Source organism: Notamacropus eugenii, chromosome 1, assembly GCF_028372415.1.
Source record: "Notamacropus eugenii isolate mMacEug1 chromosome 1, mMacEug1.pri_v2, whole genome shotgun sequence".
NCBI lineage: Eukaryota > Metazoa > Chordata > Mammalia > Diprotodontia > Macropodidae > Notamacropus > Notamacropus eugenii.
In genome coordinates, this window is record NC_092872.1 from 261,029,202 (window position 1) to 261,146,243 (window position 117,042).

Sequence of the window (117,042 nt, forward strand, 5' to 3'; positions counted from 1 at the left end):
TGAAGCCTTCCCATGCTTCCTTCACTCTTCAGACCCACCCCCTGGTGGTGTCCCATCAGCCTCAGCTTCTCATTGTCACATTGTGTATGTCTCTCCTTTGTCCCCTATCACATCTCATTTTGTATTAGATTTCTGTACAAGTATTTCTACATCCCCATCTTCAGCTGAAAGGATTACAGATCTCTTCAGGGTAGGGACAGCCTTTTTATTCCTCCTCATCCGTATCCCCAGTGAATGTATATAGCAGACCATACATCGAATTGACTTCTGTAAAACAGTAATATTTTGTGGTAGTGGATTGGTCATCACTTAGTAACTGCTTTGAGACGCTAAGTACTCAGTATTTACTGGTCAGCTGTCGTACATGAGTGCAGCACTATACTGGGGCTTTGGTCCTAGAAGACTGGAGAAAATGGGGGGGGGAGGGGGGGAGCAGTTACGTGTTGGGCAATCAAGTCTTTCAGCAAGTATTACATACAAGTGGGCACTATAGTTGGAGTTGGAGTTTTATTTGATTGACCAATTCGCTTTCCTTTCTACTGCTTCAGAATAGTGGTGTTACTTTTAAATTACCTTTTGAAAAAGTGAGTTACTTGTAAAGTTTTGAAATAGAAACTATTATCGGTAGAGAGAAGCCATGACACGATGTCTAACAATACTGGGTTCTTCAGTGATAATTTGGAAGGCACTGCTGTGAGTTGGCTTCCCTAATGGTTTACAGTCTCTCTGTACCATGGAATGTAAACCTCCAGACTTTTCTGAATGTGATAGGGCATATAGCTATCGTCTTTAACTGGGGGCCGGGAGGGAAGAGAAGTGTCTTGCCACAGTAAAATCTGGCCACAGTTGGGAACTTCAGTTGTACAAATTCACGTAGCTGCTGGGGAGACAGTGAAGAAATACTTGGTTTTTCTCTCCAACCATAGCAGTTTATTTTTAGACAATCTCAAATTAATCAAATTCATAAGACAAAAGTAAAGTCTTTAGATTTAGTTAAAATATTTTAATATCAGAAGTACAGTTTCAAAAACTTTTAACAGTAGTTTATTATCAACAGATTTACACCAGACAGGAAAAACATCCTGCTCTTATTAGCACATATAAAGACCCACATTCACTGGCTTTTTTTTTTCCAGTTTATGACCAGCTTCTCTATATAGACATAAGATAACTTTATTTCCAACACTTTGACATAATTAAATACTTTTTTCATACTAAGTGAACAGAAGGAAGACAGTTTTCAAGTCCCGAATTAAAAAGCACACTTACAGCCTCAGAAAAGCCCAATGAGAAGTTGCCACCTCCTGACCCACCGCTGACTCTCAAAATGGCATATATACAAGTAATACCACAGTGTAGCACCAGATTTTCTCCCATTTGTCTCCCCAACTAGTTTGCCCCCTTACTTGCAGGGATCATACCCGTAATTAGGTGGATGAGTGACCATACCCCTCTAGACAATCTACACAGATGCACCATTCTGGGCCCTACCTTTCCACACTCCCTTACCCCCATACCTTCTCTTTCACCTCCCAACTTGAGTACCTTCATGTTTCCCTTCCTTCTCTTTCCTTAGGCATTTGGTGCCCTTTTGTCCTCTAGTTGCCCATAGCCCTTCCAATTCTGGGTCCAGCTCAGAATATAATTTAGACAGGCTGAGCTCTATTGGAATGCATTTGCTAAATAATAAATAGCAAAGGAAACTATTAGTGTCAGTGATTGCAACTCCTGGTCTCCCTCAACTGTCCCAGGAGTCTGAATCCCAATGAAGCCACCTGTAGGAGAGGATCTTCAAATGGCACCCTTAGGTTTATTCTCCTTCTGGATGGAGGTTCTGAGCCTGGAGCGGGGAGGAGTTGGCTACTGCCTAATTCTCACCTTCATCCATCAGGCTCTCTGTCTAGGCTAAGGCTTTCTAAGACTCTTGAGGTTTGAATCTAAAAAAACCACCTGGATTGGGGGGGCCTTAAACCAGTCCTGTTTCTGCCATCTACTCCTTGCTCTATAAATTCTTTTAACACCTTAATGGTGTCTCTTTTGAGCATATCAGATTAGCTTAGTTTCCGCTTTATTGATCACTTTTCAGTCATCTACTTTAAAAAATTTAAAAAGGGAACCCTTAACTGTGCCTTGGGATTTTGTGTGTGTGTGTGTGTGTGCGCGTGTGTGTGTGCGTGTGTATCCCATGCTACTGGGTAAGGCCTAAAATAGAAGCTAAATATTTTAAAAGAAATGCCTATTTATTAAATTAGTTACTGTACTTGTCTAATAGCAACCTTTTAAGGAATATGATTTGTATAAACATAGTCAGCATAAATTCAACATAAAGCATACATCCAGAAAGTATATTTGACATTTCTTTCAGGTTTAAGTTATAACAGCTTGTAGTACTGTTAACTGTTCCTTACCAAATCCTTTTAATAAAATAGTACCAAGGTGAACCAGTCCAATCCCTAACAATAAACATAAATTAGTGTGCTGATCAAACTGAACTGAGTTTGGAAAACTGTAGTATTTCCAGTAACTCAAATTGTTTTCTATTACAAAAGCCCATCTCTTTTAAAACCAGTATTTTTCCAGTGGTACCTTCCTAGACACTAAGAAGAATGAAAATTAAAACCGGGAAAAGAAGCGGGCATGATGGGCATGAGCAGGTTGCAATGAGGTTGTTACCAAGGACAAAATAGTTTTATAACATATCCAACAAAAACATATATGACCAGGAAAAGAAGTAGTTACATAGCAACCTTTAGTAGAGAGATCCTAAAAAATATGGGCATATTCTGTAGTGGTGTATGAAAACAGAGCAAGCCTTAAGGAGCTGGAATCTGCATTGGTAGGGGGCAGGAGTACCCTCACCACTAAATCATTGGCTTATCCCATACACCTTCAAATTTTACTCCACACAGTATAGTACTTAGTTTGTTTCTTATGTTGAGTGGCAGCCACAGTAAGTCCTCTTGCTTGTAGGCACTTCCATTGCCCTGGTCACCATCTTTCCTTAGTATGTCAGACTCAGCTTTGTGCATAGTTAAGCTACAGGTGTCACTAGAATATATTGGAATATTAGCATTAACACACCCCCTGAGACTGGCACTTCTAGGAGAGATATACAAGTAGTAGTCACATGGCAGCCTTGGGGTTGGGAATCTCAGGAAACCTGGGTTCTAGTCCTGCCTCTTCCATCAGAATCAGACATCCACTTACTATCTGGGGGCATGTTTCTTCATCTATTAAAAGTGCCATGTCTTGTGACAATTTAGGAATACCAAGGTGCCTGCTATTTACTCGGAGGAGAGGTGGGAAAACCCCTCAGTTTCATCAAATAATTAGTGTAGTTGGAAAAATGCAAGTGTCTAACAGAAAGAAAAAAGTCAAATGACAATTTTTAATAGACTTTAACAGGGTGTACAAGTATAAAACACTGGTTTTGTATTTCAAAAGTTGCAGGGAGCCAGTCATTTTAAACAGTCTACAAAACATATGCCAGTAGATTACATAAAAGACACTATATATACAATATAAAAAGAGCTGAAAACAATCCTCACTGTAAAAATAATTTAAAACAGAAATCTTTCCATTTAAAATATCATCTATAGCACAAACACATTGTATCATGCAAATGAAAACTAAACACACTGCATTCTTTAGTGGAACCAAATGCAAATGAGGTTTGAGATCTTTTAGAATTTAGACTTCAAGACAACATGCCAACATCTTTTTAGATTAACAAATGTCCATTCCTGAAACACAAATTTCAGTTTCTCTGGCAGTTACGGTCCTAATTGGTGTCTTATGCTTAAAGAACAGCTACAATTTCAAAACCCTTACTATAAACACTGTAATAAATATTAAAGCAAAGTATGAATAATCTGTAGTTTTGGAGTCATGTTGAAAAAAGTGGTTTGGAAAATAAATGCTTTATTTATTGTGCAATTTTATAAAATATGAACTTCAGAAAGCTGGAAAATCTTTAGCTGAGGAACTGAGATGTAGTTTTAAGGCAGGCTACATGACATTTAAACAAAGCTATGTTCTAGGAACTAGTTCCATTCACTGACTATGCTGTTAGGGATCATGGCAAACTGTCATGCTAGACTAGAAATCGACCTTTCTCCAAAGCTGGAGATGTGCGTGACCTCCAAGAGGCATACTTTCTGGCAGACTATACTGAATGTTGCATTGCTTTGGAATTATAATCAGCTTCCTGTCACTTTCCTGTGGTATTAGGGAAGGGAAAACAGCAGTCTAAAAACATATATATATATTTATTATATATGTGACACATTTATATATATAAATATATATATACACACACACATATATCATATGCATATAAACATACACATACATATATATGAGAGAGAACACTCTCCCCTGTTAGAAGTACCATTACTATGAATCCAGAAAAGCTCTGCACAGTCACATCTTGGCAGTTTAACACTGATGGAAAAGGACCAATGCAAGCTGTACCACAGTGACAGAGGCATCTTCTAAACCAAGGGGATTCAGCTAGGCACCTCATACTGAAACATTTCCAAAGCATTTTTAGCCAAGTTTTTTTTTCTCCCATGTTAGCTTTATGAGCCAATGCAAGCAATACTAACCCATCCACAGGAAATTTGAAAAGCCTTCTTTGTTTTCCTGATCATCTCTTCAGCCCCATGTCTTATGAAAGCAAAGACTTTTGGTGCTTTCCCATCAACTTCAATCTATAAACATTATATGTTTTTGAGACAAAAAAATTAAAATTAGCTGCCACTAAAGTCTTTGAAAATGCCAGTGTTTTTAAAGGGGGGGCTACTTTGTTGAATAAAAAATTTAGTAGAACAGAAGCATGAAGATATGAAACAACCATTCAAAATGTTACAAAGAAAAAATACATGTGAAAAATACCAGTCTTTGGTCTAGATTAGCTGTTCCCTTTATATTAATTTAACATCCAATGGCTTTTGGAAAACTTTAAAATGCTGAAATTCACTAGGTACCCCCCCCGCCCTCCCCCCCAAAAACTATATATACATACAGATGCATTATCACCCAAAATGAATCTTGGAAAAAAGTGAACATAGTGACTAATAGCTGACTAAAGATACTTAGTACCTTACCTTTCTTTTAAAAAAGTTAGTGTTGAGTGTACAATTATAGAATTACTGAAAAAGTAAAAATTATACATGAAAATCTGGCTTAACTGTCTATAAACACCACACCCTTATAGTTTTCCTTGCTCTCAAGTTCAGAAGTAAACATTCATTCTGACATGCCAAAGTTCCTAATGCTGGTGGAAAAGTTCCTGTAACCAGGCAGATGACATTATAATCTGTTCGGTGACTGGTCAACTTCTGCTGCTTCATCCTTGACAGACACAGCTTCACTGATCGCACATGGCTCATCTCGGTCACACACAAAGCCAGGGCCGCCTCTCTCCGGGACTTCAGCATCCTCCTCCAAGCCATTATAGAATTCTTCCATCTCACTCTCGTCCTCCATTGGTTCTTCTAAGCTTGGACTGTGGCAGGTTCCACTGTCACTATTACTGCCACAAGAACTGGAGGACAGGACGTCATCTTCAGAGTCTGAGTAGACCTCAGCGCCATGAAAAATATAACGATTTGGTGGTAAAAAGAGGTACTGGTTACCTTAAAATCAGATTGTGAGACAAAAGGGAGAGTGATATTATTTTCTGCTCACAAAAATAAGCTCATACGTCTATTGTTTCTGGTTATGCAGATGCAAATTTATTCCATTATAAAATAACAACTAAATTGTAAGGGAAAAACAGCTAATCACCTCTTCTGGCAGCCTAGAGAGATATGGATGTTACTTAAATTTCAGGGGGACCTCTTTTCAGATCTCTCATTTTAAAAGACAAAGGATTTTCTCCAGAAAGATGGTTCATGATTCCTCTTTTTTAAAAAAAGTGGTTAACATCTCTATCCTCTCTTTGGCTTTGCTTACTTACCCAACATGTTCAATGCTAAGTAGAGACTTGTATCTTCTGAGTTTTCACTAATGAGGCCAACAGCAACGTTTGCCTTAACTAATGAATAATCCTAGCATGGAGAGTCATTTCCATTCCACTAAAACATGATTTTGTCTGAGAAACAGCCAAAAGGATTTTAAGAGACGGGACGGATGGACAACTATACCGAAACATGTTCTAACAGTCTCACTCAAATTTGAAATAGGAAGTTACAAGTAAAGGAGCAGGGGAAGGGGGAGGAAATAAATATTTATATTATATGCTTTACAAATATCTCACACTCTATCTCATTAGGCCCTCCTCAACTTAAAAACAATATTCAAAACCTTTTCCCAAAGGATTAAAGAAGTCAGACATACTGGGCCCCAGGCAAGTCTGTGAATGAATGAATGACTTCAATCTGTTAAGCACCTGAATTTACAGCACAGACCTAACAATATAACCCTAATTGCTATGCACACCAATATTTCAAAGGTAACCTTTTAAAGTTGTGTACCTAGAGATCTATCCTAGTGATGGGGGCACTAGGGGGTACAGGTGGGAAAGGAGGGGAGGTGGGTGGGGATGGGACACCTCAGGTCTGAAGCTGGAACAAAACTGTCCTGCTCTTAGAATCCCAAAGCATTTGTACTCCAGTCCCCAAGAAAATTCCCCGGGCACCTGCTTTGGTTTTGAAGGCCCAATTCCATTTCTACTCCACTTCATTCCTTGTAGTTTTAACTGCTTCCCTTCCCTCTGGTCCCTAAAGGAAGCAAAAGCCTTTTCAAGTTTCCAAGGTTCTTATCTTTAACAATAATGGGGAGAGGAATGAGTAGAAATTTTCTCACATCCCCCATTCTCTTCCCTGCATCCCTACTGAGGTCACACAGAAAGGGCATATTTGAGCACCCAAAGGTGTAAGAATAATTCTGTACTTCAGAGGAAGCCCTCAAGCAAGTAGGTTATTTCCTTGCAGGACTCAAAGCTTTGCAGTAAGGGGAAAATGACATCATAAAAGAGTGTTGGAACATTACCCTCCCCTACCCCCACCAAAAACCACTGCTGGCAAGGTAACAAAATGGGGGCTGAGAAAAAGAGACAGGATCGAAGCAGCAGAGAAAATCCCAAGCAGGGAGTAGTTCCAGACACCTGCCCAGGACAGCTGTTCGGTAGGAGAGGCCCCTGAGCAGAGTTTCCTGCCATACAGGATGCTGCAGAGTCCCTCTCAGCCAGGAGACCAAGTAATTACTGCTGCAATACTTCCAGAATCCACAATTTCATCCAGCTGGGCCCTCCAGACCAGTCTGCAGCCCATCCCCTTTCCTAACTGTATGTACTTCTGTGGTCAAAAAACAAACTGTAAACCAGCTTAGTTGGTGACAAGTCAAAGTACCCAGGGACCAAAGGGAAGGAAAACACTTTTGCCCAAAGTGCTTCATTTCTCTCTTGTGGGCACAGCTTCATACCTACCAGAAACACAAACCTATGTGGAAATCTACAGAAATAAGACTTACTAGGAGCAGGTGGGGATCATAAATGACTCTTAGTGGTTATCTGGTCTACCTCCTGAAGCATTTGTAGGCACTGGGCAGTCTTTTGATTTTCCATTATAGAGGGAAAAAAACAAATGAAAAGGAGGCCATTGCTTTTCAAACACTATTATGAGTGGTGGGGGAAGGCACAAGCCCTGAGTAATCATACCCCATTAATGGCCTTCCCCAAGTGGAAGTTATAAAAACTCTCCCCAACATTCAGTTAGGGCACTGAGTGGCATTCAGCTCCAAAGTGGATTCATGTCAATGCTGATTCTCCCTTGAAGCAGTTCTGTAGATATAGGAAGCTGGCTGCGTCTAAAGATGATAAACCTTCATTAGCAGCATCTCGAAGACTTTTTCCTTGCCTGTTCCACTGGGCCAATTTCATAGCAAAGAAGTCAGGCTTATTTACAGAGGATTTCTGAGAAATGAGTGTCAGGAGCGGGCAAAGAATGAAAATGAGAGGAATTCCTTATAATCCAGGCTACTAGATTTAGGGGAGATGCATATTTTGAGAAAATGTCTACTGGTGCCATACTCACTTCATACCATTCCTGGTGAGTGATCACTTTCCTATGAAGTGCTGGGAGGTGAGACCCCATAAGGAGCTAGGGCTGCTGGGTGTCCTGGCTCTATCCTTAAACTTGTGAGTCTGGCTGAGTCATTATCCTTTCTTCCTCCTCCATTTTGTGCATGGCTGATGCTTTCCTTATAACACGTCCTACAATAGCTTTTGTAGTCTCAATGCATCCTCTACCAATAGTCCCACCCAACTACTGAGTACAGTTCTCGTAACTCACCTGCCAAGATGCCATGTTACACAGGTTATGCATATGACCAAGTTTTCTAAGCAGATCAACACCAATTACTCACCATCAAGTCGCTTACTGATCTGCTCTTTCACAAGTCTATTGGGCCAGCATTTCCTCAGTGTTTCCACAACGGAAGTTCTTTCATTTTTCTCTCTATTCTCCCCACTGTTGGCTCCAGGATCCTCCAGCTGTTCTGTAATACTCGCAGGGTGTCCTGAAGATGCTCGCCCCTCTGGCAGTGGCTTCTCTGCCTTGCAGACCCCCCCTGATGTGGCCCCATCCTTGGAATCCCCGGGTCTCCCCTCAGTTGCCCAAGAGTCTGGCGGGGAAGTTCTGCCGGGGGAACTAGAGTCTTCGGAAATATTAAGAGGCGTGGGGGGCAATCCCACCCAATGAGCGCTGAACTCTCTCTGGGTTCGTGGAGGCTTTTCCGTAATCTCTGAAAGCTTTGTTGGGTTAGAGCAGAGCCGGCTGTATTCACCACCCAGCCGCTGGCAGAGCTCATTAATGATGACATCACAGTCCCCCAGAAGCTCAACATCAAAGTGCAGGTGAGGCAGGGGTTCCCTGTTAATCAGGATCTGAGGCACTTCATGGGGTATGGAACCTGGGAACAATAGAACAAAGGGTCATGAAAAAGTGCAACCAGACAAAGAACCAGAGCCCACAGCCCACATCTAACTAGACTGTGCAGACCTAAACTGACTGACAAGGACTCCTTCCTGGACCTAGTCAACAAGAGAAAACACTCAACGTAGTGTTGGCTAATTTGGGAGTTAGTGGACAGCTTCGAAGCCTTCTAGAAACCCTTACAACGTGGAAAGGCCCACACTTCACTTCAAGTGACAGGCACAAAAATAACGGAAAACTCATATTAACCAAAATATAGGCCCTACTTTTCCCCCCAAAACTTTCATGGCCTCAAATGTGTTTTTAAGAAAATGACAACAAAAAAGGATGGAAAACAATGATGAGAAATAGCAATAAAACGTTGACTGGATGGGAAAGAATGTAAAACACTTCAACAAACATTAAATGCCTTTTATAAGCAAAACACTGACTGAGCTTATGAGGACCAAAGAACAACCCAGCGCCCGCACAAATCAAAATGTTCCTGCCCCGAAGGGCTTTCATTCTGTTGGAGCAATAAAACATTTGCAGTGAACTAAGCAGAGCCTCTTTAAAAATTGGACTTAATCAATGTGAACTGTCATTTGACCCATGAACATTGCATCCCTTTCATGCTTCCAACAGAGTTCAATAATTTAATGTGTTTTAAAATGATCACTTTCATAATGTATATGAAATACACATGTGTATATTTTTCCTTTCAAAGAGAGATTATTTGGGGTATATGGCTTATATGTGTCGCTAACCTATCATTGTATCCCAAACATATACTAAAGTATATTACAAATAAACAGCCCTGTTAATAATATGTTTTCACAGTAATTCCTGCCTTTAGGACCAACTATATTTAAAGGCACAGACTTTTCAAACTTCTCATGATAGTGAAATAAAATAAATTATTTAGATCACAACAGAAAAAGTACAGTGATGACAGAACTACAAGCTTCCTTCCCCATCACTGACATAAGGTTTGCCCATGTTCAATCTTTTTCTATAATGAGTAAGAAGTAGTCATTTTAAACCTGGTGTTCTGACCTACTAAATTTTCCACAACAATACATATCAGTCTGAATTTATCAAACCCTGAAATAAGTCAAGTTCAAGTTTTGTGGGTTCTCTTAAGCTTAAGTTTTTAAATCTGAAAAAGTAGCTACAGTGAAACCTTCATTCATCACTTAACAATAAGTTTACATTTATGAGTTACTTTACAAGTAAGGTGCTTATTTCATGAGAATCCAGTAAAGAATGGTACTTTGTATATCTTTAGAGTCCTGTATAAATGAGGATGATCACCACATCTTGTCCATGGTTACACAGGAAGTGGCAGAGCAGGGATCTGACGTAAGATTCACTAACAACTGAGATAAAAAGGTCCACCTAGAACCTAGGGTGTGTATCCAGACATATGATGACACCCTGCCAAGATGAAAGTGGGTATCCATTGACTAGGGAATAGTTAACCAATTTGTGGTGTTGAAAATAATGGAGTATTATAGTACTGCAAGAAATGAATATGAAGAAATCTGAGAAACTGAGGAAGATTTGTGTGAGGTGCTATAGAGCAAAATATTTTGAATAATTTATGCAATGACTACAAAAACATAAAGGACGACAGCAGCAAAAGCCTTCAGAACTCTGATAACCCAGTAACCAGAGAGTTAAGGCATGGAGGTGATGGGCTATGGGGACAGTGTCAACTTTACGTTTTTAGACATATCCAATGTGACCATTTGTGTTGTTTAATTATATTTCTTAGGTACAAGGAGGATGACTGTCACTGAGAACTGACTAATGTTTTAAAAGGGCTGGGGGAAGGGGGGGTTACATCAAAAGAGTGACAAAGAGAAAGGTTAAAATTAAATTTCTTTTAAACTTCCAAGGGCTTATCAACCTTGATGGGAAGCACACAGTTCTGGTGATTTCCATGTACACGAATGATGCTATTAGAAGGACCCAAGAAAATCAAGATGGGGTGGGAGGGCCAGGCAATGTTTTAGATCACTGCTGCCAAATGAAGACAAGAGCTTCAGAAGAGTCAAAGGAAGCACATGTTTAAGAGGATGGATGATATATGAGACCCAGAGCTAGATTTCTGGACCACAGCTCGAATTGGGGGGAATGGGCTTTCTTGCTCAGAGATGTAGTACATCTACACTGGGCTAGTGAACACTATTGGCCTCCAGACCTGAAAGTCAAATCAAAAGGACTATGGACAGAAAGAATGACCCGTTGGAAAGGGGGTTGGGGAGAAAGGTGAAGGGGTAATGCTGATGCAGAGCTTCAATATAGAGAATAACTAAAACAAAAGAAGAAATGATAGAAACACCAACAAATTAACAGTAGACAAAAATCCAAGAAAGGAATCGCCTACATCCCAGAGAAGCAGATCCTCCCACAAAGGTAAATTTGAGCTCTCAGATATTACTGACTTTGTGGGATGAGACCCACGACTGATCTCTGGTTCTTGAAGACCTTCTATTATTCTAAAGGGAAAGAATGATGAAAGGGAGTTAGGGTGTTAGATAGAGGTTTAGAGGAGCAGCACATGGACTAAGAGAATGCACCAAGGTGGAGAAACCCAGAAATCAGGTGAGCAAAATATGGATAAAACGTGCTGGAGGCAAAAAACGAATCTACAGTCTCAGATTCTAGTATAGGCCACCTGGTCAAAAGGAAGACATCAGTGAGTTACGGAAAGAGCTAAATCGAACACATGATTCAGGAGTCACAATGATAAGGAAATTTCAATTACTTCTACATCTGCTAAGAGAGCTCTGTCTACCAACATTAGAGCAGGCAATAAATTCTAAGCTTACATTTATGATTATTTCATCCTTCAAAAAGTGAAGTTCAGACCAAAAAGTACAGAAAAAAAGTAGGTACTTTCTTATTATCTCGCTACTTTTCTTGGGTTTCAACCAGCTTCCCTTGAGTTCAAGTCTTCAGGCCCAGACAAACAGCATCCCATGGAACTGAAAGAAGCAGCAGATGTGAGTGGGGAGTCAGTCACCTCTAAAAGATCACAGAGAATGGGAGAGGTGTCATAAGACATGCGAAAGGCAAATACCACCTTGAATTCCCATAAAAGGAAGTCTACAAACTCCACATTCGTGAGCTTGATTCCTGGCAAAACTCTAGAATGTATTCATTAGTAGACATTTAGAAAAGGAAAATGATCACAAAAACCCAGAATGGCTTCATCAAGAAGAGGTCCTGCCAGAATAACACCCTTGCTTTTTCCTGATAGACTGAAAGATCAAAGAAGTGTTCTTCAAACTGTTTTGATCACATAAGTGATCAGTAAAAAATCAAGCAGCTATCAGTTAAGAGTGTTTAAAGCACATAGCCCTATGTGTACTTACTTATGTTATATAGTATTGTATTAATAACTATGCTTATTATAAAACTTTTATAAGAATACATATTTAAAGGATAAAATCAATATGAAATAGTAGCTGATTCCAGAGTCAATAAATAACTAGAGTTTAGTGAATAAAAAGCAACCTGGACAAGCCTGCACCTTTGGAAAAATGCTTTGGCAGCCATATGGAGAAAGTCCTGGAGAAGGCAGACATATGAGGCCAGGAGACTGAATAACAGGCTACTGCCAAAGCTGAGGTGAAAGAGAGGTGATGAAGGTCTGGACTAAAGTAGTGCCTGAAGGAGACAGATCTGAGAGATGTGATCTGTGTAAAAATGAGACTGGACAACTGAGTATGTGCAGAGAAGCAAAAAAAGGAGCTAAAGAGAATAACAAGATTATGAACCGTGACGGGGCCCTTAAAAGTAATAGGGAATTTATAGAAAGAAGGATAATGAGATCTGTGATAAAGATAAGATTATAATCCACCATGTTGTATCATCATCCATCATTATATAATCCAGTGTAATTGTACCACCCAAAACGAAAAGGGGAGGAGGACAGGTGCAGCCACAAGATGATGAGACAGGGAGAGGGGGGGTCAACAATTCCAGCAGTGGTAAGGGTGTAAGTGCCCTGAGGGAGATTAGGAACTTGCAAAATGGAAGGAAGCAGAAGATAGGAAGGGGGCTAGGAATTAAAAACAGGTGTGATTGTGTTGAAGCAGAGCCCCATGATTGGCTATTACAGGAAGTGTGGGATATGGTCCACTGATTGGAACAGTTGGGAGGAAAGGGGAGGGTAGGAGAGGAGAAAGTGTCGAGACCAGGCTCTCACTTTGGAAATGACTGGATGCCACACTGATAGCTTACCTAGATTTTGACAAAACATGAGACAAATTTTCCCATGCTATTTTAGGATAGTTAAAAAACTAAAATAGCTGAAATGACCTTAAAACATAATTACCAAAACATACAAAGTCTTTTTCAGCATTAAAAAAAAAAATCATCTGATGGCTAGCATTGATATATCAATTTAAAGTTTGCAAAAGCACTTTACAAATATTATCTCTTTTGATCCTCACAGTAATCATGGGAATTAAATGCTTTTATTATCCCCATTTTACAAATGGTGAAAATAAGGCACAAGTAAAGTGATTTGCCTATGGTCACAGAGTAGTATCTGAGGCTAGGTTTGTACTCAGTTATTCTGAGTCCTCCAAGTACAAGGGTCTCAAAACCACAAACATCTTAATACATTATAACCTAATCCCCTTTGGGCAGAAGCAGAAAACCTATTTACTATTACTCCCTCAAGAACCATGCCATGGAATTGCTATACCAGAATCCAAATGCTACTGGCAAGAACTGATTTCCTTGGCTATGAATTCAGGAGGCGCCATTTTACATCAAATTCCACACGAATCATTTTACAACAACAATCCAGTTCTCATGATATGTATTATCCCACGCACATCCTAGTACTCTCCCAGAAAGCCATCACCAACTTACTCGGAATCAGCGCTACTGGTCTTACTTTCAGAGAAGACCCAATAACAATGAGGAGATCAACTTCATCTTTGTCATATTTCATGGCTCTATGAAATTGCTCTGGTAAGTTTTCCCCAAAGAATACAATCTCCGGCTTCATGATGGCAAGGGGCTCATCAGCTGGGCATCTGGGACACCGAGGAACCACCTAGAAGTTGACCAGATGGGACAAAACACACACACAATCCCCAAAGTCAATGAAAGCTAACATTTCCAACCTTAAGCTCAAGAACAATTTTTCTGAAATCATAGACAGTTATTGAAGCCACAAAACTTTTCTCAAACCTGGTATCAATGGGTATTTAAAGTATACTGTTACTTGATACTATGAAAACAATGAATTAGACTGAACAAATAACAGTTAGTTCTTTAGGAAATAATGTGTAATACTGTAATGGGATAGTGATGTCATGGTGGTGTTTGGTTATTATGTACTGATTGTAATATGTTACTTGGGGTATCCCACCTTCATTCAAAATCTTTAAAAAGCTCTTGGTGCTACACCATCATTTAGATTGTTAATACAAATATAACTTTATATTCTTTTTCTCCTTCAATTTTTGGTGTTAATAGTGCAGAGCCAATTCTATTACTTCAAAAAGGAGACAAGCTATAGAACACCTCTCCAACTTTCATTTGAGATCTGTTGTCCCCTATGGGTGCCGATGTCACCTAGGCTAACTCAGAGGCCCTAACACTAATGCCCAGGGTTCTATCTACCAGGTTCAGAGAACAGAAGTCAGCCCTCAGCCCATAAGCTGGTTTACCTGATTAAAAATATCGTCGCGTACGGCATCAGAATCCACTTTGTATTTACAAATCAAGCAAGAAGCTGTGGCAAAGGAACCTGAAAAGAGCCAGACGTGTTAACCAAAGGAATGCTTGCGTTTCTTCTATGTGCATGAGCACAAACTCTCTCATGCTGTTCTAGAATAGTTAAATAACTAAAATAGCTGAAAGGACCTTAAAACAGAATGACCCTGAAACATAAAAAGTCTTTTTCAATATAAAAAAACAGTACACACGTGCCCAGACTTATGCAGGGCTCAGCAATATCTAGCTTTGTACAAGAGGATCTGCAGAATTAGGCAAGGTTTATTAAACTCTTTTCAATCGCAACCCTTTTAGTGCTTTTTTAAACTGTGGGCCATTAACTTATATGGTGTCCTTTTAGGAAGGGGATTTGTTCTGTGAAGTCTGGACTCAGTCAAAGGGCCACACTTGAGGACCTTGAGGCCACAGATCCTCCACTCCTAATACTAGCTCATTCTTTCTTTTTAATTAATTTGTTTTCAGTTTTCTACAATTCCATATATCTTAGATTTTTCCCCTCCCCCCACGTTCCTCCCTCCGTCTCCAAGACGGCGTGCAATCTTATATAGGTTCTACACACACATTCTCATTATATACATTTTCAACTTAGTCAAGTTGCATCAAAGAATTAAAATGAATGGGAGAAACCATGAAAACAAAAGAAAATATAGCAAGGAAAAAATGGTCTGTTTCATTCTGTGATCCAATACCACAGTTTTTCCTCTGGATGTGGAAAGGTTTGCCTCAAGAGTCCATTGGGAATTTTTTAGGTCCTTGCATGCTGTGAAGGGCTAAGTCTACCAGAAAAATTCCTCAAACACTCTGGCTGTTGCTGTGTACAAAGTTCTCCTGGTTCCTGGTTCTGCTCTTTTCACTCAGCATCAGTTCATATAGGTCCTTCCAGGCTTCTCTGAAGTCCTCCTGTTCATTATTTCTTATAGCACAATAGTATTCCATTACATTCATATACCACATCTTGTTCAGCCATTCCCCAACTGATGGGCATCCCCTCGATTTCCAATTCTTTGTCACCAGTGAAGAGTTGCTATAAATATTTGGGCATAGTTCCAAATTGCTCTATATAATGGCTGAATCAGTTCACAACTCCACCGAAGTGCATTAGTGTCTCAATTTTCCCACATCCCCTCCAACATTTATCATTCTCCTTTTCTGTCCTATTAATTAGCCAATCTAATAGGTAGTACTTCAGTATTGTTTTAATTTGCATTTCTCCAATCAAGAGCAATTCAGAGTATTTTTTTAGAAATGACTATAGAGAGCTTTGATTACTTCATCTCAAAACTTCATTTTTTGATCATTTGTCAATTGGAGACAGGCTCTAATTTTTATAAATCTGAATCACTTCTCTATACAGTTGAGACACAAGACCTTTATCTGAAAAACGTGCTTCAAAAAGTTTGTCAATTATGATTACCTACCTGTATTTCCCTCCATCCTATTCCTTCTCTTCCCTCTCTTTTTACCCTTCTTACTTCTGACAATGGCCTCCCCAGTCTACCGTCCCTCCTGCACTTCCCTCTCCCCCCCCCCTTTCCCTCCAACTTTCCTGTAGAGTAAAAGATTTCTGTGTGTGTGTGTGTGTGTGTGTGTGTGTGTGTGTGTGTGTGTGTGTGAGAGAGAGAGAGAGAGAGAGAGAGAGAGAGAGAGAGAGAGAGAGAGAGAATCCCTCTCTGACCCAATTTCCAATGGAAGTAAGGTTCAAGAATTCACCACCACCTCCCCCATCTTCACTTCCAATGCAATAGCTCTTTCTTGTCTCTTTTATGTGAGATAATTTATCCCATTTTACCTCTCCCTTTCACTTTCTCCCAATGCATTCTTCTTTCTCACTCCTTAATTTTACTTTTAAAGATATCATCCCATCATATTCAACTCACACCTGTGCCCCCTGTCCATATATACTCCTTCTGACTCCCCTAAGAATGAAAAAGTTCTTATTAGTTGCAAGTATCATTTTCCCACTTAGGAATGTAAACAGTTTAACCTTATTAAGTTCCTTATGATTTCTCTTTCCTGTTTACCTTTTTATGCTTCTCTTAAGCCTTGTATTTGGAAGTCAAATCTTCTATTCAGCTCTGGTCCTTTCATCAAGACTGCCTGAAAGCCCTGTATTTCACTGAATGTTAATTTTTCCCCCCTGAAGGATTATACTCAGTTTTGCTGGGTTGGTGGTTCTTGAGTAGAATCCTAGCTCCCCTGCCCTCTGGTATTATCATATTCCAACTCCTCTGATCCTTTAATGTAGAAAAGATGCTAAATCTTGAATCATCCTGACTCTGGCTCCATGAAACTTGAATTCTTTCTTTCTGGCCACTTGTAATATTTTTTCCTTGACCTGGGAACTCTGAAATTTGGAAATAATATTCCTGGGAGTTTTCATTTTGGTAATCTCTTTCAGGAGGTGATCAGTGAATTCTCTCAATGTCTATTTTACCCTCTGATTCTAAAATATCAGGGCAGCTTTCCTTGATAATTTCTTGAAAGATAACATCGAGGCTCCTTTTTTTTTTTTTTTTACTGTGTCTTTTGAGTAGTTCAGTAATTTTAAAATCTCTCCTGGATCTGTTTTCCAGGTCAGTTGTTTTTCCAGAAAAAATAACTTTTGTTTTGTTTCACTGTTTCTTAATGTCTCATACAGTCATTAGCTTCCACTTGCTCAATTCTGATTTTTAAGGAATCATTTTCTTCACTGAGATTTTATACCTCCTTTTCCATTTGGTCATTTTTTAATGAGTTCTTTCCTTCAGTGCATTCTTATGTATTTTTTTCCATTTGGCTAATTCTGCTTTTTTTTTTTTTTTCAGTGGATTTTTGTGCCTTTTACCATCTGTCCTATTTTGTTTTTTAAGGTATTATATTCTTCAGCTTTTTTGGTACCTCCTTTACTAAGCTGTTGACTCTTCTTTCCATGATTTTTTTTGCATCACATTTCTCTACCCAATTTTCCCTGCATCTCTCTTACTTAATTTTAAAAATACATTTTGAACTCTTCCAAGTCCTGAATCATACTTTTCTTGGAGGTTTTGGATGTAGGAATTTTGACGTTGCTATCTTCTGAGTGTTTTGACCTTCGTTGTCAGCAGAGTAACTTTCTATGATCAGAATTTTTCCTCTTATTTGCCCATTTTCTCAGCCTATTTCTTGACTTTTAACTCTTTGCTAAAGTGGGGTTCTGTTTCCAAGGTGGAGGATGCACTGTCCCAGACTTCAGGGGTTTTGTGCAACTCTTTTCAGAGATACTTCTAGGGACCTGCAAGTTTTCAGTTTTTCCAAGGTAGTATGATCTAAGGAGAGGTGTGTTTACCATTCTCCTGGCCTGTGATCTGGGTCTGTGAGTGAATAAAAGCACTGTTTTCTACCCTGGAACTTTGAAGAGGGTCCCTGCTCCACTGTGGCCACAAGCTCTGGTGTGCAAGTGCTCCCTCGTCACTCTGGAACTATAGCCTGGATCTAAGTATGGACAAAGCAACAGAGTCCTGCCCCAAAGTGCCAACAGAGACCCCTGGAATCTCCTTCTAAGCTGTGGGTTGAGTGGTCCAGAAGTAACTGCTGTAGTTGCTAATTCATTTACTCTCAAGGCTTGCTCCTGGCCTGGTCTGTGTTGGTGCCACCTGCACTATATTCTCACTCTGGTGTGATGGACCATTCCTGTCAAATTTTTAAGTTGTCTTGGGCTGAAAACTGTTTCACCCTGTCCTTTTGTGGGTTCTGCCACTCTCAGATTTGTTTAGGGCATTATTTAAAGGTATTTGAATGGGTTTAGGGGAGAGCTCAGGCTTGGCCCAAAGTTATTTTCTTGAGAGAGACTTGACCATGCCACCCTCCTACTTAATTACACTGGCTCCTTATTGCTGCTTGGATCAAATGTAATCTCCTCTGATGAGCTTCCAAAGCCCTTCCTGGTGTGGGCCCCACCCTCCCTTCCAGCTCCACTGTCATCCCTCTACCTCCTGTCTCTGTATGGCCACCCCTTCCCCCCCTCCCCCCCGCCCCTGGCCTGACCTCTCTCCTCCTCTCCCTTTGGACTTGCTTTCTCTCTGTTTCTTGTTGTTCTCTCTATGCTTTTCCTATTCTTACTCACAGGTGCCCTTGTTATGCTCCTTTCAGTTCTTCAGCCAATTATTCCATGTATCTCTACCATGCCTGGCACAGAGGAGAAATTTAATAATTGCCTCTTAATTGATTTGCTGTTACCACCTTACTCCAATCATCACATCTCAGTTGCTTTATCAATAACGTAGTCTTACAATCTAATTTTTTTCTTGCAAGTGAAAAACATTCCCCAAAAGCAATTCTAAAGAGTTTACTAACCATGACACTGAATAATCCTCTGAATCCCCGCAACTTGTTCCAGTGTGTCTATGTTCTGAGTGTAGTTTCGAAGTAGTTTTCCTTCCTTATCCGATAAGGCTATAAATTTATGGCAGAGAGATGGCTGGAATTGCCCAGGATAAATTTCCTATAGAATGTAAGAGAATATCTAGTTTATACTTTTTAAAAGATAAACTTTTATTGTCATCTTTTGTTTTTATATCACCTACACTTTCCAAAGTATCACATCCTCCTCTCCCTCCCAGAAATATCTTTTATAAGAGAAAAAAACTCACAGTTTAGTAAAATTAACCAACATATCAAAAAGTCTGAAATTATCTATAATGTTCCATCCCCAGAGACCCCTCCCAACCCCCACTTAGTCAAAGAAGGGAGAGAGAGATACCTTCCCATCTTTTCTTTGGAGTCAAGCTTGGTCATTATAATTTCACAGCATTAAGTTTCCACTGTTTTGGGTGTTCTTTCATTTACACTGTTATTTTGAAATTTGGACTACAGACTTTTGGAATACCCCTGTACTGTTTTCCTGGCTCTGCTTCCTTCATTTCCAACCAGTTCATATAACTTGCTTCTTGAGACTCATCACAGCCACTTTTTCTTCCAGCTGAGCATCAGCCACGAGCCAGTGTGTCCAGCCACTCCCCAACTGATGGGCATCAACTTTGTTTCCAGTTCTTTGCTAATAATATTATTCTGGTGGAAAGGGGGCATTTTTTTGGTCTTTAGCATCCCCAGGGTATATGACTAGAAGGAGACTTCTCTGGACCAAAAAAGTGTTAAGTATTTTAGTCACTCTCTTAGAAAGATTCCAAACTATTTTCCAGAATGGATGGACTAATCCACAGCTCCAAGAGCCATCTTTCTACAGCCCTTCTCCCCATCTTTGTCATCTATCAACTGGGTGGTCTAGAGCCAATTCTGTTGAATATTAACCTTATTATTAGTGATTTGGAAGCAATTGGTGATTCTTATTCTGACAATTATTTCTTCATATCATTTGACCACTCATCTTATCAGAGACCCTTAAATTAGTTCTGACAGATGTTAAATGCTTAAGTTGAACAGATGAAAACTTCTTGATCTATTAAAACAACCAGAGCAATTAATTCCCCCAGATGTAGTCTGAAAATGTTTTTAATTTTTAAATTTATTTGTTTTTATTTATTGTTTTTTTTTTAGTTTTTGAAAAATTAAACAAAAGAAGTAAAAGGTATTTTCTTCTAGGGGATGAGTCCACAAAATTCTCAGAAAAAGTGTTTACAATTTCAGGTCAGTGACTAGGTGCCTGAAATAAGAACTAATTTATGCCATTTGAGATTCTTTTAGCCACCTGAGTCTTACTTTTTCTTAGGAAAAAGGGAGCAAGTAGATAAAAACAAGAATTTCAGGTTTCAAAGGTGCAGGGGTAAAGTATCATTGTACTATCTGAAAAGGACACTGGTAAGGTAGAAAAACATTTAAAAAATGGGTTTTCCTTTACCATTTTATAATAACAGGTAGCCTGTGAGAAGTCTAAAACTAAGGTTTAACTTCTTAATCAGAAGTTTCCTTCCCTGGCATGAACATGTTCAGAGTATCCAACTGCTATGAATGCTGGGCTGCTGTAATGTGCATCTTTTATTAGCAAACAAATGTTTCTTTTCAAAAAACAAGGAATTAAGATACACCTCTGGCAAAGGGTTTGTATGACTGTTTGATCTGGATCTGTAATTTCATTCGTGCAGAGAGCTCCAGTCCAAACTCCCTCCATAAACACAGCCTGGCAATTTATCAGTAACTTAGTCTTAGAGTTGCCTGTAGGTCTTTAGAGGTTAAAGGACTTGCCCAGAGTCACACAACCAACATGTGCCTCAGGTTGGACATCAGCCTGAATATTCTAGACTCCTGTCCTGCCTCTATCCACTACATCTAATTAGCAATGAGATCAAAGGGAAAAATATCACCGTTTCCTCCCAACTTGGGACAAGTAGTTTAAAAATCAGATCTCTTTTCAGAAAACATGGCTGCCAAAATTAATTTTTCTCATTAAATTTTTCTTTAAGTGATTTTTCAGTTCAAGCATTTTTTTCAGTCCTGTCCAACTCTCCATGACTCCATCTGGGGTTTTCTTGGCAAAGATATTGGAGTGGCTTGCCATTTCCTTCTCCAGCTCATTTTACAGATGAGGAAACTGAGGCAATCAAGGTTAAATGACTTGCTCAGGGTCACACAGCCAGTTAATTGTCTGAGGTCAGATTTGAACTTAGGAAGATGGGTCTCCTCCCTGACTCCAGGACCAGTGCTCTATTAGCTATACCACCTGGTTACCCTTAGGGGGTTTATTACTAAATTATTTCTTTAGCTGTTATAGATTAAATCCCATTACTTTGAAGCCTTGCATTGTTGGTCAGTAAGCACCTACTATGTGCCAGGCACATCAAAAGAAGTCTTGCCTGAATATCCACAACCATCCCTCTTCAATGGAGACAAGTCCTCTCAATTGCCTGTGCCTCACAGGACTCAGGATGGAAGGTATCCTCCTCCTGGCTCCTGCTTTCAATTCCAGACTTTTCTTCTACTTCCCCATCTCAACTAAGTTCTTAAGTCCATGCATGTGCACTGCTTACTGACAACCTCACTGTCACTCAACCAACTTCTAAATCATCAACCTTATTTTCCTGATCTTCAGTGCACAAATCATCGTCTTCCATCTCAGCAATCTCAGGAATTTCACTATCCCTCTAGCAGACAGACCACATAACTCTTCAACCTTCTCAGTTTCCAGCTCTCTCCCAATTCAGTTACACAATGGCTATGATACCTCAGACTTTGGCATCTTATCCCTCAGATGATCATGGCTTTAGAGCTGGAAGAGATCACAGAGGCCACCAAGTTCAACCTCATTTTAAAGTCAGGGAATCTGAGGCCTAGAGAGATTTGGCAATTTACTCAAAATCACACAGATGCCAAGTGAGCAAGCCTGGGATTTGAACCTAGTTCTTCGTGACTCTAATCCTGCTGCTGATATACCACTCACAACCTCAAAGATCCCAAACTTTGCAATCTATCCTCTGAGCTTAACATCCTGTCAACTTCTACCAGATGACTGATTCACACTAAGCCTTCAATTAAAACTTATCTTGACTCATCTCTTCTGACTAACTGCCCCTGACAGCCATGTAAATCTTAGAGCCCTAGTTAGTAGCAGCATCTCCCACCCTGTATCTCTGGTCCTGTTTCTAACCAAGACTCTCACAGCAAAGTCCATGGAGCTGTGGTCTAGCAACTGCTTCTGCAGGTGTTTCAGCCCCACCTCCTTGGCTGCCATAGCTCCTGAAGACCTGGAAAAGAAGGTTCTCACCATCAAATGCCATCCCTGGCACTGTCAAATGTTTCAGCATCAGAAACGGACACAATGACAAAATGACATTAAAGATGATATATTATCACTTCCTTTGCTTCCGTGCCTTAAAGACCACAGGACCTTTCCATTTGACTTGTACCTGTTGTGTGTCCCATTAAGATAAAACCTCCCTGACAGTAGGAATCATCTTGCTTTTTTGTTCTCTCCAGAGCTTAGAGCAATGCAATATATATGTAGTGAGTGCTTATTAAATGCTTTTTCATTCATCTGCCCATTCCATCTCCATGAGGCTGGGTTTACTTGCCCCCACTCTTCCAGGGTGTCTCCCTGTAATGGTAATTTAAATGGGAAAATCTTTCCCATTCATTAATAGGCCCACGTGCCCTGCTTAAATCACATGGAAGCCTAAGTTACATGTGGTGGGAGGAGCTTGCTGAACAGGTAGAGCTGAGCTGGGAGGAAACTGGTCAGGTTAGTCAGAGCTGGGAAGGACACAGGCAGGCAGGCACAGCTTAGGATCATGAGTGTTTGTTTGTGGGAAGGTCCCAGCAGGGGCTGGGGAGGCTTGGAAATAGCTATGCCCCCTGTGGTGATAAGTTGTATTGACTTTTTGGTCACTATGATGGATTTTGTTTTCTGGTTCTGGAATTTGACTTTCTGGTGTCTGAATAAATGTTTTTCTTCTGCCTTCTATATGGAAAGTCTGTTGTTCTTTGTGACTGAGAATTATGCCGGCATATTCTAGTCACCACCAGTGGTGTGAATATTGCCTTGGCGATACACCCTCCTCTCTCCCTCCTCTCTCCCTCCCGCCTGGTGAAATCTAACCCTTACCCAGGCAGACACAGATCCACTCTCATGTACTCCAGCCATTTTCCTGCCATGCTGGAGGGCACTACGTTCTCCTCTCCCCACTAATCACTCCTTCTGTGGAGGATAGTCACAACACCGACATTACCTTTGCTACAAACACCAGGTCACACACTTGTGCTACCATTCTTATGACTTCCTACACCCCCTCCCTGACCACCAGTGCCTTATGTGTTGTCTTCTTCTAACAAAAGGGCAGCTCTTTGAGGAGAGGGACTCTTTTGTTTCCTATTTGTACCCTCAACATCTACCATGGTACTGGTCTGCAATAAATGTTTTTTCATTCTCTTATTCCCATTTGTGAAATAACAGGATTCTGTCACTCAGCTGTTTACTAGCACTGAAAAGATAATCCATCATTTCCCTGGGCTGCCATGATGCCCAAACTGTAAGTCTTCCACCCTGGATTCCTATGGCCTTGGTCCAGGGCCTGCTGAACATTATTGGAACATATTACAAAATAAAGCTGTTTTCACCAGCTACAAATTTGTGGGTGCAAACCTTTTTTGGCCTTTGCTGATAACCCTTCTTATTAATGCCCTCTCTCAATCCCCCTATTTTAAAGCTTTTCTTTTCCTCTTTCCCCAAATTCCAGGTCTGCTCTACGTGCCTATAATGGGTGACTTCAACTTTTACTTTATGGCCATTCAGTGAGTGCCCTATGCTTCCCAATTCCTGGTTTTTCAGCATTACTAACCATTCTCTTTCTACATGGTCACATAACTATCCTAATACTCCTCACTAGGAAAAGGAAGAAGCATTTACACAGCACCTACTACATGCCAGGCAAAAGCTCTTCACAAAAATTCTCATTTGATCTTCACAAAAATCCCAAGAGCTAGGTGTTGTTATTATGCCCATTTTACAGATGAAAAACTGAAACACAGTTAAATGGCCTGCCCAGGGTCATACAACTATCAAGTCTGGAGGCCAAATTTGAACTCGACTCTTCCTGATTCTAGGCCCGACACAATCCATTGTTCCATCAAGCTGCTTCACTAAAGCTAATCCGTGCACTTCATCACTAGTCAGGATCTCAAGTCTTGGAGTTATAATCTCTTTAACATTCCCCTTCAATCTGTTCCTCATCCTTAGCAATTTCCCATCTGTCTACAAAGCATTTTCAGATTTCCCTCATCTTAAAAAATACCAATGTCCTTCATCTGACCTGTATTTATAAAAACATAGTTCTCCTTGATAGCAAAATTTTGGTCTTAAATTGGGCTTATTTCATTGATATCCATCTGCTATCCAAAGAACAGCCAGTTTGCAGGGGAGGAGGTAGACAAAAGTACTAAACAAAGAAACTTTACTCAAGCAAAAACCAAACAAACCAAAGCACCTATATCATAAGGGGGGAGAGGGGGCCGGGAAATGTACATTTTTAAAAACAACAACAACAACAACAAAAACCAAGAGAAGAGGCCTTCCCTCTACGGGGATAACTGATTTCATCCACTCCCAGCACACATTGCTTTTTCACTCATGCTTCACCTCCCTGCACAGGGATGATGATCTTATTAGCCCACTCATATTTTCTTGCCTGCTCCTTCAGATAACCCTAACCCTAACTGCCATTTCCAAATTGTCATGAGCGTGGAGATAAGAGGCAGAAGGGAAGAAAAGACTGGGAGGCTAAGGATAGAGAAAGTCAGAGATCAAGCAGAAGAAATGTGCAGCAAACCCCTCAGAGCAGGCAGGGACCCTAGGAGCCAGTTCACTTCTCCAGCCCCTCTTTGCCCTATTTTTTTTTTAAACAACAACAATGTGGGCTGTAAGTTTAACTACCTCTGATCTCTCTATATTGCAGGTTTCACAGTGGTCTAGACATAAAGTTGTATGGAAGCAATATTCCTCATGAAAGAAGATGACATACACTTTCATTTTTATCTTGGAAATTACATTTCTAGGAATGAAGATGAAAACAGCTTAGTGCACATTCAGATTCTAGTGTTTGGGGCTGGAGAAAAAGATGCCCAAAGAGTCTGAGTCACTCAGTTTGAACTTAATGTTCCCTTTCGGGGACAACATTCAGGATCAAAAACATTAGGTTTCATTTAAATAGTTTTAAAGTAATGAATTGCTAGTTCACAGGTTTTTATCAACCAATTATAACTTACACTTTGACAGTAATTTGGAAATCAAGGATTTTCCACAAAAATCCATTTTGTGGGAGAAGTTGGGACCTGTGATTTTACAAGGGGTGGGAAACTCCCTCCACACATGCAAAGCAGCTATCCTTGTACCTTCTTACAGTCTTCTGGGAAGCTGTTACACTTCAGAGTCTGAAGTCGAACCTGAGTCTTCAAAATTCCTAAGATCAGATCCTCTAACTGAGCCTCACTCCCTACTCAAAAAAGGCCTGTATGACTGCTCCATAAACTGGCATTCTATCCCTCATCCCTATGCCTTCAGACAAGACCTGCCACAGGCCTGGCATCAGAATCCACGTCTTCACTGAAGGCTCCATTTTCAGTGTTATCTCCTCCAGTTACTTTGTATTTATTTGTGTACACAAGTTGCATCTCTCCCATTTCATACTGGTCTTACAGAAAGTCACTGATTTTCTTCAAAGACTGTTTCTTTTTTGGTTTTGGATCCCAGGGTTAGCATGCAGTAGCTGCTCAAGGAAGGGATTTGTACAGGACCTAGATACTAAATTTTTTCTGAGCCAGTAGCTGTAGGATGACACAGTAACTTCTTCCTTGGCCCTATGAGAAAAAGCAGGGATAACCTATCCATTGGTCTGGGACCACAACCCTTGGGCATAAATCAGGGCATGTGACATCGAGGTGAGTATCACAGAACATGAGCTTTCAGGAATCTCACCCAGTCTATCACATGTCAAAGCCTGGTCAAAATCTAAATAACAACTGGACTCGTACATCTTCACACAGCAGCACCAACTTCGCCTCCAAGTACATCCATGGCATCCACCACCATAAGTGGATTTTCACACTCTTCATTCCTAATGCAATCAAAAAACTAAATTTCCCCAGAGAGCTTATTGTCCAAAAGAACAATGACAGAACATGGCTATGAGGCTTTCAAATTAGACTCAACTATAGTTGCTTTCATGTTGAGGGCAAAGTAATGTATAGCATATGTTACTCAGAAGGCACTTTGGTCTAAATCTATTCTTCAATTATTTGGCTGTAGTATGGAATGGCACAGCATGGCAAGAATAGGAGATTGCCCTCAAGGATTCCGCTGGTCCCTGGATGTGCCAGGGCTATGGTGAAGAAGTCTACCAGTCATCTATTCTTCCCAACAAAGCAAGAGATATTTTCCAAATTTTGCCAATACTTAGCTTCTCACAGCTTGAAATATATTAATTTTCCCTCACTTACTAGACTAAGGTCAAATTTCAGTTTACTGATGTTCTCTGCTCAAGGTTACTATTGGCCTGTGGCCAATTTCTGTTCGTAATTTTCCTGGTAAGACAGCTTCATGAGCACAGTAAAAACGTGACCCTACTTTCCCCCTCCCCCCAAATTTTTATATGCTGATGCTAATTCCTCTGTTAAGTATTAATCCTTGGAATGTTTTGCCAAAGTAAATGTTATCTGCTCAACAGTTAAAGAGACCAATTACTTCTGTCTTAATCAGGGGTTAAGCATTTATCTTAAGGGTTACCTCCAAGAACTAGAAAGTGTTCTTGTTAGTTTCTCTTGATGCTATTAATTTCTACTTTAAAGTACAATCAAGCAAGCAAAACTTTTGTGAGGGGATTCCTTTCCTCTCACTACAGAAACCTGTATTCATTTCTTCCCTTCTTCATGACATATATAATCTCACATAATACAAAATAAGATAAAGCATACACTTTTGTTTTTAACTTTAACAAACATGTTTTCTCTTTTTTATTCCCTCTGAAAGAGCTGTCTTTATCAGAAAATCATCTGGTTGAAAAGGAGATAAGACAAAGTTAAAGGGAGTGGAACTTGAGACAAACCTGGGACACAGAACAAAAGGATTGTGTGCTTAATTCATTTGTTCAGTACTGAGGGTTTTATGCAACATTTTACCCTTTATTTTGTAGGTTTGTTTTGTGGATGGTTATTCAATTTATCATAATTTTTTTTTTTAACTTGCAATCATTTTTGCCAATGTCAGTAAGTCAAGACTGGGTTAAGTTAAAAACAAGACTCCTTGTATACTTCTGCTCTCAGAAGACTTTTCAACACTTGGGTAGCATGCTTTTTAAAAACATAGTACCTATAAGTTATTACCAAATAAAAAGACAGCAATGGATTTCGGATACTTAGCTTTAGATGCTAATGTTAGCAGATAAATTAGAGTGGGATGAGCTTTGGCAATTCATGTTACTTTTTTTTCTTTGAATTAGTAACAAAAGTGTGTATCTGCATCATGTAAATATACTACTGAATTAAATGTTTCATATCAGATGCACAAGAAAAACCCCGATTACTTTATGCCTTTAAACAACACTCATGGAAAATTTTTGCTAAGGGTATTATTTATACCAAATTAAAGAGAAACAGTGAGTCAAAACACAAAAAAGGCTGAGTTTGGGGTAAAGAAGACCTGAGTTCAAATTCTATCTCTGACAGTTAGTTATGTAACCACAGGAATACCATTTAACCTCTTAGCCTCAGTTTACTTATCTGTAAAATGAGGATAATAATATATACAGTACCTATCTCAAATAAGATCACATATGTAAAAAACGCACCATCATCACTATCATCATGATAACTGCTTCCTGACAAAACTGCAACGTGGCAAAGAATCAACCTAAATGCATCATTAATTTATTTTTAAAACTATGCTACAGTTTGGTTACATGTAAAAAGAACCACAAATTCTCCACAACGTTGATCCTGATCATTCCCACAGAAATAACCTAAGGGAAAAATAATATATACAAAGATGCCTGTAACAACACTATTTATTAAAAAGAAAAATCTGGAAATTACTGAAATGCTTCGAGAACAAGAGAATAGCTAAGCAAGTATACTAACATGATAGCATACCCAGACAGCTACTTGAAATAATGTATATGTGAAAGATGTATGTGAAGTATTAGCTTAAAATAGGCAAAAATATGTACACACGTGATTCCATTTTGTACAGTTACATTTCTGTAGTTATGGACCTGACAGAAATGAGGGAGAAAATGATTTAGTTTGTAGAAATGTAGAGAGAAAAGGTAAATAAAGTTCAATATTCATTACTTTTAATTTTTACTTTCTAGTTAGTTAACAAGAAATTAATTTAGGATTAATTTGCTATAAACTCCCCTCAAGAGTTTTGGGTCTGACCCAGTGAATGTCCTGAAGAGCTAAATTTTTGGAAGAAGATCAGCTTGCTTTGTTCTAGGGCCACGGACTACATCCACCCCTAATTCTGAGGGCTACCTTAACCATTCCCTGCTCCTCACCCCCAAAGACAACTGCTGAGGCAAGAAAGTCGAAGCAGTGGTGATGCTACAGAGTGATCCATCACTTCATGTTGAAAAGAAAACATCATTAATACATTCAAAAATCATCTCTCCTTAAAAATTACATATTCTTTCTTGAAAATAAGAACATAAACCTTAAAAAATTAGATTTCCTCTAACTTCACCCAGATCCTTACTGTAGTGAGCAGTCCCTTTACTGCTTCTTAACCAGTTCCCTATCTCATTCCCTACAGAATCTATTCCAAAACTTTTTTTCCACTCAAGCCCTCCACATCTCTCTTATGGAGCTCCGGGGGGTGGGGGAAACTGAGTATCCACTGATAGTGCAATGGCTGAAAAAATTGTGGTTTATGAACACAATGGAAAACTGTTTCGTTGTAAGTGGCAAAAGGATTCCAAGAAGCTTCGGAAATTATATGCTTACCCAACCAAGAAAGGAGAAACAGGAAATAGAGCAATATATATGATTTCAATAGTGTATACAAAGACAATGAAAAGCCTGATAATCTAAAAGACCCTGAATAACTCTTAACAGTTGACCTCAGGGCCAGAACACAAAACATATAGAAAGGTAAGCAAAACTGCACACTGCGTCAGATATGCTGCTATGCTAATTGACTTAACTGTTTTTCTGTTACGAGGGGAGAGTTCAATGGATGTTGATTATACAGTAAAAGGATGATAGTGTAAAAACAATAACAGATAACTCTTTTTAAAAATTAACATAGAACTTTAGGTTTCTTGAATACACTGAAGCCTTAAACACCTTCCCAAACTAAAACTCATCTTCAGGCTGAGCCATGAAGTAAATCAAGATTGTTAAGGAAAATCTTTTAAATGTTTTAAAAAACGAATTTTCCTTCATGTTCTCTCTTTGTTTACATGCTTCAGCCTATCACCCTAAAAATAAGCAGCTAGAAAATCATGATGGAGAAAGGTGGGTGAACCCCCTTCTGAAAATAAGCATGCTTATTTACCTGAAGTGGCATTTTCTCCAGGTTATTCACTACTAGGTTCTCTTACCTCACCTCAATGAGCACTTTATTTCAATTATCTTACTCCATACTAGTGTTTACTGCAAAATAAACAGTCCAATTCAGCAATAAAATGGCAATCACTTTAGCAGAAGATATAATGCTGTAAAAGACTATACCTTTGCAAACTTGAAAAATGGTCTTGGATCCTTTCTGAAATATTCAATATCAAACATTGCTTGAGGATCAGGGAGGTCGGGGAAATCTACTGCCAGGCGTGCATAAATACCATCTCTTGATCTGAAGTCAGGTATTCCACAGGAAACAGATACCTGCAACATAACATGCATGGTATAATTTCTATAATTAGATATTCTAGCTCTATAATTAGTTAGTTCTTACCACACAAGTAGAGATAAACAAGCAAAGGAAAGGAATCATAGTTTGATTTTCCTTTTAGGAGACAGCACTATGGGCTAACTATTCATTTCAAAGGAAAAAAAAACAAAGATGCTTAACCCATGCCAGTTTATTTTCCTAGCCTACAGCAGAGATACAGAAGCTGGCTTAAGACAGGTAAACTAAGTCATTTTAAAGCTTTTGACCACAATATATGTGTAATTCACATTCAATAGGGGTCAAGAAAATGAAAGGAACTTTCCCTACAATAATCGGTTAAAGGAGACAAGGGAAATTCTAGCAAAGCAAAATCTGGACTCCCTTCCCAAGAATTAAATCATTTGCTTGGATTATACAGAACATCACAAATGCTGAAGTTATTTAGCTTTTATTTTGGAAATATATGTACATCTATATTTCATAATAAAAGTTTAGAAATCGATATACAAGGCCTTGGAAATGTGACTGTTTGTCACACTGTTTGTAATAGGGTATTTCTGATGCTACTTTAGTGGACATCTGTTGCCAGAGTGGATTCTACCTAGTCTCGAATCAGTAAAATTACTTTCCTTTGGAGTCTCACAATCACCTCCTGGATGCTTTCACCAGGCAAAGTGGCAAACCTGGTTTTGTTTCTTGCTTCTGTTAAATTGCTACATTTTTACAATGAATACAACTACATTGTTCCAAAGATGATAGATTCCTGGGGGCTGAGAGGCCTTGGGGCCCACTAGGCCAATGCTAGATGCCTGAAAGAGGATCCCCACTTCCCCACTGACAAGCGTTCTCCAGAGAGGGAGCAATACCTGCCAGGGTAACCCATGTCATATGAGGGAGGCTCTAATGCTTAGCAAGTTACTCTTCACTTCCAGGCCATTTGCCCCACTTCTGCCCTCTGGGACCAGGTGGAACAAGTCTAAGCCCTCTTCCCCAGGACAGCCCTATAAGCACTTGGCCCTTTTTTTTTTCCCCAGAATAAACACTTCCATTTTGGCTGTCCTTCTTGGGATATTCTCTAGCTTGTAAGTCTCTAAATAAGGTTTCTCCAAGGCAAGCACACAGTACAATGATGGCCCTCTGGACTCACAGGTCTTCATCAGTCTGCAGCCCCAGCTTGATTTTTTCAGATGAACTTTTATCCAACAGGGATCTCATCATATATCTGCAGCTGAGTTTTTGAACCCAACTTTAGGACTTAACATTTATCCATATGTAAGATCCTGCCCCAGGTTCCAGCTTGTCAAGATCACTTAGAAACTTGACTGTCACAAAAGTTGATCCAAATGTTATGCAACAGATTGCCAAGTATAAGACTCCTGAGGCACTCTCTCTACCACAAATCTCACTCCAAGTTGACATAGAGACCATTAGTGACTATTTGGGGTTCTGCCACTTAGCTCAATCTGAATCTAACTAATTGTACTACTGAATCTCTCCATCTAGTCCACAACAACATGAGGAGCTCAATCTGGTGCTCTGATAAACTCTAGTGACAACGTTCTCCTGATGGAAGGAGAATAAGAAAGAAAAAGAAAACGAAAAGAAGGCCCATGTGGCTCAACCTGTTCATGATGAAACCTAGCAGGCTGTCATCACTGCTTCCTTTTCTAGATATTCACAAACCATCTCTTTAATGATAGATGTTCTAGAATCTTGCCAGGAATCAAAGCTAAACTGACTAGTCTATGCTTGTCTGACTCAATTAGATTTGTTTTTCTGAGCATTAGGACAATATTCACCTTTCTTCAGTCCTGCAGTACTTCAGCTAGGCTTCAGGATGACGACAAAGGTGATCTACCACTTTATTCAGCTTTTGTTTCCTGACCACATTAAAAATGCTGTGCTGAGAAAAACACCTAAACCTCTAAACTTGATCCAACTGAGATTCTCATAACTTCAACTATATTATCAAGCTAAGTTCTTCCATCTCTGAATACTCTGTACGGGCAAGACTTCTTAATCTTTACAACAATTTCTAGAATTCCTTTTATAGCATCATTGATGAATGTCAATCACCCAGAGTGGGTAGCAGTCACCTGCCTTGACCAGCCTTAGAACGTTCCCTGTCACACCTTGGATACTACTCCCAGGAAGACCAAAAAAAGATCCTCTGGTATTTAAACCAGTCAAGAACAAAAAGCTGCCTCAGTATCTCCCAGCTAGGCAATACTTCCAACCATCAACAATTATGTCTTCTTCCTCTGCTTGTGGTTGGAGAGAAGCTGTGAATTTGTATTCATCATTCCTTAGAGAACACAGAGCTCCATGTCCAGTGTCCCAATCTGAACGTTTTTTCCTTTTGGGGGAACAATGGTATGTAACTGATGTACAGGTTAAGGACTAGGCCCTGATTCCACTTACTACTTCTTGTCTTACGGAGCAATTTCCCTAAAGGTTGCCAGGAAAGGGCTTTTTTTTTTTTCTTTTTAATGTTTAACTTGATGGTGGGCATACATCCTGCTGCCATACTCAGTCTGCCTGCAGTTAATCATATACACTAACTACTATATCAGGGTAACAAAAAATTACACTAATTATGAAAAAAAACCAACCCCATGCTCTTTATTGGAAAAAGTATGAGGAAGAGAAACACGTTCATTAAAAGCACACCACTTTTTCAACGACTATACGTACCCCAGCTCCAGTGAGAACAATGATTTTTTTGCACTCCTGCAATAACTTCACCGCATCCTCAATTGTATTAATATCTTTTCTCTTTTTCCTTTTTGGTGGTTCTGAAAGAATGTTTATAACAATCTGCCAGAGTGTCATATCATCTAGTTCAGGTGGTGGGATTGTTTCTGGCAATAGATCCTTTAGGATCGTCCGAGGGTCTGTGCCGATCATGAGATGCTGCTGCACAAAAGTGTAAGGACCTATGATTGGAAGGGAAAAAGAAAATTGAATCAAATCACTCTTCTAAAGATCCCTATGACTCTGAATGAGATTTTTTTTCAAGTTAAAAAATGCAATTCTAGTTAGAATCAACTCATTCTTAAGACATTCTCCAAACCCCCAAAAGATATCACACATGCTTGAAATCTGACAGTCTGAACTTCAGTAATCAAATAAGCCAAGACCACCTACCAGAAGAAGTACTTCCTAATATGAACTTAGGCTACCACTGTCCGTTACAGAACTCCACGTGGCAGCCAGAGAAGCCCCATGAACACCAGGCTCTTCTCCCTACTTTAGTTCTGTGCAGACTGAAAAGGCGATGGGAACACTGAATCTTTGAGTCTTCCCATTTCTGTTGCTTCACACACAAATCTGTCTTTAAGTTAGCATTTGCAAATTTAAACTAAAAACTTACTATTCGCTTATATGACTCTCACTTCCCAACAGAACCTTTAAAAAATTTTAACACTGCCTCTCCCATTACCTCTTCCAATTTTCCAGTTTGAAAATACGTTAGGGTATTAAGAGACTACCACATATTATATGTTTAATTCTTCGCAGGGAAAAATATTGCAAAAATTGAAGATTTTAAAAATCAAGAATCTTAAAAAAATTTTTCATTGCTTACCAAAATGTCAGCAAGACAAAGTTTTCCATCAGTAAAAGTCATACTGAATCTTCTTCTCAACAATACAAGTCTTGGTAGAGAAGGTCAATATATCTTCAAAAAGTCAAAGTTCCAATTTTTACCTGTAACTGCCCTACCTCATCACATTAATTATGAGAACTTTGCAGAAGGAACTCTTTACAGGACAATCTATCACAATTTCATACTTGCTCTGCATGTGTGATACCCAAAAGAGCTGTCAATCTCAGACAGCTCACTAAGGCTGTAGGCATTTACACCCAAATAGGTAGTGAAGTGAATCAAGTCAACAAGCATTTATTAACTGCCTACTATATGCCAGGCATGGCATTAAGTGTAAGACTTCAGTGGAATTCAATAGGTCCCTAAGAAACTGATGTCACAATATGGAGAATTTAAGGAATTAAAAAATTTAGAGATATATGTGAGACACAGGAGACAGTGGCACAGGACCATCCAGCATGGTGTGCCTGCATCAAAGGTGGAGTGTGGCACTGTGCTCTATAAGCAAAGATGTACCTAGGAAAAAATTCTCTAGTAACAAATATTAAAATCTAGAAGTGTAAGTCATATTTAAACATCAAAACAAAAATGTGCAGCCTTCAAGTATGAAGCATCACCTAGGAAGGCCCCAGCAAAGAGTTAAGAGACACATAAATGACAAAAGGTTTAGAAGGCAGTAGTGGTCCTGACAAATGCCTTCTTTTATCCCAGGAAGAAAAAAACTCAAGGGACAAAGATCCCAAAGGGTAGCAATGTGCTATCAGGGCATCAGTTCCCAACTTGAAAGTTCTCAAGTTAGGGTTACTAAGGTTCTACAATCAGGTTTGAAGACTCTTCTAGAGATAAGTACCAAGAGGGGACTGAGTCCTGCCGATTGAGGCACTTCTGTCCCTTTCTTCCTCCTGTATTGACAAAGTGAAGAACCCAGTCAAGTGGATATTCATTACTGTCCTACCAAGGAGAGCTCACTGGGAATGTGGAAATCCAAGGCAAAGAAGCTGAAGTGGATGCTACTGTAGTGTCAGAGCTAGAATGGACTGCAAAGGTCTCTCTACCTACTTTGTGTCTCTGAAGAATTTTGGAAATGACTATGAAACATGGGAGATACTGGCACAGGACTGCCCAGCAGGGCATCCTTACATCAAGCAAAGCAGAATTGCAGTAGCACAAATTTAGAGACATCTCTACTCCAAATGTTCATACAAACTATTTGTGTCCAACCTGTAATATGAGCCTTCCTAGCTTATACTGATCTGATCAGCCAGTCAGACATGCTGTACCTTGATTCCATAGAGTGATGTCATTTTGGTCCTCTTCCATTAAGAAGGACAAGAACCAACCCAGTCCAGTCTTTTCACTGTATTCAGGAGCCAGAAAAAGGAGACCCAGGAAATTCATGCTTACACTAGAAGACATCTTTCATGGCTCTGCCAGGGCAGCATTCCAACGGAAACAAATGGAAACTTTCAAAATGGCCATCAAGTGAACAAGAGCATCCCCAAACCTTTACCTGTTCGAGGTCTGGGAGTCCAGTCACTGGAGCTTGCATGAGACGCACGGTCATCCTCATCACTATCACAGGAATGAAAGCCATTGGCAAGAATTTCATCACTGAAGAGATTTTCTGCAAAACAGAGAGAAATAAAATGCCTTAGAAAAGGAAATAGATGACATCTCTAAAAAGGGGCAGACCAAAGGGAAGGTATAGAATACTGGCCAAAGAAATGGCCTCCAAGCCCAGAAGACCTGGGTTTGGGTTCAGTCTGACAGATTTGGCTCTGTGACTGTAGGTCACTTCTCAGTGCCAAAGGTAGCTCTCTAAGAGAACAAGTTAGCCAACAATCTACAAAGGAAGTTTCCTCAATAAGAACTGGCTGCAGCCAGAAATCACAGGACCAAAAAGGAAGTGTGACATCTTATTAAGGACCCATTATAACGATATTCAAAAGTAAATGAACTCAAAATTTTTTTTACTGGAAGCAGCTGGTGGAGGAGTATATTAGAGTGGTGGGACTCAAGTCAGAAAGACCAGAGTTCAAATCCAGTCTCTGACAATTACAAGCTGTGTGACCCTGGACAAGGCACTTAACCTGTTTGCCTCAGTTTTCTCATCTGTAAAATGAAGATAATAGCACCTACCTCCTAGGGTTGTAGTGAGGATCAAATGATAACTGTAAAAAATGCTTGGTATACAATAGGCACTATATAAATGCTTATTTCCTTCATCTTCCCTAGTTCAATTAATATTTCAAATTATTTATTAAATGTCTATTTGCAAGCCATTGTTATAGACACTGGAAACATGCAGACCAAAAAACCAGTCCCTATCTTCAATCCCTTACATTCTAATGGGTACAGGGGGGCAAAATTTGAAGCTAAGTAAATACAAACGACTTCTAAAAGAGTAATCTCATACGTATTTTCACTCTCTCCCAAGGCAGACTGTAGCTCCAACAAACAGAGAGTTTCTTAAGTTAGTAGCTAAAAATCATTAATGACCTGGGGACTAAACTCCTTACTGGTTCTTAGCTGCAAGACTGGTTCAGTGCCTCACCTGTAAAAAAAACCAAACACACACACAAACCCTCCCAGCTTGGCCTCCACTGGTCTCTGGGCACCCAGGGTCATCTCCTCAGAACAATGAAACATAGTGAAAGGACTTCAGACCAATTATTTACTATATTTTAAATTAGTTAAGTAATTCAGTGTCACCGTGTTTTCATTGAAATGATTCTAGATTCCCAGAGATTAACAATCTAACTACAGAATCTAAGATAGTGCAAAAAGGAAAAAATACACTGATAATTTATAAAACAGGACTGCCTATCAAACATGAGTTCTTTGGACTACAAGTAGTGGCTTTCAAGTAAATGTAAACCAAATAATAGTTAATTCACATACTTGCTTCCTTCATCTGGAAAGTCTTCCATATATATGTGTGTGTGTGTATATATATGTATATATATTATATCTAGAAAGCCTTCATAATAATAGCTAACATTTATATAGCATTCACTAAGCACCTAGCACTGTGCTAAGCACTTTATTACAATTATCTAACTTAATCCACACAACTCTGGGAGGTAGGTGCTACTTATTATTCCCATTTTACAGTTGAGGAAATTGAGGCAAACAGTTTAAGTAATTTGCCCAGAGTCACACAGCTTCAAAAGTTCAAAAGACAGCAGCATCAAATGACTTGATGCCAACAACCTGATGCTAAATGATGCCAACAGCTTCACGTCAATAGAAGTAAAAGGCTGTATGTGAATTGACTTATCACAAACTAAACTATTCCTTTTCCCTCTACTCTCCCCAAAAGAACACCTAACAATAAGGATCACTCAAAATTTTTTTAAAGTGTTTTTTGGTTTACCAAACGCTAGACTAGTAACGAGCTGAAGATGCTATGCAAGAATAAGATTAGAGCGGGGAAAGGAGTTTTTCAGGTTAAGTTAAAGTTGGCATTCAGTGATCTTGCCCATATTTCTTAAACTTCAAGAATCTGTTCCTTGGTGTGAGTACTCCCTCGCTCCTCGGATTCCACCCCCTTTGTAGGGGAGTTGCTGTGGCCATATTCATGGCTCTGCAGCCCATTCAGGGGGAGGCTTCTCCCAACAACCTAAGCAGGTCCGCTGGGACAACGAAGCCTTTTCAGTCTGACACAACCAGCCGGCGCTTAGGATCCTCTTGGCACCAACGTGGAGAGCCCGGGGTCACCTCCAAACTAGGAGACATCAATTTACCTTGCCCACCAGTCTACCTTCATCTACAGCAAGAATTCGCTACGCCGGCTTCCTGAACATGCAGAGTCCAAAATATTAATAATGGTAATAAAACTTGAGCCCCTGAAAAACGAGGACTAGAAACAAACAGGCAGGAGCGGAGGGTGGCTATCCGAACCCACCCCTCGTCAAGCAGCCCGGGGCTGCGGAAAAGCCAGCCTCTGCACAAGAGGTGATCAGGTTAGTAGAGGGGTAGGCGGGAGGGGCCCCGAACACCGGAGGTCCTGCAGAGGAGGCCAAGGGAGGGGAACGCAGCGGGGGATGACCAGGAGTGACCTCGCCGCACTGAGCGCGGGAGAGGGGGAGGAGCCCAGCCAGTCCCGACGCCGAGGTCACGGGCCCGGGGTGGACCTTGGGGCCTCCCGCCGCCCGGCCTGGCCCGGCGGTGAGAGCCCGGCCCCCGCCTCCTCGGCCCTCCCCGCTCGGGCGGCCCCGGGGGGCGGTGCGCAGTCGCGGCCGCCCGGACCCTGCGCACCTCGGTAGCCAATCGCCGCCGCCGCCTCGTCCTCGTCCTCGCCCCCCTCTTCCTCCTCCTCCTCCTCGTCGTCGTCCTCGTCGTCGTCGTCGTCGTCGTCGTCCGGCAGTGGCGGAGGCTCCCGGGGCAGGCCCCGCAGGCCCCGAGGGCCCGGTCCATTGTCCCCGCCGGGGGCGGCCGCGGCCTCCCCGAAAGGGGCAGCCGCCGCCTCCAGGCCTGGGCTCCCCGCCCCGCCGGCCCGCTCCGCCCCCGGGCCCGGGCCCGGGCCGTCCCTGCGCTGCCGCTTGCTGAGCGGCTCCCCGCCGGGCTCCGCGGGACCTGCGCCGCCCGCGCCGGGCTCCAGGGCGAGCGCCGCCTCGTCCGCCATCTTCAACCGCCTCCCGCCCGCCTGGGCCTGGGCCTGGGCCTGGCCTCGGCGCCGCCTCCGCCGCCCGCGCTCCGCCGCCGGCCCCCGCCCACCCGCTCAGCAGACGCGCAGCAGCAGCTCTGGCGCCCCCGCCGCGCCGGCTGCGGGAGATTTAAACCCCAGTCACGTGACCCGCGCCGCCCGGCCCCGCCCCGCCCCTCCCGGCCCCTCCCCCCCTCGGCCTGACCACCACTGACACCCACGCGGGCCGGGACCACAACAAAATGGGTCACGTGGCCCGGCGCAAGGGCGCGCGGGGGGGGGGGGGCGGAGAAGGGGCGGACGGGGCGGGGCTCCGGCTTCGGGCCGGCCCGCGGGCGCGCGCGCGCTGGTCCGGACCCGCCCGGCGTGTGCCTGGCTCGCGCCGTCCGCCCCGCTCTCCTCCTCCCCAGGTCCCCACCCCCACCCCCTTCTCCCATCTCTGGCGCGCGCGCAAGTTTGGTCTTATTTCTCCGAAGGGACGTGTCCGACCCTAAGTGGAAAAAGAAAGAAAAAGTCATTTCTGCCCCCTCCCTGCGCTCCTACTACGCGCATCCCTGAACTGCCCCGTCCTGGAAGGGCTCTGCTCCAGGGGCCGGGCCATAAGGCAGAGGGACCCGGCCCAAGGCGCCCCAGAGCCCGCCGGCGCCGGAGCTGCGCAGTGCGCAGGGATCGGGGCTGCCGCGGCAAAGACTGGGGTGCACCCCCGCCCCGCTCCCGGGGGAAGAGGCTTCCTGGGCTCCTGGAGCTGGGACACGCGAGTCTAAGCGCCGCGCACAATTCCAAGATAAAGACCTCCCCCCGGCCTTCCGGGAGCTGCAGATCTCAGAGGAGGGCGCGATACAAAGACCAATAATCGCAACTACCGAGTGCCAAGGAATCACCCAATCTATGCATTAGAGAAGGGCAAGCGAGGAGGACTTCCAGGAGGAGTTGCTGCGTGCGCTGAGCGCTGCAGAGCGGGCGAGAATGGAACAGCGAAAGGACGACAGTCCTGCCAAGGAGACCCCTTGGTGAAATGAGAGGGCAGGGTGCTTTGGAGAGGAGGCTGGGCAGAGTGGAGGAGGAGGAGGAGACCCTGTATGTCTGCTGTACAAAAGACCTGTGGTGGTCCTGGGAAGGACGGATCAGAAGACAGGCTGGAAAGAGCAGGTCCAGGCACCTGGTGTGGAGTGCTGTCCTCGGGTGAGGGCTGCGGACATACAGGTGTTCTACAGGTCCTGCCAAGCTCAAGGCGCCCCAAGTACCACTGAGGAATAGCCTAGCTTAAACGATGATCCCCAGGAGCCTGCCCACCACCAGGAGATGATTTTTTTGGTCCTAGTAACTCAATGCCTTCTCCTTCAGTGTGCTGAGAGAGAATGAAGAGTCTTGGATTGGGAGGCAGAGGACCTGGTCACTGAATGTTTTCATGACCATCAGATCGTTTGACTTTCCCTACTCTCTGTCAGATGAGAAGGTTGGAGTACGTGAGTCCTGAGATCCCTTCCAGCTCTAAATCTGGGATCTTCTCATTGCTTTCTGCGGCAGTGGGGAGAAAACCAAGGTGGATGAAATCTTGATTTTTGAAATTTGAAAAAGGACAATATGGTATAAATACTGTATTCAATTGTGACCCTAGATTTCCTTGTTTCTTTGTATATTTGATTAAGCATATTTCCTTGAAAAAAAGTACTTTTGCAAAAAACCAGAGGATTTAAATAATGGGGAAGATTTTAGGGCCTGAAAAGAAGAGTTCTTTACTGGGGGTCATGGTTCCATTTCAAGAGGTCCATGAACTTGTCTCTATGACACAGAGGGTCAGAACCCCCTCATCTAAATGGACCCCTTCATTTTACAGAGGAGGAAGCAGAGACCCAGAAAGGTGAATTGGGTTATAGCATGGGGCAATGGAAAAGTGGCCAGATTTGGGATCAGAAGAGCTAGGTTTTAATCCTGCCTCTGGCACTTACTACATTTGTGACCTGGGACAGGTAATCTTAGCTCTCTGGACCTCAGTTTCCTCCTCTGCAAAATGAGGTAGTTGTATTAAATGACCTCAAAGGTCCCTTCTATTATCCCTAAATCTATGATCCTAGCATCTTAAAATAATAGTAACATATAAATATAATATGTATAAAATAATATTTATGTATAATATTTAAGTAAATATTTATGTAAAAATAAAATAATTACAGTTATTGTAAATAACAAGCCATCAGTTTTACAGGAGGTTTCTGAATTCTAATACTGAGATTTTTGTAAGAACAAGAAACAGTGATGTAGTTCCTGGGCAAATCAATCTCCCAACTCATGCCAATAGCCACTTCACTCTCAATCAGTTCAAGTTTAAGTAGAAATCCAGAGTTTCTAATTTTGCTTAAATCTAAGGAAAAAGATGGGTCTTGCTCAGGATTAAAGCTTATTTACATGAAATTGTTGAATTATATGACTGACTAATAATAGCTCACATTTATTATACACCAGGTGCTGTGCTAAATGCTTTACAATTTTCATGTTATTTGATCCTCACAATAGCCCTGGGAGGTAGCTATTCTTTTCTCCACTTTACAGATAAGGAATCTGAGGTTAAGTGACTTGCCTAGGGTAATACAGCTTGTTAAGTGTCTGAGGCCATATTTGAATTAGGAGTCTAGAATACCAGGCTGGCACTCTCTCTATTGCACCACCAAGCCGCCCAATGAAGATTTAACTCCCAGAAATGGGAGGGATAGTATTTTGTTTTCTCAAAAGTTAAAGGATTAGAGATAAATTAAAGCAAAATGTTGTTTCTTCATTCTTCTCCTGCTGCCTGATGACTTCTTTCCTTTCCTTCTTCCTGTCCCATAATTGTAGCTATCTCCCAAGATTTGATTCTTGACCTTTCTTACCTACTTTCTTGTAAGCCTTCTTTCTTTCTCTTCCTTTCTTACCTACTTGCTTCCTTCTCCCACTCTTTTATTCATCACATTCTTTGGTACCTCACCTTCACTACTTCCATGGTGATGGATCATAAATGTCTCTTCCCAACCCTGACCAAGGACCTGGACCTTTAAACTAGGCCTCCACTTCCAGCTGTCACCTGAAACTCACTATTAGACTTTGCTGTACCATTGGGGGACCCTTGGTAAGTCATTTTGTCTTCTTGGGCTTCAGTTTCTTCCTGTGTAAAATGAATCGATTGGACTAGATGGGTTCCAAGGTCCCTTCAAACTCCAACCATAGAGTCATTGTTGTCCTTCCTAATGTGGCCACATTCCCAACATTCCCAGTTTTATTAGTTTGGTACTCCTACCATTTTCTCCAACACAGCACTTTGGAATCATCTTTGAATCTTTCCTCTCCTTTTTCTCATTCTCTGTCTATTATAAAGTCCTATACTTTCTTCCTTTCAATTCATCTTAATTTAACAGACATTAAATGGGTACTATATGCAGAGTACTTAACTAGGCAGTGGAATTAAAAGGAGCTGAGCAGCCTGGAATTGAGGAATACCAATGGTATTGATATTGACGAAGCCTTTATTGGTTGCTTGTTGTCCTTTATGCGACATGGGAGACACTGGCACTGAACCGCTCAGCATGGGGTGCCCACATCAGAGAAGGTGCTGTGCTCTGTGAGCGAAGCACAGTTGAGACAGCTCAAAGGAAATGCAGGATATACAAATTAGGATACACCCCCAAATGTTCACATGAACTGTTTGTGCCTGACCTGCAGTGGAGCATTCTCAGCTTGTATTTGTCTCGTCAGCCACAGTCAGACACACTGTAATGGTCCTCTTTGAGAATGAAGGACAACAACCAAGCAACTTAATCAAAAATGACCAAAATATCATCACTTTGTTGGGGTTAAGTATATCTGACTGTGACTGATCAGATTGATGTAAGCTAGGAAGGCTTTACCATAGGTTGGGCACAAAGAGTTCATATGAACATTTGGAGTAGAGGTATCTCTAAACTCATACTTCTCATTTTTCTTTTCTTTTCAGTTACTGCAATTCTCTTTCCTTCATAGAGCACAGCACCTTCTTTGATGCAGGTATGCCATTCTAGGCCATCCTTTGCCAGAGAGACCTTGAAAGTGTCCTTGTATCACTTCTCCTGACCACCGTGTGAGCCCTTGCCTTGCATGAGTTCTCCATAAAACAATCTTTTAGGCAAATGTACGTTTGGCGTTTGAACAACGCGGCCAGTCAGTCAGAGTTGCACTCTCTTCAGTAGCATTTCAATGCTTGGCAGATTAGCTTGAGAAAGGACCCCAGTGTCCAGTACCTTATCTTGCCAGGTGAGCTTCAGGATCTTCCTAAGACAATTCAAATGGAATTGATTCAGTTTCCTGGCATGCTGCTGGTAGACCATCCAGGTTTTAGAGGCATACAACAATGGAGTCAACACAACAGCTCTGTAGACCTTCAATTTGGTAGACAGTTTAATATCTCTTTCTCATACTTTCCTTCAGAGCCTCCCAGACACAGTCAGCTCTAGCAGTGTGTGTCAACCTCATCTTCTATGAGAAGATATACTTCCCTGGAAAGTAGACTGCCAAGGTAAGTGAACTTATTCACAGCATTCAAAACTTCTCCATTTGCTGTGACTGATGGTTCCACATATGGATGGTGTGGTGCTGGCTGATGGAGAACCTGTGTTTTCTTGGTGATAATTGTTAGATCAAAATTAGCACAAGAGCACAAGAGAATCAATCTGTACTTTGTCACATCTCAGCTTCAGAAGCTGCATTGCGTGTGCAATCATATGTAAACAAAAAATCATGTACTTCACTTTAGTCTTGGCTTGTCAGTAGTTACAAAAATATGCAAAGTAATTTCTGAAAGGGAGGGCCTTGGCAACTGGGCAGGGGTTGGGGTTGGGGATCAGAGAAAGTTGAGTATGGCAGGAGGCATGAGCTGAGCCTTAAATTAATTTATGAGAATAAGAGAGAGCAAAGAGAAGGGTAGAGGTGTGTTATTAGAAATATCAAAAGTTTGCCCTGCCTGAAAATATCCCCTTTACCATTAGAAATGATTTTATTTAGCTTATAACATTTACATCCAATCAGGAGGAAATAGACAATAAGCATCATTAACCAGTGGTCTCCCCATCACTGGGAGTCTTGATGATTGCTTACGTTCTAGGTTCCACTCACATAAACATTGTCCTGCATGGCTTCAAGGGTCCCTCTCAAATCTGTGTGCCTAGGGAACAGACTTTCTCAGTTCCAGTCCAGCTCTCTCAAACCATCCAGAGGCTCAACCCTTGTGCAGATGCCCCCTGACAACTGCCTCTTCACGAGTGCTGCAGTCCCTGCCTCCTTACCAGCCACAGCTACTTAAGACCAGGAAAAGAAAGTTCTCCCCAGCACAGTCTTTGACACTGTCATGCTTCGACATCAGAAACAGATGAAATGGTATTAAAGATAATTTATCACCATCTGCTTTGCTGCTCCACTCTAAGGAACAGGTGACCTTCCCATCTGCTTGCCAGCTGAAATCTCCTCAGTGTGTTATTTCTCCTCTTTAGAATATGAATTCCTTCAAGGCAAGAGCTGTCTTGCCTTTCTATCTATCCCCAAACTCAACACAGAGTAATCACTTAATAAGTACTTTTGTTCATTCACCTTTTCTTATGGTGCGTAACAGGCCTTGCTAGGGACCATTATAATTATATTCTGTATAAGTATGTTCAAATGTCTATAATATGTATGGTATAGGCATATATAATATAGGCATAAATATCTATGTAACCCTTAGAATCGTTGAGCTTCAAAACTGCAAGGCTCCTTGGCAATCAGTCCAACCACCTCATTTCGTGGAGAAGCAACCTGAGACCCAGAGATTTCAGCCAGAGGTGAAACTAGAACCCAAGCTTCCTGACATTCAGGCCACTGTAATTCCAGTACACAATGCTGCCTCTTATTTAAAAAATAATTATAAATTAAACCTCTGTTCTATAAGTCTAATTTGACCCATATTGCTGGTACACAGGATTACTTAATGAGCCAAGGATAGAATTTAGCAGTCTAAATCCTCTGCCTTGATCGCTGAGACAAGGGCAGCCCTGACTGATTCTGGGAGGATTAAATTCAACAATTCAATTTGACTTAATTCAATAAGCATTTATTCAATTCAAATTATGTACACGGCACTTCATTAAGCTCAGGGGTACAAAAAGGAAAAAAGTTTGCCTTCAAGGAGTTTACATTCTGGGATTGCAACAGGTATACAGATAAGTAAATACAAAAGAATTAGGAGTTTACAATTTGAATTTTTTTTTTAAAAAGTCACTAATGTGTACATTCCTTTTGAGTCGATAAAAACTAAGAATATGACCCAAATAGTCACTTAACCCTGTTTGCCTCAGTTTCCTCATCTGTAAAATGAGCTGGAGAAGGAAATGGCAAACCATTCCAGGATCTTTGCCTGGAAAACCCCAAATGGGGTCATGATGAAACAACAGCAGCAACAATAAACCAAACCATGGCATGCTGACGAAAAGGGATACTGTCACGTTATCAGAAATGACAAATGTGAAGAATTCAGAGAAATCTTGGAAGACTTTGATAAACTGATATGGAAAAAAAATAAGCAGCACTAGGACTAAGCTTCTCCAATGACTATACATAGAATGAAAAACAACATTGAAAGACTTTAGGACCCTGACCATTCAGTGAGCAAAGGTGACTTCACAAGATTGAGAAGAAGCATATCTTTCTGGAGAGAGGTGGAGGCTAATGACTCTGGAATGATTTGTTTTCCTTAATTGTGCTAAAAGAGAGGATTATAATCTAAGTGAAATAGATGAATACGTATAAAAATATATATTGCCCAGATTAATAGAAGAGGAAATAAAATATTTAAATAATCCCATTTAAGAAAAAGAAATTGTACAAGCCATCAATGAACTCCCTAAGAAAAATTCTGCAGGGCCAGGTTGTTTTACAAGTGAATTCTACCAAACCTTTAAAGAACTTTTACTTCCAGCATTATGCAAACTATTTGGAAAAATAGGTGAAGGAGTTCTATCAAATTCCTTTTATGACACAAATATGATGCTGATACCTAAATCAGGAAGAGCCAAAACAGAGAAAGAAAATTATAGACCAATTTCCCTATTGAATATTGATGCAAAATTTTAAAATAAAACATTAGCAAAGAGATTACAGCAGTTTATTACCAGGACAATATCCTATGATCAAGTGAGATTTATAATAGGAATGCAGGGTTGCTTCAGTATTACAAAAACTATCAGCATAATTGACCATATTAATAACAAAACTTACAGAAATCATATGATTATCTCAGTAGATGCAGAAAAACTTGACAAAATACAGCACCCAGTCCTATTAAAAACACTAGAGAGCATAGGAATGAATGAAGTTTTCCTTGAAATGATAAGCAGTATCTATCTAAAATCATCAGCAAGAATTATATGCAATGGAGATAAACTAGAAGCATTCCCAATAAGATCAGAGGTGAAACAAAGATGCCCCTTATCACCACTGTTATTCAATATTGTACTAGAAATGTTAACTTTAGAAATAAGAGAAGAAAAAAAATTGAAGGGATTAGAATAGGCAATGAGAAAATAAAACAACCCTCTTTGGAGATGTTGTGATGGTATACTTAGAGAATCCTAGAAAATCAACTAAAAAACCTACTGGAAACAATTAACAACTTTAGCAAAGTTGTAGGATAGAAAATAAACTTACATAAATCATCAGCATTTCCATATATTACCAACAAAGCCCATCAGGTAGAGGTAGAAAGAGAAATTCCATTTAAAAAGACTGTAGACAATATAAAATATTTGGAATTCTACTGGTCAAGACAAACCTATAATGGGGAGGCAGAATTAACCTAATAAAAATGACACTTCTACCTAAATTAATGTATATATTCAGTGCCATACCAATCAAACTATCAAAAATTATTTTACAGAGCTAGAAAAATAATAACAGATTCATCTGGAAGAACAAAAGGTGAAGAGTATCAAAAAGATTAATTTAAAAAAAGCAAAGGAAGGTGTCCTAGTGGTGCCAGATCTAAAACTATATTATAAAGTGGCAATCATCAAAACTATTTGGTACTGGATAAGAAATAGAGTGGTGAATCAGTGGAATCGGTTAGGTGCACAAGACATAGTATTTAATGACTATAATAATCTATTGTTTGATAAGCCCAAAGACTTCTGCAATAAGAATTCACTATTTGACAAAAACTGCTGGGAAAACTGGAAAATTGTATGGTAGGAACTAGGTACAGACCAATATCTCATACACTATACAAAGATAAGGTCGAAATGGGTACGTGATTTAAACAGAAAGGGTGATATCGTAAGCAAATTAGGAGAGCAAGGAATAGTTTACCTGTCAGATCTATGGAGAAAAAAAGAATTTGTGACAAAGCAGGAGACAGAGAATATTATGAAATGCAAAATGAATAATTTTTATTACATCAAATTAAAAAGTTTTTGCACAAACAAAACCAATGCAACCAAGATTAGAAGGACAACAGAAAGCTGGAAAACATTTTTTTACAGTCACTATTTCTAATAAAGGCCTCATTTCTCAAATATATAGAGGACTGAATTGAATTTATAAGAATACAAGTCATTCCCCGATTGATAAATGGTCAAAGGATATGAACAGGCAATTTTCAGATGAAGAAATTAAACCCATCTATAGTCACATGAAAAAATGCTCTAAATCACTATTGATTAAAGAAGTGCAAATTAAAACAATTCTGAAGTGCCATCTCATACTTATTGGGTTGGCTGATATGACAGGAAAGGAAAATGATAAATGTTGGAGAAAATGTGGGAAAATTGGAACACAAATGCATTGTTGGTGAAGTTGCAAATGAGTCCAATCATTCTGGAGAGCAAATTGGAACCATGCCGAAAGGGTTATGAAACTGTGCATAACTTTTGATCCAGCAATACCATTACTAGGTCTGTATCCTAAAGAGATCATGAAAAAGGGAAAAGGACCCACCTATATAAGCTTACTTAAGGAAACTTTTTTTGAAGTGGCAAAGAACTGGAAATTGAGGGGATGTCTTTCGGTTGGGGAATGGCTGAATGTAATGGAATCCTGTTGTGCTATAAGAAATGATGAGCAGGCTGATTTCAGAAAAACCTGGAAAGACTTACATGAACTGATACTGAGTGAAGTGAGTGGAACTAGGAGAACATTGTACATAGTAACAACATTGTGCAATGATCAACTATGATTGACTTAGCTCTTTTCGGCAATGCAATGATCCAAGACAATTCCAAGGGATTCATGATGGAAGATGCTGCCCACATCCAGAGAAAGAACTATGGAGCCTGAATGCAGATCAAAGCATATTATTTTCACCCATTTTTGTTTTTATTTTTTCTTTCTCATGGTTTTGTTAAGAGTCTTCTTTCACAACATGACTAATGTGGAAATATGTTTAACGTGATGGTACACATATAACCCATATCAGATTGCTTACTGTCTTGGAGAGAGGGGAGGGAAAGGAGAGAGGGAGAAAAATTTGGAGCTCAAAATCTTACAAAGATGAATATTGAAAACTATCTTTATATGTAATTGGGAAAAAATAAAATACTATTAAGAAAAAATAAAAGGGAGAGTTCTATTGCTGAGGGAAAATAGAATAGTCAGTGGGAAAGGGCAGCAGTGTGAAAAACACATCAATGATATATTTAAAAAGAAAAAAGGGAGATCATTGATTACTTGTTTAAACTAGTTTTTGTTGAATAGATAGGTAGGCAGGCTTGGAAGACAAAACGTTAGATTACAAGGGGATGAAAAATGAGTGGGAGACTGTTTCTCATGGATCATCTAGGTTCAAGCTGTGGAAAAACCAGGATAAGAATGATGACATGTTAGCAAAAATAGCTTTTTATTGGTGATAAAAGTTAAGCTCAAATAAAGTAGTCCCATTTTCAGCAGGAGGGAGAGATTCCTCTAAATGACTGCTTAGATGGGGGAGCTCCCTCCCTCATAGGCTGATTCTGGATGTAGGCTTCAACAAATCAATCCCTTGGATTTAATCAGATCTTGCTTAGGAGGTCTCATAGGCAATTGTAACAAATATGAGAGCCTAGTTTGTTGCTGAATAAATAGAGAGTTCATTATACTATGCGATTAGATCCTTGAAATCATTCACAGCAGCACTACTCAGGTGTGCTTCCTGTGACTAGCTTTACACACTGACAGAGCACAGACAGTACTCTAGATAAAACCAAGAAAGAGAGCTTCTTTTTACCTGTCTTTCTTTCTAAAGTCTCCTGCAGAACATAGGCATACTAATGCACATTTGATTGAACTGGGAACTGATCTAGCCATTCTGGAAAGCAATTTGTCATTAAAATATGCATCCTCTTTGACTTGGCTCTACTGCTACTAGATCTGTACCCCAGGGAAAGAGAGAAGACAAGATACCCATAGGTACAAAACCATTTGGAATAGCATTTTTCCTAGCCGAAATAAAAGACTTCCCAAAAAACCAGAAGAGGAAAAAGACGCTAGAAGCTTAAGGATTGCCTATCAATTGGGGAATAACTGGGAAAAAATTGTATATATGAATGCAATGAAATATTATTGCATATGAAATATGCAATGAGAAATCAAAGAGTTAGCATGGGACAGTAAAAGGGGGAGGGGAAGTAAGCATTTATATAGTAGCTCTGTAATAGATTCTATGTAGTATTATATATTTATAAGTATAGTAATATTTGCATGCACTGTATAATATTGATAACTGATATTTATATTAGTTTTCTATTTATGATAATTATGTAATTCCTATTTCATTATTAATTATTATATTAGTACAATATTTATATAATATTATTATGTCCATAATATAATATTTACATTTTATATATTAATAGCATCTACCAATTAATTGTGCTTCAGGCAGTGTACTAAACAGTGCTTTTAACAAATATTATTTTATTTCATCCCCACAGCAAAACTGAGATGTAGGAGCTATCATGATCCCCATTTTACAGTTGAGAAAACTAAGGCAAAGGGAGGTTTAATGACTTTCCCATGGCCACTGAGGTCAGATTTGAATTTATATGTTCCTGATTCCAGGCCCAGTACTCTATGCACTACACAGCTAATCATGTTATATTTGGAGTTAGAATCCCAACTCTGCCTACTATTTATGTAACCTTGGGGAAGTCACATTGCCCTCTGGGACACAGTTCTTCATCAGAAAAATGAGGGGATCAGACTAGGTGTTTTTCATTGGTTTTCTTTTTCAAAGAGGAGTTCAATCATGTTGTGAGGAAAACTGTGCTGAGATGATTATATAATAAATTTTATAGTAAATTGTGAGTTCCTAGAAAGCAGGGACCTTTTGCCTCTTTTGCATCCATTGAGCTTAGCACCATGCCTGGTACTTAAATATTGACTGTGGTATATATAGACAAAAGACATTCATAAAACTTTTTTTTAAAATAAAAGAATATACTCTAAGGGGAGTGATGGTTTAAATATTTTTTTTTGTCTTTCCTTACCATAGTACCTTACAAATAAATAAATATTCATTGTTTAGTTGAATAGACTATAACCCATTGCCATTTGGAGAGTGCATCCTTTTTAAAATCTTCCCAGCAACCTATGAGTAGTTTATCTACAATGCTGGTTTATTTCCATGTGTATGTGTGTGTGCGTGTGTGTGTTTCTGAAGCTGAGTCCAGTCAGCAAACATTTGTTGATTACTTACTATGTGCCAGGCTCTGTGTTAAGAACTGAGGATACAAAGCAAAGAGGAAATAGTCTCATCTTCCAAGAAACTTGGGATATCATGGAGTTGAGAACATACAAACAGTTGTGTACATATCCAGGGTGACTTGGAGTTAATCTCAGATGGAAGGTACCGCCATTAAGGGGAACTGGGAAAGATTTCTTTCAGAAGTAGAGACTTAAAAGAAGCCAGAGAAAGCAGAGATAAGGAGGGAGAGCATCCCAGGCAGATGGGACAGCCAATGAAAAGGTATAGAATGAGGAGATGGAATATCTTGTATGAAGAACAACCAGTAAGCCAGTATTATTTTGTTGCTGAGTGTAAAGCCAGGAGTAAGGTGTAAGAAGACTGGAAAAGGAAGAGGGAGTCATGTTGTGAAGGGCTTTGAATGTCAAACAGAAGATATTTTTCTATTTGATCCTGGAGGTAATAGGGAGCTATTGGATAGGGGTTGGGGTGCAGGGTGGAGTGACAATATTATAATTGCCCTTAAGGAGAGTCACTCTGATAGCTGAGTGAAGGATGGACTGGAGTAGGAGGAGACTTGACACATGGAAAAGAATTACCTGGGCATTGCCAAGAGTCCCAGAGAGGTGATGAGGGTCTGCACCCGGGTAGCAGTGTTAGAAGAGGGGAGGAGACATATACAAGATACACCACAGACATAGGATGGACTCACTGTGTATATGTGGCATATATACTGTATCACATAGGTAGAAAAGGTTATTGTTTTTAGGGATTTTACATGGAGTAGGACTCTGACCTCACTCTTCAAAACTGGTGCTGTCTGCATCACCATTCCTCAAGGTTCTTAGGGATTTCTGAAGGGTCAAGGCGACCTTAGATGTTATTGGCTTGAGCCCCTTGTTCTATGTCACTGTTAACTACTAGTAATAAGGAAGGATCTCTTGACAATCTGAAAACATGGTCCCCAGCCTCTGTTACTTGGAGGTTGCATCAGTGAAGCACTCTTGTGATGCAAATTAGCCTTACCCACCCCATTACATAAAAATAATTCAGTACTGAGGGTGCGACCCAAGTCAAGTTAAAAAGAGGGTTGACTTGGAAGATATATCTTATAGAAGGGACCAAGCATTCCCATTGACATTATAGCTTATTGATTGAGTCATAACTAGGGTATACCTGAGCCACATCCTTAGACTTGCCTTGTTAAAAAACAAAACAAAATATTACACAAGGAGAAAACAGCTAGGTACCAAAGCTGAGAATTCTACCAGAGCCTATGAGATGGAGCTCTCTGTCCATGTAAGATCAGATCTGTACTTATGGCCTCCCAGTATCTGGTACCACTTTTTAAACTTGGCATTCTCTGTTTGTTAAAAGAGTTCGATAGAAGCAGAACCAAGATGGTGGGGATAAGGCAGGGAGTCACCTGAACTCCCCCCAGAACCCTCAAAATACCTTTAAATAATGACTAAACAAAATTCTAGAGCAGCAGAACCCACAAAAAGATGGAGTGAAACAATTTTCCAGCCCAAGACAACTTAGAAGGGCAGCAGGAAAGGACTGTTGCACCAGAGTGAGAGGGGAGCACAATCCAGCTCAGATCACAGCAGTGCAGGACTGGACCCCAGAAAACATGGAGCAGGTCTTGGGAGTCATTGAATTGGCAGTTGCACCATCAGCAGTTGCTTCTGGAGCTCTCACCCCACAGATAGTAAAAGGATTGAACAACTAATCAGGCTGAGATTGCAGGACTCTCTTTGCTGGCACTGGGAAAAGGACTCTATTGCTTTGTCCATACGTGGATCTGGATCCTAGGTGGCAGTCCCAGGGTGAGAAAGAGCACTGATACATCAGAGCTTATGGAAAGGCAACCCTTCTTATGGTTCCAGGGAAGAAAAGAGTGCTTGTGGTCACACACAGAACAGAGCACAGACCAAGACAGTAGTAAACACCTCTTCTTAGATCATACCACTTTGGAAGAATTGAAAACTTATAGGACCCTAGAAGTATCTGTGAAAATAGCTGCACAAAACTCCTAAAGCTTGGGAAAGTGCACCTTCCACCCTGGAAGCAGAGCCCTACTTTAACAAAGAGCAGAAAGTCAAGTACTAGGCTTGGAATATGAGCAAGCAACAGAAAGCAATTGTGACCATAGAAAGTTATTATGGTGACAAGGAAGATCAAAACACACACTCAGAAGAAGATGACAAAGTCAAAGCTCTTAAATCCAAAGACTCCAAGAAAAATACAAATTGGTCTCAGACCATGGAAGACCTCAAAAAGGATTTGAAAAATTAAGATAAGTAGAGTTGAAATTGGGAAGAGAAATGAGAGTCATGCAAAAAAGAAATCATGAAAAATGAGTCAACTTGGAAAAGGAAACACAAGAAAAAACTGAAGAAAATAACACCTCAAAAAACAGACTAGGCCAAATGGTAAAAGAGGTACAAAAAAACAATGAGAAGATTGCTTTAAAAAGCAAAATTGGCTAAATGTGAAAAAAAGGCACAAAAATTCACAAGAAAAAATTCCTTAAAAATTAGAATTGAGCAAATGGAAGCTAATGACTTCATGAGAAATCAAGAAACAATAAAACAAAACCAAAAGAATGAAAAAATAGAAGACAATGTGAGATATCTCATTGGAAGAATAACTAACCTGGAAAATAGATCCAGGAGAGATGATTGTAAAATTATTGGACTACTCAAAAATTATGATAAAAAATAGCCTAGACATTATCTCTCATGAAATTATCAAGGAAAACTGCTCTGATATTCTGGAATCAGAGGGTAAAATAGAAATGGAAAGAATCCACTAATTCTCCTGAAAGAGATCCCAAAATGAAAACTCCTAGGAGTATCAAAGCCAAATTAGAGAATTCCCAGGTCAAAGGAGAAAATATTGCAAATAGCCAGAGAGAAATAATTCAAATTTTGTGGAGCCACAGTCAGGATAACACAAGATTTAGCAGTTTCTACATTAAATGATCAGAGTGCTTGAAATGTGATATTTTGGAGGGCAAAGGAGCTAGGATTCTAACCAAGAATCACCTGCCTAGCAAAACTGAGTATAATCCTTCAGGGGAAAGATGAATATACATATAGACAGAGGGCACAGGTGTGAGTTGATTATGAAGGGATGATATCTAAAAAAAGTAAAATTAAGGGGTTAGAGAGAAATGCACTGGGAGAAAATGAAAGGGTAAGACCAAGTGGGGTAAATTATCTCCCATAAAAGAGGCAAGAAAAAGCTTTTGTCGTGGAGGGGAAGAGGCAGGGGAGATGAGGGGGAGTGAGTGAAACTTACTTTCATCAGAATTGGCTCAAAGAGGGAATAACTTATACACTCAATTGTGTATAGAAATCTAACTTACTCTACAGGCAAATAGGAGGGGAAGGGAATTAGAGAAGAGGGAGGGGTGAAAGAAGAGAGGGCATATTGGGGGAAGGGATAGTCAGAAGCAAAACACATTGAGGAGGGACAGGGTGAAAGGAGAGAGAGATTAAAATAAACAGGGAGGGGAAATAGGGTGGAGAGAAATATAATTAGCAGCTAAAAGTTTTTTTTGAAACAACTTTCTATAATAAAGGCATCATTTCTCAAACATATAGAGAACTGAGTCGGATTTATAAAAGTAAAAGCGATTCCCCAACTGATAAATGATCAAAATTTATGAACAGTTTTCAGATGAAGGAACCAAAGCTATCTATGCCTTATGAAAAAAAATGCTCTAACTCACTATTGATTGGAGAAATGCATGTTAAAACAATTCTGATGTACTACCTCATCCCTATTAGATTGGCTAATAGGATAGTAAAGGAAAATGACAAATGGTGGAGGGGATGTGGGAAAAATGGGGCATTAATGTACTGTTGATGGAATTGTGAACCAATTCAACCATTCTATAGAGCAATTTGGAACTATGCCCAAAGAGCTATAAAACCATGCATACCCTTTGACCTAGCAATACCACTAGGTCTATATCCCAAAAGAGATAAAAAAAACAAAACAAAAAGGAAAGGACCTATGTGTGCAAAAACATTTATAACAGCTTATTTCTTGTGGCAAAGAATTAGAAATTGAAGGGATGCCCATCAATTGGGGAATGGCTGAACAAGTTGTGGTATGTGATTGTGGTATGTGGTATGTATTGTGCTGTGAGAAACGATGAACAGGATGCTCTCAGAAAAGCCTGGAGAGATTTGCATGAGCTTATGCAAAGTGAAATGTACTGTGTACAAAGTCTCAGCAATATTGTAAGATGATCAGCTGTGAATGACTTAACTATTCGCAATACAATGATCCCTGACAGCTCTAAAGGCCTTATGACAAAAAGTGCTATCCATCCCCAGAGGAAGAACTGATGGTGTCTGAATACAGGTTGAAGCACACTTTTTAAACTTTCTTTATTTTCCTTGAAGGTTTTTTATTGTCTATGTGTTATTTCACAACATGACTATTGTGGAAATGTTTTACATGGCTATACATGTATAGTCTATATTGAATTGCTTGCCTTCTTAATGAGTGGAGGTATGGAGGGAAGAAAGGAGAGAATTTGGAAATCAAAATTTTACAAATGAATATTAAAGATTGTTTTTGCATGTAACTGGGGAAAAATAAAATACTAAATGATTTAAAAAAAAAATAAACTTGGCATTCTCCCATATGCTCTCTACCTTCCAGCACCCTTACCCAGTGACACCTTCACCAACAAAGCAACAACCAATTAACAAGCATTTAGTATGCATATGAGGAGTTAGCACAAAGATAACATGTACATATATAACTATATGCAGAATAAATAAATCTGATGTAGTTAGGAAGGGATGGCACAGCAGGTAGGGGGGCAGGAAAAGCTTCATAGGGAAGTTGGAGGTTGAACTGTGTCTTGAGGGAGGGAGGTGAAGAGGGATGCATTCTAGGAATGGGGGATGGCCTGTCTAAAAGTACAGAAATGGAAATTGAAGTGCCATGGGCAAAGAGCAGAAGAAGGCCAGATTGGGTGTAGGAAGGAGAGTAATAGGAAAAGAGCCTGGAAAGCTGGAGTGAGAATGTGAAGAACTTAATAGCACCCCGCCCCCTCAAAAAAAAGAGTTTATGTATGATCCTAGAGGCAATAGGGAGCCACTGGAGTTTATTAAGTAATAATACTGGAGTAATAAACTGGAGTTTATTAGGGAAGGGAGAGACATAGTTAGATCCAAGTTAAAGAAAATCATGTTGGTAGTCTTATGGAGAATGGATTAGAATGGAGAGAGACTTGACACAGGGAGACCAATTAGAAGCTTTTGCAATAGTCCAGCCATGAGGTGATGAGGGTCTGAAATAAAGTGGTAGCTGTGTAAATAAAGAGAAAGGATTGGATGGATAGATGTGGAGGTATAAACAAATTTGACCCAGTGATTGGATATATGGAGTGAGGAAGAGTCATAAAACAAGGAGAATATTGAAATTATAAACTTGGGAGTCTAGAAGAATGGTGAAAGCTTGGTAGAAGAGTAGGTTGAGAGGAGGGACATATTGAGTTTGAGATCTCTCTGAGACATTCATGTTGAAATGTGCAAGAGACAGCTGATGATGCAGGACTGGAGCTCAGGAGAGAGGCTAGCACTGGATATATACATATGGGAGTCATCTGCATGGAGATGATACCAACTGATGAGGTCATCAAATAAAACACTACAGAGGGAAACTTCCAAGAGGGGCCCATGACAGAGCCTTGGGGTGAATCTATAATTAGAGGAAGGAGCAAGGATGAAAATCCAGCAAAGGAGCCTGAGAAGGTGTGGACAGGAAAGAGGAATGCCAAGAAAAAAGTATCAGGAAAATGTTGCTCCTTGTTGTCATGCTATATTCTAAAGTTCCTCTTAGGTCTGACATTCTGTCTTCTAAAGTTTTGCCCAGTTTTAACATTCTATGCAGGGTCCTCCTTAAAGTCACAGAGATGGGAGACGAGAGTCATGTGTAAGGAACTGCTAGAAGAACTGTTTGGCTGATGGGTAGAGTGAGTAGGTGGGATGATTATCTATCAGAGTTTGAAAGGTAAGATGAGACTGTGTTGTTAAGACCTTGAAATGCTATGGATTGTAGGTTAAATCGAATTATATAGAGCTTTTATCCATCTGACCTCCAGATATTCAGAGCTATAATTAAGGATTTTTGAACCTGGTGTAAGCACCACGGAAAATTCCCAAGGAATGTAGAGCTCCTGAAATTCCCCAAGACTATTGCTGGAGAGGTTACTTACACCCTCACCCCTAAAAAAGGAAACAGACTTTTTGGTAGCTTCCTATTTTAACTAATGCTTAGTAGCTAGGTACCAAGACCAATTATTTCATTATACTCAGCTTCCAAGAAGACTGATTACTAGTGGTCAAGGATGGAGTGGTGGCCCTAATGGCCAAGGTTTGAGGTTGACATTTGGTGACAGGACCTCAAAATAAACTTAAATTCAATGTCCCTCACACCCTTCCTCTCCAAGTGTTAAATGTTCAAGTCAGAACTGGACAGGATCTTAGAGATTATTGAATCCAGTTACTTCAATTTTTTTTTTTTTTTTTACGGAGAAAGAAATGGAAATCCCCTACAGAGGGGATTTAACTCACTCAAGGCTGCAGAGTAAAGTTCATTCGACTCTTACTGAAATTGAGGCTGTTCTGAGGTACAAGTCAAGTGGAGCCTACATTTTATAGACTTATTGATTTTTAGTCAATAAATATTGAGTGAGGCACCTGGTGTCTCTGTGGATAGTACACTGGGTCTGGAATCAGGAAGAGCTGAGTTCAAATCCTGCCTCAGATAGTTTCCTACCTGTGTGACCCTGGGTAAGTCATTTAATTTCTGCCTGACAAAAAGATCCACTCGATCCACTGGATAAGGAAATGGCAAACCACCCCAATGTCTGCCAAGAAAACCCCATGGTAAGTAAGTCCACAGGGTCAGGAAGTGATCAACTGAACAACAAAAATTTATTAAGTGCCTACTGTGTGCCAAGCACTGTGCTAAGTAAGCACTGTGGGTACAAAGAAAGACAATAAACAGTCCTTGTCCTCAAGGGGCTCCCAGTCTAATGGGGAGATAAGATATATGCAAGATATCTAATTGGAGATAATAGAGGGAAGGTAATAGAGGGACACAGTAGTCTTAAAGTGGGATCAGAAAGGCTTTCTCTAGAGAGTGGTGTTTGAGCTTGAACTTAAAGGAAGCCAGAGAAGCCAGGAGGTAGAGGGAAGAGGGAGAACATTCTAGGAGTGGGGGACAGCCAGGGAAAATTCCTGGAGTCCGAAGATAGACCACTATGATCAAGGAACAGCCAAGAGGCCAGTGTCATTGAATTGGAGACTATGTAGTTAGGAATAAGGTCTAATGCCAAAGAACATTTTGTATTTGATCATGGCAGTGATAGGCAGCCACCGGGGAAGGAATCTTAAAGACCCTTTTGTTCATTTCTTTCCTTTTACAGAGGAGGAAAACAGAAACCCGGAGTTGGTGTCAGGAAAGGGACTAGAACCCAGGTCTCCCTCAGAGTCAAAGGAGCACTGGATCCTTTGGTCTCACTCAGTATAAACAGCTGGGGTGGGGTGGGGGAAGTCCCTTAGTCCTCACAGGATCACCTAGGCTTGGCCACTTTGCCAGGCTCAGCTTCTTGGGAAAATTTAAACAACTTGGTAGAATAAAAGCTTCGAGGGAAAGAAAAGTTTCCAAGTTTAGAGAGGCAGAAGGATCCTTAGGAATAGCTTTCTAGTATGAGCTCCCACTCCCAACTCTTCTCTGCACTCATTAGAGGGGGTGCAGTGGATTGAGTGCTGGGTCTGGAGTCTGGGAAACCTGGATTCAAATCCAGCCTCAGATATTTATTGTAACCCTGGGCAAGTCATTTAACCTCTGTTTGTTCAGTTCCTCAACTGTAAAATGGGTATCAGAATAGCACCTACCTCCCAAGACTGTTGTGTAGATCAGAGAGATAATATTTGTAAAGCACTTTGTATTGTGATTGGGATGTAGAAGGGACTTAATACTACTAATAGAATTTTTCTTCCACCTTATCCAAAACCCCTTCCCCAGGATGTACCAGAAAGGGTGTGGGGGTATGACTGTTGTCTTGTTCTACCCGTTGGGACCCTATTTGGGGTTTTCTTAGCAAAGATACTAGAGTGGTTTGCAATTTTTCTTCATTTCATTTGACAGATGAAGAAACTGAGGCAAACAGGGCGAAATGACTTGCCCAGGATAACACTGCTAGTGAGTGAGGCTGGATTTGAATTCAGGTCTTCCTGACTCCAGGCCCAGTGCTCTAACTGCTGTGCCACCTAGTTGCCCTGGGGATAGGATAAACATTGTCAAATGCTCTTTCTGCTTAGCCCCAGGGGAGAAAAGTTAGAGCAATGCAGAGTGGGCTGTCGGCGGAGGCACCCCCTTTGTTGGGGCTCCTGGAGCAGAGGCTGGAGGATCACTTGTTGGTATGTTGGATGTGTTGTCAGGAATGAGGTGTGCATCCTCTCAGGTTCTTTCTATGTGTGGTGCAGTCAGGTCTGATCCTGTGAGCAGGAGTCAGGTTCCTGGCTGTTACGTTTGGAACGTGCGCCCTCTAGTGGGTTATAGGAGGTACTGTTTTTCTGCATTCTAGAAATAAAATATTTTAAAACAGCATTCTCTTTGTACTCAGCAAACTATATTCAAATCCCTGAAATGGCCTGAGCCTTGCTGAGTAGATTTGGGGGCCTTGATCTTTTTTGTTTCCTTTTTAAAAGTGAAAAAAAATACAAATATATATGTAGTGTTGAATGCAATCCACTATAAACAACCAAGAAATGGGCAGGAGAAAATAACAGTCACTAATTATAACAGCAGCTCATATTCATTTTACAGCTTTAAAGTCTTCCCCCCTAAGGGCACTTTTCTTCTTCCAGACTCCTGGTGACCCCATTTGGAGTTTTCTTGGCAAAGAAACTGAAGTAGCTTACCATTTCCTTCTCCAGTTCATTTTCCACATGAGGAAACTGAGGCAAACAAGATTAAGGGACTTGCCCAGTGACACACAACTAGCAAGTGTGTAAAGCTGAAGTTGACCTCGGGAAGATGAGTCTTCCTGACTTCAGGCCCAGCACGCTGTCCACTAAACCACATAGCTGTCCCATCTTTCATATACCTATTAAAGATGGCAAAATGGATAGAGCACTGGGTCTTGAGTCAAAATCATAGGGCCATAGATTTAGAACTAGAAGGGAGCTCTGAGATCATTTGTTCCAACTGCCTGAAATCACAGATGACCAGAATCTCCCTGTGTGCAGGGACTTTAAAGGCTGCCATCTTAGTCCAATCAGTATTTGATTGAGACCTTTCTACTGTATCTAAAGCACATGATGATTTCCACCCTTTGCTTGAAGACCCATAGTCAACTCAACAAGCATTTATTAAGTGCCTACTATGTGCCAGACACTATGCTAAGCATGCATTGAGGATATGAAGAAAGGCAAAAACCAGTCCTTGCTCTCAAGAAGCTTGTAGGGTAATGGAAGAAGAATCTACTACTTCTGGACTCTACCTATTTCACTTTTGGATAGTACGGATTCTTAGGAAGTTTTTTCCTTTTATTGAACCAAAGTCTGTGTAATCATTCCACTTATTCCATTTTTTAAAAAAACTTCTGAATTTAAGCATGAATTGAGATGAATACTTCCACATACATAGGATGAAAGGGAGGATTGTACATGAAACTGGGAATCCCTTTTAGCACAGCTTCCTTTGAATTTGAAGAAAGTAAAATATTTACATTTTATTTATTTAAGTATATAACGCTTAACTTGTAACTTTCAAAGCTGCTTTGCTTGTTTCTTGGTGTTTCTTCTTTTCATTTCAAAAGCATGCTTCAGTGACTTTTTAAAAACCTTTTTGGCAACCCCTTAGGTCCCCGCTTCCTTCTCCTTATGCTCTCTACAGCCCACTGATAAAACAAACAAACAAAAATAAACCTTTACAATAAATATATATATTTAAGAGAGACAAATTCATGGGTTGGCCATGCCAAATTCACAGTTTAAACCCCTAGTGTATCATCTCTCTGTCCAGAGGCAGGTGACCTCTTTATCACTGGTCTTCTGGCATCTTGGTTGGCTATTATTTTTACAGTGTTGCTGTTATTGTACATACTGTTCTCCTATTTCTGCATGCTCCATTCTGCATCAGTTCATACAAGTTTTCCCAAGGTTTCTGAGAAATCAGCATTCATATGTAAGGCCAAGGAAAAGAAAAGACATCGCTGGAGAGAATGAACACGAGGACAGAAGCAAGAAGAGGGCTGGCGGGCTGGCTGTTCTTGGTTTTATGTCAACTGGGGTAGGGAGAGTAGGCTATGTATGCTTGTTCCCTCACACCATTTGGAAGTTTTATTTTCATTACATACAATATTGTCTCTTGCTTTTAGATATTAAGATTTAGATACTGGCTTGTAGATATTAAGAAATGGTCGATGTAATCCTATGTATTCTAGAGTTTTAAACAGAAACAAGTAGTGACTTTTGTAGAAGCTTTGTCGGTATCTATGGATATATCATGTCTTGATTGTTTTGTCTTGTTGTTGTTGTGTTCATCCTTTGTTTTCGAAGAAGACCATGACATCAGAGAAATGATGACATGACTTGCACTTGACTTTGTTTTGAGTGAGGGAAGGCTGTGCAAGGTCACCAGCCTCATTTCTCCTCCTTGATTGTTTTACTATCAATATGATCTATGTTTATATTGTTTTATATGTTGAACTAACCCTGTCATCTGGTATAAATTCAACCTGGTATATAATCTTTTAAATATTTTCTTCTAACTTCTTTGGTAACATTTTATTTAATATTTTTGCATAAATATTCTTTAGGGATCTTGGTCTATAATTTTTTTCCCCTCTGCTATGTTTCTCCCTGTTATAGGTATCAAGACATATTTGTGTCATAGAATTTGGAAGACTCTCTTTTTATTTCTTGAAAATAGTTTATGTAATATTGTATGTCTGATAGAATTCACTTGTAAATATATCTTGTCCTTTTTTCCCTTTGGAAGATCATTTATGGGTTGTTCAATTTCTTTTTCTGATACTGTGTTATTTAAATAACCAATAGATTTTTGTCTTGCTCTGAATCTGTTTTATATTTTTGAAGTATTCATCCATTTAGTTACCAGTTTTTCTGGATCATAATTAGACAAAATAATTTCTAATATCTTCCTTTATTTCATTTTCAATTGGAGATAATTCTCCATTTTCATTTTTAATACAAAATTTGGTTTTCTTCTATTTTTTAAAAAGATCAAACTATTTTTAATCGAAAAAACCTCCCTGTTTTATTTAGTCATACAACTAATAAGTGTCAGAAGCAGGATTTGAATTTATGTTTTCCTGATTCCAAGTTTAGCCAACATGCTATTTCTCTTTTTCTATGTTCTCTTTTAACAATTCACTTATTCAGCCACTTAATATATATATTTGTATTTATGTATATAATATTTTCCTCATTTATTATCCCCATCTTACAGATGAGGCGCCTGAGGTTCTGAGAAGTAAAAAACAATTTTCCCCAGGGTCAAACAGTTAATTTGGAACCTTGGACTTTCCTGACTTTAAGACTCTTCCCACTAAGAGTTAACTCACAAATAATTTAGGTTCTCTGCCTTCAAAAACTATATTGTGTTGATTTTTTATATACTCACATGTGTATGTTGTCTCCAGAGACAAAACATAAGCTCTCAGAGGCTAGGTTCTGTTCCATTTGTCTTTGAATCTCAGGTGTGTGTTTTGTGCCTAAGACATAACAGGTGCTTAATGCTTGTTGATTGATTGATGCCAGAAAAAAACCTTCTCCCAAGCTAGAGCTTGTCAAAAGTGGCATGGGCTGTCCCAGGAAGTTGTCAGCTCCCCCTCAAGGGAGATCTTCAAGCAGAGACCCAATGATCACCCATAATGGGAATGATTTCTTTTGAGTAATTTTGGATTAGATGGCCTCTGAGGTCCCTCCCAATTTCAAAATAGCATGAATTTATAAAATAGACTCACAATTTTTGAAGCTTTCCATGAAGTTTTCTTGGGGGCGAGGGACTCTTGGATTTTTGTCCTGTATCTCCAGCACATATCATAGTGCCTGGCATAAAGTAAACAATCAATTAACATTGATTAAGCACCTCTGAAACCCCAGGCACTGCAGGGAATTCATACACAAAAATGAAAAGAGTCTCTGTTGGGGAATTTACCAAAGACCAATGCATTGGCAGAGCAAGGACAAGAAAGCAAGTCTTCCTCTTTCTGGCCCCATGCTCTTTGCAGTACATAAAACTGCAAAGGATCAGGTGGAATCCCATTTTTCAGATGAAGAAACTGAAGGATGGTTATGGAGAGGAGGGTGAAGGTGAGGCAAAATTATGTGCCCCCCCCCCCCCCCCCCCCCCCCCCCCCCCCCCCCCCGCCTTTGTCATAGCGTAGTTAGGTGGTGCTAGGTCTGGAGTCAGGAAGGCTAATCTTCCTGAGTTCAAATCTGGCTTCAGACACTTACTAGCAGCATGACTGTGGGCAAGTCATTTAACTCTGCTTCAGTTTCCTTATCTGTCGAGTGAGCTGGAGAAGGAGATGGCAAACCAAGAAAACCCCAAATGAGGTCATGAAGAGTTGGACCCCACTGAACAATGAAATTGTCATAGTATGTGTGGAGCTCAGGTCTGAAAGAGCATTGAATTTGGAGTTAGATGGTTCAGGTTCAAATCTCCTCTCTGCTGTTTACCATTAATTTTCTTTTCTGTAAAACAATGGTTTGGACTAGTGGCCTCTTTGGTCTCATCCAGTTCAAGGTCTAAGATCCTAAAACTGGTTCTCCAAATCAGGAGTTTGGGAAGCCAAGGGCCTCAGGGGGAACTGATAAGCACAGTGCCCAGTACATTGTAGGTGCTGTAGAAATGCTTATTCCTTTGCCCCACCTTCCTTTATTCCTCCTTCTCTAAGTTTCTGTGGGAAATTTGAAGGTAGGCGGTGGAAGGAAGAAGAAAGTGATGGGATAATATGGAATGAGGAGAAATAGAGGGGGGTGGGGCCATCGAAGCACGTTATACCCTGCAAAGATAGCAGGGCAGAATCTACAGTCAAGGCTCAAATCCTGTGTCCTTGGGCAAGCTATTTGAATACTCTTAATTTCTTCCTTGCTGGACTTCATAAAATCCAAATTATTTTTCAGCCCAAGTGCTGTGATTTTGTGAACAGGTAGTGCTGGGGCCTCAAGCCAAACTATTAATTGACTGAGAACTGAGAGAGAATTTATTTAGGTTCCGCCAGAGAGGATTCTGGATCTTGTAGTTTTCTGCCTCTTTCTAGCTCTCTATACTTGTGTACATTTCCTGATAGCCTCCTATTTCCTTTGGGTTCGTGGGGTAGTTCCAAAAAGATATTGTACATGAAATCACTAAGAAGGATTGATCACCCACAAAACTCGGCATTTTCAGACCTTAATTTATTCATCCGTAAAATGAAGGGACTACACAAGCTCATTGCTTAGGTTTTGCTAAGGTAGGATTTAGGTTTTTTCCACTCCCATCTTCCCTTTCTCACTATGCCTGCCTGTCTTGCATTGTGGGAGCTGAAGTCCAGCTCCTGCCTGGACTCTTGGCCCATGGCATATTTCCTTGCAGTTGTGTGCACCAGGACTTCCCAGAACAATTAGTAAACATCTCCAAAGCACTTAGAGCATGTTTGACCTCCACAGAAACTTTTAAAATCCCTTCCATTTCTCTAGGACTCTTAGGGGCAGTGTGCTACATTGGAAAGAACTGAATTTTGCCAGGATTTGATTCCAGGCTCTCTCTTTTACTACTCTTGGGATGTGGGGCAAGCTATTTCCTCTGCCTGGACCTGTAAAATGTTTTCCTTTGTGAAATGAAGAGATTGGACCAGGTGATATCTAAGATCTCTTTCACTTCTAGATCTGCTGAAAGAATTATTATTGTACAGGGTGAGGAAACAAAAGCTAAGAATGCTAAGACTTACCCTAGTATCAGAAATGGCATTTATACCTTATAATCAAACAATTTAAAGGTGAAAGGGACCCAGTTGCAAACAAATGATTAGAACTCATGCAATCTTACTACTACTCCTATTCCCCTTTTTTAAAAAGGAGAAACAAGATACCCAGAGAAGGGAAATGACTTCCTTAAGGTAACACGGACTGTAAGCATCACTGTTTCTACTACATCTTAACTTAAATTGCCTGAAGATAGACCATGCCCTCCTTTACCTTTATACAGACCATGCCCTATGTCAGGAAGGTCTTCCTTCATTTTTGCATGTTGAATTTCTATTCAGCCTTTAAAGAGTAGTTAAATGGCAGCCCCAGAAAACCTTTTCTGACTCCCTACCTCTCCCAGCTAATAATAACCTCCCCCCTTAACCTTGGTGGGCCTCAGGTTCTCTTATATGTAACATGACCTCTAAGGCCCCTTTCAGATCTAAATCTACAATTCCATCAGATCTCACATAAAACTTTATTTTGCACCTTTCTAAAGGACTTACTATGTGCAACAATAATAGCTGCTCTGTGAGCCCAGGGAAGCCAGGCTGCTTGAACTCTCCCTTTTCATTAAAGGATCTCAGTCAGCTCTGAACATGGATGTGGGTTCAGGCCTAGCAGGAACTTGACCTCCAAAGGGAGAAAGCAGGCTCTTTTCCCTTGAACTTTCTTTTCTGTCTCTTTATTCCCCAACCTTGGAGTTCTGGGGGAGGAAAAATGACCTAAAGTTTAAGTTTGCACATGTCGAGGGTATTCAGAAAAAGAGAATAGAAAGGTACATTGGGGTACAGTGTAAATCAGGCTGAGGACAGCTAATTATTTCTTCCATATGAATGAAATAAGACTAACAAGCAAGGACTAACAAAAACCCAAGCAATGGAAACAATATAACTTGTGTTGAATTCCGCCAGAAGACTGAGATTTCAACATCGGAATAGGAAGCAGTCTGTGGGACTATTGAATAGGAATTTTACATTTCACCTTGTCTTTTTCTTCATTGTGGAAGCAATTCCCTCCAGATCCTGGTCTTCTGGCAAGCCAGGCCAGGCATGGGATTCCTTTTCCTATCCACCATCGTCTTCTCCAAGGAAGGTGTTATTGCAAAATAGCCTTTCTGATTCTAGTCAGCTCATCCTGAGTATCTCTGGAATTCTGGAATTTACAAGGTTGTCTGTAAGGTCGGAAATACCCCTCTGAGGATTGTTGCTTAGTCACTTGTACTCAGCAAAAATACAAAACAGAAGAGGTAGTCCAAAATATCAGCTCAGATTCACCTAGAAAGGATGTGTGCTTTTTCTGCTATATGCTACATACTACATGCTTCTCCTTCTGGGAGAGGTTCAGAGGGTTCAAACTTTCTGGGCAGAGGGAGAGAGAGAAATCTAAAGGCTAGGGACATTCTCTTTACAGCCCATTCCACATATATATGTATTGTGAAGACATATATATATATATATATATATATATAAATTTGTTGTATTCTTTTAATAGAGTATAAGCTCTCTGAGAGTGGATACTCTCTTATCCATTTGTTACATTCTACAACAATGGTTTCTAAACTTTATGTAACAATGTATTCATTTTGCAGTCCTGTCTTCCATTTGCAATTGTAGTCTCTAGTAACCTCATTGATTCTCATGGGTTTAACTGTCATCTCTATGTGAATGACTCTCAGATCTGTATATCCTGTCTCAGCTTCTCCCCTGAGCTTTAGTCACGGATCAACAATTGCCTATAGGATATTTCAAACTGGATGTCCTGGAGATACCTTAAACTCACTCTTTATCTTTCCCTCCAGACTTTTCCCTCTTCCAAACTTCTCTTTTTCTATCGAAGATACCACCATTCTATCAGGACTGAGTTTCTTAATCTTGGCATTATCTTTAATTTTTCACTCTCCCTCACTCACTCCATGTATCCAATTAGTTATTAAATCTTGCTCTTTCTCCCTTCATGATATTTCTTGCATCTGATTCCATCTTTCTTCACATATACCTTGTTGAGATTCTCATCACTTTTCCCCTAGCTGCTTGCACCAACCTCTAAACTGATCTTCCTGCTTCTAGTCTCTCTCCACTGTAATCCATGCTATCCACTTCTGCCAAAGTAACTTTCCTTAAGCCCAAATCTGACCATGGGCCTCCTCTACTCAATCAACTCCAGTGGCTTCCCATTGCATCTAGGATAAAATAGAACCTCTTCTGATAAGTTTTTGAAGCCCTACACAACCTGGGTGCAATATAACTCTCTAATCTTATTAGATATCACTTCTCTCACACCCTGTGGGCCATACAGAACAGCTTTTTCTCTGTTCTTCACTCACAACATTCCATGTCCTATTTCCATGCTTTGGCATTGGCTGTCCCCACTGCCTGTGGACATTTCCTCCTTCCCTATCTTCAACTTGTAGAATACCTTTCTTCCTCTGAGTTGCTATTCCTGATCCTTTTAAGTGCTAGGGCTCTCCCTTCCAAACTACCTTGTAGTGAACTATTTTTGTACTTTGTATATTACACATAATATATATTTATTAACTTATGTTTATGCTATGTGAATTTTATATATGTGTTGTCTGTCCCATTATAATGTGTGTGTGTGCATGTGTGTGCACATGCCTGACATATACATTGTGCAACCCATTATCAAGTATGTATTAAATTCCTACTATATCCTAGAAGCATTAGTAGCTTAAAGCTGCACTAAGATTTCTGGGACACCCCTTATACAATGTTTTCCTAGTTCAGTTTATTTCATTTTGCATCAGTTCATATAACTCTTCCTGTATTTCCCTGTTATTTTTCATATTCATCACTTCTTACAACAAAGTACTATTTCATTATGTCCATATGCTATAACCTATTTATTTCTCTTATTAGTAAGTAGAGCAATCTTTCAAATGGTTGTTGATAGCTTGTAATTCTTTTAAGAATCATATATTTGTTTATATTCTGTGATCACTGAATTCCTATAATATTTAATATTAATTCAGAGGACTGAAAAAGTTTTGCAATTGTTTGAGGATAAATATTTTCTTCTCTCTTTGAAGTCACCAAAAATTGATGAGGACTTATTTTCTTTGGAAATATTAATGCCAATTGGCAACCATTTAAAAAATGATAGTTTAAACAAAACACCATCATCCTTGGGGCAGGGTTATTGAACTTTGCTTCCAAAGGGAGGTTACAGTCTTTCTGTCTTCTGCCCTGGTCAGAGCACATGTAGAACATTGTGTACAGCTCTGAGCTCCACATTTTAGGAAAGACATTGACAAGCTAGGGAAGATCTAGAGGAAGGTGACCAAAGGTGGTGGAAGACTCAAGATCTGGGCACACATTGAGCAATTTAAGATGTTCAGCCTGGGTAAAAGTAGACTTAGATGGATCTCAATAGCTCTCTTCAACTGTTTGAAGGATTTTTATGGCAAAGATTTGTTTTACTCTGTGCTAGAGGACAGAATTAGCAGCAGTCCAACTCAACATAACGCAATAAGTATTTCTAAATCTCCTCTAGTGTACAAGGCACTATGCTACATAGCAATGCAAAGAAAGAAAGGAATGAGATTCTGCCTCAAGAAGCTTGCAGTGTACTTTGTGTTTGAAGAGTATACAGTGTATGTAACATGTACAGAGATTAAATACAACTGTAAAGTGTGTGAACTGCCCATGTAAGGATGTAAATGTTCACATGAGTTGTCTAAATGAAGGCTTGCATAGATATCTCTGGAACCTCACACATTTTTTTTCAAGGGAGATTTTGATTCCTGCCTGGACAAGGGCCCCCAAATCCATGTGCTCTCTGCTCAGAGAAGGGGTATTGGACTAGAATTATATCTGCCCCCTTTAGTTGTTTTTGTTGTTCAGTCAGTTTTTCAGTCATATCTGACTCTTTGTGACCCCATTTGGGATTTTCTTGACAAGATTTTTGGAGTGACTTGTTATTCCTTCTCCAGTTTATCTTACAGATGAGGAAACTAAATGACTTGCTTAGGGTCACACAGCTAGTAACCATCTGATGCCAGATTTGAATTCACGAAGATGAGTCTTCCTGATTCTAGGCCTGGAACTTTATCCACTATCCCACCCAGCTGCCTCCCCAAACACCCCCGCTCAAATGTTGCTGTCTTAGGGGTACAACTTCTAGTTTCAAGCTGCTTTCCTGGCCACTATTTCTTAAAAAGGAAAGGCTACTCTTTGCTTATACTCACAGACTTGACTCTTCACATCAAATCCTAATTACACAAAATACCATCACAAATAGTAAATAGTGAGGAAACCCATTTATCCAAGCAGATAGTCTGAGTAGTTTATAGAATAGAATACACCACATGTAACAGTAAGCACCCTAACACACATCCATGGTGACTTGCTGGCATAGGTTTTTTGATCTGCTTTTCTAAAAGGAAAGCAACTTTTGAGGGGCCAACAATCTTCTTTAATCACAAATACCAACAGAAAAAATAGAAACAGAGAAATAAAGACCAATTGACAGGACTTCTGTCTGACCATAAGCAGTACATACATCACAGAACAACAGACAGATCCAACTGTCTGTTACATACATAAATAGTTACCAGAGAGAGAAGCACCAACATCTGGGTTTTCTAAGCAGGGAAAGTTTTCTTAATGGCTACCTAGAGTCTCATCTGGCACATGCATCTTCTTTCAAAGAGTAAACCCCAAAGCAAAACCTCACTTCAGAGTACATATTCGCTTTTCAGAGCTGGAGGGAATGACTCTGACCCAGTGCCTCATTAGAAATTAACAAAAGGTGTGGGCCTTAATATAAAACAAACCCCCCCTAATCAAGCTTCCCTTAATGGGCTCTACCAGAGGCCTGTTAATGGGCATGGAAGATCTTTAACTTCCATTAACATAAATCCTATTGACCTTTCACCGGACAATACACAGAATGAATGAGCTCTCTCACTGGGAGAAAGATTTCTCAGCTTGTCCAAGAGAAATGTCCCAATCTCACTTAAAAGAAAATTCCTCAAAGTTTCTAGGTAGGCAAGCTAGAAATCAGGGATAATGAAGTGCTGGCTTCTTTACAAGTCTACTAATTCCATATATCCTCTCCTGAAACAAGAAAGAAGAAGGATGTCTGTCCTCTTCAAAGCTCTCCCTCCAATTCTTCTACTCACGCAATCATATAGGTCATTAACATTCTCTCCACCAATCCAGGTTGAGGGTCATCTTGAAATGCCAGCTCTTCTCTATGAGACACTTCTCAAAGTCTTTTCTCTCTCTCCATGGGTCTCTCTCTGAAGAGAGTCTGAATTCAGGCATGTCTCTCTCTTGAAAAAATGAAGAATGTTTTTCTTCTCCAAAGCTCTAGTACCCACTCCACAACTCATGAGATATTGCAAGTTCAAGTAGTCATTCTCTCCACCAATCTGTAAGCATGCCTAAACTGCAGCATGCAAAATACCTCAATATATAAGTTGTAGGGGGGAGGGTATATTAACAACTGGAGTGGGGAGGGAGTGGAATTAGGGAAGGTTTCCCAGAGGGAGAGTCTACTCAGCTGAATCTTGAAGGAAGATCAGAATTCTGATAAGTTAAAGAGGGGCCACATTTGGAGAACTGGAGAGGGAGAAAGGGAGAAAAGGATGGTTTGTGAAAATACATAGATGTGGTGGATGGAGTGCAGAGTTCAGAGGATAGTTACTGGTTCAGTGTAACTACAATATTGAGTGTGTGAAGGAGAATAGCATGAGAGAAAGTCATAGTCAGATGATGGTGGGCACTGAAATCCAGACTGAGGACTTTGAATTTTACCTTAGTGGCAATAGGGAGTCAATGAAGCTGCTTGAGTCGAGTGAGCTGGTCAGATCTGTGTTTTAGGAAGCTTGCTTATTTTGACAGCTGTGGATTAGATGATGGATTGGAAAGGGAAAGAGCAGAAACAGGGTGACTAACTGGGCTGTTTCAGTTGTAGAGGAGAGAGGTGATAAGAGCCTATACTAGAGTGATATCTCACTGTCAGTAGAGAGCAGGTAGGAGAGATTTTTTTTGCAAGCATAGTCAGTAAGACTGACCTAACTTAACAGTTAAGAGAAGAGTCAAGGATGGCTAAGATTTTGAACTTCCCTGATTGGAGAGATGGTGGTATGCTTAACAGAAACAGGTAAATTTGGAGGACCGGCAGATAATGAGCTTTCTTTTGAATATGCTGAGTTTTAGATGCAGAGGGAGCATCAAGGTGAAAATGTCCAGCAGACATCACCATCTGAGGAAACTGGACCAGATTTTAGGAGAGTGAATAGAGATGATACTGGAATTCATGGAGCTCAATAGATCACCCAGGGATGGAATATAATGTAAAAATTGTGGGGGAGGGGAGAGGGAAAAAGACCTATGATATAGCCTTGAGGAAAGCCCATGCTTAAGTTGTGGGGAATCTTAGGATTTTTTAGAGTTCTAAGACTCAGCCAGTGATGCTTCTGGTGTTATTGGGTTCCTGGAGTTTGGAGTGACCTCACATTTGGCACACCTGAATTATCTCATTAGAAGTTCTTGACACTAATGAAACCACAGGCTGGATCCAAAACAAGATAATAAAAATCTAAGCTGTAAAGAGTTAGGCACATTGAAAAGGTTGCTGGCTTTAAGGTCAGGACCCAAGTTCAAACCCTGTATCCCTACCACTTATGACATATGTGACGTTGGGTGAGGCGCTTCAATATTTTTTTGTCCTTGGATTTTACTTCCTTCCCCCTCTTCCCTTAACCCCCATGACGTGACTGGACTAGTTGATTTAAGTGTGATTCAGCTTTAAAATTCAGGGTTTCTTAACCTGGGGTCCATGAACTTTAAAAAATATTTTGATAACTATATTTCAATTTAATCAGTTTCCTTTGTAAGCTTCTTTGTTTTGTTTTATTCATTTAAAAACATTATTTAAAAAAATACAGGATCTATAAGTTTCTGCGAACTGCCAAAGTGGTCTATGACACAGATTCTTCAATCTCAAAAACTACAAATCCCAAAGATCCCGAGCAGCCATCAGGGACCCATTTCCTTCTCTTATGCAAACAGCCAATGAAAGGGAGAGCTGCCAAGAGTCTTATGACATCTGTGCTCGTTACCTCCTGAGTACCTTAAAACTGGTGGCTTTTTGCTTGGAACCAGGACAACAGAGATTGGAGGAAAGCTTCCTCTATATCCCAGGCTGTGAGATTCTTGTTTGCAGCGTCAAGAGTGCAAAATGGATGCAATATTGAACTGTAGGATGGAGGATGTTGAAGATTACTATGAGTTACTGGGATGCGACGAACTCTCTACGGTAAGAGAATTAACATTGTTAATTTCCTTCTCGGGGAGCTGAAGTGGGTGGGACTAGCTAATCCCTGACATCCCTTCTTACTTTAGAGCCTGGGATCCCAAAGAGCCTTTAAGAGCCCAATTCAAAGTTCAGAGCTTTTGATTTTGTAATACATTTACATAGTTGAATATTCTGAAGGCTGTTGCTAAGGAAGTTCATTAAAATCATAAAATCTTTGATTTCTTTACTTAAATGCCCTGTTTAATTAAAAGAGCTTCTAGATTCACACATACATCAGCACATATGCACCTATGCATTAAAGTGCACCTATACTAAGGTGCCTTTGAAGTCTTTTTTTTTTTTTTTTTTACTATTAGTGGGCTTTGGAAATGAAGACAACTTTAAAGCAAAAGATTAGATTAAAAACAAAAAGCTTACATGTCTTATATACATATATTAAAGAACTGGTTACAAAGAGAATATCCTCAGAAGTCTTCTAACAACAGACACACACAAACATATGCCACAGACAGCTAGCATTAGGTAATATATGGTATAGAATCTATATTTTTCTAGTACTCTGATTTTTATGCTCCATTTAAATATGTACTTACAGATGCAGAGATCTGAGATATTTTAAAATCATGAATGAGGTAGTATTTTTAGGTTTCCCCTCCCCAGCTTCTAGTTCCTTCTGAATTTACCTTCCATTTACACTGTCTATATCTTTCTTGTATGTACGTAGTCATTTGAATGAGAGTTGTTTCTTCCATTAGAATATAAGCTACTTGAGAGTAAGGACATTTTTTGCTTTTTTTTTTTTTTGTTTGTTTGTTTTTCTGTCTGTATCCCAAGCATTTAGTATGATGCCAGGCATATAGTAAATGCTTGATAAATGCTTTTTGATTGGATCAAATAATATATGTAAGATTGATTTTAAAAATATTGGGGTGGGGCAGGATAGGACCTGTGCCTTTGTTGGTATACTCCCTTTGAGTAATCCCCTTCTACTAAAGCAAATCTCTAAATTCTCTGTTACTAACAGTCTTAGAGGGGTTGGGAACCCTAAAAGCTTAAATGTCTTGCCTAGGATCGCATGATATGTATCAGAGCTGGGACTTGAACCCAGGTCTTCTTGACTATTCACCAGTCCCTGGCTGCTTCTCTTTTTTTATGTTAAGATTTTGAATTATTTAACAGAAATTTAATTTGTAAAATTGAATGATTTCCCAAATGAATCATTGGTGAAAATCCTAGTAAGGGTTCAGTTGGCCCACAACTGGAGGGAGGCAGTTTACTTTCATGGATGGAAGGAATGCTGGAAATGGCATCTGAGGACTTAAGTTTGACTCTCCTGCTGCAGTACTTTCTGGCTGTATGACTTACTCTCCCTGGCCACAGTTTGCTAATCTATAAAATATGGAGTTTGGACTAGATGACCTCTGGTCCTCAGTTTCCTCATCTATAAAATGGAGGGATTGGATAATATGAACCCTAAGGTGATTTCCAGCTCTTAACTTTTGATCTGTACTATTAAAGACATATTAACTTTTTAATCTACAAAGAAGAAAGACAACTAGGGAATGATGCTCCTCTTCCCTCTTGAACAGTCTCAATCTTCCTGCCTTTAACATAAAGTACAATCAACCAGTGGGTATAATTTTCTTTTGAGGAGAAGAGTATTGGGAAAGAGTAAAGATGGACACTAGAAAGACCTACTAGGGCTTTAGGAAGACCTAAACTTCTGCTTCTGACAAATACCACAAGTCCCCCAACCTCCCAAAGCCTCCAGGCAACTTTCTAAGACCATTATTTGCAGAGCAGGTTGACAGGTAGGAATTTCTTTCTTGGAACTCCCTATACTGAGTAAATCATAGATCTGGGTCCTTTCTCCCTCCCCTCCTCCAAAAAAAGAGAAAGAAAGGTTAAAAAAAAACTCAATCCATCAACAAACTATAACCCATCCTCTTTATATACAGTGTTAAATCATTTCATTAAAAATATTCCAAAAAACGACTAGATGTTTGTTCAAGTTCATTTAGGCAGCACAAGCCTAGTGGATAGAGGTTTGGACTTGGAACCAAGAAAGTTAAGGTTCAAACCCCACTTTTGAGCCTTGCTGTGTCATTCCAAGAAAGCCCCATGACCTTTCTTAGGCTCCACAACCTGTAAAATGTCTGTAAAATGGGGTTCACCATCATTTCTACCACCAAGCTTGTTTTGTAGTGACCTTCAAAAGAGAAAAGGTCTATAAAGCATTTTGCAAACGTTGAAGGGTTACTTAAATGTGAATCATGATATTTATATTATATGTAGCCCCACTTCTCAAACCCTGTGTTACAAACAACTGAGCATTTATTTATTAAACACCTGTTAGAGGACAAGCAGTGTGTTAGGCCCCCAAAGTGAAATAGTCCCTGGTAGTTAAGAAAAGCCAAAATATCACCCATAGGCTTATTGCTGATACTTTGAGTGATACATTATATTTCTTATCTCATTCATCTAAGAATTTTTTTCTTAGCATTAAGAGAGATGCCTTTGTCTACCATTCCTCACAGATTTGTCTTCATTTCTTTCTTCCTTCTGTTTTCTTCTTGGATTGTGAACCTATCTGTGTTGAGGTAGAAGGCTTTCATGGATTTGATTTGATTTTTATTAATTTTTAAAAAATCATCAATTAGAAAATCCTCAACAAATTGGAACTTGTCATATATAAAGAAAATTAGAAAATGTGGGTTGTGTATAAAAACCATGACTCAATTACATTCAGCTGTGTTTTTAAAAAATATATGTTAAATTTAATGTAGGATCAGCCTTGCCCTGCCTCTATGATTCCCCTGTTGAACTTCGTTATCCTCTCTGTTGTGTATTTCAAAAAATGTTTCATTGATAGTCTTCTTTTTCCCTAGATTTTTTATCTGCATCACTGCTAATCCCACTCTTCTCTTATAACCAATATTTGTAATCAAGCAAAACAAGTTTCTGTTATTTCAATTGAGTCAGAAAGTGTTCATATCTCCTTCTGCATCTACAATCTATGATGACCACTGTAAGGCTGCGTAAGCCTCCCATTGGTCATTGCATTGAAAGAAAAGTCTCTGACTTCAAGAAGCTTATATTTTACTGGTTGGGAGTGAGATGGGGTGCAAGTAGTACAGAGAAGTAAATCCAAATTAATTTTGAATATGTAAAAATAAATACAAAGTAATCTTATTATTTAGCTAAACTGATATAAAGGGATGCTATTTGAATAGTGACATAGCAATAATTAGTTTTCTGGTCTTTGTCCACTTAAGGGAGGTTCTTTCTGGGAACAAATGAGATGGGCTGATAGTTTTCATTTAACATACATGTTCTTGTGTGATCATTACAATAATTCTCTGTGGTAGGTACTACAGGCAACATTGTCATAGTTACCACATAGTTCAAGTCTGGACACCATCTTTTAGGAAGGACATGTGTGAGCTGGTGAGCTTTTCAGAGGTGGTCAGCCAGCACGGGGAAGGCCCTTGAGTTCAGGCTACATGAGGGGCAGAGGAACTGGAGACGTTGAGCTTGGGAAAAAAGAAAACTTAAAGTACTTGGAGGGCTGTCCTGGGGCAGAAGGAGTATGGAACTTGAAGGTTATGACAACATAACATAGAAGGAAATTCTTGCTCAGGGAGAGATTGGACTCTGTGGCCTCTGGGAGAAGTTCCTTCAACTCTGCTCACCATTTTATGAATTACAAAAATAAGGAGCAGAAAGCTTAAGTGACTTTTGACGCAGAATATGGAGATTCCAGATCCTTCCTGGATCTAGGAACAACAATCTTTCCCTTACACATCTTACCTCCCAAGAATAAGACTTACCTTAGTGAATACCTGAAAAAGCTGCTATTCAAGTGCCATATCCATCACTAACCTTATTTGTTTATTGTAGTATCAATTTTCTTTCAGGTTGACCAAATCCTGGCAGAATTTAAGATCAAAGCTCTTGAATATCATCCTGATAAAAATCCTGAAGACCCCCAAGCAGGTAGTTTTTTTAATTAAAAAAATTAAAATGTAAATATTTTTCTTTTCAATAAAAATTAGTTTTAAAATTTATATTGCTATTTTCCATTTGTACACTGCCTTTACTTTCAAATATATCTCTTCTCTTTCCCCTACCAAGAGAGTAATACCTTGTATCAAAGAATTTTTCGCAAAGAGAAAAAGAAAGAGCAATTTCACAAAAATAACACATTAACTGAGTCTTATTCTGTGTTCAGTGTTCTGTACCTATACTCTCCTACCCCTCTAATGAAGAGAGGAAAGTACATTTTCTTATTTCTATTTCAGGGCTATGCTTAGTCCTTACAATTACTGGACAGCTGGGTCCTTTTCCCTTCCCTTCCCTTCCCTTCCCTTCCCTTCCCTTCCCTTCCCTTCCCTTCCCTTCCCTTCTTTTCTCCCTTCCCTTTCTTTTCCTTCTGCTGGAACATAGTAAACACCTAATAAATATATGTTGACATGACTTGATAGAAGATGTTTATTCATTTTGGTATTTCTATACCAATGAAATCTCAGGTTCAATTCTTATCACTATGTACCAGTCACTGTGCTGGCAAGGGAGAAAGGAAACAAATATTTATTAAGCTCCTACTCTGTGCCAGGCCCTGTGCAAAGTGCTTTATAAATATGATCTTATTTTTTCCTACTAAACAACCCTGCCTGGGAGGCAGGTGCTATTATTATCCCCATTTTTCAGTTGAGGAAATGGAGGTAGGCAGAGGTTAAATGATTTGCCCAGGGTTATACTGCGAGGCATTGCCACACAGTGGGTTGTTAATAAATGCTTATTGATTGATAGATGAAAATAATGTCACAGTCCATAAGTTATTTGGAGAGTGTATAGCATCTTTAGTGGTCATTAGCATTCCTCAGGATCATGGTTCATTTTTGTCCAGAGAAATGGTACTACCAATGGTAGTTAGGTACCAAGGCTAGTCTATAGTTTTAAGTATTCAGTTGAAAAGAAAAACTAGCAGAAAAAGTCACTGTGCTAACTGGTTTGTTTTTGTTTTTGTTTTTGTCTTTTGTTGAAATAAGGTTAAACAGAGATAAGGGGAAGGATCCAAAAATTACTGATATTAAAAACAAAATACATCAATAAAACATTCCTGAAAATTTAAAGCTCTTGGTAGAACTCAGCAATATCCACTTACTTCATAAATTCCAAAATAACCATTTCTCTGTACTTCCTCTTCTAATTAGACCTACTTGCCCTCAAATTGCAGAAAGTGTGATACATAAAAAATCATTTCTCTTTCAATTGTATTTCTTCTGTTTTACTTATTTACTAACATTCTAATAGTGACTTTTTCTGCTTTTTAATTTCAACTGAGTATTTCCATTGTAGTGTGCTATGTTTCTAGAGAATTCAGTGGACACTTTCTTTCCCAAAGCAATGTTAATATTGGTTTGATTGTTGATTACAGAGTAAGAGGTGGGAAGTGGAGGGGTGGTGGTGATGGTGATACATCAGGGTAGATGGTAAGGCCATCAGAGGGATGACTGATCAGATATGATATGAATGAAGCTTGATCTGGGGTCTGGGGTCAGCAAGATATAGTGGGCCATGTGTATTTTCACTGACTCACCAGTCAGGACAACATGTGCAGTTCTAAACCTGAGTATGTTGTTACCCAGGCTATGATCTCAGGAGGTCCAGAAGAAGCAACAGCAGGGCAGATGGGAAGTAGATGGTTGGGATGGATGGTCATAAGCTCTTTTACTTTGTGGTATTTGGGTATCTCCATCAGCAAAATATGAGTCAAATACTATTGGGAAGTAGTCTATTTACTTTCTGACACAGGAGTTGAGCAACTAGCAGTGGGATTAATGTCCTCGAATAGAAATCATAAAGCAAGTATAAATATTTGAGAAGCACTTTCAAAACAAAACAAAGCAGTTCTTTTTTTTCAATGAAGCTTGACCTATGGTAGCATCTGTGTGGTTCTGGAAAACATCAGAGCATGTCACCGATTCTTGCCTGATCTTTGTCACTTCTGGTTGCCATGGAGACAAGCTTTACGCAATATTCTTTGTTCAATAACAACTGAGACTGAATAAATATTGTTCAAAGAGGATACCCATGTTCATATCTTTTCTTGTATTAAATTAAATAGGTGACTCAATCTATCAATGGAAATGATTTTGTCCTTAGAAATTACCATAGAACTCTCTCTGACTCCCTAGAATGTTGTGACCTTGGCCCTCACAGGAACCTCAGAGATCGTCCAACCCAAGACCTGCATTTTCTAAGTGAGGAGAAGCAATTTTCCCAAAGTCGTAGATAGGATTACAAAAGTGAGATTTGAATACAGGTCCTTTGACTCCAAATCCAGTACTTTAATCATTATATCATCTGGAGTAGCCATTTTATTTAACACTAGAAAGACTAGGCATATCAGTTGTATCATCTGATGCAATTGTTTTAAAGATTAAATTGTTTTTATTATAATTGTGCCTATCAGTATACATTTACTTTCAGTACAAATCTTTATAAACAGATGTTATAATTTTATATATAAATAAAATTTTTGTCTTACTACTTCTAGTATCTTAGTTTGGTATTTCAGAATGTTCTTGTATTCCAGGCCTTCTAGTATACCAATTTAACCAAACTGGAAAACATATTAAATTCTACAAATTAAAGAGATTTCATGATTTTCTAAGGTTAGAAAAGCATTATGTTTTTAAATGATTTTTAAAGATTCCCTCCAGATACATATTTTATGTTACCTAGACTTCTTTCCTGCATGTGTATATACATGGGTGTGTATGTATATATGTGTACATGTATATATGTATATATACATGTACACACATATTTGATTTTTATATCAGTCATTTCTGGATATATCCTTCACTCCCTTCCCCCATTGTATCTTTTTTTGTAAGACAGAAAAGCCAGGATTTTCTCAGAGTATGGATTTCACTGCTAAGATCTCAGCTATTGCTCAAATTTTTCAATTCTATGAAAAACAATTAAATAAATCCAAACAAGAGAGAAGCCAAATCTGATAGCACATGCATCATTTCCACATCCATCATCACCCATCTCTCAAAAAACAAACAGACAAACAAACTGAGGACAGTTCATTTACCCCAGATGGATATTTTAGTATCTCTGAAATCCTGAACATAACAGCAGTGAATGTTTATCATTCAGATCTGACAATGATTGTGCCCTCCAATGAGGGAATTCAAATTTGGGGCTGATTTTGATGCTGTTGCTACATGTTTGTTGTTGAAGTAACTAGCTTGAGAAACAGTGGAATTCCTTTCCACACTTCATATACACTAGTCACAGGCCAATATAGAAACAAGTGATTTAAAAAAAAAACAAAATCAGTTGCTCACATATCAAAATTAATAGCCCACATAAATTTCTGTGACAGTTTAAAGTTGACAAAATGTTTTCCCTGCAACAATCTTGTGAAGTAGAAGGTATAATTGTAATGACTCCTATTTTGCCAGTGAAGAAAAGAGAGATGGGATAGCTTTAATAAATCATATTTATTAGGTGCCTACTATGTACTTGGCACAGTGATAGGCATATGGGACACAAATACAAAAGTGAGACAAGGCCTATTCTTGAGGAGCCTACATGTTACCAGTATCATATGACATGTCCACAGGTGAGTAAATTTCAGGATTATATCTATTTTTATCAGTTCTTCATTTTTTAACTCTTGCCCTCTATTTCCTAACTTTATCAGATCCTTACTTGGCTCTGTCTCTGAACTGCCTGGATCTATGATTTCATTGGTGTAAGGAGTACCAGGAGGAGAAGCCTCCTTAAATGTTCAATTGCAATGAAACAGATCAGAAAATGCTACTAATACAATCCTGGTGCAGCCAAGGCTCCGGGCTCACTCTCCCAAACCTCCCTAGCATGGACAGGTAGAAAGATCCCCGTAAGCTAATGGGCTTTTCCCCACTCAGGATTCTAGGGGACCTTGAAGGACTACAGGTATCTTTCTAATGCTGTGGCTCATAAACCCCTAACAATGTGCTTCCCCGTTAATTAGCAGTTGATATCAATTAGCCAGGCAGGCTTAATTAGCTTTGAGAAACTAACATTTATTAAGGTAGTGCCATAAAATAGTTGGTACAAGAACATCCCCTTGAACTGGAGGCATTCTCTTCCATGAGGACATGCAGATTCTGGGGGAACGTGGGCTCCAATTTCAAGTATATGTGGCAAATGATGTTATTCAAAATCTGTTTCAAGTTCTTTTCTCCTGTTATGGGGGACCTCATGAGATTCCCTTAGGTGTAGTGAAGTTTTCTGCCTGATTCCTTATATAGTACTGAAGCAGCTACCTTTTCTCATTGGATTTAGTTTGTCCTGGTATCTCTTCTCCTCCAACTTCTCAGAGAGTCACCTCATATAAGAAATGGTATATTTAAATAAAATAAAAAGAAAAAAATCAGCAAAACTGATCAATATATTGAAGAAGTATGAAAATATATGTGATATACCATGTCCCTAGACCTCCCACCTGTGCAAAGGAGTGAGTTGAGGATGTCTTCTCATATCTTTTTGTAGGGGCCAAACCTATTCTTTGTAATTTTGCATCATTTATTGTCCATTGTTTGTGGTGCACTATTTACATTGGTATATTCGTTGTGTGTCTTGTTTTCTTAGCTCTGCTTACTTCACTCTGAATCAGTTCATGTAAGTTCTTATTTGCTCTTTGGCAGTCATCTTATTTGTTGTTTCTTACAACACAGTCATATTACATTAATGTATCACAATTTGTTCTACCATTCCCCAAATGGTGGGCATTGACTTGATTTTCAGTTCTTTGCTATCACAAAAAAATGAGGGTATAAATACTTTGGTATATATTTGGACTTTCTTTTTGATCAATGACCTCCTTGGTGTCGTGGCATCTCTGGGTTTGGATTCCCTTTTAATGATCTTTTTAATTACATTGTTCTGATCCTGGGCAAGTCAATTAACCTCGATTGCCAGAAAAACAACACAAACCCTTAAGTCAACTACAACAGGCACATTGCCTTACCTTACTCATCAATGAAATTGAACTTTTCAATGATTTTTAGCACAGCAGAAATGAGGCAGTGACAGAGACTTGCACATTGAAATAGGCAGAACCCACCAAAAAGCCCATCTAGTCCTATAGCAGAGCAGAGGTTGAAGCCTTTGGTTTTATCCTCCCTTTTTAGACTCTTCCACATGATTGATTAACAGAAACCCATTTTCTGCAGAATGTTTATCTTACATGATTCATTTAATTACTTCATATATTGAAAGACATCCATCAAATGAAATTGGCTTTTTTCTTCTATAGTGGGGAGGGAGGGGAAGGAAGAGAGAGAAAGGGGAAGATAGCTTTCTAGCAAAGATAATTTGTTCTTTGATCTTTGCTTATCAGTGTTGCTTGGTGATTAACATTAACAGAGACTCAAATTCTCCTGCTGGAAAACCCAAATGATAATATCTCCATCTTGCACTCTGTGAGGGTGACTCATATCTTACAGTTCATAACTCACAGCACTAGAAAACTCTATAACCTTTGTGCCTGTGGTAGGAGGGAAATATCAGCCTGGTTGAACACATGCCTAACTCATCAAATGTTAATTAAATCCCCACCGTACGACCCTAGAGCAGGGGTTCTTAAACTGGGGATCCATTGACAAGGCCCCCCCTCCCCCAGGGGCCTGGGAGATTTATTTCAGGAATAAGAAAAAAAATAAAGCTTTATTTTCACTTACCTATAACTGCAATTTAGCATTTCCTTCAATTATGAACATAGGCAACAAATATTCTGAGAAGGAGTTCACAGGCTTTACCACACTGCCAAAGGAGTCCAAGATGCAAACAAAATTAAGAACTGATGCTCTAAAGTACTTTACTGTGTCCTGGAGAAGAGACCAACTTAGAGAAGATGCAGAGAAGTGTGTATCCTCTTGGAGTTACCACTTCAGTTGGAGGGGATGAGACACAGAAATATGTATGCAAAATAATACAGCAGAGGCACTCCCCTTACTTCTCCAAAGGGGCTCCTAAGTCTGGCCCCAAGCACATGTACTGGTTCTAGTCCTGGTCACAGGGAGTCTAGCCCCTTCGTAACCTATTTAATACATGCTCCTTAATTGATTGATTATTGCCCAAACTTGACATGCCAATTCCTAGGCAGCCTAATGGCAAAGAGGAATCAGGAAGACCTGAATCCAAAGCCAGTCTCAGCTTACTAGCTGTTTGATCCTGGGCAACTTAGCCTCAGTCGGCCTCAGCTTCCTTAATTGTAAAATAGGCATAATAATAGCATCTACTTCTTAGGGATGTTATAAGGATCAAATGGGATAATATTTGTAAAGTTCCAAGCATGGTGCCTAGCACCAAGTAGGCACTTAATAAATTCTCCTTCTGGTTCCTTCCCTTGCCTGGCTTTGTGCATTATTATGAACCATCTAAGCTATCACCTCCTTTGTAAAACTTTTCCTGACTCATTTCCCCTCAACCCTTGACCCTCCCTTCTCAGTTTATTTTATATTTGTTATGTCTCTCTATTAGAATATGAGCTATTTGAAAGCAGGTACTGCTTTGATTTTTGTCTAGTGTTTAGTAAGCCACTGATGAATTGAATTGAAGTCTTACATGATTCATTTATACTTGTTTCCCTTCCCCTCCCTATTATTCCCATTTGGTAGCTGGCCTTAATCCTACCTAGAACAGAAAAGAATTCAGAGAATCATATGACCCTACCCATAAATGAGGAGGTTAGTGGGCTGTCTACATGGGAGCAGGCTCTTTCTTTATATACGTTGGATCACAAGCATAGAAATATATTTCAGGGATTTCAAATAACTTCTCAAGAAAAAATTTTTTTTCCTTTGCCTTATTTTCCTCCAGTGGAGAATTTCCAGAGGCTCCAGAAAGCCAAAGATATCCTGACCAATGAAGAGAGTCGGGATCGCTATGACTACTGGAGGAGAAGCAGGGTTCCTATCCCTTTTCACCAGTGGGAAGCTCTTAGTAACTCAGTCAAAACGGTAGGTTTCTCTCTTTGATGGTCATGTGGTATGTAGATTATAGAGTAGGTCTTTTTCTTTCTTTAAAGGCCAATCTAGTATGAAAGACATGGACCTCATTATAATATGCACCACTATGCATCATCTCCTGGATCATTGTACCCTGGATTTGGACTTGGCATGCAGAGTTCAAATCTTAGCCCTGCCACTTATTACCTGGGTTACTTGGTAGCTGCTGCAGACTCACTTAAGATTTTTGGGATTACTTTGCTTGGTTTGATAAATGCATCTCCCCACTCTCATTGACTCTACCAGTTAATGAACAGGATCATAGGATCCTAGATCTTGAGCTAGAAAGGCTCTCAGGGATCACTCAACCTCTTTCTTTTCCACCTGAGAAAACGGAATCCTTGAGACTTACCCAAGGTCACACAGAGGACATAGTAGAGTTGACCTATCACTTGAATTGACTATTAAAAAACTGGCAAAGTACAGAAATTGCCTTAGTAAGTCAAGCTGTTAATAAGCTGTCAATATGTTCTACCTATATGAAATGCCTTTTTAGGGGGGAGAAATTTTATTTTTCTGCCAGCAATAGTCATCATGTTGCCTTGTTCACTCTATAGGCAACACATTCTAGAACAATTTGTATGAAAGCATTGGCTAGGAGCTATGTATGGTGGGCTGGAATTGATTCTGATGTAGAAAAGATGGAAGGAGAGTTGTCTGTTCCTGGATACTTTGCATAACCTGCCAAAGGCATCTATTTTCCTTTGGGAACTGACCAAGGAACTTTGGTCAAGAATCTGAATTGATTCTGCAAGACTTTTCCAGATGAAGAGTGCAAAATAGCTGAAAGCTTTACTAATTCAGTTTCAGTTTGTGACTGTAATACTCATAGCTACATGCTAATTATTTGTAACCTATACTTTACTAGTCACTCATTTTTAACAATTAGTTTTTGCTTATTCTCAGTTGGGTTTCAGTCAATCAGTAAGCATTTATTAAGTGCTTACTGTGTTTCAGGCTCTGTGAGAAATGCTAAGGAAGAAAGGATAAAAGGGAAACAGTTCCTGCCCTTGAGAAGATTATGTTCTTTTTTTCCTTCCACTTAATAGTATTTTATTTTTTTTCCAATTGTATGTAAAGATAGTTTTCAAATTCACCTTTTTTTGAGTTCTCCCTCCCCAACCCCTTCCCAAGATGGCAAGCAATCTGATATAGGCTATATATGTAGAATTTTATTAAACATATTTCTACATTAATCATGTTGTGAAAGAAAAATCAGAAAAAAAAGCAAAAAATAAAACCCACAAGAAAACAAAAAGAGAAAACACTATGCTTTGATCTTCATTCAGATTCTATCAGTTCTTTTTCTGAATGTGGATAGCATTTTCCATCAAGAGTCTTCTGAAGTTGTCTTAGATCATTAAATTGCCGAGAAGGGCAAAGTCTATTTAAAAGTTGATCATTCAATGTAGTTGCTGTTACTGTGTACAAAGTTTGAGGAGGCTGTGGTCTTAAAATTAAAAAAAACAATCCTTTCCTTTCCCTCCCATTCTCCCACCCGAAACAAACAACATAAAACCCTTGCAACAAATGTACAAAGTCAAGTGAAACAAAAATGTGTATCTAATGCTGCATATTTAGTTAGTCACCAATTCTTCACTGGTTCTCTGTGATCATGGCTGGTGGTTGCTTTGATTGGAGTTCTTAAGTCTCTGAAAGTTGTTTGCTTTTACAACGTTATTATTGTATAGATTATTCTCCTTCTTCTGCTCACGGTCATTGGGCATCTGTTCATACAAAGTTTCTCTGAACTTCTCTACCCCCTTTACCATTACTTGCAGAATAATAGCAAGAAGGTAGAGACAACATTGTTACTTTCTAATGGGAGAGACAACATGCATTTATAGAGGTACATATAAGACACATACAAAGGTAACTTTGTATGGGAAGGCACTACCCTGGGTAGACCAGAAAGTGCCTCCTGTAGGAGTTACTTGTGTTAATTCCTGAGGGAATTAAGGATTCCATGAGGTGGAGGGGTAGAGGGAAAACATTCTAGGGATGAAAGATGGTGCAAAAGCATTGAGCCATCAGCTAACAAACACTAATTAAGTGCCTACTATGTGCCTTGAGCTGTGTGTGGATATAAAAAAGGTAAAATATAATCTCTGTTCTCAGAGGACTTACAGTGTAATGGAAGAGATAGGAAATGCTCAGGGGCCTGTTGGTAAATACTTAACTATTAGGCTTTCAGAACAAAAATGTATGCAATGCCACACTTTTAAGTTTCATGGGCATTATTATCACTTTCTTAAGTTTAATAAATCAAGTCCTGATTTGGAGTATTTGCTTATTTACAAGGGGTAAATGCTTACACTGAGAATTTTTTCACATTTATATATTTTAGTTTTAATTTATGGAATAAAACAAGCATTTCCATAGCAAAGGATAATAAAAAGATGATTGAACATGAAACTGCAAATCTGTCTTTTCCCTTTTTTCTTCCCTCTTCCTTCCCCCTCCCTAGAGACATTAGACACAAATAGGTATATACATACACACATACATGTACATATAATTATATTATACTTCTATTTATCAGTTCTTTCTCTGGATGCAGATAACATCTTTCTTCATATGCCCTTATAGTTAATTTGGATATTTATAATAGTCAAAATGACTTATTTACTCAGTCATTCTTGAAATAATATTGCTGTTACTATATACAATGGTCTCTTGCTTCTGCTGTCACACTGACAATTTCTCAGTTGGCCCTCCTGATCTCCCCTGGCTCTAGCACCACCTCCTCCCTCTCTGTGGGATATCGTGTGTTTAGAATGGCAATTGGATGTCACCCTCTAACTCAGTAAACTCCAATGGCTCCTTATCACCTCCAGGATCAAACATGAACTCCTCTGTTTACTGTTCAAAGCCCTTCATAACCTAGCTCCCCCCCACCCCTTTCCAGTCTTCTTACATCTTACTCTCCATCATGTCCATTTGAGCCAGTGAAATGGCCTCCTGGATGTTCTTCAAACAAGACACACCATCTCCTACTACCAGGTGTTTTCATTCCCTGTCCCCCATTCCTGGAAGGCTCCCCCTATTCATCTCTGCCTCCTGATTCCCTTCAGATCCCAGCTACCTCCCTCACTTAAATACAATTCATTTTCAAGTCATGTCATCATCTTGCTGATGTCATGGTCATCCCCAAGAATGAAGGACAAAAATAGTGCCTTCTACAGGTGACCTTTCTTAACCCCTCTGCTAGCTATTTCTTACTTATCTTGTTTGCACGCTCTGTTTGGTGTCTCCCTCATTAGATTGTGACCTCCTTGTGGGCAGGGACTGTCTTTTGTCTCTTTTTGTTTCTACAGGGCTTATCAACAGTGCCTGCACTGCCATGTCTACACAGTACTTAGTACAGAAACATAGTAGGCGTTTAATAAATGCTTATTGACTAAGTGCAATAAGAAACATAAAATAGGGAATACAAAGTTTTTTCTCTGTCTAGTGATTATTCCTTTAAATGTTTTTTTCTTCCAAGTTAACTGTCAATACAGTGATAGTAGTTTCTTTAAGGAGGTTAACATCATTTGTGTTGGGTTCCCCAAAGGGATGCTTGATACCTCTACAAATAACCAAGAATAAATCTGTCTTATCACTGTAACTCATCTTAGAAATGAATGCCAGCTGTCTCCGTCCAGACTTATTTGATGACATTTGGTGGTGGTAATAGGGTACGTGTATATGGTAGGGGGATGGATTCAAAGCACAAATAAGTTGTATATGGTTCTGCCTGCTTTATCTGACCATGTTCCAGATTCTTATGAGTTGATAATATACCTTATGTCCTTTAAAAACACTACAAAAATCAAGTTCAAATCCCTGAGTAGAATAAATAATGTTACCTTCTTTGATTTCATTTTTGCTGATTTCTGTCATTTATTTCCTTTACAAAAGATGTTGACTTAACTATGAATTTTTTTGTGGGGGAATCAGTTCTTCAGAAACTCACTACTAATTCAGGGATCTTTTACATTAGGTGTTCATCCTTTCTTTCCATTTGTAATCTCAAGATATCCCCTATCAAAAAAACAAAAACAAAAAAAACCAAACCAAAACCAAAACAAACCCAAAACCCAACCAAAACAAACCAACCAACCCAACAAACCAGAACCTAAGCTTTTGCTCATCCGTGAGCCTCCCTAAATCTTCTGAGAATTAATTTAGCCATTCCCCAACTGAAGGACTCTGATCTTTGTGCAGCACAATTTCTCTATTCAAAAGTCTTCTGGGTGGCCAGTTTCTGTTGTTTTCTGCTCTCTCACTTTCATGGACTTTCTGTCCTCTGACTCGTGATTCTCATGTTGTGCAATCTGACATATTTAAAGTTTGACCACTTTCAGTTTATTTTTTCCGTTGAAATAAATGAGGCAACTAAACATCTTGTGGATTTGGATACTTTGTGTCTAAGTTACATTGGCTGTAGGATTTGTTTATGTACATAGAGAGTGTGTGGGGATAGTACTGTTCAAATCACCTTTACTCTCCTAGTTCTTAAATGCCATGTATAACCCCTCAGGGACTCAGAAGATATTCTCCGAAAGAAATTCATTTTGACCTCAGTGACTTCTTTTCTTGCCACCCCCCTCCCCCCCAGGCAATCGGGGTTAAGTGATTTGCCCAGGTTTACAAACCTAGTAGATGTCTGAGGTCACATTTGAACTCAGGTCCTCCTGACTGTAGGGCTGGTGCTCTATCTACTCACCACCTAGCTGCCTCAACTTAGTGACTTCTAACGTCTAAAGTGACTTCCTAGGTCTAAATCTATGATATAATGACATTTCCATGGATGAAAAATTCATAGCTCTGCGGCCCCCCCTTTTAAGGGACTGAACCTCTCTGAGTTTAGCTAGTTGGACAATGATGTGAGATCAATCCTTGGACCCACACTCAAGGCCTCTTCTCAGTTTGGCAGGACCTGTGAGAGGTTAGACTCTGCTGTCATAGTTTGCAATAACCCAGGGTTACCTCATCATGGGGAGGCATCTGAAGAGAAATGGAATGGAAAATGACAGATCACATGTAAATGATTTATTTGTGGTGGTAATAATCATGATGGAAATAACTTCAATTTTTATAGTACTTTTTCTTTCTTTCTTTCCTCCCTCCCTCCCTTTCTTTCTTTTCTTCCTTCCTTTCTCTCCTTTTTTAAAAAAAAATAATTCCCATAATGTCATCAGTATATGGAATTTCCAGTGTGGCAACTCTAGCAATGCAGACTGATGCCTATTTCTACCATCTAAATCTATGGTAGTTGCTTGGGAGCACTGAGAGGTTAAAACTTGTTCAGAATCCCCCAGCCAATATGTGTGAGAGGCAGAATTTGAACCCAGATCTTCTTGACTTGGAGACGTATAATGATAATGATGATAACAGCGAGCATTTACTTGCCACTTCAAGATTTGCAAAGCACTTTACCATTATTATCTCTTCTGATCCTCATAAGAACCCTGGGAAGTAGATGATATTATTATTGCTATTTTTAATATGAGGAAATGGAGATTGAGGAAGATTAAGTGACTCGTCCAGGGTCTTTGTGACTCCAAAGCAGGGCTCTATCCATGGTACTAGCCAGTTACCCTGAGACTCCCTTACTTTATCCACTGCTTCATATTTTGAAGGCTTACAAAGTGTTGCTGTTTTTTTCTCACAATAACTCTGTGATGCAGGTAGGTTGAATATTATTATCACCATTTTACAGATCATAATAACAATTGCCATAATAATAATTATGTAATAATAATAGGCCTAGCAAAGTCTGTCATCACACAATGTTGCTGTTACTGTGTACAGTGTTCTCCTGGTTCTGCTCACTTCACTCACAAGTTCATGCAAGTCTTTCCAGGTTTTTCTGAAGTCCACCTGCTTACCATTTCTTATGGGACAATAGTATTTCACTACATTCATATACAACTTGTTCAGCCATTCACCAATTGTTGGGCATCCCCTCAATTTCCAATTCTTTGCCACCTCCAAAAGAGGTGCTATAAATATTTTTGCACATATGGGTCCTTTTTCCTTTTTAATGTTCTCTTTAGGATACAGACCTAGTAGTGGTATTGCCGGATCAAAAGGTATGCATAGTTTTATGGCCTTTTGAGTATAGTTCTAATTTGCTCTCCAGAATGATTGAATCTGTTGACAACTCCACCAACAATGCGTTAGTGTTCCAATTTTCCCACATTTTCTATAATATTTATCATTTTCCTGTTTTATCATGTTACCCAGTCTGATAGGTGTGAGGTGGTACCTCAGAGTTGTTTTAATTTGCATTTCTCTAATCAACAGTGACTCAGAGCATTTTTCATATGACTAAGATAGCGTTAATTTCTTCATCCAAATACTGCCTATTCATATCCTTTGATCATTTATTCAGATAGCATTTTAAAGCTTGCAAATAGTCTTAGAAATCAACATCTCACTTGATGTTCATAAGAACTTTGTAAAGTAGGTGCTGTTATTATCCCCATTTTCAGTTGGGTAAACTGAGGAAGACCAGGGTCACACAACTAGTAAGTGTCTGAGACTGGATTAAAACCTAGGTCTTCCTGATTCCACATTCAACACTCCATCCATTGGTCAACCTAGAAGCCCAATGTGTCTGTAGTTCTTTGAGGCTACAGAGTACCTTAGGTATGTTATTTTACTTGGTTCTTACAGCACAACGGTGAGACAGATCATCAGCATGATCACAGATTTAGATCAGGGAGGAATCTTTGAGATCATCTTTCATAGAATGTGGCAGTTGGAAGGAATCTCAGTATCTATCCATCCCAACCCATATAAGAAGGCAATCTCAGCTCTGACATTCTGGACAGGAAGTTGTCCAGCCTCTTCTTAGGACCTCTAGGGAAGAAGAACCCACCGCTTCTCAAGGTCTCCCATTTCAACTCTAATTGTTAGGACATTTGACCTGACATCACATGTAGTTTGGATTCTTTACGACTCTTGGTACTGCCTTCTGGGGCTGAACAGAAAAAGTCTTCCATATGACATGTCTTTCAAGTGCTTGATGATAGTCCAACCTCCTTATTTTACAGAAGGGCAAACTGAGGCCTAGAAGAGTGAAGGGACTTGTTTAGGGTCATACAAGTAGGTAGTGATAGAGGCAGGATTTGAAACAGGTTTTCTGATTACTTCTACTACGGCATGCTTTTGTAAACACACACACACACACACACACACACACACACACACACACATACATTACATCCTCCAATGTAAGAGGCAGGGAGCTGGGGCCATGAATGGTCATGGATAGCCCCATGACTTGGAATCAGCAAGACCTGAGGTCAAGTTTTGTCTCAGATGTTTAGTCATTTGATCTGGGAAAATCACTTAACTTCTGTGCCTCAGTTTCCTCATCTGTAATACAAGGAAGTGGAAGTTAATGAACTCTGTTTCTATCAGGTGCAAAATTGTTCTCTTGGATAGCAACTATCCACTGGAGGCATGGAACCTTCTCTGTCAACCGTGAACCTAGCCTCATCCCAAAACAAATACCTATATGAAAAGGGGAGCATGTATGTGTGTGTGGGGTCATTAAAATATTATTTTTATACAAAGCAGTTCTAGGCCTGAAGTAATGAAAGTATTATTACCCTCATTTGATAGTGGTGACTGCTATATCTTGTGTGTCCTGACTCTGGCTCCTCCTTACTTGAATTATTTTTTTCTGTTTGCCTTCTGTATTTTTATTTGCCCTAGAAGCTCTGAATTTCAGCTATGATATTCCTGATTTTCATTTTGAAGTATCTTTCAGGGAGTGACAAGTGGATTCTTTCAATTTCTATTTTCTCCTCTGGTTCTAAGAGATCTGGGCAGTTTTCTTTTATGATTTCTTGAAATATAATGTTAAGGTTCCTGATCAAAAAGGTCATTACTTTCAGGTTATCCAGTGATTCTTAACTTATCTCTCCTTGATATGTTTTCAAGGTCAGTTGTTTTTGCTCTGAGACATCTCACATTTTCTTCTATCTTTTCAGTCTTCTGACTTTTTAATATTTTTGATGTCTTGTGGAGTCTTTAGCTTCTATTTGGTTAATTCTAATTTTTAGGGAGTTATTTTCTTGGGTAAGATTTTGTACCTCTTTTTCTGGGCTATTTATTCTCTTTTTATAATTTTCTCCTGTAGCTTTCATTTAGTTTTAAAATATTTTTTAACTCTTTAAATTTCTGCTTATTCTGGTTGTATCCAAACTGCATTTTACTTTGTAGCTTTGCTTGTAGATGTTTCCAAGACATTCTCTTCTGGTTTTGTGTCATGAGCATGCCTGCCACCTTAAAAGCTTGTTATGGTGGGATTTTTTCCTGGCTTTCTCCTCCTTCTAGTCATACTACACTCCGCCTTTTATAGAGGGAAGAGTGAAAAATTCACTCATCATGGCCCAGACTAAAATCAAGTGGTCAATAAGGGGCCATAAGAAAATGACATACTGAATGTTCAAATCATTTAATTCCCCCCTCCTTTCCCTACTCACACTTCTGGAAAACATATTGTTATAGACATGTAATAGGTTTATTTTCCCCCAATGCAATCCTGAAAGAAAGAATTTGCTAATAAAAATATTTTTAAAAGATGGTGTTGGAAAGCCATGGAAAGCAGAGTCAGAGTTCCTGAGTTTGAGTCTTGTCCCTACCCTTGCTAGGGTAGGGACAAATGAAATTTCCCAACCTAGAAATGAAGTCCCTTCATTTCTCTGGGCTTCTGTTTCTTCATCTGTCCAATAGGAGGTTGGTGTAGATAACATCCCATTCCTCCCAACTATAAATCTATGACACCTCAAGATCTGGAGCTGGATTTGGAGCTGAAGTTGTCATTGGCTCTGGGTTTGAATCCTGATTCTGCCAGTTACTACCTTTATGACCATGGACAAGTCTCTCAAACTCTTAGGATCTCAGTTTCCTTATCTGTAAAATGAGGGCCTAAAGATGATTCTAAGATCTGTTTACACTCTAAATCTATGACCCAATGACTGTGAATTCATCAACTAGATAGACTTTTTAAAAGAATACTCTTCAGTGGGTTAATAAGCTCCTGGTTCTGATATTTAGTGTCTTTCCATCTGGACAGCTCTTCCCTTAGATGTGCTATTGACTCTATGCCCTGTGATTTTAACTGGTTGACTGCCTAGATCTCCCCCAATCTCTTCCTCTTTGCTGTGCTTTCTTTCCACTGCTATTACCATGAGCTTTTATTGCTTTCCATTGAATGGGAGTGAGTCATCCCACTAAGGACAGTTCCCTTGATGCCACTTGTGCCCTGAATGACAAATACACTCAGGTGTCTGGGGGAAACCTCTATGGATTTAGAAATGAATTACTTACAAAATGTTTGATTGTATTTCATCACATTTCATTCTGTATTTCTTGAAAACAGGGAAGGGGAACACTTTTTTCTTCTTTTGAGAATGACTCAGGAAGAAAATCAAAGGTCACATTTGTAAGAAGTAACTGAATTTATTATTATTTTTAAAATTGTAGCAAGAGAAATATAAAACTTATAGGATCATAGATTTAGAGCTGAGAGGGATCTTGGAATTCCTCTAATAACCCCCCCTCATTTTACAGATGGGGATACTGATATTGAAGGAGAAGAAGTGACTTGATCAAGGTCACACAAAGTAGTACCAGAATCAGAATTTGGACTTAGTCCCTTGACCCCAAATCCAGCACTCATTCCTTTTTGCTTAGAGTCACTCTTCTACTCAGCAACTTTTCATGACTCCCTATTGCCTACCAAATAAGTCATCATCTCTGGACTCTAGCATTCAAGGCCCCTCAGAGTCTGATGTACCCATTCAACTTGAACAATTTGTTCCAACGGTCATGAAGGCAGATGAAACAGGTCATGTGGAGTGCTTAGAGCTTGGTTATACACCGAAGACACCAAGGTCATCCACTGCATCCTGAGCCATCGCTAGCCATTTTGACTCTGTCCTACCACTGGACTATTACGGTTCTGGAGGAGATAGTGAGGCTGATGACTTCGTGCAACTATGCCTACTTAAATACAATTTGTGCACAAATCAAAAGACATCACCCATTTCACTATTATGCCTCAAAGTCCTGTGGCAACGGGCAAGTGATGAAGCAGCAGGTGTGGATACGTTGGGAGCTGTAGTCACAATCCTGAACACAGGTGGCCCAGGCCATAGAGTTGTTTCTCACTGGAAGCAGCAGGGGGACTTGGCAACCCCCTGGGTGTCTAAGCAGTCTTTTAAGGATCGCACTGCTTACCTCCTGGTGTGAGAAAGGGGGCTAGAAAAGGAGCCCTAACATTGTCTGCTTACGCAACCCTGGCCTGATTACCATGGCAGGCAGGGAATTCCACTATGTGGATGAAACACAAAAAAATGTACAAAATGTACAAAAACATCTGCAAAGGTAATTCCACTCACTTTCAGTGCATAGAATGTGCACACACTAATAGACTACACAAAATCCAGTAGACCTGAATTAAGAACTGCTTTTCTTGCAAGGGACCTCAACAGGTATCGTATCCAAATAGCAACCCTGAGTAAAACAAAGGTGGCAAATGAAGGCCAATTTACTGAAGTTGGAGATGGATACACCTTTTTCTGGAGTGGCTGCAGTGAAGGGGAGTGCCGTGAAGCTGGCATGGGTTTTTCAATCAAAACTAATCTAATCAGCAAGTTGGTATGCTTGCCAAAAGGAATGAATGAAAGGCTAATGACAATGCAATTGTCACTCACGGAAAAACGCCATGCCACCATCATCAGTGCCTATGCTCTCACCATGACAAACCCTGATGAAGTCAAACAAAAATTTTATGAAGACCTAGAGACCCTTATCATCAATGTGCCGAAAGAGGACAAGCTTATAATTCTGGGTGACTATTACTAGCCTTTATGTATTCTGAATTCCAGGCAAAATATCTCCATTCTCATCCTGCCTTCTGTCTTGGTGCTGATGGGGTTCAGACTCTGGGAATCTCCTTAAACTCCCCTGGAATCTTTCCACATAATCTGGCCTTTCTTATTCAAGTCTATCGTCTTTAACCTAGCCTGGCCTTTCCTTGATTACTTCCCACCGTAGCCCTCTATTGTCAGATACTTCCCAACTGCCTCCAGTTGTTTCCCAACCTTGATTACATCACTAGTTAGCCCAGTCTCATCAACATCCTCCTTAGACCCTCCTCCCAGACTACTAGACCACCTCTAGATCTTTCCCACTGTCTTTCTGTATATAAGTTCCATCTTGCCTCCACAAAGGTGCTCAGATTCAATCCAGATTTGACTCTGTCTAGCTGAGATTCTATCTGGCCCACCTATTACAAGTGCTAAGGCTCCTTAAGAGTCAACTCAATATGGCAAACCTTTAATAAACTTTGTTTTACTTTGGCTGAAAGAAACCTTGAGTCTAATTCATTCTGCAGGACTTGGCATGTCGGTATTTTGGGGTCCTGAGTACCCCAAACCTCTACATTATAGTTCCCAGACCTCAACAGTGCCAATCCTCATGCTGTCTCCCATTCCTGGAATTCTCTTCTTCTATCTCTGCCTGTTGAAATCTTTGACTTTCTTTGGTTGGTTGGTTGTTTAGTTCACCTTGCACGTTCTATGTGCTGTGATAAAGTAAATCTTTCACTCCTTCCTGTCTCTGGAATGAAGGTCACCAGGCCCAAACTGCAAGTTTAAAGTACCCCCTGGGTAGCCACAACAGCTAAAACTGACCCTAGGATGAAAATGACATTGGATTATTTAAAATGGTGGAACAGGAATGGGAGTCTAGAGAATGTTAGTCTCATCTGAAGCTGCTTCCCCAGGTGAGGCCACAGTGACTTTTCCCGGCTTTCAGTCACATAATCTGTAAGGGCGCTTTACCTACGTGCTGTTTATACTTTGTGGTGGGGAAAAAAGCTAAGAGCTGACCACTGGTTGGTTTGTTGTTTTTGACTCAGTAATGGTATTGTTAGGACATTACCCTCTAAAAATGTAAAAAAAAAAAAAAAGAAAGAAAAGGACCTATTTGTACAAAAATATTCACAGCTGCTCTATTCATGATAGTAAAAAACTGAAAACAAACTATATGCCTAACAATTGGAGACTGAATAAATTATGACATATTACTATAATGGAATATTAGGGTGCATTAAAATATTAAATAGGACACATATGAAGACATATGGAAAGACTTACATGAAGAGATTGTTGACCTGAAAGTTTGGTTAAGAAAAAGGCAAACAGGCTAAACACAGACAGTTTATTCCCTTTAAGCTAGTGATTACATGATAGTGGAACCAGAAGAAACTTCTGACTGCGTGATGGAAGAATGACCAGGCTTAAATATACTTTACCGTGAGAAAGGAACTTTCTTACTTGAATAAGTTATAAATTCAGTGAGACAAGACAATTAACAAAGTAGTATCCATTGGAATTTATGATTCCAGGATTTCTGAATTTCCTCTATATAGCATATGTCTCTGTAATACAAGATAAGGAAAAATCCCACCATTCTGGTTGCAGGCATCCTGCCATAAACAGGCCTTCGAAATTGCTGACACAAGAAAGGGCATTTTTAGAGCAAAGCAAAGCAGTCTGATTGATTAGTTCAGGCCCAAGCCCTTATTAAAGTCCAAAATTTATATTAAGTGATTATCAGGATGCATGGTAAAACAAGTAGGACCAGAGGTCAACTGTAATTATATTTTTAAAAAAAGCAGAAAGAATTCCAGACTGAAAGAAGGAAAGGCAACTCTAGAGAGAAAGGGAGGAGGAAGGAGCTTCAGACAGACCTGGTCAGGATATAAGTCAAACATATGTATAGTATACCCTCTAGGGTTAAGTCCTCAATTCCTAGTAACATGCTGAGGACCCCAGAGAGCAATCTAGTAAGTTCCACCTTAGGGCTCTAGGGGTTAACCTGAGGCAATAGTGTCAAATTAAAAAAGGAATGGGGGCTATTTCCTTTTTAATAAGAATCCCTGCTGGCTGTATGTTGACTTAGTTTTAAAATGTGATATTATCTGTTTTTATTTATTTTGTTAAATATTTACCCAATTCCATTTTAATCTGGCTTTCACTCTGGAGTGTTGGCCATATGCTGACAGAAAGAAGTGTGCTTGATGCCTTGGCCCAAAGAAACACAGGATTTTCTATGGTCATGCATAATCCCCTGATATGGTTCTCATTGATTATCAGTCATACTTTTTGAAAGAGTATTTACTAAGGTAGGCTGCTAGGTAGCACAGTGAATAGAGTGCTGGGCCTGAGTCAGGAAGATCTGAGTTCAAATCTAACTGAAGACATTTACTAGCTGTGTGATCCTAAGCAAGTCACTGAACCCTATTTGCTTCAGTTTCCTCCTCTGTAACGAGCTGGAGAAGGAAATGGCAAACTACTCCAGTATACTGGTCAAGAAAATCTCAAATGAGGTCACAAAGAGTCAGACTCAACTAAAATAACTGAACAACAAAATGTATTAAAGTTTTATGGTTAGAATGGTATAAAACATCCTCTCAAACCAGGGGCACACATTAAGGTGCTTGGGAAGAGTGGGTTCCAATTTAGAGAGCTCATATGGCCAAAGGGTAAACTCACAGCCCCTGATTCCTGGGCATTCTTTGCTTCCTACATGGTGCTTTCATGAAATTTCCCTTAGATGGAGCTCACTTTTGGGCTCTGAGTTGGTTCTACTCTTGTAGAGCCCTGAAAGCTGCCTCTGTCTGGTATGTCTAGATTGTCATTTATATCTTATCTCCCACTTGGATTCATTGTCTTCTGTTGACCTAGTCTCTCCAATGCCATGGTCAATGAGATTTACCTTCTAAACCTCCACTTCTTCACATTGCCCTCTGGCCCAGGATTCTGCCTCTTTAGGGAATTCCTGAGACAGTAAGTTCTGAAACCTTAACTGCTTGACTTTATGCTTCTGAAATGGCTTCCTATATTATATAATCAGTCCAGAGGTCTGTTTGATTCTTTCAGCCTTCACAAAATATTTCTGAGAGGACATCATCTACTTTCATCCAAGGACTCAACTACTTCACTCCTAGACTGATTCAAGACTTGTTTAAACATGTTTTATACCTTTGATGGATTGAGTCAATAGAGAAAATTGGATCTTTGGTGTTTACATTAATTGGGATGGAGGTCCAGTTGCCCCCTTTCCAAATATTTTGCTCATTTGTTAATTTGTTTGGTTCTATCTTGTTTAATGCTAGAGGATTTTTATAAAATCATTATGTTGCATTTTATTGGATTATTTGTTTTTGTTGATAGCTGAGGTTGCGATACTTTAAAACAAAGTATGTGACCAAAGTGCAACATGATACTTGAAATATGCTTTTATTTGGATAGCATAAAGAAGGATAATCCCTTCCCTCCTTTTGGACACTATCCTCTCTTAATGCTGCCTAAGACCACGTTAACTTTTTTGGCTGCTGTATCCCAATGTTAATTCTTGTTGAACTTGCAGGCCACTAAAACCCCTAGATCTTTTTCAAATGTATCTCTAGCTGGTCATACTTATCTTTTTTTGCACATAGAAAATTTTTTCTTTTCCCTAATGAAATGAACATCAACAAATGTAAACATTCCAATATACAAAAAGAACATTGAAAAAGAAGATTGTATATGAAATTGTATATGTCTGTTATATATAGTTTGTTGTAAGTATATATATACAATTATATTTAAAATGTAATTTAACATGATAACAAAACTGCCCTGCTTATCTGTGTCCCCCTATGTTTCTTTTAAAAATTTTGTTATTACTTTTATCTTCTTTTTTATATCACTTTCACTCTTTATATCACTTTCCACCAACTCTTCTCAAAGAAACTCTCCCTTTTAACAAATAAATATAGTCAAGCCACCTACACTGGTTATTTTGAAAATGTATGCCTCACCTCTCATTTCTAGTCTATCACCTCTCTGTCAAGAAGTAGGAAACCTGATTCATCTCCAGTCTTCTGAAGCCACAAATGGTCACTGTATTGAGCAGAATTATGTAATCTTTCAAAATGGTTTTCCTCTGCAGTATTGTATAAATTGTTCTCTGGTTCTTCTTATTTTCCTTTGTATCAGCTTGTATGGGTCTTCCTAGGTTTCTCTGAAATTGTCATTTCTTAAGACCTAATTATCTTCCATGACATTTATATATCACAATTTATCCATTTTTTTCCCACTTGGTGAGCACCTACTTGGTTTCCGGTTCTTGCAATACTAAGTGTTTTTGTATGTATAGTTCCTTCTTCTTTGGTTTTGATCTCATTGGATGTATAAGATTAGTAGTGGTATCACTGGACCTAAAGGTATGCACAGTTTAATAACATCTGGGGTATGGTCCTAAAGTGTTTCTCAGAATGCTTAGACAAACATCTTGTACTTTCAAAGCTGAATTTTGGAACCCAGGCATAGGGCAACCTTTCCAGTATTGGAGAATAACAGTCATGTCCCTAAAGTCTTCTCTTGTTTAGGCTAAAAATCTTCAATTCTTTCAATGTAGTATTTTATGGCATGATCCCATCAGTTCAGTGCCTTCTTCAGGACCAACAGGGTTAAGCGGTTTGCTCAGGGTTACATAGTAAGTGTCTTGAGACTGGATTTGAACTCAGGTCTTTCTGACTGTCTACTAATGTCCTTTTAAGCATGATGCCTGGAACTGGTTAGAGCACTCTAGATTCAATTTTGTCTGAGTCCTGAGTCAGATAGTGGGACTACCCCTTCTGGAGTTCATGTTGCTTCTCAAACTCAGATAGATCTGGGATCTCATCAATCTGGAATTCCCTCCTGTGATACAGATTGCATCTTGTTCATTGCCCTAATATCTTGTGTACTCCCTAACTTTTGCTAAATGAGATTCATCCAACATGCTGGAGGTCTCCCTTGCTTTCAGCTAACATTGTGACAGTATCTGTGGAGCACTCCAGCTGTCTCTAACCACAAGTCTATCATTTCTTGCTCTTAGCATGTGATTAATCAGTCTTTTCTTCCCATCATATAACTCCTTGATGATGCCCTTTACTCCTGCTCCTTTTCAGAAAGAATATTCCTCATTGGTTATATGCAAAGTTTGCTTACTGTCATCATACAACTCTCGATTACTCTCTTAATACAGCCTTAAGATTGACTGGTTTTTTTTTTGTCTGCCATATCACATTGATGATTGAGCCTGTAGTCCACTGGGACCCCTAAGTCTTTTTAGGTTTTTTTAAAAATTAATTTATTTAACTTTTAACATTCATTTTCACAAAATTTTGGGTTCCAAATTTCCTCCCCATTTCTCCCCTCCCCCCACCCCAAAACGCCAAGCATTCTAATTGCCCCTTTCACCGATCTGCCCTCTCTTCTAACATCCCTCTCTTCCCTTGTCCCCATCTTCTCTTTTGTCCTGTAGGGCCAGATAACTTTGTATACCCCATTACCTGTATCTCTTATTTCCTAGTAGTAAGAACAATACTCAGCAGTTGTTCCTAAAACTTTGACTTCCAACTTTTCTTCATCCCTCCCTCTCCACCCATTCCCTTTGAGAAGCAAGCAATTCAATGTAGGCCATATCTGTGTAGTTTTGCAAATGACTTCCATAATAGTCATTTTGTGTAAGACTAACTATATTTCCCTCCATCCTATCCTGCCCCCCATTGCTTCTGTTCTCTCTTTGGATCCTATCCCTCCCCAAGAGTGTTGACTTTAAATTGCTCCCTCCTCCCACTGCCCTCCCTTCCATCCTCCCCCCCACCCTGCTTATCCCCTTCTCCCCCACTTTCCTGTATTGTAAGATAGGTTTTCATACCAAAATGAGTGTGCATTTTATCCCTTCCTGTAGTCGAATGTGATGAGAGTAAGCTTCATGTTTTTCTCTCACCTCCCCTCTTTTTCCCTCCACTGAAGTGTCTTTTACTTGCCTCTTTTATGAGAGATAATTTGCCCCATTGCATTTCTCCCTTTCTCCTCCCAATATATTTCTCTCTAGCCACTTATTTTCATTTTTTTAAGATATGGTCCCATCCTATTCAATTCACTCTGTGCTGTGTGTGTGTGTGTGTGTGTGTGTGTGTGTGTGTGTGTGTGTAATCCCACCAACTACCCAGATACTGAAAAGTTTTAAGAGTTACAAATATTGTCTTTCCATGTAGGAATGCAAACAGTTCAACTTTAGTAAGTCCCTTATGACTTGTCTTTGCTGTTTACCTTTTCATGCTTCTCTTCATTCTTGTGTTTGAAAGTCAAATTTTCTTTTGAGCTCTGGTCTTTTCATCAAGAATGCTTGAAAGTCCTCTATTTCATTGAAAGACCATTTTTTCCTCTGAAGTATTATACTCAGTTTTGCTGGGTAGATGATTCTTGGTTTTAGTCCTAGTTCCTTTGACTTTTGGAATATCATATTCCATGCCCTCTGATCCCTTAATGTAGAAGCTGCTAGATTTTGTGTTATCCTGATTGTATTTCTGTAATACTTGAATTTTTTCTTTCTAGCTGCTTGCAATATTTTCTCCTTGACCAGGGAACTCTGGAATTTGGCCACAATGTTCCTAGGAGTTTCTCTTTTTGGATCTCTTTCAGGTGGTGATCTGTGGATTCCTTGAATACTTATTTTGCCCTCTGGTTCTAGAATCTCAGGGCAGTTTTCCTTGATAATTTCATGAAAGATGAGGTCTAGGCTCTTTTTTTGATCATGGCTTTCAGGTAGGCCAATAATTTTTAAATTGTCCTTCCTGGATCTATTTTCTAGGTCAGTTGTTTTTCCACTGAGATATTTCACATTATCTTCCATTTTTTCATTCTTTTGGTTTTGTTTTGTGATTTCTTGGTTTCTCATAAAGTCATTAGCCTCCATCTGTTCCATTCTAATTTTGAAAGAACTATTCTCTTCAGTGAGCTTTTGGACCTCCTTTTCCATTTGGCTAATTCTGTGTTTTAAAGCATTCTTCTCCTCACTGGCTTTTTGAACCTCTTTTGCCAATTGAGTTAGCCTGTTTTCCAAGGTGTTATTTTCTTCAGCATTTTTTTGGGTCTCCTTTAGCAAGGTGTTGACCCCTTTTCATGCTTTTCTTGTATCTCTCTCATTTCTCTTCCCAGTTTTTCCTCCACCTCTCTAACTTGATTTTCAAAATCCTTTTTGAGCTCTTCCATGTCCTGAGCCCATTGAATATTTATTTTGGATGTTTGGGATACAGAAGCCTTGACTTCTATGTCTTTCCCTGATGGTAAGCATCTGAAAGGATGGGAGGAGATATCTGTTCACCAAGAAAGTAACCTTCTATGGTCTTATTTTTTTTCCCCTTTTTTGGGCATTTTCCCAACCAGTTACTTAACTTTTGGGTCCTTTGTCAAGAGTAGGGTATACTCTAGGAATCTGTGAGATCTCAGTTCCTCTGAGGTGGCACAATCAAGTGTGTACTGGTCTGGATGCAGAGAGGAATTTTCGTGCCCAGAATCTTAGCAGATACCTCTCCACAGCCACCTGTCCTCCAGTTCTGCCAAGTCAGCACTGGGAGCTGATTTTCAGATAAGCTGGATGGGCAGGGCTGCCATTCAGTGTGAGACAAAGAACAGCTCTCCCAGGGCCTCCACCCAGGGCTGAGGTAAGACTCAGCTTTTCAATGCCCCCAGGGGTTTTTACTCTCCACCAACTAGTGGTCTGTATGGGCTGCTGTCTGCTGCCAGAGCTATGGGAAGGCCCTTCTCCCTTCCTGGGCAGCTGATAAAACCCCATCACTGACCTTTGGCACCTGTGGGCCAAGGGATCTGAGGACCCGCTACTGCGACTGGAGATTCCACCCCTGAGGTGTCCTCCTCCCAGAGTCTCGTCCATGCTCGGCTCCGCATCCAACGCAACCAACGTTTCAGGCCTTTCAGGTCACTATGGGCTGGAAATCTCCTCTGTTCTGTTGTTCTCCACATCTGCTGCTCCAAAATTTGTTGAGAGTCGCTCTCTACAGGTATTTTATGGGCTGTGGGGAGGACCCTGCGTAAGTGTGTCTTTCTAGTCCACCATCTTCCCCCCTAAGTCTTTTTAAAGGATGGATTCCTGCTAGTCATATCTTCATTTTGTGTGTGTGCAGTTGAGTTTATCTTTTTTGGAAACTGAGTCTAGTGTTCTTTAAATTTGTTGTTTCTTAATGTGTCAGTATTCCTTTTCAGCAGCATGTCACTGTTTATTTGTTGTTTTTGTTCAGTTCTGTCTGACTTTTTGTGACCTTGTCAGGGGTTTTCTTGGGAAAGATACTGGAGTGGTTTGCCATTTCCTTCTTCAGCTCTTTTTACAGATGAGGAAACCTAGGCAAACAGGGTCAAGTGGCTTGCTCAGGGTTACATAGTCAGTAAGTGTCTTGAGACTGGATTTGAACTCAGGTCTTTCTGACTGGAGCCCTGGAGCTCTATCCACTGAGCCATCTAGCTGCCTCCAGATGGTTCTTTATAGTACACATAACCAACTTTATATCTGAAAGTCATTGTTCAGCTCTGTTGTTGGGGAATCAAAGTTGGTCAATGATTGTTCCACATGGATATTTGGACTGAAATGATTCTTTAGTAATCAATTAAACTTCAATTAAACAACAGTGTTATTTTATCATAATAATTCACATTTCTACAGGGCTTTAAGGTTTGCAAAGTGCTTCATAGACCTTATCTTACCTAACCTCCTCAACAAACCTGTGAAGTCAGTGCTAGATGTTTTAGTATCCTCACTGCAAGGATGAGGAAACTGAGTCCCAGAAAAGTCAAATGACTTGTCCAGGATCATAGTTTCTGAGGCTGGATTCAAATCTATATCTTTTTGACTCCAAATCTGTTGCTCTGTTCACTACTCCATTCATTCTGCCTTGAATGTGTGTGGCCAAAGGGATACGTAACAGACAGAATGGAGTAATGGGAGCTAAAGAGATAAAGACCCCAAAGAGAAAGAACTTTTTTTATAGAGGAGGTATCACCTGAGCAGAGAGCAATTTACTCTCTCTGAATCTGTTTTTTCATCTGTAAAATGGGGATAATAATAGCACTTACCTTTTGGCTTTGCAAACCTTAAAGCATTGTGTAAATGTTTACTACTGCTACTACTACTACTACTACTGCTACTACTACTACTACTACTACTACTACTACTACTACTACTACTACCATTAGCAGTAGCAGCAGCAGCCTCAGTAATAATAAATGATAAGCTCCTTGAGAGCAGAGATAGTTTCATTTCTCATTGTGTGCCTAGCACAGTACCAAATAGTTAATCAGTGTTTGCTGAATTAAGTTGATTTGTTGCCTGCTAATCTAGAGGGGCTAGCTAGGTGGTGCAATGGATAGAGTGCCAGCCCTGGAGTCAGGAGGACCTGAGTTCATATCTAACTTCAGACATTTGCAAGACGTGTGACTTTGCATAAGTCATTTAACCCTGATTGCCTTAATCCACTGGAGGAGGAAATGATAAACCACTCTAGTATCTTTACCAAGAAAACCCCAAATGGGGTCATGAAGAGTTGGACATGACTGAACAACAACAAATTTCCTTGTAATTAAAGTCATGCATCAGGTTAGTGGCAGCACCTTAAGGTAAACTTAAAACATGGTGAGTACTTACAACATGCATTTGTCTCTTGTTTCAATTCTTCTAGTCTATGCACTGGGCTGTTAGAAGTAAGAAGGAGAAGATGCTGGAAGAACCTAACCCAACTGATACCAGCAGTCTCACAGATGAGGAAGGAAGTCAGCAAAAAACCACCAATAAAGGATTGAGCTCTGCCACAGACAGAAAGGAGCAAGGAGAGCCTGAGACCTTGGACAAGTCATGGTCCCTGCAAAGCCCAGACTCCTCAAGTAAGTCCTGGTCATAGTGGGTTTCCAGAAGAAAGAAGGGAAAAATTAGAACATGCTACATTGGTGTATATTTCTACCTGTTCTTCATCTTTATGGTGATATTGAAAGGCAATGGTGGATATCAAGCTGTTGAGGAAGCCAGGAAGATCTGGCTCCTGGCACATCCTGCCCTATCAAATATGACCCTGAACAAGTCAGTGCCCTAGGCCAGAGGTGTCAAAGACTCTGCCTACTGGCACTGGAATCAGATTAAAATGTAATTGGGAAATATTTAACAAAATAAATTAAAAATACAATAGAACATAGATAATGTTAATATGTGGCTTTCTAAGTCAATCTGTAGCCTTCAGGGATCCTTATATATTATTTAGTGACCCCATTTCTATTTGAGTTTGACATTACTACTCTAGGCAACTCTTTAAGACCCTAAATTTCCAAGAAGATGCAGGGGACATTGGAAGAGGAAGTTTCCTCACCCAAGATTTTTTTTTTCCAATGGAATCAAGGTTCCAATTTCTGTCCCTTATAGAAGGAGTTCTTAGCCTTTTTTGAGTCCGGACCTCTTTGTATGTCTAGTGAAGCCCTTCTCAGAATCATATTTTTAACTGCACTAGGTAAAACTGAAAAAGAAACCAAATATATTTAAATATTAAAAAAAACCAGTCACCTAGTTGAGGTTAAGAACATTTGCTCTATAATGATATTAAATTTTGAGAGAGTTTTTTAATTACCATCTATAAGAAATCAAGGTCATGTAATGGAGTAGGCAGAGAAGATGACCTCAGAGTCAGAGTCAGATTGGTTGCCAAATGTTGCCTGTGTTACCCTGGCAAATCACTTGACCTCTCTGCAAGCCCCAGACAGTTCTCTAATACTATCCGTTGCTTAGCAGGGGCTAACCTGCATTGGCAGAACAAAGAGCTCCTTGCACTGATGAAATCACAGATCATGTTAAAAAAGAAAAGAAAGAAACAGACACATTATTTACAAACACATAGGCATTTTGTTCAACCAAGGGAAAAAGGAGACATTTTTGACCAGATGGGTTTCTCAATCAGAAATGACACTTGAACCTAAGGCTTCCTGATGCCTGAGTTGGAATGTTTTTCCCCTGATCTCTGGTATCTCTGATATATACTGGCTCTAGTGTGAACCTAGACAAATCATTTAGTCTCTCAGTGATTTGGCCTCTCTCTCTTCTGTAGAGAAGGTGCCAATCTTTGTACTGGTAGAGTGTCTTTTTTTTTGTTCGATCATTTTTCAGTTGTGTCTGACTCTTCATGACCCCATTAAGAGTTTTCTTGGCAAAGATATTGGAAGGATAGGAAACTGAGGCACACAGGGTGAAGTGACTTAGCCAGAGTCACACAGCTACTAAGTGTCTGAGGCCAGATTTGAACTCAGGAAGATGAGTCTTCCTAACTCTAGACCTGGCACTCTATCCACTGAGCTGCCAAAGGTTTTCCATAGGAGGTGATAATTGATCCCAGACTTGGGTTCACCATTACTCTGAGTGGGAGTGGAAACATGATAGGTGTCTTTCTTTTGGACAGTCGATCAGGAGAATGCTGGAATTCTGTGGAAGCTTATGTTGACCTCTGTTTTCCTACCATCTTTCAAATGGAGCTTCTGTACTGTGAGAGGCACAGAGCTTGATTCTAGAATGCTCTCTGCATAATTACAGAGAATCTAATTTCCTTGCAATGTAACCGTTTTCATGGCCCCGGCATTCAAAAAAATAAAAAAGCATTCAAGTGGATTTGACAAAGCTTGCAGATATTTTCTTATCTAGCACTCTCTGGTGCCCTTTATAATCTCCTGCTAGCCCCAGGTGCTTGACATCTGCTCCAGCAGTTTCATTTTGCCTGACCTTGGGCAGACTGCCAACCAATATCCTCAATCTCATTTGTGCTCTTTGGTAAAAATAAAAAGTAAGGAAAATGGCTCCTGAAGTGTGTGTGTATCATGAAACATAGTTTCAAGTTTGTACTTGTCCCCTTTGAAAGCACAAATGCATAGTTTAGGTATTCATGCATGCTTTTTATGTTTTTCTTCATGCCATAGACATTTCCCATAAGCTCAGAATTCTCCTTTGCCAAAAAAAAAAAAAAAAAAAGGAAAACAGGTAAGTGGAATAAACCATCACAGGGTATGAGAGGATATATGGCACTCTGCACCTGTGGTCCTCCACCTCTCTGCTGAGAGGAGAGAAATTCTTTTAAAAATATCACCAACCCTCTGGAGTCAGGTTTGGCCATTACTCTTAATCCAAATTCTAATTTTTTTGGTGTTGTTTTCATTTATGTTGTTCTGGCCATATTTTTGTTATTCTTGTCCTCCCTCCCCTGGTTCCCATTATCATTCTTCACTTGGTTAATCATATACCTCTGAATTCCTCACTTTTTATGGTATGGTAATATTTCACTACATTCCTATGCCAAGATGTTCAGTCATTCTCTCACATATGGGCACCTATGTTGTTTTCATTTTTTTTTTTTGCCAATACCAAAAGTGTGGCAATGAAAATCTTGGTCTATAGAGCATGTGTAGAATGAGAGGCAGCTTAGCATAGTAGACAGAGTAAGAAAGTCCTTTATTCAGGTCCTTCCTCTGTCCCTCCTGGTTGTATGACACTGTTTTGGTAAATAACCCTCTCAGTGCCCTAGGGAGTTCTGTAAGCTGAATGGCCAGTTCTTCAAGAGGAGAGTTTCTGTTGTATGAGTTTCCCATATCAATATAATCAAATTTCCAGAGCAAAAGTGTACAAAGTTCTGTACCAGGACCTTAATTTTTAAAAAACTTGACATTTTTAAATATTTTTTTTTGATTTTGAGTTCAAAATTTTCTCTCTCCCTCCAGTTCTTTCTGTACCCATTGAGAAGAGGAGCAATATGCTATCCATTATGTATGTGAAGACATGCAAAACATTTCCATATTAGCCATCTTGCCAAAAAAAATAAGAAAAATAAAGTAAAAAAAAAATCCTGTGATTTGTGCACTCAAAGTTCATCAGTTTTCTCTCCAGAGATGGAGAGACCCATTTTTCATTATAGGTCCTTTGGAATTGTCTTGGATCACTTTATTGATTAGAGTGGCTAACTCCTTCATAGTTGACCATCTATTGCTGTTGCTGTGTACGCTGTTCTGGTTCTGTTCACGTCACTTTCCATCAGTTCATATGGATCTTTCCAGGTTTTTCAAAGATTTGTTCAGCTGTTCTCCAATTGATGAGTATCCCCTCCATTTGCAATTCTTTGCCACCACAAAAAGAGCTACTACAAATATTTTTGTACATATTGCTCCTTTTCCTTCATTCTATTTGGGATACAGATGTGCTAGAGGTTTTTAATCTTGCCTGCAGTGATCAGCATTTGTAATTACATTTCTGCTTCCTATGGTTTCCATCTCTCTCCTTGCTTTGTCCAAGTTCAGTCCTGTGGCATGAATTCAGAGATTTATTTTAATGGGAGTTCTATCTGAATTGATTTATGATGCTGACTTCTGGGCTGATGAGAATACCCTTCTTCCCAGGTTCCCACTATGGGTAGAGAATCTGTGTTGGTACTGCAATGTTCGTACTGTGCTTTGTTTGGATGAAAATTGGTTCTGCTGTGAATTTCTCTCCAGGATTCCCTGACAATTGGCAGGTTTCTAAATTTGGAGAGGCTGTGTTTGGCAGTAAAAACCCATGATAGAACATATGTTTTACTAGAAGATAAAGTTGACTAGTTCTAGGCTGAACTTCCCTTTTATTATTATCCTTTTCCTCCTCCAGAGACCTTTAACTACAGTGTGGTGATTGGATTGTGCCCACTGGTACCAAATTTGATGAGTACCAACCTTGAGAGGGCATTGATAACAGTGATGACCCTCCTGCATTATAGAAATGGCCAAGTTTCCCAGTGGGTTAACAAAATAATTAACACAGTAAGTTACTGCATCATAGGCTTATAGACTTACTGTTTGAAGTGACCACAGACATTGCTTAGTCCAACTGCTTCATTTTGCAGGTGAGGAAACTGAGGTTCAGTATTCCTAATTTGCTCATTGCTTATACAGACAGGTAGTGTTTAAAGCAGTGTTTGAACCAAGGTTTTCCTGATTCATTCCAGCACTTTAGTCACTATACCATTATACCACTATACCATTTAGTCATTATATCTTTAATGTGGTGCAGTATGTAGGGTACCAGAGTTGAAGACAGGAAGGTCTGGGTTCAAATTCAGCCTCAGATATTTACTAGCTCTGTGACCCTGGACAAATCATTTAATTGCTCTATGCTTTGGTTATCTCATTTGTAAAATAATGGAATTAGATTCTATGGCCTCCACAATCTTGTGATGGTAGCAGTTGTGAGCTCCTTCTCTGTCTCTCCTTGTTCTTGAAGGTAGGGGTGTTACTTTCCCAACAGTGACTTGTCAGTATCCTGAGATTTCTGTCCACCCCTCCCCCATCGACCCAACTCCTTCAACTGAGGACACATTTCATCCTAGCTACAGTTCTGATCATCACATTCCTTTAACACTTTAAGGTTTAATGGTCTGTTTATTACACCATAGGGTGGACAGTGCAAGGTGGTTTAGTATCCCCATTTCACAGACGAGAAAATTGAGACTCAGAGAAGAGAAATTTTTCCAAAGACATGCAGCTAATAAAGTGTCAGAGGTAGGATCTGAATGCAGACCTCCAGACCAGTAATCTGCAGACCAAAACTCTAGCATTTTATTGCTGGAGTTAGAGCATATTTCTTAATATCACATGCTCTAGACAGATCCCAGTTTTTGAAATCTTTTGGGCTCCTCCCATCAGTTAAACCCTGGTTTCTAGTTAGGAGCCTAAGAGTTTGTTGTTGTGTTTGTCTTTCGTTCTCCAAGAGGACTGTGACATCAGGGAGATGATGACATGACTTGCAGTTCACTTTGATTTGAGGGAGAGAAGACTGTACAAGGTCACCAGCCTTACTTTCTCCTCCAGACGCATCTGAGTTCAGTGACAAGATATTCATCAGGAGATAGCTCAGGATGCAGTGGGAGACCTTGGCCCTTTTAGGCTGAATCTAAGAGACTGTTTTAATGAAGAGCTGTTTCCCAAGGGAGTAATTCATTTTGAAGATATGTACTTGTCTGACATTTCAATTGTCACAGTGATGTACTGTTATATTCTCCCACATTTTAAGGACAACACTGATATGCTTAGATAAGCTTGGGTAGAGAAGGGACTTAGGGTCATATCCCATGAGGAGTAATGGGAGGAACTGGGAATGTTTAGCCTGGATAAGAGAAGATAGGGCTTTCATGTGGAAGATGGGTTCAACTTCTTGGTTTCAAAGACTATGGGCAGGCAGGATGACACTCTGGAGGCAGAGGTCCTGGGTTCAAATCCCTCCCTTGATGCTTACTGCCTGTGTGACCTTGGGTAAGTTGCCTCATCTGTCATCTGAGAAGTTTGGATTGGACAGCTCCTGAGGTCCCTTCCAGATGGAGATCTGCGATCTTATGGAGTAGGAACAATGAACAGATGCTTCAGAGAAACAAGTTTATGTTTGATGTCAGGAAAAATTAAGCAATTAATACAAAATGAATGTTATTCCAAATAGGCTGCCTCTCCAGGTGAGTGATTTCCCTCACTGGAGGGCATTAGGCTTTTGGTATGATGTAGTGGGGATTCTTGTTTAGGCTCAGTTTGGACCAGATGACCCCCAAGGTCCCAACCAACTTAGAGACTTTTTGACAGTGCTCTTGAAAGCTTGGCATCCCTATCTTTGATTTCTAAAAGTGGATTCCTCTTTTAAAGGTTTTCCAGATGGCAACTGCTGGCACCTGCGTTTTCGTTGGTCAGGAGACACCCCCTCGGAGCTGCTTCGGAAATTCAGAAACTATGAAATATAAATCTCGGCTTCAACAGAGAGAGAAGCAGAAAGATGGCAGGTGGCTGCCATCTCCTGGGCTTGTCTCATTTGGTCCTTTGGTCCATGTCCTTAAAAAGAAGTCTTTGTTCTTTGTGTGTATGTAGAGAAGAGCATTAGCTCTTACCCTGAGTATCACTGCTCAACCCATGAAACCATCCTCACGCTGTCTGTGCTGAGAGAAAAATTGGGAAGAGAGTGATACCCACCTCCCTGCAAGATCTGCATATGTTGAGAGAAATCCTGTATTAAAAGACAGCATGGCTTTGTGGGTAGAGGGCCAGACTTGGAAATCTTGCCTCTGCCCCATATGGGCTGTATCGCCCTGAGCAAGTTACATCCCCTCTCAGAGTCCCACATGACTTTCTAAGATTGTCAGTTGTGGAGGAAATGCTAGTGTCCATCATGATGGGAGTTTTCATGTTGGAAGGTCCCTACATTGATGAAAATACAGGTCTGTCCCTCCCCCCCCAGAAAAGAAAGAAAATTCTAGTGGTTTATAATTGTTCTCCTGTGAATTTTATTTATAGATTTACGATGTTATTGTCATTGTATCTTTGGTACTTAGCATGTTGTCTTGTATACAACAGGGATTAATAAATATTTGTTGAATTGTATGTATTTGTTGAGTATTAAATCTTAAAAATGCATTCACAATATTTCATTGGTATTTTCTAGGCTATATGATGAATTTAGTGTTGATTACACAAGAAACATGCCCCTATTCCTGACTTAAATTGCAGTGTAGATTATTTGCTTGAAACCTACAATAGCTTGTCAGTTACTTTCAATAGCTGTCAATAAGTTTCCAATATGGCGAGACATTTTAAAATGAACTCCACAGAGCCTATTTTCCATTTTATCCTTAATATCCTTGGAATTGTGATTTCTGTCACTCTGCTACCTGTCTCCTCTGTTGGATTATGAAAGGTACTAGAAAGGAATCACATGCAATTAAACATTCTTAAAAATACATATTTTATTCTTCTCCCCCAATTAAATGTTAAAACCATTTAAAAACTCTTTTTTAAAGTTTTGAGTTCCAACTTCTATCCTTCCCTCCCTTCCTCTCTTCCCTACCCCCGGAGATGGTGAGCAATCAGATATAGGTTATATATGTGCAATCAATCACATGCAATTTTAGAATGTAAAAGAGCAGGAGCTTGGTATGTTGCCTGACTTCGAAGGGCCAAGTCCAGACTTTATAACTGCTGGTGTAATAGGGGGTTCTGAGTGCCTGCCTCTTCCCCTCAGACACAGGACTGGTATATACCCCTCATACTAGGTCCCTGCCTCTCCCAAAGATGCCCAGGGCACAAGGCCAACCTGGAGAATATTTCACAATGTAAAACTCTGATTCAATCCCCAGATCTGCCTATACTTTTTTGATCTTGCCTTCCTTACAGTGTCTTACTATCTAACAGAGACACACCAATTTAGACTGAAAGTAATTGTCACTAGAACTGAGCTAGGACTGGACAACCAGGACTTTGTACCTATCAGCTGAAACTGAATGCCTTACAGAACTAGTCATTTATTCAGTAGCATAGAAACAAAAGAACCTAGTTCTAAGAATGAGTCCATACTCAAAAGTTTCATGATTATCCCTTATCCTCAGAGAAGGGTAGGTCACTCAGCTTAGTGGCTGGTCCAGAAAATGGCAGAACACTGGGTTAGCCCAGTCTACAGGTCAATCCAGCTCCAGGGATCCAGGCCTTGGGGTGACCGTGCTGCTGCTATGGCTGTTTTATGGTGCAGTGCATTCTTTGACACAACTTACCCAAGACTACAACCATGAGTTGCTTCTTGTATCCCTAGACTGCATACAAACCCTTGCTGGTCGGAGAGTTAAACTAAGGAAGGGATAAATCAGATATCAGCTCCAAGGGACTGATGGACATTCAGGAGGGACCTTCTTCAGGACAGCATGGATGGCTTATGAACAATATTAGTAGAGAGAGTGACTACATTAATGACATCAGGGCTGCATTAAAGGGTCAAAAGCCAACTGAAACTAAGAGAAGAGATTTCTCTGTGCCACGCTATTAGTATGAATCTGAGCTAGTGTTCAAACCCAGGTCTCTGCTGACTCTCGAGTCCAGCGTAAAAGATGGCCCCCTCCATCTTATCATATCCCTACCATTGCATGTACTGTTTGCATTCCATATACCTCAGCCTTGGGCCCACTTCAAAGAATTTGGAAGTGGTAAGGGACCATCTTGTCCAGGGGTGGGAAATCTGCATTCTCCAGGTCACACATGGCCTTCTAGGTCCTTGAGTGCAGCCCTTTGACTGAATCCAAACTTCACAAACAAATCCCCTTAATAAAAGATTTACTCTATAAAACATATCAGATATACTATAGTTATACCATATTATATCAGTTACAGCATAAATTCCCTTATTTTTAAAATGATGGGATGTGCCTACATGATCATTAAGGTCTTTTCCACCTCCAGACTTCTGATCCCATTTTGGTTTACATGTGGTTTACATGGGTCTACCTTTTGCCTTCTTGTCCTCATTCAAGTTTTTGTCCAGGTACGAGATGTATTCCCCCTCCCTCTCCATTTCCTAAATTCCTTGGCTTGTTTCCAAGGACAGCTCTTCCCCACAGCCTCTCCTACCATATTGCCATCCTTTCACACTGGTTAACATTCTTTACTTCTTCACATAATTTTGTGTTTTCTTCTGTGTCCTTGAAGCCTGGCCCCATGAGAACAACCCTAGTTCTGGAGTCAGAGGAGCTCAAATGCAAACTAGCCTATGTCACTTCCTATCTTTTACTTTTCCAGGCCTCAGTAATTTCTTTGATCAAATGAGGGGAGTGCCCTCAGCAGTTTCTTATGTTCTCCCACACCTTAAAAATATATGATCAAAGAGCCACAGAGGTTATTATACCACTTATTGTTAATCCTGAAAATACCAAAGAGCTCACAGAGGTTATACAATAAAACACAATCAAATACCAAAGAACTCATGGAGATTATGGGCAAAAAGCCTTCTAAATTCTGTTGGAGGATGGAAACTAGACACCAGATTCAGGTTCTCCTCTAAGAATGAGGAGACCCAAGGCAGCCAGGCTAAGCCTGGATACTTATAATTGTGGCTAGACAAAGAATCAGGCAGTAAAATATGATGGTAACAATAAGGCAACTTTGCGTAGTGATAAAAAGTCTTTTCCTAGCAGGGCTTCATGATAGGAAGATAGTTGTTACAGGTTAGTTGTTTTTTGTTTTTTGCTTTTTATTTTTGGATGAAAGGATTCCAGAAATTTATTTAAAAGACAATAAGAAAATTAATGGATTTTTCCATCTTTGTTTACCAAGAGACTAAAAAGAATATATACAAGTTGGGTGTCTCGAATCTCCTTCCAAGTCATGTCATTAGCGTCTACGGAAAAACGCCATGGGGTCACCTGGACCCTGGCATTTCATCCTGTATGCCTCCATTTCCTCTTCTGTAGGCCCTGGGGCTCCATAGCTGCTATTGTCGGGCCTCTTTCTCTCCTCTAGCTGCATGATCTCCTTGACATGGAAGAAGTGGACGTCCTCAGTATTTAATGTCTTTTTCAGTTTTTCCTGTTTCTTTTCTTCACCCTCCTTGTCAGAAACATTTTTCCTGTGTTTCTTCCTTGTCTTTCTGTTTGTCTTGGTGAAACTCCAATAGAGATTTTGATCTGCTTGCTTGCCTGCATTTTTCATCTGCATTTGCAATTTCCCTCCCACCTTCTTCAGTACAGTAGGAAAACTTGACAAAGAAGTTGTGTCACTTGTAGCCCCATCTACCTTCTTTACAACGGGAACTCCAGATACGTGTATGATTATTGCTTTTTGGAACCCTGCACATACAGTTGGCTCCAAAGTTGCTATCCCGAGTCTGGATGCAAGGCAGGCAGCAGAGATTTTCATAGCCTTGTTTCTTCCACTTGGCCATCAAGTTCTTATCTGCATAGCCTTCTTGAATGCAGTACTCATACAATTCTCTACTTATGACTTTCCTCTTATAAAAGAGGTCAAATATGTATCTTGTTTTCTGGTGATGAATCTTAAAGATTGGCCAGAGAGATTCCACTTCCTCTTCCCTTCATGAAATTGAGCTTCAGCTTCTCTCATCTTCTGATCCAAGTGATCCATGGTAGGTTCAATGAGTTCCCAGACTTCTGGGTGAACTTTCCTGCTTCTTTTGACTTTGGGCATCTTGGACTGCTCCAAAGGCCACCAGTTGTGACCTGAGACAGTTCTGTGATTTTGCCAAACCAAAGTTCATCCAAAGGGTTATGGTCAAGGACAGTTGTTAGGCCTATCTCAGGACCCAGCTTGCTTGCTGGGTCTTAACTCTGAAGAATGGCATGCCTCCTACTAGTCCAAAGAGAAAAGTGAGAGAACAGTGATCTTGATGTGGGGACCTGAGGGATCCCTTCTGCCCTAAATCTCCCAGGAAGTTGAACTGGAGGGGAGGGGCCTCTGATCTTAGTACTCAGGAAAAGGAGGTGTGAATTCAGACTCCAATTGTAATCCATACACCCAACAAATGAAACATTAGTTTACTGGGAGGAAAGTGGACAAAAGAACCTAAAAAACCCCAGGAATTGAGAGGCCATAAGAGGCTAAAACTGCAGAGTGCAGAGGTGTTATGTTGTCTTATTAATTAGAAGGAATTTCATCTGGGATTTCCCTAGATCAGTGAATTTACAAGTCCAGTCCTTTGTCTACAATTCTGAAGCCTTGTTTTCCGAGGCTGATGAGGGCTGGTGTGGGGAAAGACAGGACTTTACTTAGCTGAAATGCCACCAGATCCTAAGATGATGGTTCTAGGATGTCCAATCTCTGTCCCTCCCAAAATTCTTTTTTCCCTTTTCTTTGCATTTTCCCCCCAACTCTCACCCAAGAGAATGTGAGCAATTGGGTTTGTTCGAAATTCAATATAACACACAGTAATTAAGGCACTGATTTTTTTTGTAAATTTGTTTATTTTAAATTTGAATACAAAGTGAGGAGAGAAAAAAATGTCATATACACAACAGACCACAAGGGAGGATTCAACATAAAACAGTAAATGTCCATTTCAAGAAAACTTACATAATAAATACTTCACATTGTTTTCAAAGCTGCCCAGTTTCTCTTTGTTTTCTTGTTGATTTTCTTTAGTTCTCCGCAGTGCACTTTGTATTTTACATTTTTCTCCTCCCTCAGTACCCCAAAGAAGACTACAATTAATCCTGGATACATATATACATACATATACATATACATACACACACCTATATGTATATATATATGTATGTATATATTCATGCACATAGATATCTATAAAAATATTCATATATAAACCTATACCCTCATACGCTTACGTGCAAGACTATCCTATGCTTATCTTCACCTGTCATCTGTTTCTCTGATGGTTGATAGCATTTTCGTTCATGGTCCAAGTTTTCCTATGTTTTTCTAAACTAATCAGTTCATTATTTCTTACACCATAGCAATGTTGCAACACTATTACGTCCTCACTGAGAGGTTCTTGATGAACATTTCCCCCAATTTTCTGTATTCCTTCTATTCTTGGCTAAATATGTTTTATTTATAGAAGAAAATTTAAAAATCAAAATTATCCTTTTTATGCTTCAACAATGCTGTACTTCATAATATAGCTTAAGATCTGATACTGCTGAATCTTTTTCCTTTATATCTTTTTTCCTGGAATCTTTGAAATTCCCAAACTTTTGCTCTTCCCAGTGAACTTTGCTATTTTTTTCTAAATCAGTGTAATAAATTTTTTTTTTTTAGTAATTTAATAAGTAGATTAGTTAGGCAAAGTTGTCCTTTAAAAATTTGTATTGGCTTTACCTACCCATGAACAATAAATATTACTTCAATTTGTCTACAAAGGGTTTTATGTTTACCACAAGGCCATACAGCTCCAGTGTCTATTTTAGCAGGTTTCTGCTCTGCTACTTTATACTCTTGAGGCATTGTAAATGGTCTAAGACAATATTGAATAATAATGCTGGCATATAGCTTCTTTATTTTTCACTGTTGAAATCTATTTTAACTTTGACATCAAGATTACTATCCCTGCTTTTTTTTTTTTTAAAACACAAATAAACTCTCCTCCTGTCCTTCTTGGCAAGTTGTTTGTTGATTCTGCAGAGTCTGTCTGGAGGTGTTGCACTTTACTCAGGTCCAACTTCAACCGCTGGAGATGGGGTCTTTCCTGGAGGCTTCTCAGATTGTTCTAGGAAGGCAACTGCTTTACCTCTGAGACCATGTTCTGTCTTTGATGGAGTAAATTTGGAGAGCTGAAAGTTTTCTGACTAACTCCATCTTCCCAGAGTCTTCTCCTTAAATGCTTGTTTCATAAGTATTCACAGATCTAAGGAACTTTTCTTTGTGCCCATAAATTACACTCCAAGACCTCCATGTGATTCCATTCCACTGGGGCAGGGATTGAGAGGAAAAGTAGAGTCTAGAGAAAACTTCCATACACATAATGTAAAGCATATACTAGGTATATACTAAGCAATTACAATACAGAGACTTTGATTTTACCCCTGAATTCCCCTCAAACTAGTGTAGGCACATAGTGGTTAGTCAGTCAACAAGTATTTAGGAAAGTGCTTACTGTATGCCAGGCCCTGGGCTAAGTGTTGGGATATACAGAATTGCTTTTCCTTGAAGGAATGATCTCTTTTGCTGAAGGGGCTCACTTTTAGCCTAGCGTAAGAGATGGAACCTGTAACTTCATTGACATCAGGAATTCTGGGTAGGGAAGATCCCCTTAGCAATGCAAAGTGGTACTTTCCTTCCATCCTCAGTCCCAAATTTCCTATCTTAAATTATTGTTCAGAGTCCTGAGAGACGATTTGGCCAGGGTGACCAATTAGTCTCTGTCAGAGGGCAGGTATTCTTTTTGAGGGTTGAGTTATTGGAACCTGTTGGCAGCTGCAAGTTTGCCCAATACAAATGAAATTTTCAAAAGACTACAACGTCAGGGCCAAAGTGCTCAATCTTTCAGCTTGAAAGTGTCAGCCTCCGTCCTCTATAATTCAATTTGGGTACCATGTATCCAATTCAACTCAACAAGCTACCTAGCTTTCACCCAATTCAAGGGAGGTCATCTCTCTAAGGCTCTTCCCCCCATTCCCCACTACTACCTCCCCACCCAACCCCTCACCTCATGTTATAGCGGAAGAGACTGATGATCTGAGAAGAAAGGGGATGTATCTTAGGGAACAATAGGGGAGCTGAAGCCCTGGGATCTTGTATCCTCTCTTCTGATGCCAGTTGAGTTCAGGGCATCGCACTTCCAAATTTTCTCTTGAAAAATCCTCAATTGGCCAAACTGTCTACTGGTCAGGTGATGTACTTCCACAGTCATTTCGGGAACTGATTTTCTCTATCCATGTCTTCAGAATGAGTTTCCTGATTTATCCCTTTCCCTACCTGTCTCATTTCTTACCTTGGAACCTAACCTAGAAAGTAGGTGTGGTTTTAAAGCCTAGGATTCTCTCTCAATGTTTAACAAACTCTTGCACGTGATGGAGATGAATCAAGGTCTGGGGCTCTTTGTTGAAGGTCCTGGGTCCAAGTCTTTGTGAAGGACCATCTTGTAATGTCATGTGACACAACTTCTCAGACCACAGAACTGGACCTGAGCCACACTGGACCTAAGACAGTGAACAGAGGGCTGGATATAGTATCAGGAAGATCCCAGTTCTTACTAGCTATGTGACTGTGGGCAAGTCATTGAGTCCTCAGTTTCCCTATCTGTGAATGTGTGGATGAATAATCTGTGAGAGAAACAGTGCATCATAATGAGCAGAGAGCTGGCCTCTGAAGTAGGAAGAGCCTGCTTCAGGTCCTATTTCAACACCTTAATTCCTATGTGACCTTGGCTAAGTCACTGATGTTTTCTGTGATCCAGGCTTCTTTTTAAGAATCTCTGGTGCAGGGAAGATGTCCATCTGCTAGAGCAGAAGGAAGTTCTTAAGTCAGCTCCCAAACCTGATGAAATTACAGGTTTTATTCATCAAAACCCAGCAGTGTCTACTACACCTCAAG

General features: G+C 39.8%; 2 protein-coding genes across 3 annotated transcripts; one reads left to right on the forward strand and one right to left on the reverse strand.

Annotated features, from left to right (window-relative positions):
- Positions 1–3,369: 3,369 nt before the first annotated feature.
- Positions 3,370–38,282, reverse strand: SIRT1 (sirtuin 1). Its single transcript, XM_072628809.1, has 9 exons — positions 37,835–38,282; positions 35,085–35,198; positions 32,662–32,903; positions 29,808–29,960; positions 18,996–19,143; positions 14,618–14,697; positions 13,812–13,998; positions 8,371–8,916; positions 3,370–5,639 (listed from the first exon to the last, which is right to left on the reverse strand). Exons 1-9 carry the CDS (start codon positions 38,199–38,201, stop codon positions 5,314–5,316), a joined length of 2,163 nt encoding a protein of 720 aa, XP_072484910.1. The 5' UTR covers positions 38,202–38,282; the 3' UTR covers positions 3,370–5,313.
- A 373-nt stretch (positions 38,283–38,655) lies between these two features.
- On the forward strand, positions 38,656–109,599 carry DNAJC12 (DnaJ heat shock protein family (Hsp40) member C12). 2 transcript variants are annotated; one of them, XM_072628811.1, is made up of 8 exons: positions 38,656–39,765; positions 42,187–42,236; positions 42,657–42,744; positions 70,846–71,216; positions 75,134–75,212; positions 82,107–82,246; positions 102,876–103,077; positions 108,871–109,599. In XM_072628811.1, exons 4-8 carry the CDS (start codon positions 71,139–71,141, stop codon positions 108,963–108,965), a joined length of 594 nt encoding a protein of 197 aa, XP_072484912.1. In that variant the 5' UTR covers positions 38,656–39,765; positions 42,187–42,236; positions 42,657–42,744; positions 70,846–71,138; the 3' UTR covers positions 108,966–109,599. The 2 variants fall into 2 exon arrangements, with proteins under 2 accessions (XP_072484912.1, XP_072484911.1); XM_072628810.1 differs by lacking the exon at positions 42,187–42,236.
- The last annotated feature ends 7,443 nt before the right edge of the window (positions 109,600–117,042 follow it).

Excerpts from the sequence above, each read along its gene's own strand:
- DNAJC12 (XM_072628811.1), top strand. The coding sequence starts at position 71,139 with ATGGATGCAATATTGAACTGTAGGATGGAGGATGTTGAAGATTACTAT. Across the intron at positions 71,217-75,133 it reads GATGCGACGAACTCTCTACG|GTTGACCAAATCCTGGCAGA; the intron begins GTAAGAGAATTA and ends ATTTTCTTTCAG. Across the intron at positions 75,213-82,106 it reads TCCTGAAGACCCCCAAGCAG|TGGAGAATTTCCAGAGGCTC; the intron begins GTAGTTTTTTTA and ends ATTTTCCTCCAG.
- SIRT1 (XM_072628809.1), bottom strand. The coding sequence starts at position 38,201 with ATGGCGGACGAGGCGGCGCTCGCCCTGGAGCCCGGCGCGGGCGGCGCA. Across the intron at positions 29,961-32,661 it reads TTGTTCTCACTGGAGCTGGG|GTATCTGTTTCCTGTGGAAT; the intron begins GTACGTATAGTC and ends GTTATGTTGCAG. Across the intron at positions 19,144-29,807 it reads CATTTTTCAAGTTTGCAAAG|GAAATTTATCCTGGGCAATT; the intron begins GTATAGTCTTTT and ends TACATTCTATAG.